Below are 144,179 nucleotides of genomic sequence, written 5' to 3'. Positions count from 1 at the left end.
TCTGAGCCTCAGCTTTTCCACCTACAAACAGGGCAATGGAACATTTATGCCTACGCGGTGCTTACGATGGTTAAGAGATTACATGTATGTGAAGGCAGTTAGGAACCACCAAACACAGCACAAACGTAACCATTGACCATTGTTGTGCTGAGGTAGAAGGATGTACACTTACTGTTCATGGGCTCTACCCATGGTTTTTGGTCCAGGAGACTGCTATGGTCCAAAGGGTTACCAGTAAGCATAATCCAGAAGGTTGTCTTATCCTTCCAACATCATAGTGGTTCTACTTTCTGAACTTCAGCAAAGCCATGAAAAGAGGAAAACAAGACCAGAGGGAAGTGCCTGTGTAGTCAAGGAGATGGAGAAAACACTATCTTAGGAAAGCAGAAAAAAGTAGTTAGAATTAAGGCTAAGAATTGCTCAAGGCCGACAAACCCATGTACGAAATAGACAAAATGAACAGTGAATCTTCCCAGAGATATTTTCCCAGGAGTCTCAGAGCCACACTGCTTGGTACACCTGTCAAAAAGGAGCACCAGTTGCGCTCACAAATGTGTAAGAAAATGTCTAGGCACTTTTAGGAAGAACATACATAATTTGTTCCTAAGACCAACGAGGATGCAAATGTGTAGTCCTATCGGTTTGACATCTAAGAGGATAAATATTTGACATAAAATACTCCTTAGAACCTCTTTTAGGATATAATATACTAAGAGAACCAGGATCTTACATGGTGTGATGAACCCAAGAAATGTTCCAGGATATGGGCTGTTTTAGAAATGTGGGGATTTCTCTAACATAAAGAGAAATCTTTTGGGAATCAATCATCTTATATAGTAAACTCTATAGAGTTATTATCTGAAATTTAGGGAAAATATTGATGCCAAAATCAGCACCACCTCTTAATACCCCCTTGTCTCCTCTTTCTGTCTTACTGCAAGACCCTGCTCTCGCAAATGTGATCTTTTTTCCTTTTCTTTTGGTTCATCTGCAGCATAAAGGATGAGGGGAGGAGGGTTGGAGGGAAGTTTGTTGATCTTCACTTGGACAGAAGCCCAGGAAGTGCTATTGAGACATTTTCTTATGTAGATTACATATTAATTTTTATTAGTAAAATGCCCTGAAAACCATTTGCCAGTAGATACTGGGAAAATTTGAAGTAGGTTCTAATGAGCCATGATACGTCAGAGCTGCAGGTGCAGCACTTGGAGTCCAGTGAGGCGGGATTACCTCCTATGTCCCCTTCTAGCCTTGCTGAAACCTCCTAATCCCAGAGGATATGTCCAGGCTGTTTTTCTCAGGGCAACATACGGCCTAGTACATAGATCTGTTGAAATGTGAACCAAGCAGGGTGTGAGCTCGCTCAAAATATGTTGCTTTCCAGATGTTCTTTGAATCTCTTAAACATTGATTGCCCCCAAAGACCATCCTGAGTTGGTGGATGGCAGCGATTACTCATATTTCTTTTTCATGATCAAGGCAATAATTTTAAAGCCCCATAGTCTTTCTCATGAGCCTATGTCTGGGTCTTGTCTAGGTCATATATTACTTCTCAGTATGAAAATTGCAGTCTCACTGGATTGGGCTGTATAATATCTGCACACTAATGCTGATTTTTTTTTTTTTTTGCTCTTCCCAGGACGGAAAACTTTTCAGAAATCTGAGTGAAGGGTGGGCATTTTATACAGTAACCTTCCGTGACAGAGAGGTCATGGAATGTCTCCTTTCTTTGCAACAGAAATCAGGAAAACAAGGAGAGTTGATGTTACATGTTTCAGGGAAAGTGAAATAATCCAAAAGCAGTGAACTTGACTTTACAAAGGGGAAAAAATAATTTTTAAAACATGCTTGGAACTAATACAATTACTGCATTCTAATATCTCATTCACTTGACAATTAAAAAAGAAATTCAGAGTGTGAGTCACATTCTTTTGTGGGGAGTTTTTTGGGAGGGTGGTTACATTCAACACTTTTTTTGTTTTAGTTTAAGGTGTACAGCACAGCAGATAGACATTTATATAGGATACAAAGTGTTCCCTCCAATAATTCAAGGGGCTAGCTGGCACCATGGATAGTTATTACAGTGCTGCCAACTATATTCCCTATGTTTTACATTACATCGTCATGCCTATTTTGTAACTACCAATTATTACTTTTAATTCCATAACCTTTTTCACCTAGTCCCGCAACCTCTCTCCCCTCTGTCAACCATCAGTCTGTTCTCTTTCTATGAGTCCATTTCTATTTTGTTTGTTCATTTCTTTAGATTCCACATATAAGTGAAATCATATGGTATTTGGCTTTCTCTGTCTGGCTTATTTCACTTAGCTTAATACCCTCTAGGCCCATCTATGCTGTCACAAATAGTAAGGTTTCATTCCTTTTTACGGCCAAGTAATATTCCATTGTATATATGTACTACTACTTTTTTATCCACTGGTCTATTGATGGATACTTTGCTTCCATATCTTGATAATTATAAATAGCACTAAAGTGAATATGGAGTGAATATATATTTTTTAATTAGAGTTTGGGGTTTCTTGGGATATATACCCCGAAGTGGAATTGCTGGGTCATAAGGCAGTTCCATGTTTAATTTTTTGAGGAACTTCCACACTATTTTCCATAGTGGTTACACCAATCTGCATTCCCATCAGCAATGCACCTTTTCTCCACATCCTCACCAGCACTTATTGTTTGTTGATTTGTTAATGATAACTTTTCTGACAGGTGTGAAGTGGTATCTCATTGTGTTTCTGATTTGCATTTCTCTGATGATTAGTGATATTCAGCAACTTTTCATATGTTGATTGGCCATCTATATGGCCTCTTTGGAGAAGTGTCTGTTTGGGTCTCCTGCCCACTTTTTAATTGGTTTGTTTATTTTTCTGGTGTTAAGTTGTCTGAGTTCTTTATAAATTTTGGATATCAACCCCTTATCAGATGTAACATTGGCAAATATCAGAGGTTATTTTGAATCTTTTGAATCTTATATCTGGGTTCAATTAAGGCTTATAGAGACACCTTTATGCAGGGCAGTCTTCAATAGACTCGCAGAGGGGAATTAAATAGCGACCATTAGGAAGGTAGTGCTATGAAAAGAAAAGAAGGCCCACATGTCTTTCTACTTCCACGCTATTCAGAGACAAATCTGTAGCCACCTATCTCACTATCTCATGTGCCTTTGATCTGACATATGTCCTCCCCATTTCTTATGAGAACTAGGACAGAACGCTCCAGTTGCATGGCAGAAAGGAAAAACTCTTTTATCTTAATTCCTATGACCCATACAAAAGGTGACCTGAATGTCTCAGAATCTAAACTTTCTCATTAATAATACATGATGAGGAGAGGTTAAGTATTTTGTCTAAATTCACGCCTGGTTAGAGGCAGAGTGGGTACTTGAACCTGGCTTGGCCAGTAATAAGAATAATGCTTTTAATCCATGATATTAATAGCTGATGAGGCACAAATGGAATAAGATACAGAAACCCTGACAGCTGGGCCCAATGCATAGTGAACCCTCAGAAATATTTGTTCCCATTTTCTTTCCTCTTACTTCCTATGCCAATTGCTATGTCACCTCTCTCTCCTGAAGCACCTGGATTCTATGACCTTCAGTGGTGCACAATAAGTATGGACAAAGGTGACTCAGGCATTTAATGTTTTCTGTGCCAATTTTTGCTACTGTGTCCTTTTAAAGCATTGCAATGGATTTATTTTCATGCTACTATATAGTATTGTAATTGAAGTTCTTCACTAGCAATGATCATTTTTAACCCTTTTCGGTCCAACGTGGAGGCTGACTCGACAGACCAGGTGCTAGGAGCAGGTCCAACGTTGAGGCTGAGGTCGACACCGCAAACCGGTTCAACATTCAATCCCGTCAATTAATTTGGACCAGACTGTTTGAATTCCAAAAAAAAATTGGACCGCAAAGGGTTAAAATATAGGCATCATATTTGGTCAATTCTCACTTTGGGTCAGAGTTTTGGGAGAGAATATCAGTCTGCTCTGGGAAGAATTTCACCTATAGATTACTAAACTGCCCTGGGTGTAGCTGAAACGAGAGAGTTTGGGAGAACCTACACAGGAAACATGAAATGCAAAAGAAGACAGAAGGCCCACTGCCCCCAGGAGCAGAGTTAACCAATGCTGCTTGCTGGCACCATCTTTGCTGAGCATGAACTATTGGCTATTCTGTCTGTCTGCTTCCTTCTACCTCAGGTGATATCTTTGGACCCACACTTCAGACCAGCAGAGAGTTGTTGCATCTACCATGTCAATCCTGTCTTTAGCTACTCTTATGTCTAGGATTTTCTGGCCATCCATGACCCATAACCTCCAGGGTCCCCATAATGACATCATTGAACCCTCTCTGAGACAACAATGTGTTCTGAGGAAGCCGGATGGTGATGGCCAGCCTCTGCTGAGAACTATTATGTGATTGTATTCATTCATTTAATCCATATAACAACTCTAAATTTTACAGATGAGGAAACAGTCACAGAATGGCCAAAAGAAATTTCACAAGTTTTAGAAATCTATGGTAAACCCATGTAAAATGCTTCAAAGAGAGCTGAGCCAGGAATTAATTTCCATATTACAACACTTGAGGTTGATTTAGGGACTGAGTCAGGGCGGGAGAGGGCCAATGTTTTGGAAATGTTTAGCCCTGATATTTAATTGGTTAACCTTCTGTCTTGTCATTTCCCTCAACTTAGAAGGGAGAAAATTCTGCACCAGTTAATTAAATACTGTTACTATGAGCACAGAGTACAAAGGCATATTATTTTAGGAGTTTTCTTTCCTAATCATTTCCTTTCTGACATTTGCTGTCACTCACAAATCCTCACGATGTAACTTATCTCCCTGACTATCCACTACGGGCCTGTGATAGTCAGCCAAGGCTACAACCTCAAGAAATTTACTGCAAAGAGAAAAATAAGTTGAATGTGAACATTTTGTAACTTAAGGTCACTGTTTTATTGGAACCCTAAGAACAGGAATGCATAAAAGGACCTCAAAAGGGTGAGTAATCCTCTTTGTAGGTCAAAGTAGTGAACTACAATTGGGCTGGCATGGAGTGAAATATTAGTGCTTTTGCTTGAAACCTTCTAAGAAGATCTATGGAAATTAGGATCTGCATAATCTCTAAATTTGCAAAGCTGAAGATAGAAATCATGAGAAAATTTTCATTTCTCCTTAAAGTGTGCCAGCCCACTAGCTTAAAGTTATCATAAAGGTAACTGATTAAATAGCAATGGGGAGGGTGGATATGAACAATAATGCAACCTAAAATCCATGGTAACAACAGATTATACAATTTTGAGGAAATTATGTTCATTGTGCAGTATTCACATACATGTTGCTGAAAAATAATAGGAGAATTTTATTATAATTTTATGTATTTTTTCCAAGAAGGAGACTCTTAAAATTAGATTGTATTGCTGCTTTAGTTCAAATTTACTAATGATCCTACAAGATATATAGATCTGTCTTCCTAAATTTAAAGACTCATGAATTCTTTTTATCTCTAGGTAACGATAGCAGCCACATTAATTCCCTGTTTTGGTTTCTTTGTTTTTACAGCCAAATGTGTGTGCCATGATATGGCAAGTTCTTGTAACATGACAAATAACCAGCCTTAGTTTTTACTTATATACCGATTTTCAAATATAATAGAAACATCTTTGCTTGTTGTTTGAGTAGGCAGAGTTTTAAAGTGATATGTCTATGTGGTTAAATCTCCCACAGTGTACCTCTGCTAATTGCTTAAATTCACAATCGTTTGGACTTTATTCTTTAAATAAGGGGACTCACCGAGGATTTTCAGTAAACTCATACTCTAGAAAATTCATCTGGCAGAACCTTGAAAGGGAGAAGGACATGATATGAAAGAGGCTCATTTAAAGATTCTGTTTGTGGCTCAGAGAAGAGACATAGATGGGCTGCTGACACAAGAATCAGGAGGGCAAGGAAGGAGCTGAGCTGGAGAAAGCAAAGAATGAGATGGGAAGTGAGATACAAAAGGAGTCAATGATAAGTGAATTTTGTTCCCAAGAACATCATGGAAACAAGAATAGAAAAAGGAGCAAGCTTGGGATGGAAGTGATAGAGATAACAACTTCATGGAGAAACAAGGACATGGGAAAGTTGAGATGGGCCAGAAAGCATGATGTTCAGGCCAGAGCTCAGTAGAAATGCCTGGGCCAGGTTACAGATGTGTTCTCCAGCCACACTTATATCAGTATGGGAGAGACAGCAGAGGGACAGTGTATTAATGGGAGGTCTAAGTAGTATCAACATTTAGGGCCTGAAGTGAAGGAGAGAGGTCTACAAGGGATAATCAGAAAGAAAGGGGAGGTCCAGAAACATCTGGTGTTAACCTGAAGGAGAAGAGCCTTCTCCAGTGCAGGTTCTTGATTTTCCCACCAAGACAAAAAGAGCATGAGAACTGGGAGGAAGGGCAGTATTTGATGGTTAGGAGAACTCCAGGGACGTCTACCAGCCTCTGGTCTTCTTTCATGGACAAAGCAGTTTCGAAGCAGGATTTCTCCCACTCCTTTAGTGGGCTTAGGGTCTGAATCTAAACCTTAGAATCTCCAAAAGCAAATTGTTCATATGGCATCAGCCTAACATTTAATATATCAACCTAAGTCAGGATTACTAACCACCACCGAGCATGGAGCTTGCTTGTTAGCTGTGCAGCTTGTCTGAACAACATAGCAACCAATTAAGAAAAAATATATCCCCTGTTACCAAAGAATCACAAATTAAAACAAGCACACACACACACAAAAAAAAGGAAAGTCATGGAACTAAGTTGAGATCATTTCACTTGCACAGCTATGTTTCTGTAAATTAAAAATCCAAAAATCCTAGAGTCATCACACAATTGTCTGACCTTTGGGAGTTCCTCTTTCTTTAAAAAGCTATAAAACTACATTCATTCTGAACACTTGCCAAGGCATGTATATACTGTGATGAATACATGTATATACATCACATTAGTGGATAAATATGTAGATCACAATGTATATAGAGCCAAAGAATGGTTCTATGTAAATAGAAGACTTTTTACAGTGCCATTGTACTTAAACTGAACCACTGTATACGATTTTTCTCTTAAGTTTCACTGATAAATATTCACAGTCTAATAAATGGGAGGAAAGAAGGCTCTGGTTTCTTTTGGCTCCTAGTGAAAAGGATTACCAAGTGTGCAAATATTTGCCACATGGGAACATTTAAGACATGTCTATATAAAAGGCTTTAATACACACCCCTTGCTAACATAACTGAATACTATTTAAGGAGATGTCTCCGCCTCATTATTCATAAATATTTGGAAGACAATGGAAAGTGCAACACTGATTTATCTCCTATTGTTATCTCATGCATCCTAGGTAATCATTTGTAAAATATGGGAGGAAATCCTTTCCAGAGGCACAGATTATCATTATTTAATGACAAAATAAAATAATAGCTGATATATATTTAATGTTTACTCTCTCCAGGCCCTTCTGCACTAACAGGTTCTGTAATTAACCCTGCTATGCAGGTGAGAAAGCTCATCAGAACTCTTATTCTCAACTCAGGCTAGCAGTAGTGTCCTTTTGCCTATTAACTTGTTCCTAATGATGCTCTTAATGTTGTGTTAAAGGTTGTTATTGTGCTCAAAGTTTTATCATCAAGATGAACCTTGTTTTCATTGGATTCCGTCTGATATTTTTAAATAAAATGGCAGCAATTTTTTTTAATTCAAATGAGAATGTTGTTTATAATTTGAATAGATTTCAAAGCAATTTTGAAAATGGGTGAGGATTGCAATGATATGATTTCCCTGAGTAAGGTCCCAGTTCATTTAATGAATGTTATGGATAGTGAGTTAGGACTGACCGTGGAAATCATTTTATGCACCACATTATAAAACTGAGACAAAAGTAAATAAAAATTATCTAATGTACAAAATACCTGGGAATTTGTAACAAGACACTGATCATTTTTGGAGTTATAGTGATAACACAAAACAGTGTTTCTCAAGTACACAGATCTGCCTACATCTGAACCACTTGATACTGTTCAAATGCAGATCATGGTCCCATTGCAGACATTCTGAATGGAATATGCCTTTAAAAATGAACATCCCAAGTGCTAATTCTCACTTAAATCTTATAGTCACTGCCCGAAAATATGAGAGCACACTGAGGAATTTGTACTTATTTCATTCCAGTAACTGAATATATACTTGTTAGTTTTTTAATACATATATTGTGGATTGTGGGTTGAATTGTGTCTTCAAAACACATACAGGTGGGGAAAAATAGGTTTATAGTTGTTCATATGAAATATAATACAATAATTAACAAATAATGTTAGAAAAATAAACTCTGTTTCATGTACTTACAACCATAAGCCTACTTTTCCCCCACCCTGTACTTAAGATATGGCTTCAAAAAATATGTTGAAGTCCTCACCCGCACTGCCTTTGAATGAGACCTTAATTGGAAATAAGGTCTTTGCAGATGTAACCAAGTTAAGAGGAGGTCATACTGGAGTAGAGTGAGCCCTAAATCCAGTATGACTGTGGACCTTCTAATCAGAAGGGAATTCGGATAAAGTCACAGGGAAGGAGGAGGCCATTGAAGACAGAGGCAGACATTGGTGTGATGCCACTCCAAACCCAGGGATGCCAAAGATTGCTGGCAACCACTGGAAGCTAGAACAGAGGCATGGAGCCCATTCTCCCTGCCCCTGCCTTGATTTTAGACTCCAGGCCTCCATACTGAGAGGATAACTATCTTTTGTAAGCCACCCAGTTCTGGTACTTTATTACAGCAGCATCGTGAGACGATACAGGCACAAAGCTAAGAACTGGTGGTGAAGGGTTCTTTCTCTGTCGATTGGCTCTCTGTTACCCCTGCCCTCTCTCCATTCTGGGTCCAGAACCTTTATCAGGGGTCTCCTCTGCCGCCTTGGACTTCCTAGTGCTGTTCCCTGGAGCTGCGAGCCTGTGTCTCCAGCCATTGTCACTCCGGACTCTCTCCATGGTCAGCTCCCATTCCCTACCTTGAGGAAAGCTGGCCTTGGTGAGGAGTTGGTTTTGCCTGCCACGCTCCCTGCAGAGATTTGAAGGACTCGTAATTCACTGGACAGCCAATGTCACCCTGAAATATGAAGTTTTTTAAAAATTAAACTTGAAAACATGCTTGAGAAGCCTGTGCCCTGCCAGGACTGATTAAAAGCGGGAGAGGCCGAGAATAAAATAACGCAGAAGTGATCCTTGTCATTTTCCCCAGATTACATTTCCCCCGTGGAGCGAGGGCGCGTCTGTCATTCTGGGGCCATCCACTCAGAGGGCAGGCTGAATGAAGGTCATTGGGGATTTTATTGATTCGATTGGCCCTGGCATTCCCCCTAAGGATTTACGGTATTAACCCACCAGGAGAAGTCGTGAGCCATAAATGGCTTCCCGTTTGGCAGGGGAGCCTGCCATTCTATTAGTGACACCAGCTCACCAGCTATGTGGTGCCCTTCGCAGCTCTAATGAAAGCCTGCGCTTCGGCCTCCGCACAAAGGCGCAGGGCCCGCGCTCCACGGAGCTGATCCCTCTGCTGGCTCCGACTCAGCACAGGGTTACTTAGCTCACTAAGTAGCGTAATCCCGACCCAGGGAGATAGGAACAACCACGTTAGGAGACTCATGCTGTTCATTTGATCTGTCAGCATCCTCCGTGACCAACACTGGGAGTGAGCAAATGAAAGCTGAAGAGCATGAAATAGGGAAAATAGAAAATTAAGACTAGGATTTGATGACTTGTGAAGTGTGCTCACATGTGTGACGAGAAGTCCGGGACACAACAGAGGCACAGGGTACGTGGCTGTGGAAGAGGATGTGAACAATGAACTGGGAGGCTTGCTTTTAAATAAAACATGGCATTGTTGTTTCGATTGAAAATTGTTCCTCCTCGGCATGGACTTGCGGAAGATTTAAATGAGTGGCTAGCGTTTTTTTGATGGTGTTTTCACAATTACATGTGAATGCAGTGCTGAAAAGGTGCCTGAGGCAGAAGAGAAAAAAATCAGCAATATCAATTCTGCCTTCATTGAAAATTTTGATATTTTATTCATTACAGAATTTTTGCATTCATTCTGAATATTTTTAAATATTGCATTAGAATATTATTTGTTTTATGTTTAATATGTTTTTATTGATTTTAAAGAAAAAAGAAGGGAGAGGGAGAGAGAAAGAGAGAGAGAGAGAAGCATTGACTGGTTGCCTCCCGCATGCACCCCAACCGGGCATCAAACAGAAACCTGGGCATATGCCCTGACCGGGAATCAAACCAGCCACCTTTCAGTGCACAGGGCAATGCTCAAACAACTGAGCCACACTGGCCAGAGCTAAAATATTAGTTGTTTTGATTGCTGAGTTTTTGGCTGCTCCCCCCCCCCCCTCTTAAATTCTGCACCCAAAGCATGTATCTCACTTGCCTACCCTAGGCCCAGCTCTCTGTGAACCTTACAGAAATTTAAAAAGTGTTTTGTTAAGAGGAGAATGTGCATGTTCAGGTTTTCATTCACAATGAATTTTGATGTAAAAAATCCCTTCAAGCAGGGGAGCAGTCTCCCATATGGGCCTAACAATCTGCGTGAAGCAGTCTTGGAATCACAAGGGGAATGGTTTTCAATTCAGACTTCCCTGTTCCCAGAATCTTTGAATTTAAACGTTTGCTGCAGTTATTAATGCTGGTTTGCCAGTTGGTGCGCACAAAATCATCCAGAAGCTCCATGGCTTTGATGATTATGCTCTTGGTGACCGCTCATTGCCCTAAAATGAGTCCAGGCCACTTCTGCTAAGCATATCAGAGCATCGAGCTAAATCTCTTCCCAGGAATAGTCTAGTTCCCACTAACACAGAGCATTTTTTTTAATTCAGTCATTTTTTAATTCAATGTCTAGAACTGTTACTTAACTCTTTCTTTGTCTAGTTGTACTGGCTCTAGTATGCAATTGCATCTCCCTAAGGATAGAATTCTGCTTTTGAAAAGCATCCTATGTAACAGAAGCACATGGTACATATTCTATAATTCTGGCTTCATCCATGAGTTAACTGTAAATTCTTTTGCTTTAGTTTTTCTCTTTTGTTTAATTAAATGTGTTCCTATTTTATCCTAAACTCTCAGAACATTCCCAAGAACTTCCTTTTTCAGAAAAATATAGGCTCCTAGCAGTCAAGCAGGGCTGGGATATGAGGTGCAAGTATTCTTAAATTAGTGCTAGTGTTATCTATATAAATATATATAAAAGCCTAAGCGACCATTACCACAGGTCACTATGATGCACACTGACCACCAGGGGGCAGACGCTCAACACAGGAGCTGCCCCCTAGTGGTCAGTGTGCTCCCACAGCCAACCTCCCACAGCTAGCCAACCTCCGGTGGTCCCTCCCCCCAGCCAGCCAGCCCTGATCAGCCCCAATTAGCCCCAATCGGGACTGGGTGAGACAACCCCTATGGGCCCCAATTGCTGACCAGGCTGAGGGACCCCACCTGTGCATGAATTTCATGCACCGGGCCTCTAGTTACATTTATAAAGAAACTGTATTGGGTGAACTATAGTTTTAGAATCTCAAGTAGAATTATTCCAAATCTGTCATCCTTGAGTGACTGAGAAAACACCCTTCAGGTCAGTCTTTTCCACCCTCCTTAGCCTGACACCAAGTAATAAGATTCTTTTTCCTAATAACGTCTACTACAAGGCTGTGCTCCAGAGAGCTGAAATCAAGAAATCTGATTCTGTGGGCGAAAAAGTCATCCTCGCTTTGCAAAAGAATTTAAATAGCAAGCTCTGAGTACTTAAAATAGGATTCAATTTACAGAAACATTATTGGTGCATAGCAGAGAGCATCCCGTTCATCTACTTTTATTGAGGGCTCCTCAGCATCTGCACTTTGAGAGAGCAGGCCCCTTGCAAAGGTACCGTCCTTATCTAGAAGGGATATGGTGCCATCTCTGTGCTTAATGAGAAGCACCCGTGTCTAATTAAGTTGCTGTGTGTTTAGACTGACCCAGCTCTGGAGATCAAGAGGGCCAGTGGAAGAAAGCTATCCAACTGTCTTGAGAACATCAACCTGTCAAAACTGGCTCCCGACTGCATGTGACAGGTGGTTGTTATTATTACTTTGCTGACAGGCACTGTATCAATGTCCTAGGGCTGTCATAACAAACTACCACAAACTGGGTGGTTTAAAACAACAGAAATGTGTTGTTTCACAGTTCTGGAGGCTACAGGTCTGAAACCAAGTTGTTGGCAGAGCCATGCTCTCTGGAGGCTCTGGAGGAGACTGTGCCATGCCTTTCTCTTAGCTTCTAGTATTGCCAGCAAGCCTTGGCACTCCTCGGCCCACAGCGACAGCACATCAGTCTCTCCCTCCACTGTCACATGGCTCTCTCTGCCCTGTGTGTCTCTCTTCTCTTTTTATGAGGACATCAGTCATATTGGAGTCAGAGCCCGCCCTATGCCAGTGGCACCCCATCTCACCTAATTATGTCTGCAAAGGCTCTATTTCCAAGCAAGGCCACAGGCTGCGGTTCCAGGAATTAGGACTCCTACCTAGCTTTTAGAGGAACACAGTTAAACTGTTGGGGACAGGAGGAGTGCTAGGCCTTAATTTCACCACACATTTAGTATTCAGGGTTCGCTGATTTAAAAAATAAAAATAGAACAAAGTAAAACAGCGCCTGGTTTTGTGCTGTCCCAATCCTATGGATGGATGTTCTGAAGTGTCCCTGCTAACAAGAATAATGCAATCGCCCTGGTCTGTGTTGCTAAGTGGTTAGAGCATCTGCCCACGCACCAAAGGGTCTCAGATTTAATTCCTGGTCAAGGGCACATACCTGGGTTGCAGGAACAATCTGGCATGCAGGAGGCAACCAATTGATGTGTCTCTCTACATCACTGTTTCTCTTTCTCTCCCTCCCCACTCCCGTCCACTCTCTAAAAATCAATGGAAAAAATATCCTCAGGTGAGTATTAACAACAACAAAAATAATAATGCAATAAGTCCATCAAGGGTCGATGTGAGAGGTAGGGCATGGGTGGAGAGGAAAGTATGCATTAGAGAGAATGAGGGAGGGAGGTGAAGGCTGAGGATGAAAACACAGATGAAGGTTGCTTAGCTTGCAAGTAGGAAATAGGTTGTATGAACTGTTGGGGAAAGAACTGTAAACTTTGTCTTGCTTCTCCACATCCTGCACTTTCATCCAGTTCATTATTTCTCATATCAACTCCTTTACCCATAGCATAACACTGACAGAGGTGAACAAAAATAAACATAATAAGTATGATTGTCCTTTTCCTCTTGGATACCCAATTTGTTTACATTTCATTTTGCTCTTGTAGGTGAACTCAAAGAACTGAGGGATGATGTGATATTTGAGCATTTCAGATGCACGAGAGAAGAGTCCCAAACACTGCTCTCTGGGCTTTTGTGGGGATCACTCTCTCTTCTTTTCTTCCCAGACACGTAATGGCCTTTCAGGAGTCTGACTGGTTTTTGATTGGGAATAAATTAAGTGATAAAGGCCAAAGCCTTTGAAACTGCATGAAGGAGAGATCAAAATGAAACAACTGTACCGAAAGCTCCGCTAGCTTTCAAATAAAACTTCTCAGTATTATGTGCTTTGATGGAGTATGACATTCTTGACAGAGAGATTTTAGGACAGCATAATTTGCTTTCAGAAGTTATCCAGCTAAACATCATGGCTAATAATTTCATACTAAAACAGGAAGTTAAATTTTCCTTTGAGGTAATAACCAATTCTCTAATATTTTTTTAATTACCTATAGACACAAATTGACTTGACATCATTTAATAAAAATGCAATAGTAATTTAGGAATATGAATGAGGTGGTTGGAAAGTAAGATTATTTCTGCATTGCCATTTTATTTCTCTATGATTTAGTAAGAAGTGATTTTTAAAAAAGCATCTTGTTATCAAACTTAGTATATGAAGATATTTGGATGGGGACCACATACTTAACTAAATGAAATAAGCTAAGTAAACAACTACAGTGAAAAAATATACTCTAGTGTAGCTTTATATTGCAATTTGATCATGCTTCCTACTATAGCAGGCATATTAGGGTTGGTTTGGGGAAGACTTAAAGAGGACTATTAAACAGGTTCAGTTGTTCAGCAAAGAGGGAGGGACCCAGCTTCTGAGAGGTGGGGTTATGAAAAACATGCGACCATCACCCACCTAGGCTATGTGGTTATGTGCAATCATCATCCAATGTCAGCCATTGCCAAGTGATGAAGGGTATCAACAATCATGAACCTCAGCCTAGTGCCAACATTTTTCTAAGTTATATAACTTCCTCTGTGTTACTGGTTGGTTGACAGGTCTCCTTTAGCCTAGTAGTCTCTCAGCACCCCTTACACTTCTACCAAAATGGTCTTCCTAAAGGAGCATGGTATATGCCATTCAGCTGTCCTCATCATCTCCCCCACATGACATACTCCATGACACAAATCCTCCACTACGACTAACATGCTCTAGGCCAGCACTTCTCCAACTTTAAAGTTTTCCCACATCACCTGGAGATCTTGTTGAAGTGCAGGTTCTAGTCCAGGAAGCTAGGGGCCAAGAGTATGCATTTCTGAGAAGCTGCCAGATGAGGTCTATGCTGCTACTTCCATGGAGTACCAAGGATTTAGAAAATGCCCCATGTATCCTATGAACAATAGCTTTGTTCATAATCTTCTTTCAAGCTGGAATATCTTCCCCTTTCTTTATCCCTAGGATCTATATATTCATGTTTAAAAACCCTGCTGTAGTTGCTATTTCTTAAAATAGTGTAGGATAGGACTTAGAAATCACAAAGGCTTCCTCCTCTGAATTCTTATAGCACAGAGTGTCTGGATCAGCCGCCTGGCATTCAGCCTGTGCTAATTTTATCTTTAGCTACTTTTTTATGTACATATCCAGAATTCCCAATAAGATGTCCCTTCTAGGACGATCTCTACATGTCTACTGTTAGTCATTCTCTTATGCCTCAGATCTGAAATTCCAACTTCCCACTGCCTTATTGGAACTCCAAGTTCAACATGGGAAAAACCCTCCCTTCCCCTTCTGAAAACTTGCTTAGCCAACTAGACTTCATTCTCAGATAATTGTATTTATTTATTCAGAAATACTTGGTTATTCAACATATATTTGTGCCTACTATGGGCCAAGCACAAGAAATATGGAGGTGAATGGAGCAGACATGGGTCCTCAGGATGCCCACCTGAAGGGCTGGGGAACCTTGTAGAGCCTCAGCCACCCACAACTTAAAGGATTGCCTTCCTGGAGGCTCAGTCACCCAGGTTATCTTTGATTCTTCCTTCTAACTCACCACCCATATCATCCAACTTACTATAAAGTTCTGTCTGTTCTACCACTGAAAGGCATCTCATACACAATACTCCTCTTCTTCTATTCCTTTCACCACTGCCCTAGAAATGTTCTCATCCCCTCAGCTCTGATAATGGCACATATCTCCCCACCTCTGACTGATCCTTCTGATTTCAGCCTCTTCATCTCCAACTCATCTTCACACGAACCCTGGATTTGTCATTGTCCTGAGACATCCATCTGACCATGGCACTTCCTAACTCACAAAGATCGATGAAGTCACATTGCCAATGAAATGAAACCCCAACTTCACAGCATTGTTTAACACCCCGGTAGTCTACTCTCTACTAACTGTAGCAGCATCCTCTCCCCACACACTGTCCTCTACCTCTACTTGTGCCAGAGCAAATGTGTACTGGTCTCCAAAAGTCCTGGTTCCTTGAAGACTCCTTGTCTTCACTCAGCCTAGAAGGATTTTCACCTCGTTCTCTTATTGTCAAAATATGATGCTATTTCATGGTTTGTTTCAAAGGCAACCTCATCCAAGAAACCTTCCTTGCTCATAAGTAAGCACTTCCATGGGACTTAATTTATACCTGTGTCACACAATATTTGTCACACAGTCTTGGGTGAATATTCCTTGTGCATATGTCTTTCTTTACCTCCACTAGATTTAAAGATTATATTTATCTAGCCTGGCTGGCATGGCTCGTGGTTGAGCTTCAACCTATGACCCAGGAGGTCATGATTCCATTCCAGGTCAGGGCACATGCCCCGGTTGCAGACTCAGTCCCCAGTGGAGGACATGCAGGAGGCAGCCAATCAATGATTCCCTCTCATCATTGATGTTTCTATCTCTCTCTTCCTCTCTGAAATCAATACGAATATGTTTTTAAAAGTATATGTATGTAGCCCACCCTGTGCCTAACAAAATTCCCTGATACCCAAGACAAGAAGTGTCTCAACAATTTGAGTTTGTTGATAAAGTAGTGAAATTGTACTTTTTTTCGTCCTCAGTATCAAACAGCAAGCCCTAAAATTGGAAAATGCACACACACAAAGATTGGTAAACATTTCCTCTTTGGCATCTTTGAAATATGCTATCTTTCCACTCTCCTATGAGCTGATGATTGAGTCTGATCTGTGCACCTGTCAGTCTCCTCCTTCAGAGCCTATTGCTGACACAGGGTTTTTCAACCTTGGCCACATGTTAGAATTACCTGTACAGCTTTGAAAAAATCCCAATATTTAAAATATGTGCCAGGTGGACTAATTTGATCATATCTCTGTGGTTCAGATCCAGGAATCAATATTTTTTAAACTACCCAGATAATTCTGATATACAGTCAAAGGTGAGAACCATTGTACTAGGGGACAGCTCAATTCCAGGCCCAGACTTAGGAATAGATAAAACAGAAGCCACAGCAAATGGGGCAATTTGGGTGGAATTTATCTGACCCCAAACATTGTTATTGTGTTCTCATTCCCTCAGCTCTGATAAGACACGTGTCTCTCCACCACTGAGCCAACAGATATACAGTCAAAGGTGAGAACCACTGTACTTAGGGGACAGCTTCCCACTGTGAGCCAACAGAATTCTCCTTTGAATTATAGATTTATCTCCAGAGGCACTATTAAAATAATTGTGTGAGCACTGGCTGGTATGGCTCAGTCAGTTGGGCATTGTCCCAGGCACAGAAAGCTTGCCAATTGAATTCTCTGTCAGAGCTCATGTCCAGGTTGCTGGCTCCATCCCTAGTAGGGGGTGTGCAGGAGGCAGCCAATCAATGTTTTGCTCTCACATTGGTGTTTCTCTCTCTCTCCCTCTCCATTCCTCTCTCTCTAAAAATCAATTTTTAAAAATCGTTAAAAAACAAATTGTGTGGTATATATATTATTTATATATTACATATATGCTATCTGGAAGGAGAAAACCATTAATCCTCCAGCTATGTACAGAATGAAAAGCAATTCCCTTTTGTGGAAGATAAGAGCCTGGGAAGGAAAGTTGGGGTACACAAGCTGCATTGGGGCATCACTGCAGGCAGCCCAGAGGGCACCATGGAGATATTTGATCTCTCAGTGAGTGGGAAGGAGAGAGAGGCACAGAGAGGGAAGCGGGGAGTGCAAGAAGCCCTCCACCAACAAACATGACCTTCTCAAGTTGGCCAGGGCTGACCCTTCCCTGTGTCTCTGAAATTGGTAGACTCTGATTTTTAAAAATTAATTCCTGCATAGGGGAGAGGAAAACATTTAAATGGGTGGCTAAGCAAATGCCCAGGACCTGGGGGAATTAAGTGTCAGCTCTCCTGTACTTCCTGAACTCAGAAAGCAATACCAAAAGGAATCCTAAATGAAAAGGTTAGCAGCATCCAGTCAAAGCCAAAATAAACTAAGGAGAGGGGATTCCAGTAAAAATTAAAAATCATGGTAAACAGTATATATATGTGTCAACTTTTCCCCAAGCCTAGGAAAAACACCATCTAGGGACAGAGAACCACAGTGATGTCTCTAAATGCTCCTCTGGCCTAATGTGAATTCCTGGAGGTGAACTACGGCTGGAGTGAGTCCCTGTGAAGTGAGCATTTATGAAGCCGCCCCTACTCCATTCTGATACTGAAATAGACTGGTTTCCTGGTGCACCAGAGCCTTTTGTGGAAAACTAAGCTATAGGGAAGCACGTAAATAATGGAAGGCTCCAGAGAGATAAGACGACACATCTGGGTCTCTGATTGCACTTCAGATTCACTCAACCACATCTTTCCCTGAAAAACCTACTTCTTTTTCCTCATAAACTAAGTGAAATTCTAATCATCCTCTGCCTTGAGTGGGACTATCTGCCTAATGACCAAGGGCTCTGAAGGAATGCAAATCCTAGGCGATGTCATGGGTCAGGTGTCCCTTCTGTGACCCTAGCCCACCACCCTCACTCCCTCTGTCTTGCGTTCACACAAATTAACTAGACATGAAACAGAAAGAGGCTATTACTTGAGGGAATCAAATCCTGTAGAACGTCCTCATGAATTTCCCTCATGGATTTGAGTCAGCATGGGTTTGATGTCTCAGGAACAGTCCAGATGATATCAAGGAGGCAAGGGCAGACTGGTGATTACACCACGTGAATCGGGAAGGCTTGGAAATAGAGAACACAGGGCAAGGAAAGGAGAGGGAAGAAAACAAAACAATGAGGCAGGAAACCAGGGTCTCACTTTAGCAGTTTGGGGCTCTGGAAATCTTTTCGAGAGGCTTATCCACCCCTCTGGCTGCATTACAGGAGCTCCTGGAGCGAGGCATGTCTTTGCCTCATGCATAAAGCAGCGAGGCACAGAGAAAAATGATGTGAGCTGAGATCAGCCAGGTCCCAGGATGCTTGAACTTGGCTGAGCTGGATTTGAATAGCTGAGGAGGATGGCACCCTGAGTATGGAGCTAGCAAAAATGGGATCCAGCTTTCCTCAGGTTCCCTGGATCACCCTCCTCCACCTCATTGCTGGATGTCTCCTCTGTGCCCCTACAGATCCCTCTCCCCTCTTCTCAGCCTGCTCTGGCTCAGGAAGGCTGATGATAGGGACTTGCTCCGTTGGCTCCCTTGTCTCCAGGCTCCAGTTAGGTTTGGCCAACAAGAGGCAGGAGCTCTGCGAGGAAAGTGAGACTGATATTCATTCCCTGTGGGGTTGCTGGGGCTTCTTCCTTGTGGAGCTGCTGCAGAATGGCTGAACGCCTCAACTAAAGGTCCCAATCCCCCTCAGCTGGCCTTTCCCACTGCTCTCTCTCACGCCCATACTTCAGTCCTTTAGACCTGAGGGTGGTAACTTTGCCCCACACTTACTTACCTTGGATTCTGCACTATTTCTTACCATTGGCCGACACTCTGCTCTCACCTTTATATCCAGTCCCTTTTGAAGCATCCTCCAATTACCCAGTTCAGTTGTGCCGTCTGCTTCCTTCCAAGACCCAGCTGAGAGAGGCCTCAAGCCCAGGTTAGGCCAGTTATGAACTGAATCTTTATTGTCCTGTGGTGGAGCAGTCCTCAAGTGGCTAAGCTACTGAGGCATCAACCTGAACTTAGAAATGTCTAGAAATACCAGAGGTGCCAAAAGTGGCTACCAGAGAGTGTCAGGCACTGTATCTGTAAGATGGTATGACCCCTAGTGGAAGGAAATGGAAGTTCTTTTCTCTAGCTCTAACACCAGTCTCCAGCTCAGGAGGAGGAGCAGTCTCTGCAACATGCTGTCAGAGAGAATTTCACAGCTTGTGGGTCAGGGACAGATCCCCTTCCTTCCTCAGTGAGAAGGAGAGAAAAGAAGTAGCTACAAGTTACCAGGAGAGAAGAGGAGGTGGACACAGATTTGTCTCTGAGTCCCCTTTGATCACAAAGCTGAACCACCAGCAATGGGAATGTACTGTGCCGCTGATAAGCCAAAATGGGTTTGCATTCGTTTCCTGAAAACGCTTTTCATCATTTCATCCAAAACCTATTTTTTGGAGGAGGGGGAGGGGGGGTGGTAATTGAATGATTAACAAATCATGACTGTTTGATGTAATGTGAGATTGCTTCAGCCTCCCTCATCCCTAGATCCTCATGAAAATGAGATGCTGCGCCTCACTTGAGGATTTGGGAGAGAAAATAAAACAATCTAGATCTAGGTCAGCAGAAAGACTGTTTGTTCAGTGTAAGTAGGCCTCTCCGCTAATTAACACTTTCCTTAAAGGAGGGGGAGGCAGGGTGTGTGAGGAACACGTATATCTGCTTTCAATGGCACCGTTTCAGATTCAGTAAACTAGCACTTACTCCTTCGAATTGGAATAGTCGTCACACGTCCTGAAAATTACAATTCTGGGAAGCTTCAACGGCTGAAAATTCAGCCAGTCACCTGACAGAGCTAATTAAATTTACTGGACTGTTAATGAATGTTTACTAAATTATGGAACTAAAGCTTTAGCTCTGCAATTTTTGCTTCAAGAATTAAAATATTGTGGAAAGAAAGAGGTAACCAATATGTCCGCTTGGTTGCCCTTCCAGAAAGTGGGATTCAGACCTTTCTGTAGCGCCTGTAATTGATCCAGTGATCCAAATAACATGAAGTAGACTTTCTTTTTTTCTAATTGCCCCAACACTGTGGGCATATAATCATGTGCATGAAGAGCAACTGAATTTTCACCCATGGCAATATGTGCTTTCTAAGGGCAGTATAATGGTTTTCTGCAACATCATGATGACGACAATTTTCTCTCCCATATTCTTGGCTTATGAGGCATCTTGTACAGAAAAATGTATTCAAAAGCCCCCTTTTCCCCCACATAATCATCTATTCAGATTTTTGCCCTCCAGGGAATGAGAAGCTTGATGGACTTTACATCAGGCTTTATGTAAGACTTTTTTTTAATTGTAAGGCTCCCTCACAATAAAAGAAAAAAATGAACACTCAACTGGGCGGGCGGGGGGGGGGGGGGAGCTATTTATTGAGCATCTACCATGTGTTGAAAACTTAGCTAACTAAGTTTTGAACACATGGTACAAAAATATGCAAGATATTGTTTTTACCAGGAGCATAATAATGTTTTATAGAAGCAACACATCTCCAAGTGAAACACTAAAAAAACCCAAATGAATGAGATACTAATAAAGTACTCATTTGTGTGATAAGATGATCAGAATAAATTTGACTCTAGTGTCTTTTAGTTCCAAGACTTTCGTATTCTATGTGTAGTACAAATAACAGCAAAAGAATTTAATTGAAGATTCTGGAAGGTGTGTTTTAATCAGGAGCATGTCTATGTCTGCAGCACCTGGTAGTCAATAAGTGCTGGCTGAATGATGAATGAATAAATAAGTAAATGAGCACAAAATGTAAAGAAAGTGGAATGAATTGGCATTTTCCAGGAAGGGCAGACTGCTCTCTTGAACATGGTGGTAAAACAGAGGTTGTAAGCAGTCGTCCTTCAAGGTAAATCCAGCTACAAATGTGTTCCATTCAGCCTACATCATGATGATGATGATGGTGATGGTGATGTTGATGTGATGGAGATTATGATGGTGATGAAAAGAAAGGAGGTGTAGAGAGAATTTAAAAATCAAGAGATTCTACAGTCAAATCCATATATTTCTCTCTGGGCCCTCCGTCCATGTGGCATGATGCCTGTGGCTCCTTACTTTCTTGGGGTTTGTCTCCACAATTTGTCCCATGTTTCATCCTATATCAACTGTCTCCCTAATTAAGGTCATGTATCAATCACCTTTTATTTCCATGCCTTGTTCTATTGCTTTGTTATGCTAGATAAATAGTGGGCCATACACATACAATATACAAAGTGGAAAAGTGAAAGATAGTTGAAGAAAGATTTATATTTTAAGTTAAACTTGAGAGAATATATTGTGAAAATGAAATTTCTATGCCATTAATATTCATCTAAATGTGTCTATCAAAAGAACATTACCTGTAATAAATTACCCCCTTATGTTATCAACTGCCTCTTTCTCAACAAGACCTTCCATGAGCATTCTATCTGAAACCACAACTAATCACCTCACCCACCTCCATGCAGACTTCCAATCCCCTTCTCCACTCTATTTTTCTCCTTAGCACTTACCTCTTTCTAATATATTGTATGTTATTGGTTTAACTGTTTATTGGTAGAGCCCTCTAGTGAAAATGTATGGTCCATGAAGGAAGGGATTTGGCCCTTTTTTTCTCATAACTTTATCCCTTGTACCTAAGACAGAACCAGGAACATAGTAGATGTTTGATCAATGGAAGAATAAGTGAATGAATGAATGATCGAATGAATGAACAGCTTCAGCCTGCTTCTCTGATTTACTCTATCTGCATGATCTCTGCCTTAAATGATGAAGAAGCTGCGGATAGTCAGAGAGGAAGAGATGCCTCTCCCAGTGGGGGAGGTCCTTTCTGTAGGTAGCATGGCTGGATGCTTGAGCTGGTAGGGAGCAAATGGAGGAAGGAAGGGGGCTCTGTAAGAAGGAGAGTCTAATAGCTGAAAAATGTGTCATGGAGTCGTCAGTTAAGAATCATGATAGGTGTGAACAAATAAGGTACAGGCCATCTGCCCCTTGTCATCAGTCCCAACCGTTGTCCACTCCAGCCAGGCTTTCCAGGTGCCATATCTTCTGGGCTCTCCACCTAGGCTGTTCTACTGCCCTTCATGTAATCCTCAAGAATGAAGGCTAAGCTGCTCAAGGTAGACTCTAAAACCCTGTAAGATCTGCTGCTATCTGCCCACTTACCTGGCCTCAAATCCTGCCTTTCCAACATATGCACTTTATCTTCCAAAGTTACACCAAACTACTTTCCAGAATGTGAGTCAGCTTGATCCACATGAACCTTTGAACATGGGATTGTTCCATCTGATTGGGAGGCCTGGCCTGCCTCATTCTACCAACACACGCCAGCTCATTCTTCAAGATCCAGCTCCGTAGGAACCCTCACTATACCCCATGTTCCTGACAGACCCAAGACCTTCCCTCTGTACCTCTCTGCCATATGATACTTCTCTAGCAATGCTCACCATCAGAATCAGCGTGCATCACCTTTAAGACATAGTGTGAACACACATGTGACTAGCCCTGTAGTTATAGGCACCTGCAGCACTCTCAGTCAACTGTATATACCCAGACAATTGCATATTCGGGACCCTCTCACTTCTTGGACCCGCCATAGAATTCATTGGTTTTCTGGTTAAGTGCTCATGCCCTTGGGTTGGTCCTGATTTAATCCCCCTTCTGTTGTGTTTTACATGCTCTTACCTTTTTCCCTTTGCTCTCAGTTTAATCAAGTTTGAGTCACTGGTTTCTCCTCTTGGAATACCCACAGTGAGGCCCTCAACACTCAAGCTTCTATCACTCTCCACCCAATTCTTGTCAATGCTAACATCCAGTCGGTGCTGATATCACATGGTCTTATTGTTTGTTTTGATGTCTAGACCACCCCAGAAGGAAAAGCTCCTTGAAGGGAGGGACAATGTCCTTTTTGTCATTGTAGCCCAGTACCTAATGAAGCACCTTACACAGAGAAAGTCCTTAATACATGTTTGCTGACTGAACGCATAGACAGTGCAGCAAGACAGCCCTGCCCTAGCCCTTCAAGAGACAGGACCATGAACTGAGTTATGGCAGTAGTACTACATATACAAAAACCAGATAAACTGATTTTTTAAGAAAGGTAAATACATATATTTTCATTACTGCAATAAGATTCATTGGACCTTGACTTACAGTCGTAGAAGAAGTGAAAGAGTAGAAATAAAAATCCAGCTTAAATTAAAAGATCTTTCAGAGAAAGAAAACACAGTTAAAGTCATGGGGCTCAATGTGCCCTGAAGATATCACATGGATACTCCACTAAGTTTTGAGCTGTGGGTCTCAATTTTCTGGTTTCCTCCAGATAAGAATGAGCTGCTTGGCTCTAAGGATTGAGTTTGTACTCACAGCACTTTGAGTAAGCGCTTGAGTAGAGGTGACCCCAGAACCACATACATCCTCACCATTTTTTAAGTATATTTTTATTTATTTCAGAGAGGAAGGGAGAGGGAGAGAGAGAGAGAAATATCAATGATGAGAGAGAATCATTGAATAGCTGCCTCCTGCACACCCCCTACTGGGGATCAAGCCACAATCTGAGCATGTGCCCTGACAGGGAATCGACCATGACCTCCTAGTTCATAGGTTGACACAACCACTGAACCACACCGGCCCGGCAATTTTTGATCAGGTAAAAGCCCTCTTCCTTTCAATGACCATGGAGTTGCCATAAATTCCTAAAGTATTCATTATATTTTTCTAAACTTCTCTCTTAAGTTTTAGGTGAGCCTTTTTCTTATGACTCTGTCTTCAGAAAGGGTTGTTTAAAAAAGGGAAGAAAGAAAGGACTACCAAGCAAAAGTGAGCAGGCCCCTCAGCTTCTTCTTAAAGGGTCCTCTCTTCAGACCAATAGACGTAAAATCAAGTTCTGTGCATAAGTCCTCACCCCTTTGAAGTTTGAACTTCCCTTTCAACCATGAAAATAATGGAAAAGGGGAACGTGGTGACACACCTCATTCAGGCGCTGACATAACACCCCAATTTCAATTGTCACTGGGGAAACCCTTGAAAACCCCACCCACTCAAAAAGGAAAAAGAAATAAAAATGGCCTGAGCCTTTTAAAAATTTGTGTAAAAGTTACATTAAAATTGTCTGTAAGACACTCAATTTGGCTTGAGAAAGAAACTTGGTTTTCTACATAGAAAATAATTTGAGGAAGTAAGGAAGTGAAAACTATTTTTAAAAGGCTATTTAACTTTCTCTTTATTGTAGTAAAAAGAAGAGAATAAAGCATGTCAGAATTTGTAATTTCTGGATTGCTGTGGCATATCATAAACATTCAGAAATAGCTTCTAGTGAGAAAAATGCAAAAATTAAATCGGTGACTTACACTTATTAATTCAGGTAAGAAACTTGTGTGGTGAGGTGTAATCTCTGTTAGCAAAGACTCACACTGCTCGCTCACTCTCAGAAACCTCAGTGATAGTGGTTTGTGTGTGACACCACCCCCTCCCCTCCACACACACACATACATGCGCACAGAAATAAAACAGATCTCTTCAGAGAAGAAACAGAAAGCAACCTGAGGCTAATGATAATCACCAGCATAATTATTTACCTTCAGAGCTCCTTTGGCTAAGGTCTATTTTTGAAGAGATGAAGGTTATTCTCTAAGTACCACTGCTTAGCGACAAATCTATTAACAGACGGCCCCTGGCGTTTTATCTTTAAGATTCTAGTGCGCTTCTAGTTCTGTTTTTATACTCATCTGCAATAAAAAGACGATTTCTCTGAGCACTTGGATTTGGTGGAATCAGATTTACCGCCTGGCTTCTCAACCTTATTCCCGAGTACAGTGTAATAGAAAAAGGCAAAACTCTCTCAAGTCCCCATGGGTTCCTGTGGCAGGGCGGTGAAAATTTTGTTTTCTTTTCTACTTTCCATTTCATAAGAGAAATTGTCTCGAGGAGAGGATTTCTAATGCACTTGTGTTAGATGCAGACCATTCAATATGTAGGGCTGGATTTCCCACCTGTGTGTGGAGCCCTATAGGGAAATTCTCCCTTTGTCACAGAAACCCAGGGGATGAATAAAAACTTCAGAGCAGGTACACTTTTCCCATTTTAAACCCAGAAAAAGTTTTGGGGGCTTTATTTTCCCCCCAACACTTGCATGTTGTAGAAATGGCCTAGATTTTATGGTGCATCTAGGACGTTGTTAGCACCACATGAAAGTTATTATTTCTGCTGATAGTTAAGATGTGTAGATGGCTTGATGGATAGATAGATAGATAGATAGATAGATAGATAGATAGATAGATAGATAGATTTATAGATAGATAGATAGATAGATAGATAGATAGATAGATAGATAATAGATAGAAGATAGATGATAGATAGATAGATAGATAGATAGATAGATAGATAGATAGATAGATAGATAGATAGATTTGAGAACAATATAACCTACTGTGCTGTGCATTACGAAGACTAATCAGGCAAAATTTGGCTCTTCTTCTGTCTTTAGACCTTCTAGGGGAATCTAAAGCGTTACACTTCACAATCTGTAGCTTTGTATTTGTTTGGAGGGCTGCTCTATCATGGTGGTGTTAGAAAAAAATTGGTAATTAGGGAATTGTTTCATGGGCTGCAAGAATCATGATGGTGTTGGAGAAGATCTAGCATAATTTTGGAGGGCAATAAAGTTTTCCAGAGCACTGTGGCCTTTCCCCCAATATGCTTTCCATCCTTTTGGATACGAATGAGACCTACCAATAGGCCTCACTGCTTTTAGAATGCACTGAAACGTTCCAGCTCGCCGGCTCTGCTGTGATGGTAAATTTGGAACTGCAGGGTCCAGATCCAACCGTCCAGGTTTAAAACCAAGGCCTCACGGCTTGTACTCCGTGATTAACCCCTCACGGCCTCAGTGTCCTCACTGCTCAAGTGGGGTTGTGAGGATTAAACAAGGAGTGATGGGTTCAAAATGTTGTGTCTGCCACACAGTGAGCACTTCATGGCATCTCCCTAAAGGGAAGGTCACACTGGAGCTGCTGTTCTCGGTCATCTTGTCCATAAAGTGAAGGCACCATAAACTACTTTTCAATATTCCTATGCAAATCGGAAGCAATATAGATATTACTGCTGAGTGTCTAATACGTATGGCAGCCACCACTGTTGGATTACTGTCAGTGTCTGTCTCATCTCCTGGTTGCATATGTCAGTAAAACCCAACTAGATTGTAGCTTTGTAAGGACCAACAAGGCCAGCTTCGTGGATGTACCACCTGTGCAGTTGCACGGGGCTCAAGTTTTGATGAGCCCATTAGATTTAATGCCTTGTTGTGGCTGTGTTGGAATTCTTAACAGTCTTTTAACAGGGAGACTCAGGCTTAGATTTTGTGCTTTTCCACAAATTATATAGCTCATCCTGAGGCCACAGAATGTGTTCTTATTGGGTGTTGTGTGCCTTATCTACAATGTGCAGTCCTTTAAACATAGTAGGCTTGCGTTAAATGATTGTGAGTTGAATTGCTGTTGCTACCCATGAATAATAACTGACATAAATTCATTTATTTGAGGCGCATTTTTAGAAATCAAGACTCTTCCTTAGTTTAAGTCTTTTGTAGACAGGCCTTTGGCCAATCACAAGGGTCATTGATGATAATATTCATCTAATCTCAACTCTGTATTTGGGGGAATCTATGTTCATAACTTCAGACAGGAAGATTTGTCACATGTAAAAATTATTTTGGCCTGAGCGGCATGGCTCAGTGGTTGAGCGTCGACCTACGAACCAGGAGGTCAGGGTTTGATTCCTGATCAGGGCACATGCCCAGGTTGTGGGCCCGATCCCAGTGTGGGGGGTGCAGGAGGCAGCCAATCAATTATATTCTCTCATCATTGATATTTCTATCCCTCTTTCCCTCTGCCTTCCTCTCTGAAATCAATAAAAATATATTTAAACATATATATTTTTTTGTAGAGCAGGTAAAAAGGTGTAAAAATGTTAGCAAAGTCACTTGAGGAAGGTGGTTGCTGTTTTTAATATTTGCACAGCTAGACTGACTTTAAATACTTTCTTGATCAACATAAAAAAGCATTTCAATGGAAAGGAAATAAATTATAATGCCATTAACCATCACACATTGTAGAAGTACCTATTATATAAAAGAAAAATCCTTTCGAAGTAAATGTTACTGTTCTGGATCTAAGCTTTTTTTTCACAGGAAGAATCAATCAAATACTACTATACTTGATTTCACTTTTGAATATTAATGGGATCATAATAGTTTTAAACTTTCCTTTGACTCATTAAGCCAGAAAGTCAAAGTGCTGCAAATACTTACTTTTGCTTCAAAATAGGCAGAAATGGATAACTGTGGGAAAAGATTTTATTTTTTCAGAAAATAATAGAGCTAAAGGACTTATTGGGAAAATTTTCAACCAATTTTAATGCAGAATTTGGTTGTATTTATTTAAAAAGTCTATATTTTCCATGTAGCTTTACTTGTCAAAAATATCTTAAAACTTATACAGTCAGAGAAAGCATCAATAACATAAAAATTTCACAGCCCCTTTTAGAACTATGGCCTTAACGTTTTGTAGGGAAATAAAGCTTTGGTTAACCTTGGCTCTGGAAGACCTCATTAAAATAACAGCCTGTCAGTTTCAAGTTTAAAATAACAGGGTTGTCAGTTTTATATGCAAGGGAACAATCTACAATTTTATTTTCTGGGAAAGACTGTAGGGTGGAAAAGAGTGAAAAATTGGACAACACTGCCATCTGGTGGTCTTGGTGAAAGGCGATATCTAGCCACCTGCAGGTGAGGCTGACCTTAACATAAAAAGGTAGACCAATGTTGAGCTGCCTTGAGCTTAATTTCTTTTGTATAAACTTTTTGACAGTGTTTCCATTTAAAATCCATTCTAATTTCCAGAGACAATATGCAATTTATAATCTCAAAATTACAATAAGCCAATAAGAGACTCTACTCTTTGGTACCCTGTAATCCCTATATAGCAAAGGTGTGGTATAATTAATTTTCAAGAGAGTGAGTCTTGTGAAAAGAATTGGATCTAAAACAACATTGTAAGATGATTTTCTTTTTAAAAAATGTCTGGTGGCTTGTTACATAAGTATCTTGACAGAAAATCATCAAACTGTTTGTATATGATTTGAATACCTTTCTGGATAATCGTTATACTTCAGTAAAATAAATAAATGTAACCTAAAAAAAAATCTCCCATGTAGACAAAATATCAGCAGATTTTACAAAACTGAATGCCACATGTACCCATTTATATATATGGAGCAATTCTAGAGATAGGCTGGATCCCAACCAGACTTCAAATGTAACCCAATTTCAATTCCGTTCTTTCTTGGGGCACTTCATGCAATTAGTGAGAGGCAGTTGAGGGCAGGAGAATAGCATTAAAGAAAAAGGATGAAAATGAGTGCTGTTGAAGTACAATCTACCCAAAGAATTATGAAGGATATGCTGGATGCTCTGATGATAAGCCAATAGTCTGCCTTCAACTCATGCAAACAGCTCAGCCCCTCACACCACTGGCCCTCACTCCTGAGGAGCGCAGGAAGGACCTCAGACCTGTGTACCCAACCAGGTAACCACAAGTCAGGCAAGGCTATTGAACATTTGAGATGCACTGTAAGTGTAACACCCAGATTTTGAGAACTGTCATCCAATATGGCAGCCACAGTCACATGTGACGAAGCAGCCCCTGAGGCAGCTGCTGAGCACTTGGAGATGTCTATAGACTGAATGGAGAGATGCTGCAAGTGCAAAATACATGCTAGATTTTGAAGGCTTGGTCCAAAAATAAGTACAAAATATCTCATTCTGGTTTTTTTTTCATATTCATTATATGTTGAAACAACATTTTGGACAGGTTGGGTGAAACAGAATATATCATTAAAATGTACTTCATCTTTCTTTTAATGTCCTTACTACAAGATTTAAAATTACGTATGTAACTTGCACTTGTGGATCACTTAATATTTCTTTTGGATACTGCTGCTTTGGAATCTCATTGCTTCCTTGCCCAGAATGGCCATCCTGCCATTTCACAAGTTTTTTCCTCTCCCATCTAAAAAGAGGGACCGCCCTGGCCAGTTTGGCACAGTGGATGGAGCGTCGGCCTGCGAACTAAGGGGTCCCAGGTTCGATTCCAGTTAAGGGCACATGCCTGGGTTGTGGGCTCGATCCCTAGTGGGGGACTTGCAGGAGGCAGCCAATCCATGATTCTCTCTCATCATGTATGTTTCTATCTCTCTCTCCCTCTTCCTTCCTCTCTGAAATCAATAAAAATATTTTTTAAAATTCTTTAAAAAAATAAAATAAAAAGAGGGACTACTGACATCTTTGCTGCTTGCAGGAGACAAGGAGAAGCCATTGAGGCTTAAAATGAAAAGGTGAAAGTCAAGTACTATTATGTCCCTGGAGTCTAATCATAAGAGGAGTAAATGGCACCCCTCATTGGTGCCCCATGGGGTAAATTGGATCTTTAAGGTAACCAGATGGCTCCCAAGAAAGGTAATTTACCTCACAGGGGTAAGAACTTGATTTCCAAAAAAAGTGCACTTTAGACACCCTATGATGCCATCTGTTCCCATGGTGATATTCCTACTCATTAAGAACTTCCAACTCCAAGTGCCCTAGCAATATATTAACTTACTAAGCTTTATTAAATCTTCTAAAAGATCATGGGGGGTAGCAGTATTTTCCTAATTTGAGATCAATTTGTAGGGAAATTATGTGACTTTACCAAAGTCACAGTTGAAGCAAACACACTTCCATGTACTGGGAACATCTGCTTCTCTTCCCTGTTGAAGAGGCTTCACATCTCTGAGCTTCTGCCACTCGGGGTCCCTCTGCTGAGAAGGACTCTTCCACTCTTCTCCCTGCAGAATGGTGTTCATTCTTTAAGGCCCAGTTCAACACCACCTCTTCGCTGGAGCCTCCCTGAATCCTGCCTCCTCCTAAATAATAAAACTTGATTATACTTCTCATGCCCTACAGCCCTTAAGTAGATAAGCTATTTATTATGCTTATTAAGGTGTAAGCCTCTTTCCCCCACCAGATAGTAAGTTCCTTAAAGGCAGGACCATCTCATGTATATAAATCATTGTGTGCCAAGTACATTGTAGACACTAAACAGGTGTGTGTGTGTGTGTGTGTGTGTGTGTGTGTGTGTGTGTGTGTGGTTAATTGAACTAACTACCCGTAAGTAGATTCTAAGCAAGCATTTCTTCATAAAATAAGGAACTTTACAGAAAGATGCCCCACACTATGGCAGTAATTTTATTTTGCAAGTAAGGGTATCTAGAATTTAAATTTTATTTACAATTTCATTTGGAGACCCAGAGTATCCTTTGCCCACTCTATTTTTGGGAGTCATTCATTCATTTGCTGTTCATTGAGTATCTCTACAAACTAGGTGTTGAGTTGATGGGATACGCATCTCCTAGGATATGGTGAACACAAAGGATAGAGGCTCTGCCTCTATGTCACCTGAGGTCTGGGAGTGAAGACCCACAACCACAAGAAATAGGGAAATCTTTACGACAGGAAAAGCCAGAGGGATGTCTGTGAGCACATACCGGGGAGGTCCTCAGTGACTCTGGGTGTCAAGGGAGGAGCCCTAGAAGAGGGACATAGAAGCTGAGACCCACAGAAGGAATTAGCCACTAAATCATGCTCTTCTCTTCCCAGTGTGTGGACTACATGTGTACGTTGGAGCTCAGACACATCCTTTGGGTCCTGTGATTTACATTCTGGGATAAATTTATTAGTCTCTCATTCTGTGGTTTCTCATTCTTCCTTAAGCCAAAATCACTGGCAATTAAAGCAATTCCCACTTATACTCACAAAGAAAAAGGCAGAATATTGTGCTATGTCATAAGTAGAACACAGTAGATACAAAAAATAGCATTTATTATGCACTACACGGTACAGGTCTACCTAGTTAAGTATAAATCAAATCACACATGCCCAAAAGAGATTTATTTATATGCTTTTTGTTGCCTTTTCCAAAAGAGATTTAGGGCAACCCATCTCTACCCTAAATGGCTTAAGAATTTAGATAAATCTGATTTTCACCAATCACTTACAGAATATTTTTCTGTGCTGCATCTAAATTATTTTTCCAATACATATATGTCTTTGTGGTTACTCTTGCTGTAGGATGAAATCATTTTTGCAATATCTTACTTAAGAAGGCCCTGCTCAATTACACCAATCTCGGGTAATTGCCATTCCCCAGTAAGTCCAAATATCTGTAGCTGCTTCAGAGAAAGAGATCAGAATACACATCTATTTCTAGCTTTGGTTGGAAAGAATGCAGCCCTAAACATTTGGAATTAAATGATGAATCCTAAAATACTCAAGAATGCCTAAACTGGAAATGTAAAGCTTTGCTATGCCTCCTCCCCCTTTTTTTAATTAGCAGACATATTTGTAATGTCCTAGATTTCATTCCCTGAAGATAAAATTTCAATATTTTAAGAGTAACTTCAGGTGGTGATGAACTTCACAGAATCATGCACCATGTCAATCACAAGCAAAAGTAGAGACTTTGTATGGATTTTCTGAGTATTGTCTAAGACCCAAGGAAGGGGTTACACATTTGAAGGAAAAGTTGGCAAAGAATTAGAATTTTTTTCAGCAAGACTGGATGTTCAGAACGTCAAAATTTTTCACATTGGCAAAATTGGGCTATTAAATATATAAGTTTTTTCTGGACGTTTCCTGAATTAGTGCTAATTTCCAGGGTGGTCTTATACAAAGAAATTAGTCCATGCCAATGCTGTGGTCTTCTTGGCAATATCAAGAAATTAAGAAAAAGTGGGGGAAATCTACTTTTCAAGCCACAAAGAACTTCTAAAAGTTTTCATTCCATAGTGACAGAATAGATGATGATGGGAGCACAGGTCAGTTTTTAAATATCCAAACTGCTTCAATGTGCCTTATGTAACTGCTAGAAATACTGAATTCATTCTCCTCCTTTGAAAATGCACCCGAGACCTTCCTATCTGGTATTATGAAGATTACATATCTAATAAGCTGATTTAGAACCAGTACTCGTTCATGCTCTATACCAGGGAGAGCTCCATGGGGATGTCTGCACATATACAGCCAACATACTGCCTGAGAAATGATAGAGGCCAAAGTTAGGAACCGAGGAAGACAGAGCTGGTCTCAAAAGCCAAGAGTAGAGAGTGAGAGAGCAGAGACTGGATATACGCAAGGTCAGAAACCGGAAGAGACTTTACCATGTGATGGGCAGAGCAAACAGAGACGCAATTGGCAACTGAAACTAGCTATAGATTTCAAAGGAACAAAGCAAGGTTGGGGGCTCAGTCTTACTGCCAGTTGAGGAGGAGGAACAAGAATATATTTATGTTGTGTGGTCAAGCCTTGTCCATGCAGACCCCTCCCAAAACTGCTCAGAGAGGGAAGTGATCTGCTATAGGTCAGGCAGCAATTCACAAGTCCTCTCTGTGTTAGATATCAATGTCTGACATTGGAAATGTTTACATGGAGTCTAGGTCAGTATCTGTCAAGAAATCTCTAGAAGATCTGGACCATGGGAGCTCTGCTGAGCCTCCAAACTCAATGAGTCAGTGATAAAACCACTTCTTAAAATTATTCATATTATCAGTGTTGAGAAGCAAATAGTGCCATAATTTAGGTACCCACTGTGCAAAATAATACTTTGATTTCACATGCATTCCCATAGACCAAATGTCTTCCTGACTTTTTTCTTCCTCTATTGAATTCAATGATAGTTTGATGCGAGGCTGTGTCATCTCTCAAGTATGTGTAGAATGCTCACTCCTCACGCTTGCCTAAAGTGTAATACCATAGGGAATGAGACACTATCAGAACATTAGCTATAAATATGATTTTGAAAATTTGTGGTTGTTTTCTTAAAAATCTGCTGCAAAAAATCTGACCTGAACAGCATAGGAAAATATTTCTGATGTTTCCCATACTTATTCCACTTTAAGAAGCAGGGTTTTGCCAGAAAAGACCTCATCTGTCTTTTCATGTCTGTACTCCTAATGCAGTGTCATCACATAACCAAGAAACCCCAAATGTGAAGTCTGAGGGGAGGATGCAAACTCCATTTTTCATCCAGTTCCCAATCCCCTGGGAAACTGAACAAAACTAAGCATTGTCTTTTTGAACCTTCAAAGATTCTTTCATTTCTACCAGTCATTTCATCCTTCTCAGTTTTTTCTATAAAACCAATGTGTGTTTATGTCCTTGGAGAGTAATGTGAAAAGTATCAAACCACAGGAGGGAAAATGTGTCACATGGTAACAGAATAGCACTTGTTATTGAATTCCCTGGGAACATCTGCAAAAGCCCAGAATGTGAGATGGGTTTTAGGCTGGGTAGTGACTCAAGCACTTAGATGAATGCTGGGTGTGTTGTATGACCAAAATCCACCTTGGATTCACTGACAACCTGTGTGCAACAGGACCCTGCTGTCATCCCCAAGACTTATTTAGAAAGTTCCTGAAAGAAAACATGCTATAAGTGATTTATCCAAGCATTGCAGATCCCACCAAAACATTACGCTGTAGGCAGGGACCATCTGAGACATGAAAAATAACACCAAAGTTTTCACAGACTCAAAGTAAATAGAAAACATGTTTAAGTGGATAGGATGCTCAGTGCTGTCCGGGCTTCAGCATAAATCAAGCAGACAGAGTAAGCAGGTCGTGTGTCTTCAGCTTCCTTGTTGAGTTAACTGCTACTAGTAACCCCTACATCCTCAAGAATGTTAGGAACACGTTATTTACAGAAAAAGCAGTATTCTCTTGGAGTCTTTGGAACCAGAAATCCTCCAGATGGTCTGTCTGTCTTCTCACTGAGCGGGTGAGAGTTGTGCACAGGTACCTCCACAGACCTGTTTGGTCACTGAGGAGTAGATATGACTTGAATTCTAATGCAGGGACACACCTTGAATTGAATGACTTGGGCTTCTCTAGAGTAAAGTCGGATGAAGTCACTGCCTTTGGAACTGGATTATTAAACTCTCAGGTTGCAAAAGAGGTAATGTGAATGTGAACGTGTACTTCCCTTCACTTGACCAAGTAAAGTGGCCTTGTCCATGAGGTACAAGGGGAGGCTGCCTTTGCTTCTTTCTTTAAACAGATTGTTTTCCAAAGCTAACAAATGGCCTTCAGCCTATTAAATATTCACATTGGTGGTTTTTTCCCCCATTCAATATGTATTATTTAGTGTATGGCCCTTTAATTATTAATCATGTTTTTCTAAAGATACGGTATATATTATTTACATCCGGTTACATTATGTTTTCATACAGATGAAATAGGCACATTGGAATCTTGCTAAGTCATAAGCAAATAGGGCATTTGGCCCAGTGCACACAACTGGTCTCCAGGGAAGTGAGTTCTGGTCTGTGCATGACTGAGGTAGGATAGCAGGTAGCCTTCTCAGAGCTCACTGCTCACACTTCAAGGGGACTAGCTGAGGAAATTAAAGGTCCAGGATAGACAGACTTTGGGCCTCAGGTGGGCAGATAGCCACGGGCAAGGTCTCTTGGAGGAGACCAAATATGCTCCATCAAAGGACCCATAAAGGAGACAAAGGTAATAACAGTTCAAAGACACCCCAAATCAGATTTGAACAGGTCATGTGATGAAAAACTAAAGGGAAGGTACTAGAAACTGTATGTCTTCATGAGGATTGTAAAGACTGTTTAGGATGGGATTCATTCCATTTTTAGTTCAATTCTTCTGGTTTTTCTCTAAGCCAAGATTACCTTTGCGAGCCTCAAGGCTCTTCCATCACACCACTGTAAATTACACCTGGAATGACATTGGAGATGACAATAGACTAGAATCCTAATCAGATGATTGGAGGCGACCATCTGAGATTCCCCCTCACTCCAGGGATAATCAGGTCATGGGGAAGTACTTTTGTTGGAAAGCCTGCAGAATTTGCCCAGGTCTTCCTAACTCTCCAAAGGAAAGGCCAGAAGACAGTAGCTGGCAGATAATCAATCATTTATGAAATCTTACTTCCCTTAGCAGATAATCAGCAATGCTGTTCAAGTATTTATTCATTCAACAAATATTTCCTAAGCACCTGGGACATGCACAGTGCTGTTTACCAAGTCTCCGCTGTGGAGTAGATACTCCCCAGGAGTCAGGAAGGGGAGAAGCTGAAGACCAGAGCAGTGGCTAAAAGATGAAGTCATCCCACTGCTAGAGGAGGCCCTGATGCATTTTTTGTCTTTAATCCCTCTGGATAGAAATTACTAATTATCCCGCTTCTTAATTGTCCTCATGGCAGAGTTCAGAGACCATCCAAGAGTGAATATCAGCAAAGCCTTATTTGCTGGGGAGGGAATATGGTTTTCCTCAGAAAGGAAATTTCCTGACAAATTAATATTAGCGCTCCCCTCGTCCTTTGCTTACCTATGACTATCATATTTGCTCCCTGTCTGTTTAACCACTCTAGACAGGGAAGTGAGGAACACTTCAAGGGCAGCGACTGTGTCCTGGCCATATTTGTTTCCCCAGAGTGTAGCAAAAACCTGAATTATTAGAAGGCAAGTAAGACATGTTTAGCGATGAACATGAGCAGCAAAAACCTTTTTTTAATTTAACTGTTGTATTGGAATTTTTTTTAAATCACAATGCACTTCCCTGTCTCCTTAAGTGAATTTCATGGAAAGTTTTGCTTGCTAAGTACTGACCCAAAATATATTGTATCAGGGCCTGCGCTATAGACTAGTGAGCTTCAAAATGTTTTCATCTTGTATCTCTAACAGCAAAATATCAGAATCACAGACACCCAGTGTATTTATAACTATTTATGCATAAAGTATATATAAGCACTACTGGTGTTACATTCTCTACCTTGCGAAAGTTATGCAAAATTAGTAATTTTTGAAGAATGAGATAAAGCAAAGAATCTTCATTATTTTTACTCTGTGGTGTCACAGGTATACTGAGAGTAAGCGAACTATCTTGCCTGTCTTTGTATTGTTCATTTGAGCTTGCACTGTCCAAAATGAAAGAAATCGAAACTTTCTTTGCCAAAGTCTATTTAAGTTTCATTCATTTAATTACTTATTTAATACTACATAATCTAATCCATAAATTAATTCCAGCATATATGAACTGTGATAGATTTCAGTGCTCCAGGAGCAAGCTAATGAGGGATGAGGCAGGTGCCACTGAGAGCCCCTTTCCACTCTGCAAGTCTTAGTCTTTCCTCAAGATAAGAGAGAAATAGCCATCACCATATGGACTGATTAAGAGGCATATAAATCTGTAGATAGATTAAATATTAGGAAACCTTCATTCCTTTTATATTTTTATATTTAACCACCATATCTCCATAAGTGGGGTGGAGAGTCAGCTAAGAGAGATGGGAGGATCATATTTTTTTTCTTATGATTTTCAAACTAATGAGGTATTTACAATGACTGGGTCATGCTTACCTCTCTATTTGGGAGCCTGCTTACACCCTTGTCCTTGAGGAACAAAAAGGAGCCCTCAAATGAATAAGAGGGAAAAGGTTGGGGGGCCTGGGTGGATAGCAGTTCTTTTACCTTTTATTTGTTAACTTAGATTAAACTGAGCTGTGCTTTTCTATCTGAGAGAGGTTGTAGGAAATCTGGTCCCACAGCCCACTCACCCTCTCTTCTCGACAAGACACTGTTCAAAGGCACATGTCCTGTGAACAGTTGTTAATGGAAACTGTCTCCTGGCAACTTGCTTTGGTAGCAGCTCAAGAAGCTTGAAGTTCAACTTGTTTCACGATATTAATAAACACAAGGCTAAGAGCTGGCAGTCAAATTCTTGGGAGCAGAACCATGGACGAACAAAGGGCATCTGGATTTAGGTTCACTTTTTTCATATCAGAACTCTCTAGTCTGATGAGAAAATTTCTTCTAGTCAATGGCTGAGGTTGCAAGTGACAAGGCTTGGGGTCTGTGCCCTGCTGCTGTGGGCTTCTCTCTGCCTACCAGTAAGAACTGCAGATGCCCAGTAACCAGCAAAAACAGGGCCCTTTGGGGGCAAAGTAATTTTTTCTAATGCGCTGTTGCTTGGGAGGCCCAGGTGTTAAGATTAGCTTCTTCACTGTAGCTTTTGGCAAGAGTTTACTCAGACCTCCCTCGAATGAGACCCTCTCAGTCTAAGTTTAAGGGGAAATCGAACAGAACCTTCATTTGAGGGAACTGAAGGGAGTGTGTCCATCTCACCGGTGGTAGCAGGAAAATGATTTCCTTGTATTCCAATAAGATGACTTTCCAGAAAGTGAAATTAGTTATGTTCTGGCTTTTCAATGGCGAAATATAAATAAATTTCATAATTTAGCCAAAAAATGGTAAATAAAAATAGAAGTTCTGATGTTTTCATACTGAATCACATTGAATCATCTTGCATACCTCCAGGAATATACACACACCTCCAACACCAACCCAACACACATGCTTTGGAGACCATGCTATAGGCAATGTCCCTATTAAGCCTAGTGGTTAAGAGTAACGGTTCTGAAATCTATGTTTGAATTTGAATCTCATCTACATCATTTACTAGGTGCATGGCAAGTTTTTTCACTTCTCTAAGCTCCTAATTTCCCAGTTGCAAAGACAGTATAATGTACTACATCAGTACACAAAGTTTTGAAGATTGAATATGAGTGCTTTACAATAGACATATGAAAAGATGCTGAATATCACTAATCATCAGAGAAATACAAATTAAAACCACAATGAGATATCACCTCACACCTGTCAGAATGGGTATCGTCAATAAATCAAACTTGGCCAGTGTGCTCAGATATTGAACATTGCCCGTGAACCAGGAGGTCACAGTTTGATTCATGGTCAGGGCACATGCCCTGGTTGTGGGCTCGATCCCCAGTAGTGGGTGTGCAGGAGGCAACTGATTGATATTTCTCTTCCATCGATGTTCCTATCTATCCCTCTCCCTTCCTTTCTCTAAAATAATAAAAATATATTTTAAAATAAATAAACAAACAAATAAATACATACCAAGTGTTGGCAAGGATGTGGGGGAAAAGGGGCACCATCCTGCACTGTTGGTGGAAATGCAGACTGGAACTACCTTATGACTCATCAATTCCACTTCTGAGTATTTATTCTAAGAAATCCAAAACACTAATTCAGAAAGACATATGCACCCCTATGTTCATTGCAGCAGTATTTACAATAGCCAAGATATGGAAGCAACCCAAGTGTCCATCAAAAGACAAAGGGATAAAGATGTGGTACATTTATAAAAAGGAATATTACTCAACCATAAAAAAGAATGAAATCTTACCATCGCAATGGCATGGATGAACTTAGTGGGTATTATACTAAGTGATGTAGGTCAGGCAGAGAAAGATAAATATCCTATGATTTCACTTATATGTGGGATCTAAAAAATAAAATAAACAAAACAGAAATAAACTTATAGATACAGAGAACTGATGGTCGCCAGATGGCAGGGGGCTCAGGAGGATGGTAAAAGGGATTAAGAAGGACAAATTGCCAGTTATAAAGTAGTCACAGGGATGTAAAGTACAGCATAGGGAATAGAGTCAATAATATTGCAATAACCATGGATGGTGTCAGATAGGTACTAGACTTATCAGGGTAATTCCCTCATAAGGTATGTAAATGTCTAATCACTGTTGTACACCTGAAACTAATATAATACTTTAGTTTTTATACTATGTCAACTGTAATTGATAAATTAAATTTTAAGAAATGAATGTGAGTGCCGTAGCTCAATGAAAACTCACAATTAACCCCAACTATTTTGAGTCAATTACTGACCTGGGCTGAACACAGCAAAGCTCTTAAGACACTATGTGCCCTGACAACAGGCTCCTTTCCCCTCAAGTGTTCATTATTTTTAACTTTTTAAAAAAATACTAAAATGGTTGGAAAAATACTAAAATGAACATTCATATACCTACGGTGTAGACTCAGTAATGGTTGACTTTTCTGCTATTTTCAAGTAAGTAAAAAACAAAGCACTTTACCTCTCAATATCTCAGCATGAATTTCCTAAAAGCGATGACACTGTCTCTTATGCAACCACAACACCATGATTACACATAAGAATATTAACAGTAATTCAATAATATCATCTACTGTCTATTTATATTCAAAATTTCCCAGTTACCTCAAAACTCTGTGTTACAGCTGGATACCCATCTCCAAATCCCAGATTCAGTTAATTAGCATTTGTTTGCTAAGCTTTTAGAGTCTCTTTTCATTTACAACAGTCTTTGTTCCTTTTTTTCTTTTTTCTTTTTTTGAAGAGAGGAGGCCAGTCGTCTTACATAATACACGTATCTCACACAGTAGGTGTGTTTCATCACTTATTTATGGTGTTCATTTGTGCCTCTTTCCCCAGTATTTCTTATAAACTGGAAGTTGTTAAGTCGGTAGCTTGATGAGATTCAGGTTAAATATTTGAGACAAGATTACTTTTTAAATTAAGTTGTCAGACAACAATATTTGGACAGTTCTTTCTGCTTTTTGTTCTTGCTAATCCCTTTGTTTTTAGCAATCACTCCCCCCTGTCAGTATCCTGCCTCTTTTGTCTAATTTTACAATTCTATAAGAGTGGGGATGAAGATGGTACCACTGTCTGCCTAGAGTCAAGTACTCAGGACCCTCTAACAGACCTTAACTAAAAATATATGTCTCTACTGAAACTGTCAATTAGAATCGACTCCAGATAAATTCTAAAAGTAGGCTCATGTTTTCCCTTTGGAGCCCAACAGTATTTTGGGGGATCAGAGTCCGAAGGCATAACAAGTTGTTTAACTTTCAGGATCTTGCAATAGCATAAATGAAAAATATTTAAGACTCGGGTGTCACTAATATTACAGTGTGTAGTAATAGAGTATAAAATACTGGAAAACAGTAAATATAATTTGCAAGTATTGGAGAAAATTAATTTGTCCTTGAATGGCTTATTTGGGAAACAAGAAAAAAGATGTTGTAAATCTCATATTTGATTTTAAATCTCATATTTAATGCAAACCTTTGTTCCCATCAGGTTTGCATTATTAATGAATTGGGACTTGCCGTTATTGTCAATAAGACATTTGTACTAAGGGTGCTTGTTAACATAAAGCTTAGCTCACTGTTGTGTGCACATAGTTTCCAGCAAATAAACAAAAACCAACTCAGATCTGAAGCTACAGCAAAGTAGTCCCACATATTGTTCAGAAATAAAAGCAATAGAAAGTATTTCTAAACAGTGTGAGACTTGAAAAAACTTTCTTGAAACCGAAAAGGAAACTGCAGTCATTCAGATGTTCTGTAGAATCAAAGGCATGTTCCTCTCCAGGGGCGAACAGTGTCCGTTTTTCCCAGGTGTCTGCACCACCATTCCAGTCGGAAAGAATTGGCTGATGTTTCTGTGCAGAATGTGAAAACAGCATTTGCATTTCTCTCTGCTCCTTTGCTGTTATCCCCTTCACTTGCACAATGAACGTGCCGGGGTGCACACAGCCACTCATAACCTGTGCTGTGGGGACTCATCAGAGAGGATCCACATCCTCACCTAGCTGCACGGCTCCTCTCAGCCCCTTGGAGACAAGAGCGCACATTGTGTGACCCCAACCATGCTGTAACCTGGTAATAGAGTGAGACAATTAAATCCATTTTCTCAATTGACATTTATTAAGCACCTACTGTGTGCAGAAACTTGTGTGACCAACTTGCCCTGGTTTGCCCAGGGCTTTCTAATTTTAGCACTGAAAATTCAGAGTCCTACAATCCCCTATGTCCAGAGCAAACTGAGGTGATTGGTCGCCTGACCCATCCTCAGCACTGAAACAAATTAGAACCTTGTCTTTGCATCAAGAAGCATGTGATCGAAGAGCAAATAAGAAAAATTAGACAGTTATTATAGTTATGCCCAGATTTCAAGATTCCCAAGAGCCCACCGGTGAGTCAGCTAGTCCGATGCAAAAGCAAAGAGTCCTTTATTTCAAGCTAGCTCGAGCTCCCCATCCACCACACTCACCGACACAACGGCAAGCCAAGTGGCCGAGAGAGCAAAGCCTGATGGGACCAGGAGTTTTATAGGGGGGTGGAGTAAGGGCGGGAGAGGGGACTGTGGGCCCCGCCAATTGGCCAGGCGCGAGTCAGTGTCTCATTACACAGGATGTGGTCATAGTGATGGCGTGTACTTCCCTTGATTATCATTGGTTAGTCTAGAGAAATCCTGGGTGTGGCTAGCAGAGGCTTCTTCCGGGAAGAAGCCTTTGCCGAGCACATGGCCCTGCCCAAAAATGGAGGACCCAGGGTAAGATGGAGGGCGCAGTCCCTGCCCCTTCACTGAGAATGCAGGGAAGGGCGGGGGCCGCGTGTCCACAGGTTTGAGATCTCACCCTGTCAATTATAAGTGTGGGGTGATCAGTACTTGGAATTGTGAACAGGGCACTGGGGAACACACTGTTGAATCTGAATCTAACTTGGGGACAGAGCACACCTTGAAAGAAACAATGCTGAAGTTTAGTTAAAGAATGAGCAGCATAACACACACCGTTAAATTTTGAAAATATTAAAGGAGGAGATACCTGTGGAACATAATGCAATTATATTCTTTCTCTGTGCCAAAAAATACATATATGGTTCAGATTCTCACAGCATAAAGGTGGTAACTTCATTATAAAATAATAAGAAAAGGAATGCTTATTCCTGCTATCCTTTTTTTTTAATTATTGTCTAAAGTTTTACATATGTCTCCTTTTCCCCCAATTGTCCCCCCACCCTCATCCATTCCCACCCCGGGGAAGCTCCCACCACCCCAGTGTCTGTGTCCATTGGTTATGCTAATATGCATGCATACAAGTCCTTTGGTTGCTCTCTAACTCCTGCTATCCTTTATAATGAAACAGAACAAGCCTTACATATTTCAGTCATGAGGCTGGGGATACTTTGCTGAATGAGTTATGAACAGACAAATCCTGACTCTTCCTCTGGGGTTTGTGTTTGGGAACACTGAGAATGAGTGGCCTGGAGCGGGGAGCCCAGACTGGAGGTAAAAGACACCAAAGCTGAACAGATCAACTCTGAGAGATGTTATTTCTGAAATACTTAATTTTTAAAAAATTCAAACTTACTAAAAAATGCATTTCAAAAAATTATATAGCTCCATTTAAGTTCACTAGTCATTTAAAATTTGTCACATTTGCTTTCTCTCTTTCTCCATGCATCTATGTATTAATTATTAGATGATCATTACCATTATTATTATTATTATTATTATTAAGGCATTCTAGAGTAAGTTGTGGAAATGATAATTCTTTCATTCTAAATACTTTAGCATGTATCTCCTATGAAGACGATACTCTTCTATATCACCATAGTACAATTTCATATTCAGGAAATTTAACACTAATACAATATTCCATTGATATGGAGCTATTATTCAAATTTTGCAAACTATTCAATAATGCCCTTTATGGATATTATTTTCTAATTTAGCACCCAACCCAGAGCCAGGTACTATACTTAGGCGCCATATCTATTATTCTTCTTAATCTGGAAAAACCTCTCAGCCTTTCTTTGTCTTTTATGACTGGCGTTTTGAGGAGTATAGGCCAGTTGTTTTGCAAAAAGTCCCTAGCTTTGTGTCTGTCTCATGTGTCCTCCTAATTGGATTCAGGTTATGAATTTTGGCTGCAGAAATGATGTGCCCTTCTTGTCACATCGCATCAGGAGGTGCACGACATCAATTTGTCCTGATACTTTGATCACTTGGGGACCTGCCAATTTCTTGCCCTGTAAATTGGCCAGTTTTCCCTCTGTAATAATACATAATCTGGGGGGGGGGGGGGTGCTTTGCGATTGTGTAAATATCCTGCTCTCCATCAGACTTTTTACTCAACATTTTTCGTATTTGTCCTAGTTTGCTAGGGCTCCTGCAGCAAAGTATCACCAATTGAGTGGCTTATGACAACAGAAATTGAATGTCTCAGTCTGGCGGCTGGAGGTCTGGGAGCCCAGTGTCAGCAGGGCTGGTTTCCTCTGAGGCTGGGAGGGGGAGTCTGCCCCAGGCCTCTCCCCAGCGTCTGGTGCTTTGCTGGAAATCCTCTGAGTTCCTTAACTCGTAGATGCATCACCCCAGCTCTGCCTTCATCTTTATATGGTCTTCTCCTGTGCGTCTCAGTCTTTGTATCCAAATTTTCCCTTTTACAAGGACAAGTTCATATTGGGTTAGGGTCCACCCTCAAGACCCCCTTTTACCACATCATCTCTGACAACCTTATTTCATAATAAGGTCACAGTCACAGGTACTTGTGGTTTCGACTCCAGCACCTTTTGCAGGGGACACAATTCATTGATGATATTTGCTGAGATCAGGTATTACTATGGTGGGTGCGGAATGGTGATTTTTCTAACTAGCTTCCTTTCAACATTTATCAGTTGGTATTTGGGGGGTTGGATTTTTTTGTAATTGAGAAACAGAATGTACATCCATCTATGTGCCATCTATCCAGGAATGACACTTACCTTTAAAACAAAAAGAAATAAAAATGAATAACAACATACACACACATCTGTGCCTGGAGAGGTGAGCAGAAAAGGACAGGCTCTTATTGCAAACTTTCTCACCCAGTCAGACCGCCTGGAAGGCAAGCCAGGGATAGTCTGTGGGCCAAGGTCACAGGAACAGAAGGGGGGAGGGAGGGAAGACTCGGAGTGCAGGTTTCAGGACCTCCTAAACACTTCTTAGCGTAAGTTACTTCTTGGAATGTCATTACTCAGGGATTGTTCTTCACACTGTAAAGCAGAAGGAGCATCACACTATTCCAGTGGTTCTCAACCTCCCTGATGCCGCGACCCTTTAGTACAGTTCCTCATGTGGTGGTGACCCCCAACCATAAAATTATTTTCGTTGCTGCTTCATAACTGTAATTTTGCTACTGTTATGAATCGTAATGTAAATATCTGATATGCAGGATGTATTTTCAGGGGTCGCGACCCACAGGTTGAGAACCGCTGCAGAGGTACCATTTCTCTGATTCAGCGTTCCCGTCATCTTTAGCACTTCATGGGTGAGCAGATGCGTCCCAGGACTGAAGCCCCTGTCGTCATCAGAGCCACAGTTAAGCAGGGGCCAAGGACTACCATTCTAGAACTACTAAGAAACATGACAGGAGCCAGAATCAATTGCCAGAGTCTTTGATGTCTTTGTGTTCACCCTTAAACCTGACAAAAGATCTTTGGAAATTTTTTTTCTCAAGTCTATACTCCATCCACAGTAAACACAGAATACTTTGTGTCCAAAGACTATTGATCTCAAATGTACAACAACACCATTAAGTCTCAGTGGTTCTCCCTTCTGAGGTCATATACAGATTTGCTAGGAATGTCATAACAAAGTACCACAGACTGGATGGCTTAAACCCACAGAGAGTTTTTGTCTCACAGTTCTGGAAGTTGGAAGTTCAAAATCAAGGTGTCGGTGGGATTGGTTTCTTCTGAGGAAGGGGTCTTTCCCAGGCCTTTCCCTTGCCTTGTAGATGGAGGCCTTCTTCCTATGCCCCCTCACATTGTCTTCCCTTTGTGCATATCTGTGTCCAGATTTGCCCTTTTTGTAAGAACCCCAGTCCCATTGGATTGGAGTACCCAAATGACCTCATTTTAAACTTCTTTGCCTCTATAAAGACCGTCTCTCCAAATAAGATCACATTCGGAGGAACTGGGGGTTGGGACTTTAGCATATGAACTTGGGGGACATAATTCAACCTATAGCAGATGCATTTCAAATGTTTAAACACTTTCCCAATGTTCATGTAAGTAGAGCAGGAAATCAAGGTTGTGTCTGCATGATCCTAGATGTTAATTATGGAACTGAAATGGGACTGAACTTCTCTCCTACCCTTTCCCCAGGAGCACAGTCAGTGTGGGGCCTGACAACACTAAACATGGTGTGACTAAGCTTCTCCGGGCCACCCATCCACAGGGCTGTGGATGGTACACTTGCCTGTGTTTGGAACGACTTTTTTCTCTTTGGCAATAGAGATTTTTAAATGGGTTTGGGTTGCTGCTCGCCAAGTGTGTGCTATACGGGCCTGTCAATTAGTCAGGAGCAGAGGTTTCCAGCAGTTAAATTAGTGACAATATGTATTTCTTGCAGAAACAAGTAGACCATTGGGAAAGATGTTTTACCTCTTGGTGCATTTATGTGACATCCAGGCAAATGAATTCTGAAGAATGTCTTTGGGGTGTTTGCAGTGAGGCACACCTACTTCTCCCATTTGGACAGGGACCCAGAGCCGGTTGAGATGCTTCATAAGTTCTTAACTCAGAGGATAGGGGGAACAGAAAAGATGGAAAACAAAAAGCGGACTTCCTGAGAGCTCTCTGCCAGAAGCTGGAGAAAGATTGAGGGAGGAGGGAGGAAGGCTTTCCTGGACAACAAATCCTGTCTCCCTCTTAAAACCAAGTGTTTGTACTGGTTCTAGCACACATCCTCACCCCCCTGTGTGGTGTCCTTGTGTAGAGATGGACAGCACCTGGGGAGAATGGTCACTGTCTTCCCTTGCTTTCTTGATCAGGTCACAGACATAAAAGAGAAACTGAAGCTCTCTAAAAAGGTCTGGTCGGCATTGCCCTACACCATCTGCAAGGATGAGAGCGTGACAGCGGGCACGTCCAACGAAGAGGAATGCTGGAACGGGCACAGCAAAGCCAGGTGAGGGGCGACTCGCTGTTCTTGCAGACGGGACTCTGCGCATCCAGCTCCGGAAGGCACTCCTGGCACAGCTCCGCAGACCTGTTTATGCAGAAAGCAATGGAGGGTGGAGGGGACAAGTCGTCACTTAGCGACAGCTGTTTAGAGTGACAGGTTTGATAGGCACCTGGAAACACTTACTCTCAAGGTGCCATTAAGCATGGAATCCTTGTTCTGAACGCCTTGCCTCTGGATGAGGATGGAGGCATGGTGACAGATGCCAGGTTACGGATATCCTGAGATCACAAAGAGCCTTTTATGTTACTTAATGACTTTAAGACAGCGGAGCTATTTTTATCCGTAGTTAAATTTGCACGGCTTGCTGTGTTTTTCCATCACAAGTTAAACAGGAAGTGAAAATTCAACTGTAATTTTTTTCACCCTTGAAGACAAAAACTGTTTTGAAGTGCTCATTGAAAGGGGAAGGGGGAAAACAAAATGATGGAGGGACAACAAGGAGGGCACTCTCATAGGTCCCCTGCCAGGAAAGTCCCAGTGGTGCCTCCTGATGAGAGATGGCTCTGTTGTCACCCTGCTGCTCTGCTACCCAGTGCTATCGCCACTTGATATGAAATCTCTCAATTTCTTGGTTCAGCCCAGGAATGGGTTTGGCCCGAGTCATCACTGGGTGGAGAAGTTGGACGGAGGAACTGGCTGGCTGGGAGTTGGCAAGCAGGGCAAGACACCAAGAGAGGGGTCTGCCCGAACCCTCCCCAGTGGGGATGCAGGTGGGTAGAACAGCTGGTACATTGGCCTCCAGGAATCTTTGGGGATTGACCAGCAGGTGGAGAAGCTAAGAGGGGTGTCTGTTCTGGAGCCTTATTGGGCAGTTTGGGGCATATGAAGCAGCTGTGATCAAAAGGCAGCAAGAAGATATATGGATATTAACTTCAGGAGAAACTGCAGAAGGTAAGCAGGCATTCAGTGAGATGCTCATTAGGTGTTTTGCTTACACTGTGGAGTTGTGGTTTTTAGCATCTATTGGCAGTCATATTATTAGCTTGCTGGGGAAAGCTTCACAAAGAGAGGACTATACAGCTATGGGAAAAGCTATATTTCAAGTAGCTCCAAAATATCAATGTGCAAATCTTAGATCATGAGGTACAGGAAGATATTCATGATATCAACAACATGCTCTTCAAAAATGCCTTGTGATTTACCAGTGTCTGGCCTTTTAGGACAGAAACCATTGGCTAGCAGATGCAGCTGTGAGCTACCAGCCTCTAAGGTTCTTTCCTGGTAACTGAACAGAAAGACACTGTGAAGGATGACCAGATGGCCTAATGGATAAAGTGGCTGATTTTCTGAGCTGCTGTTTCCCATCTGTGTTTACCTTTCAGTCTTGGCTAAAATGAAGGCTGTGTTTTGAACCACATTCCCATGAATGGTTACACAGGTTGCTGGATTTTGGTGCATATACAACTTTGAAAATACCAAATAAAAAGTGGCTGCAGGTGTGGACTGGGGAGGGGACTACACGCCATCAAGAAAATGAATGGGGAAGGTAAAGATCATTGAAGTTAGAGCTAGAGGTGACTGGGATGGTTCAGCCAAGTTCCTCATTATGTACATCAGGAGCACAGACAGGGTAAATGATTAGTCCAAGGTTACCCAACAAACAAGGATGACAGCTGAAATCTCCCAAATCCTAGCCCAGTATTCTTTTCACCTTTATATCCTGCCTCTAAAACACAGCCCTCCCCAGGTTAGGAGAACAAATGAAACAGATCCTTAGCTCTGAAAAAGATTTAGTGACTCTGCCCTGGCCAGCATGGCTCAGTTGGTTGAGCATCATCCCATGCACCAGGAGGTTGCAAGTTTGATTCCCAGTCAGGGCAAATGTCTGAGTTGTGAGCTAAATCCCATGGGGGGTGGTGCAAGAGATAGCCGATGTCATCGATGTTTCTGTCTATCCCTCTCATTTCCCCTCTCTCTCTCAAAAATCAATAAAAACATTTTTTTAAAAAATTTAGTGAATCTACATTGATTCATTAAGTTAATCATTCAATCAGCAATATCTTTAAGCACTCCCTCTGTCCAGCTATCATGCACAACTCTGTGGATTAAATACTATAACGTGGCAATGTTGTCTGTCAACATATGAAAAGGCACAGTGGATTTTGGAATTTCAAGTACCATACTGTGGGACTGTAAGTTTAGGAAAGGACCACATAGGTGGTACTGGAACAGCACCTGGAACAGTACTCAGGGACCAGATTTTAATTTTATCCTGAGGACCATGGGAAGCCATTGAAGGACTTTATGCAGGTGAGGGAACTCGTCAAACTTAATGCAATAAGTTTGCAAGAATATGCAAGAATAGCCGAAACCGGTTTGGCTCAGTGGATAGAGCGTCAGCTTGCGGACTGAAAGGTCCCAGGTTTGATTCCGGTCAAGGGCATGTACCTGGGTTGCGGGCACATCCCCAGTAGGAGATGTGCAGGAGGCAGCTAATCAATGTTTCTCTCTCATCGATGTTTCTAACTCTCTATCTCTCTCCCTTCCTCTCTGTAAAAAAACAATAAAATATATTAAAAAAAAAAATATGCAAGAATATGCCAGAATGTAACCCAGTATATTATTAAAAAGATGAGGCTGTCAAATATTTGTGACTCGAGTTATATTCCCATTGAAATATTATAATTTCATTGTTTCTTTTAGTTCCTTTTTGAAAAATTCTTCTACTGGAATATTATAGCTTTATACTTAATAGCATAATAAGTAGATAACCAATAAAGACTTGTTAAATTAAATTTAATTGAAGGTTTTTCTTATTCAAATATTAATTGATCTTGAGACTTTTTCATTTAAAGAAATTTAACTGAAATTTTATAAGTTGAAAAATCTATTTTTAAAGCAGATAATGACCTTTTTTACCTACCTTTGAAGTATAGATTTTCAAATGACAGACATTTAAGAATGCTTGTTTAAAAAAGAAGAAAGAAAGGTTATTCTTATCATCCATCTGAAATAAAATAACCAGAACTTTTTTTAAAAAATCCATTGACAGGTGTTAATGGAAATGGAACAGCAATGCTTATTAGCATTAATAGAGATTGTCACAGTCTGGAGTTGCTACACTTGAGCCTATAGGAAGAGACCACTGATAACCCAGACATATTCCATCTCTTTATGTTTTATTGACTCCTTCAGCCACATTCGTCAGTCATATCCACTCCTGCAGCCCTTTTATCGATCTAGGTATTTGGTCAGGCCTGTCTTCCATCACCTATATTTCTCCTGATTACTAGTATTTTCTGAATGCTATTCCATAGCTCTTAACCATGCTTCCCTGATTCAGAAACATACCTATTTCACATTTGACATTTCTGAAATCAAAATTACTCCTTTGGTGGATATGTCCATTTACCTCAGCGATTATTTTATTTTTCCAAATAGCTATTATTAAATGAATGGCATCTGTTGAAATTAACGACTTGAAATAGGGAGAACAGGAGACACATACATTTGGCTGCTATGGCAGCCACAGGGTGAAACCTGCTGTGTGGAGATAATGGTCAAGGGTGTGTGAGCACTGGCTCCCCTAGTATATGAACCCACCTTTGTACCCTGCCCCCACCTTCACCCATCCCTGGGAGATCTCACTCTGCTTTAATAGCTAAACTAGTCTGGAAACAGGAGGTAGAGCACAAGGAGGAGACTGTGCCCTTTGATGGGAGGAAATTGGCAGGTGGCCATGACCCTGTCAACATTTAAATCTCTATTCTGACAAGAGCAGGTCATAAAGAGGACCCTGTCCCTGCTTCCCCTTTCCTTTCCAGCCTCTTGGGACAATATAAAAACCAATGCAGTCATGTCCATAAAAATAGGTTGTCAACTTTAAAACAATGCTTCTCAAACATTGATATGCAGGCTAAATTTGGGGCATCTTGTTAAAAATGAAGATTCTGATTCAAGAAGTCTGGGTGGGGCCTGAGATTCTGCATTTCCGACAAGCTTCCAGAGTGTGCAGTTGTTCGTGGCCTCGGGACTGCAATTTGAGTAGCAAGGCCCTGAGGCCAAGTGTGCTAGATTTAGCTCATAACAACACCAGGCACCAAATGGAACACACGTATACTACAAAACAGATTCATGGTTTACCTGAAAAATTCAGACTTAACTGGTAGACCTGTATTTTATCTGGCAGTTGCCCTTTAAGCTTCTGTTAACATGTAAGAAATTCCCTTTTTATTCCTCAGACGGCATATTGCAGCGTGTTGTTTTCTCTTTGTCTTCATGGAAACCCTTGATGTTCTCTTTAATGGGATGCCCTTGTGGGCCACAATGGGCACTTTGAATCCCTGCTAGAACTTGACTCAATTAGTGGCTTAGCCAGCTCAAGCCACAGTAACAAAAATACTATAGACTGCATGGTTGAAACAAATTGAGTTCTCATAGGCTAGAAGTCCAAGATCAAGGTGCCACAGGATTGGGTTCTGGGGTTAGGTCTCTTCTTAGCCTGTGCCCTAACATGACAGAGAGAGAGAGGGACTCTGATCTCTTCTTTTTCTAAGAGCACTGATTGCATCATGGGGGCTCTACCCTCACAACCTTGTCTAAACCTAAGCCTCCCAAAGGCCCCACCTCCAAATACCAGCACACTGGGGACTGAGGCTCCAGCATATGGTTCTGGGAGAGGGGAGGGGAAAAAAAATGTAGTCCACAGTACTTAGTACAAGAATTATATCCTACTTTATCAGAATAGCTATGAAAGGATTTTCCTTAGAATTCATGGTAAAAGCTATCACCCAAGCAAGGCAGCCTGGGATGCATGTGCAGGGGCCAGCAAGAAGGTAGCCTAGGGTGCAACTTTTTAGGATGAAACAGGAGAAGCCACGGCAGCACTCTGACTCAACTCAGACAAATAGGAATTGAAAGGAAGCTAGTAAGTAAGGGAAGAAAATCGATAATAATCTAGAAGGCCAAAGGGAAAAAAATTAAAGAGTCGTGGTGCAGGTTACAAATCTAGGCTTCCTATGGTTCCCAGGGTAAACCTGGAGACCCGGGGAGGCTGCTTGCCGTCATCCGTCATCCCTGGGAAGGGTGTTCCGGGCAGCCGGGTGGCCAGAAGGAGCCATCTGTACCAAAGCTAGAGAAGAATGATTAGATGGGAGGCAAGAAAGCACAGCTCAGAAGGAAATAAACCTTTTATATGGTTAGCACACATGGCTCAGAACTTTCTCAGGCATCAGAAGGAAAAATAAAGCCCTTGTGTTCATATAATCTCTTCCTTTTTTCTCCTATAGAGGCAGATTCTTGCGTTTTGAGGCTACAACCATGTCAAATTACATCGTCTGCATCTTTCTTGAGGATTGTTTTCCTTTCAGGGAATTATCTTTCTGTCTTCTCATGGGAGTTAAAAAGGAAAGGGGTACGAGAGAGGGTGGGATGAGGCAGGGAGAACGCTAAAGGAAGCCAGTCCGACAGGCAAGTCCCAATAGCATGTGGATCTCATGATGGAACATACTTATTACAGAGTCTTCAGGTGTCTCGAGTCAGTTATTTTCAGACTCCTCTCTCTCCCCATGAAGTTGGCAAAACAACTTTCCACCTTTGCTCCCTGTAAGCCAGTGCTTAAGCTGCCACTGTGTCCTACCTTTAAAATGCCTCTGGGAGCAGTGGATCGAGGTGCTGGATGAGGGGCGAGGATTAATGGGACCCTTTGGAAACAGAGCTTTTGCAAGGAGCCTCTGCTGTCTTTTAAGACACATGAGAAATAAGTGCCATCCCAAGGAAATCCTACCCGCGGCCAGGAAGTGAATACATTAAATTATAAGAAATAAGAAAAAAATTTTAAAATCTAGAAAATAGATCAGTCACTGTCACAAGCCACTGAGTGGATTGACTACGCAAAGAAAATAGCAAGTCATAACTGGGTAAGTTTGAGCAGATGGAAGAGGGACGAAATGATGCATGGGCATGAGAAATCTGTCGGAGGCAGTGACTTGGCAGATCTGGCAGGACAATGTTATCTTAGTCCGATTGCAATATATGTCCCAGAGCACTCTTGCTACATGTGAAAGATGGTAAAACATCCCCCGCATACCCAGCCGGAAACACCTCAGGACGCTGGAAATCAGTCTGCACAGAGAACCGGCAAGGGGAGCCCCCAGGAAGGCTGACCATCCAGGAAGGTGGGCAGACACCTTGTGTGCACCTCCTGCAAGTGGTGAGAAATGGCTACAAATAGGAGGAAAGAAGCATGCTGCTGTCGACAGCTCGCAGCCCGGAAACCTGGCTCGTGGTCTTCTTTCCTATCTGCACTATAGTTTGCTGACTCCAGCTCTACCAAGAAAGGATGGGTTTGGGGAGCTCCTGCCAATGAGTTAAGAGCCCAAGTCAAAGAATTTAGCTTCTGCCCCCTGCTGCAGCCAATGAGTTGTGTGTCCTCCAGGAATTCCCAGACCATGTCCTGCCACACATTCTCCAGCTGGAGGGAAGCCACGGGCATTGGGCCTCTGCATGAATTTATGCTTTCAAACTCCAAAGTCTGCTGCTGTCAGCCAGTGCTAAGAAACACGCTTGGCATTTCAGGGACCTGTGTTAACAACTTAGTTGTCATAAGAATGCCTTAGAATTGCATTCAATCATTTTCATATACATTCACTCAAAATGGCAGCTTATGACACAAATAAGGTGTTATAGACATAGGAACAAATGAAATATTGTAAAAAAGTAGCTAAGTGACTTGCCCATGATTATGCTGCTGGGTCTCAGAGACACCTCAGGTGTCCGGGGCCGGTCTCTGGGCCCCTGACCACCCCTCAGGGCCACATCTCTCTGAAGCACCTAATGCCACAGACAGCCTTCACTGAACAGTCTTCAAGAATTTATAAATCCACTTAAAGCATAAAATTCTAGCATGCTTTGAGCGACTCCACTTCCAAGTCAGGAAAACTGGAAAGGGAAAGAAGTAATCTACAGCAAGAACTTTAGAAGGTTATACTGAAGACAGTTTTTAAAATTGTGGTAAAATATACATAACTTAAAATTTACCATTTGGGAGGAGCCAAGATGGCGGCGTAGGTAAACACCGGAGACCGCTGCCGCAAACAACCATTTCAAAAATACAACTAAAAGACTGAACGGACATCACCCAGAACCACAGGAAGGCTGGCTGAAGAGAGACTCTACAACTAGAAGGAAAGAGAACAGCAAATCGAGGCTCAGAGGCGGCGCAGTGTGGAAAATACAAAGGTACCGAGGTGCGCGCGCAAAGCGGGCTGGTGGCTGAGGGCGCGGTTGTCGTTTTCGGTCGGGAGTGAGTCTCAGACTCTGGGCTCCAGATCCGGGCGAGTCTCTAGGGACCCAGACTCAAACGGGAGAATCGGGATTATCCGGCATCAGTTGGAACCTGAGGGCAGCTTTCTCTCCGAAGTTTGCAGCGGCTGCCGGGGTTCTGAGAAGCAGAGCCTCTGGGAACGGGACTGAGCGTGGCCATAACTGCTCCCTCCGCCCGCCCTGTTGATCCCGCCCCGCCCAAACTCTGCGCACAGCCATTTGCCGATCGCCTCAGGCAAAGGCTGGATTAGCGCCTCCCCAGAAGGCAGACGTTTTCCTTACAGCTGATTCCTATAGCCAGTCGGCCTGGGGGTCAAATCCCTCTAGTGTTAACTACAACAATTAAGGCTTGGCTAGAACAAGACTGCGCACAGAGACCACAAGGGGGTGCACCAAGAAAGCATAAAAGATGCGGAGACAAAAAAACATGACAGAAATGGAGGATATGGAGCTAAGAATCGCAATTTTGAGGGCTTGCCATAAATTTGTGCAGAGCCTCACGAAAACTAATGAGACCCTCGATGCTACGATAAAGAAATTAGAAAGTAAGCATACACGGACTGAAATAAAGAATATTATACCCAATAGCAGACCAGAGGAGTACAATAATCAAACCAAAGATTCGACAAAAAACACCCAATTGGAAAAGCAAAATGAAAAAAGAATCCGAAAGTGTGAAGATAGTGTAAGGAGCCTCTGGGACAGCTTTAAGCGGTCTAATATCAGAGTCATTGGAGTGCCAGAAGATGAGAGACAGCAAGATATTGAAAACCTATTTCAAGAAATAATGGCAGAAAACTTCCCCCACCTGGAGAAAGAAATGGACTTACAGGTCCAAGAAGTGCAGAGAACCCCAAACAAAAGGAATCCAAAGAGGACCACACCAAGACACATCATCATTAAAATGCCAAGAGCAAAAGACAAAGAGAAAATCTTAAAAGCAGCAAGAGAAAGAGGCTCAATTACCTACAAGGGAATACCCATACGACTGTCAGCTGATTTCTCAACAGAAACTTTGCAGGCCAGAAGGGAATGGCAAGAAATATTCAAAGTGCTGAATACCAAGAACCTACAACCAAGATTACTTTATCCAGCAAAGCTATCATTCAGAATTGAAGGTCAGATAAAGAGCTTCACAGATAAGGAAAAGCTAAAGGAGTTCATCACCGCCAAACCAGTATTATATGAAATGCTGAAAGGTATCCTTTAAGAAGAGGAAGAAGAAGAAAAAGGTAAAGATACAAACTATGAACAACAAACATGCATCTATCAACAAATGAATCTAAGAATCAAGTGAATAAATAACCTGATGTACAGAATGAACTGGTGATTATAATAGAATCAGGGACATAGAAAGGGAATAGACTGACTATTCTTGGGGGAAAAAGGGGTGTGGGAGATGTGGGAAGTGACTGGACAAAAATCATGCACCTATGGATGAACACAGTGGGTGGGGAGTGAGGGTGGAGGGTGGGGTGGGAGCTGGAAGGAGGGGAGTTATGGGGGGAAAAAAGAGGAACAAATGTAATAATCTGAACAATAAAGATTTAATTTAACAAAAAAAAAAATTAAAAAAAAAAATTTACCATTTGAAAAAAATTTTTTATCACACTGCACCCTAATCCCATTAGTGCTCGCACCCACATACACGCAGGCCCCCACGCAGATCCAAAGCAGGAGTCAGAATATCTTTGCGTTTTCTACCAGCTCCCCATTTTCATACAGAGGAGGAAGAAGCGGACACCTCCAAGGTGCTGAGGGCTCTCCAGAGGGTCCTTTCATGGCTTCTGCTCTTGCTGCTGACGCTGCTGGAGCTGAGGCTGGTGCAGCCCTCCTATGGACAGAACATGTACCAACGATTCCTGGGCCAACATGTGGGCCCTACAGTGACAGGGGCAACAACTTGTACTGCAACAACACGATGAAAACCCGGGGAATGGCTCAGTTTAGTTGCAAGTGATTCAACACTTTCATCCATGAAAACATCCGGACCATTAATAGCATCTGCAGCACCACCAATATCCAGTGCAAGAATGGCAAGATGAGCTGCCTGCGAGTGTAGCAAAAGTCACAGACTGCAACTCTTAAACCCGCTGAAGGTGAAGGAGTATGTAGCTTAGAATTAGAACTTACTATAGAGACATGTATTGAACAGAGCTCATTGTGGCAATAAACAGAACTGAAACTGCTTTTGCCATCCGAAAGTGTGATCGAGGCCGGGGCAGCCAGAGGAAGTGTTAGGCACCCAAAATCAAACCCAGGCCAGCACCTTGGGACCCCATTTCTCCCCATTCCTGACCCAGCTTCCACCTGGACTCTTGCCCACTCCACAAAGCTAACATTCCTTACAAGTGCCCACTTCTCAGACTTGACTGACTTTCAAATCCCATTAGATCTTGAGAGTTGTGTATCCCGTTCCCTCCCTAGGCAACTCCTTTCATCAGAACAACTACCAGCATTAATGTGGTGATGAGAAACACTGAATATTGATTAGTGAATGTGTTCTACCTCCCAGCAAGCAGGTTCAGATATCAACAGGGTCTTTCTGGCAGTAGCAACTGAAAGGAATGACTTTGAATGTTGCCAATGACAGGCACCGTGGCTGGCCTGTGGGACACTTCTGTGAGCACATGTCTTTATCTCTCAGGTGTATTGTCTCTCAGGTGACAGAGGCTGTCAGTTCTGTCAGGCAGGGCCTCAGCACAGAGCCTGCAGCCACCCACAAGGTTACTGCATCATCCCCCTTCCCTTCCCTTGAGGCTCTTCCACCCTAATCAGCTATAGTGTTTGAATGTGATCTAGGAAGCCTGCATCACAATATGAAATGAGGTGTCTTAGTGACTAAGACAAGCTGTGGTCGGCAAACTGCGGCTCACAAGCCACATGTGGCTTTTTGGCCCCTTGAGTGTGGCTCTTCCACAAAATACCACGTGCGGGTGCAATTGAAACTACGAGGCCCATGTCAGAAGTCGGTTTTGAAGAAGTACTGTTGCTATTTGACTTTGTTGACTAATGAGTTTGCAGACCACTGTCTTAGTCTGTTTTGGCTGCCACAGCAAAACAAATGGAGTATCTTACAAACAACAGAAACTTATTTGTTGCCGTTCTGGAGGCTGGAAGTCCAAGGTCAGCATGGCTGGGTGAGGACCCTCTTCTGGGCAGACTTACTGTGTCCTCAGGTGTCGGAAGGGGCAAGGCTAGCTTTCTAGACACTGTTTAATGAGGGCACTAATCCCAGTCCTGTGAGCCCTGCCTACTTGCTCCCCAAAGGCCTCGCCCATAATAGCATCACCTTGAGCATTAGGTTTTCAACATATGAATTGGAGGGATGCATATACATTCAGGTAAGAGCAGATGTGAAAAACAATAATTCTGCAAAACTGCCAAAGATTTAGTCTCTATACATGGAACCAGGATGAGAAAACTATGCTTGACTGTACCACCCTCTTGCCACCCCACAAAATGAAACATTGAAAAACGATGACAACCCTAGTTGTCCTTCTTTCTGGATTCTCTCTGCCCCGGGTAAATGTGCATCCAGCCTCAGAACCTGAGCTACCAGTAGCAAGAGTCTCCTTCCTTTCCATGTCTCCCAGAACTGTGAGGGTGCAAAAATAGAACGTTGTCATGCCAAAGGGCTGGAGCAAAACCTAATAAGGGGAAGAATAGTATGAGCTCAAAGATATACATCCATTCTTGCAGTATCTGATCATTTTAAAAAGAGATCAACCCAAGAGGCAACAAATAAATGGGCTCATGAGTCCTGGTGCTGACCTGGGCTCCCATAGACCCTTCAGGCTGCACCCCGGCCATCCACAGATTTGTCCTCAGGATGTACTGTGGAGTGACAAAATGGCTATTTTCCTGTTCAACAGTGTTTTTCAGTTTAAGTTCCCACATTGTCTCTAGAGTTGCCCTTTGAATACATAGAAAGGAGAAAAGGTTCCTGAGGACACGGGAGCATTGTTCCTTGTTTTTATTGTAAGTGGCTGAGCATCAGTAGGCACAGTTAGAGGCTGGGTGTATTTGGCAGTCTCTCATTGTTCCTGTAGGCTCAGACTCCCAGGGGTACCATTCCCAATGTCAGCTAGAGCAGTCAGCGTCTGATGAATGAGTCTCGGCCAGCCATGCAGCGCGCACAGCATCTGAAAGAAACAAAGTTCCCCCTGACTCAGCACAGGTCCAGCTGCAAGAATCATTGTCCTAAATGTCGAGGGGCAACACCGACGGTCACCTTTCAGCCCCTCTCCGCTCCCGTACCAGCAAAGGCTAGCCCGGACTGGCTACTGTCTATTCCAATGGGCTTTAGTAATTAGGTGGAGATCACAGGCGTGGCACATATAATCGAATGTCAGATGTAGTCAATCCAGTGTCCCATTTTAGAAGTTAGATCCGGAAAACAAGCTCAGAATCCCGTAAGAATGTATTGGCCTATCAGCTATATCAAAAGGCAGCACCGAAGTTCTTTACTGCAAAAACGGAGAGATGTAGAGTTCCATGACTTTTTAAAAATTTCAATTAGAACTTTTTAAGGCAGTAAATATTGTGAAGCCTTTTGGAAAAGAATTTTTGATGCACTTTGTGTGCTGTGTTATTCATTATGTAGTGAACATTGGGAAATCGATTTTGTTCAAGATATGGATAAAGACACGGAGCTTCTGCGGGGACCTTTGACTTAAAATGAGTAAACCAATGCATACACAAACCCATCACGTGTAAGATTTCAATCGCTGGACAAATGGCTTAAATGTATGTTTCTCTGTGCGTTTCTATTTCTTTTTCTGGAGACTGATGGATAGAGCCTTTTGTTTCTGGAACTTGGAATGTTACCAGTAGGAAAGGAAAGAATTTTAAGTGTATTGTACAAGAATATGCAAACAGGAAGCACACACACACAAAAAAGGGAAAGGGAGTGTTTTTCAGCTTTCAGGCAGCAGTAGTAGAGGCAGTAAAAGAATGATAATAATAGCAGTTAGTCCCCAGCCTACCAGATGTCTGTGCCTGGCGTCCTGATTCCCCTGAGAACCACTCTTCAGCCCTCCACCTTGAGCTCTGTCCAGAGGGAGAACCTCTATCAAGTGAATTACCTGGGCCCCCTTGCATGCTGGCTTCCACTTGGTTTCAGCCAGTAGGAGACAGCATCCAGAGGTCAGGAGGCACTACAGAGGTCAGGGAATCATAACCTAATGATGGTTCTTGTCATGTCATTTGGCCCCTGTCTGTGATTTCAGTTTTTGTGCAGTTGATTCCCAGGGTTCTCCAATACCCTGTGCTGGTTTCCTTCAACCCTGTCTACACCTTTAGAAATAGTCTCTTCTTTAAACTCTCTTTCTTACCCCTTTGAGGGTAGCCCTGTTTCATACCAGGGCACACACAAATATAGAGCCTTTGCAGGAATTAGAGAAAAGCACCCAGGTCGGTACATGGGGATCGTTATCCTCTTGTCTCCACTTTGTTTTTTGTTTTTTGTTTTTTAATTAAATCTTTATTGTTCAGATTATTACATTAGTTACTCTTTTTTCCCACCATAACTCCCCTCCACCCAGTTCCCACCCCACCCTCCGCCCTCACTCCCCACCCACTGTCCTCATCCATAGGTGCACGATTATTGTCTAATCTCTTCACTCACCCCCACACCCTTTTCCCCTGCCCCAAGAATAGTCAGTCCATTCCCATTCTATGTCCCTGATTCTATTGCAATCACCAGTTCATACTGTTCATCAGATTATTTATTCACTTGATTTTTAGATTCACTTGTTGATAGATGTGTATTTGTTGTTCATAATTTGTATCTTTACCTTTTTCTTCTTCTTCCTCTTCTTAAAGGATACCTTTCAGCATTTCATATAATACTGGTTTGGTGGTGATGAACTCTTTTAGCTTTTTCTTATCTGTGAAGCTCTTTATCTGGCCTTCACTTCTGAATGATAGCTTTGCTGGATAAAGTAGTCTTGGTTGTAGGTTCTTGGTATTCATCACTTTGAATATTTCTTGCCACTCCCTTCTGGCCTGCAAAGTTTCTGTTGAGAAATCAGCTGACAGTCGTATGGGTACTCCCTTGTAGGTAACTGATTTTCTTTCTCTTGCTGCTTTTAGGATTCTCTCTTTGTCTTTTGCTCTTGGCATTTTAATTATGATGTGTCTTGGTGTGGTCCTCTTTGGATTCCTTTTGTTTGGGGTTCTCTGCGCTTCCTGGACTTGGAAGTCTATTCCTTTCACCAGGTAGGAGAAGTTTTCTGTCATTATTTCTTCAAATAGGTTTTCAATATCTTGCTCTCTCTCATCTTCTGGCACCCCTATAATTTGGATGTTGGTACGCTTGAAGCTGTCCCAGAGGCTCCTTACACTATCTTCGTATTTTTGGATTCTTTTTTCATTTTGCTTTTCCAGTTGGGTGTTTTTTTGCTTCTTCGTATTTCAAATCTTTGACTTGATTCTTGCGATCCTCTGGTCTGCTGTTGGGAGTCTGTATAATGTTCTTTATTTCAGTCTGTGTATGCTTAATTTCTAGTTGGTCCTTTATCACAACTTCGAGGGTCTCATTAGATTTCTTGAGGATCTCACTACATTTATCGGCGGTCTCACCAGTCTTCTTGAAGATCTCACTACATTTATCGGCAGTCTCACCAGTCTTTTCCAGGGCCTTATTAAATTTATCGGCGGCTTCTAGACAGTTCTTTAAAGACCTTAAAATTGTGATTTTGAACTCTATATCCAACAGTTTGCTTTCCTCCAATTCTGTTGTTTGTGTCCTGTTTCTTTGTCTCAGCATTTTTTTATGCTTCTCTGTGTCGATAGAGTGCCTTTCTGTACTAAGTGTCCCAATTACCTGAGGTAGACACTCTTGGTGCACCCTCTTGTGGGCTTTGTGCACAGTCTTGTTGTAGTTAAGCCTTGATTGTTGTAGTTATCACTGTGAGGAATTGACCTCCAGGCCAATTGGCTGTGAGAATCAGCTGTGTCTGAGGTGGGAGAACTTCTGTGCTGGAGACACCCCTCTGGGGCTAGACTTGCTTCGATGGGGCTTTGGTGCTCACTGAGTCTGCTCCCTGAGTGTGTCTTTTATGGTTCCACGGAGCTGCAAACTGGATGGTCCCACTCTGACTTCTGGGCTTCCTGGCTCCTGGATCTCTAGGGAGGTGCTAATCTAGCCTTTGCCTGAGGCTATCCAGCAAAAGTCTCCCTGCAGGGCTTGGGCAGGGCAGGTCCCACAGGATCAACAGGGCGGGGTTAGCAATTATGGCTGCTCTCAGTCTTGCCCTCAGAGGCTCTGCTTCTCAGTGCCCCAGTAATCGCTGCAAGCCCCACGGAGAGAAAGCTGCCCTAGGGTTCTGAGCAATGCCAGACAGTCCCGCTTCTCCCGTATGAGTCTGGGCCCCTAGAGACTCACCCGGAACTGGAGCTCAGAGCCTGAGACTCCCTCCCGATTGAAAACGACAACCGTGCCCTCAGCAGCCAGCCCGCTCCGCATGCACTCTGAACCTTAGTATTTTACTTCAGCACTGCGCCTCCTCTGAGCCTCAGTATGCTTTTCTCTTTCCTCCTAGTTGTAGAACTTCCACTCAGCCAGCCTTCCTGTGGTTCTGGATGATGTCCGTTCCATCTTTTAGTTGTATTTTTGAAGTGGTTGTTCGAGGCAGCAAACTCCGGTGTTTACCTATGCCGCCATCTTGGATTCTCCTTGTCTCCACTTTGATATATATTGAAATTTTCTAAAATAAAAGGATTCCAACAAAAGCAAAATAAAAGGTACCCATTTCGCTGACTAGTGCCCTGCAGATGCATAGCTTTATGAGCATAGAACTCGGGCTGGTTTCAGCCTCACCTTACTCCCTCAGCAGGTGGCTTGATGCTGTGCACAAAATGTCAGCTGAGCCTGGCGGCCCTACAGAGGAATGGGAAGATCCCTAAAAGCTGGAAATATCTTAAGGAGAGAGTAAAGACTGACCTGGGTCTTCAGGATATTTGGGATCTAAGTGGGAAAGGGACTGTAGGCAAAGATAAGGTATACGGCAGAGACAGGCATGCATCAGATGTATGCAGGGAGTAGATTCTGTAAGGCAAGGAAGGTCCTTTACAGCAAGTACTGCAGCATAAGAACGGGGAGATGGGATGGAAATGGGCTTTGATTGCTGTGGATCGGAGCTTAGGATTGACAGGCAGTACGGTGCCAGGTTGGGACACCGCCCAGGCGTTAGTCATCATTTTGCCAACTATTAGCTCTGTGACTTTACCCGGTTATGTTTTCCTCTTTATACCTCAGTTTTCTACTTTACAAAATGGGGATAAAATAGTACCTACAATGGCTGGGAGACTGGATTTTAAAATGCATGTCCAAGTGCTTGGCACAGCGCCTGGCTTCCATAAGCTCTCAGTGGACATTAGGTACTATCATCAAAAATTTTAAAACAGAAGAACGACAAGATGAAAGCTGTATTTCATGAAGATTAATCAGACAGCATGTGCAGACTGCACTAAAAAGGGAAGACAGAACAGGGAAGTCGGTGTGAGGCTGCTCTAGCTGTCTGCACTCCAGAGGGACATGGGAAATGAGAGAAGAAGCGGTGGAAGAAGAGTAGGAGGAAGGAAAGCTGACAGATCATGAGAGTACAGAGTCAGAGAGGGCTCCAAGCACTTTTCTCAGATCTTTGGTCTCCCCCGGTATAAATACACCTGGGCAGAGTAGGCAGTTGACTTTGAAGAACAGACAATTTTGACATTTTAGTACAAGTAAAAGAAACATTAATATAAATTTGCCATTTTGGTACAAGTAAGAAAATTAAAGAACCATTTGATTTACCCTCTATTTTACTGAATATTAAATTAGACCCAAGATTCTATTGTAAAATAAAAACCCCAATGGACACCTGAAGTATTCCAGCAAGCCCTGGTGACTCCTCAAACTTACCAAAGATGGTTATTTTTATCTGAAGATTCTTCTGATTAAAATCTTAGGTCAGGGCCTCCTCAGTTGAGAAAGAACATCCTCATATAAGAGAGCTCTGTAAGATCATAAATAATTTGCAAGTTTAGTTCTTACTAACAAAATCAACAGGATTGTTAAGCAAGCTATCAAGTTCCTGACTTAAGTATCTAACATTGGGATGGAGAGAGAAAGAGTAGTTAATTTAAAGTAATAATTTCTGTAAGTTCCCAATTGTGCATTCATCTGTGGGTAAGCCTACCTAAGAATTCAGTGCCATTTTAAAAAACTACTGTGAAGCCATTTTAGCCAATCTTCATCTGAGAACATTTATTTCAAGGTTTTACTTCGGCCTTTTTTCCAGGAACTGGGCCCTGATTCTACCAAGGTTTTGGCTCACTGTTGGAAACAGCATGGCAGAATCCAGTTTCCAAGTTCCTCCTGCCTCATCCTGATCTGTTCTCTCCCTCTGTGCCCTGCAGATACTTGCCTGAGATCATGAATGATGGGCTGACCAACCAGATCAACAATCCTGAGGTGGACGTGGACATCACCCGGCCCGACACTTTCATCAGGCAGCAAATCATGGCTCTCCGCGTGATGACCAACAAACTAAAGAATGCATACAATGGCAATGATGTCAACTTCCAGGACACAAGTAAGAAAGTCCTTACCAGTAACCTCCAGAGTGAACAATGGTCACTGAAAATTATACCAGCATTTCTCTTAAGAGCAATATGCATCTTTCATCTTGTGCTATTCTTGCCCAATCTACAAAACCGTTTATAGTCCTTTAGACAGAAAGGTCTGATTCACAAAACTTAGGATATTACTAAAATCATAGCTGGTCTTAAGGATGCAACCCACTAAATTTTAATGGATTGAATTCAGCTGTACCAAAGCTAAAATAGAGTTTCATCTGACAGTTGATCCATTCCTCTACTATTCAATGGGAAGCACCTGCCTAAGAGGTTGTTAGGAAGTTCATTGAGGTCATATTTTTTTATTGATTTTAGAGAGAAAGGGAGAAAGAGTTAGAAACATCAATGATGAGAGAGAATCATTGATTGGCTGCCTCCTGCACACCTCACACTAGGGATCAAGCCCAAAACCCAGGCATCTGCCCTGACTGAGAATTGTACTATGACTCCTGGTTCATAGGTTGATGCTCAACCACTGAGCCATGCCAGCCACACAGAGGCCATTTTTAAAGGAGCTAAGATAATATCTCATGTGCCATGAATTCAACTGTATTAATGTTCTCTCTATTCAGTCATACACACACAAGAACCATTGACATTTATATCTGAAATATTTAGAGAAATAGTAAAATATAGATGCAATATCACACTTAACTATTTTATTAAATATCATAAAAGCATCAGAAGTGACTTGAAAGGCTACTAAGTGAACATTGACATGAAACTATATTTGGGTTTTGCCTAAATGGTTTCCAGATGCATAACTATTAAGCCACTTTTTTGTTAGTTTTGGGGTTTTTTTAAGTAAGCACCCTTACAGAGAGAGTTCTCAGGAAAATATTTCTTGAACATGAGATGTGGAGTTGCCAGTGATTCTGTAATGTGGTCTCTGATGCCAAAGATGATGCTTGTGTGCTTGAATTAATGAGATAGAAAGAGGTTTCATCTAAGTCTTAGCCATCATCCTACTGAGTTGTCCCCTGCAGAAATATTTTAGTGCTTTATTATATTTTAAATAACAAAAATTAATTTTCTGAATGCAGGGTAATTGCCCACCAGATAGACTTCATTGCTATAGAATTTCTCAGACTCACCACATTATTGATCTTCCTCTTTACTACGCCTCTCCTTTCCTCTTTAGAAGAGAACACAAGGTTTTAGCCTTTTCTGCTTCTCCCTTGCTCATTACTTAGCCTCACTCGTCTCAATTTATCTGTTCTGTCTTCTCTAGCTAACAAAATGGTTTATTATCTGGATAATGACTATTAGAATAAATTATTCAAGATGCGTAAGGATTAGTTGATGTTGGTCTTGTTTCTCTCTCCTCTTACCTGAAGCGGTTAGATACATGTCAGTCTGCAATGCTTATGGAAAATTCTTGAGGAGAGATTTTGCTCCATTTCCCCTTAAGAAGCAAACAAACAAAAATCCATAGTAGCTAAGAGAGTCACTTAACTCCAAACCAAGTACCAAATTTGACCCTTTATGTTATGATAATGTCTGTCAGACAAATCATTATTACATCTTCTAGCCATAATCACCTTTATTGCTTTTGACATTTTTAAAAATCACCCGTGCATTTGTGATTCCTCTCAGAAAGAGATGGGGCCATTACTTTTCTCATCTGGAATCCCCTGTCATTATTTGCCTACCACATTTTTAATATTCTAAATAGCTTTAATAATATTTTTATAATGGTTAAATTACTTCTTGTTCGTGATACTAGTGTTTAGAACAACCCCCTTAGCAACTCTGTTTTCTCTGAATTTAATTAATGGGCATTTTCCCCCTTGTAAAGGCCACTAAAGATAAATCAGAGAAAATGTTAAGAACCTGGTAGATTGTATTCAAGTGATCTTACCTGGTATTTAGATGTCCCTTTTTAAAACAAAACAAATTGTGATGAGTTGTGCCTGTCTCCGCCAGGATACATTAGAGAAGCCCCTGTATCACCTTAGCTTTTATTTAAGTAGCATCAAGCAGCCAAGATGGCATCAGTCTTTCAGGAGCAGCGTAGCAAGCTCGTCATCACTGAAAGCCAGCAGGGAGGAGTTAGGGCTATTGCATGGAATCATTGAGCAAGTGGAGAAAACAGCAAATGTCATTACCAGGTTTACAGTTTCCTGAGTCCGCCCAGGAACATCATCTCACTTACACAACATAACAATTCTGTGAAATAAATTGGATTATTCTCATTTTTATAGGATAAGAAGAAACAGAGCCTCAACAAGGCTAACTGATTTGTCCTAGTTCACTTAAATTAAATAAAGCAAGTTAAAATCCAGGTCGCCTTTGCTACGGGAACCATGTGTTTTTCATCAGGCATCATTGTGAGCACTGGGTTTGGTGTCCTCACACATTTCATGAGGGTGTCTGTCTTCACACAGACTCTGCAAGTTAATCCTATTGTCCATATTTCCTGAGATGAGGAAAATGACAGAACCTGAGTAAACTGCCCAAGGCACATTTATTTACTCCACAAGCTATTTATTGAGCACCTGCTGTATGCCAGGGACCATTAAAGGCATGGGGATCAGAAGTGCACAGCGACACAAAGTCTCTGCCCCCAGCAAGTTTACATTCTTGTGGAGGGGACTAATCGATATATATGAGCCCAGCGACCAGAACGGTAGAACGACCAGAATGACCAAGACGACCAGTGACTATTACACACACTGTGGCTGCCAACCAGCCTGATCCGGGCCCTGATCTCCCTGCCCCCTTGCCGGCCCGCCCCCTATCAGCCCCCAACACCCCAATTGGGGGCGGAGCCGGCCGGCCAACCACCTGTGGCCCCTCCCCCTCCCTGGCCCGGCCTGATGGGCCCGCATCGAGGCGGGCAGGCCAGACCCCACCCATGCACAAATTCATGCACTGGGCCTCTAGTAAGAAAGAAGAAAACAAGTAAACAACACAATTGCACCAGCTAGTAACTGATGGAGCCTGATCTGGGACCCAGGTCTGACACACAGGATTTATGAAACAGGAAAGAACAAAGCGGTAAGAATTGGGAATAGAACAGGCCCAGAGGCATGCTGAGCAAGCAAGATGCTGCACTAAGACCACATACTGTATGGGCACCTGGGCATTGGTTTCAAGCAAGAAATGGCAAACTTTTTTTGTAAAGGACCAGATATTAAACATGTTCAGCTTTGAGGGCCATGTGCGAACAGAGAATTACACCATGTATAAGTGAATGACTGTGGCTACATTCCATTATAACTTTCTCTGTGGACACTGAAGTTTAAATTTCACATACACATTTTTTACAGGTCACAAAATATTATTTTTCATTTGATTTTTTTTCCAAACACTTGAAAACATAAAAATCTTTCTTGGGTTGTGGGCCATACAAAACCAAGCAGCAGGCCAGATCAGCCTGCAAGCCATCGTTAATCAACACCTGGTTTAAAGGGAGAGGCTGGTTGAGACAAGGTCTATCCTTGTTCTTAGGGGAACAGAGGTCAAAAAAAGTAGTCAAGCCCAGCTGGTGTTGCTCAGTGGTTGAGCATTGACCTATCAGCCAAGAGGTCACCAGTTAGATTCCCAGTCAGGGCACACACCCGGTTGTGGGCTTGATCCCCAGCAGGGGGCATTCAGGAGGCAGCCTTTAGATGTTGATGTTTCTCTCTTCCTTCCTCTCTCTCTCAAAAAAAAAAAAAAACCTATTGAGATGGGGTGGGGACCATTGGGTGGGGGGATGTCCCCTCCCACTACCATGCCCAATTCTGTTACATGCCTCCAGTCTTTCCAGGTTGTGGTCTAACTTTCTTTGTCAATCTGTCCACACCAGGTGATGAATCCAGTGGCTCGGGGAGTGGCAGTGGGTGCATGGATGACGTGTGTCCCACAGAGTTTGAGTTTGTCACCACGGAGGCCCCTGCCGTAGATCCCGACCGGAGAGAAGTAGACTCTTCTGCAGCCCAGTTCGGCCACTCCCTGCTCTCAGCGTCTCTCGTCTGCATTGTCCTGGCACTGCAGAGACTGTGCAGATAATCCTGGGTTTTTGGTCAGATGAAACTGCATTTTAGCTATTTGAACAGCCAACTCACTTCTTTTCTTACACTCTTGGACAATGGACCATGCCACAAAAACTTACCGTTTTCTATGAGAAGAGCAGTACTGCACTCTGCCTCCCTTTTTGTTTTCCCAAAGAGTAACGAGTGCCAGGCTGGACTGCTTCCTCTTTCCTTTGCTATCTGTGGGAACCTTGTCTATTCTAGAGAATTCTTACTCAAATCTTTCTACCAGGAGATTTTCTTACCTTCATTTGCTTTTATGCTGCAGAAGTAAAGGAATCTCACGTTGTGAGTCATCCTCGCCCCCTCCCCTTTATAACTTGAAAAAAAAAAGTAGGAATAATATTCTTCATAAAATCAGGCCAAACCCCAAGACAACTGCATTTTCAACAAAGAAGCAAACAAGAGAGAAATATAAAAGAGCTATTCAGTATTACCAGGCAACTCTCAGTGTAAGCTTTTCTGTGACTCGTGTTTTTTAAAAAATGCTATGGGGAGAAAGTTTGAAAATGTTTTTAGTGACGTGAAAATACACTGCTGTCTTGGAGGTATCGTCTTGTACTCTAACCATACAGCACCAAACTGATTTAGAGGTACTGGTACTAAATTTGAATTCTATCTTTAAAATGACACAAAATATTACTACAACTCAGCACCTCCCTCACCCTGACCAATTTCAATTGCAGTAATGGTGCCATTCTCCTCAATTCTCTTAATGTCTTTGTCCACTGGATCCAATTGGCACAGATTTCCCCTTCATCTTCAGTTACTAGTGGACGTCCCCATCAATTAATCCTCCTCAAGGATCTGAATGGAAAATAATCATCAACAAATGCAATCGCTTTGCTTTAGCCATAGGTTAGACATTAATTTGGTTTCTGCCCCTGTGCTCATTACCTCCCAAATGAAGATTCCTTTTAGTGAACTGATAAGCAGTTAGACCCATCAGTGAGTTTTCATTTTTAGCCATTTGCTTTGTGTCAATTGGTTTCTGCATCACAAGGGCATTCTCTTACAAAATAACTCACAACAAAAAAAGTCAAGACAAAAAAATATATATATATAGTATTGACATGGAGATTTCTTTCACTTTTTTAGTCTTAGTATGATCATCTATTTTTATATCTATATATATATAAATCACAGATTTTAACTTCTTAATTCCAAGCTCAGGGTTGACACACCTTTGTAACAAAAATGTTTTGTCAACCAGCTCTTCTTGTTTTGTGCTGCTCAGAGAAGGGATTCTTCAATGATCTGTGAGCACCAAGAATCAAGAAAGAGACCTTTTTACGTATCTAACTGTCCATTTAATAAAAGTTTGCCAGGGCACACCCTTTTTGCATGAGCGTGCTTTGTCCTGGATGCTCCAGACTGTATCGAGCTCATGGAGAGAGCCATGGGTATGTAGGACATTACTGGTGATGGAAGCTGTATGGGTAAAGAATGTGTTATTCACGCAAAACCATTGTTTTCACGTACAATGCCTTCAGCCTAGGATTCCTACCTGGCACTTGAGAAAATGTCCTAACACAAGAGGCCAATTTAGAGCCACAGCCTAACTGGTCCACCCAAGTGTGCCAAAGCTAGGCCCTGTGCTCCCCTGACAGAGAGAAGCAAAATAAACCAAAATGGGGCTTTATGAATACATTGACTATCCATATGTTTCTTGGTTTTTATGATGCATCTGGGGTTGGGAAAAGTAATGTTTTAAGACACCATAGTACACCAGTCACTCACTGTTAATTAACCCATTGGCAGTAATGACATGTAAATGGTATTTTTCAATCCCCTTCCTCATCAAAATTATAATTAGTTATTGATTTAGTCATTGCGTTTAAGTAGAGCATATGCGCACAATAGTATTAAGTATAATTGAGCACTTTTGCAAAACTGAAAGTATTTAGAAGCATCTATTGCTATAGTATGCCTAATGAAATAGGAAACGTAGAATTCTGAGAGACTTTGTGGCATTTTTTCATTAAAATTTTTATGAACTTAACATTTAGCCTAATTCAGCATTACATACTTCTAGAAAAACACTTCACTGCCAAACTTTGGCTTTCGGTCACCAATTCCACATAAAATATCTCAATGAAGGACCAATTTATGTTGTTCATGTCATTGTATGTTCAGAAATCAGTATTGTCTTTCTCCGAATAATTAAGGTGCAATACAAATTAAATCAACCTTGGTTTGACAGAATTTTGAGTAATAATTTGTTTTTATGGCTTTAAACTTCAAGTCTTCCCTTTTTTAAATGTGTCTGCATTGTCTTCTATGAAATAGATCAGAATGCCTTGTTTTCCCTGTGTTTTCACCCAAAATGGTTTTGTGCATGTGTATGAGTACACATTATATTAATGAATTTGAACCCATGTTCTGTACACACTAAACACACAGATAACATATAAACACCTGCTTCATTTGTTTCAACACCTTCACTATTAATAGTATTCATAATGGTTAGATGTAGTGATCCATCTGAGCCAGGCAGAGAGCTGAAATGACTATCAGTTAATGATGCCACAATATTAGTCACCTGCATGAATGTGGTCAAAATTATTCAAATTGTACTTTCTGGTTTTTATCATCATTCTAATATTTCATATGATTTCAGACTAATTTAACATGAGACTTAATCTAGTTACTCCATTTCAGAAGAACTTTGGAACCTCATCTCACCCCACCCCACCTCTGGCCAAATTAATTTCTCTCATTTTAGCATTGTGATAGGGGAAGCAATGATGCTGCATTATTTTTCATGACCTGACTTCTTGGCTTTGATGTCTCCTAAGTTCTGTAATGACATCATAACCTCTGTTACAAGTAGAGAGGGATGGGCTCACTGAAGTCGGAACTAGAATTTGTTGGGTGATGCTCATAACTGCAAACACTTAGCTTATTGAAGTGCCTCTATTTACATGTTTAGTTATAATATGTATTTTTCTAACAGAAATACACGTCTGTAACTGGTGTATATTATACTTTGTATATGTTACAACAAAAGCTAAACAGAGGCTAAAGTCTTTAGCAGAGAAGAATGAATTACAAATTCATGTATTAGAGCTCTGCTATGGTTCTGTACTGAAGGACAGCCATGACAACCTTCTGTCATCTTAATGAAGGTCAAGTTGGCACTTTGATTATAGCCTTCCTCAAACAACCTTAGCAATAGCAATCTGACTCCCTTACAGTGACTTACCCAGATAAGTATCTTGTATGACCTGTTTTAATTGTAAGGGATAGAAAATACTACTTGTCTACACTGAGAAACACTATTATTCATTGACAAGCCGTATTAAGTATAAAAGTAACATTCTATAACTCAAACTGAAAATATTATTGGTCACAGAACCCTGATATTTAATTTATATTCCCTGCTGCAGACATTAGCCTACTTTAATACTTTAGCCATTACATACATGTTTTGGCTACACACTGAACACCAACTAAAGTCCCCAAGGAGGAATAAAACCTTAGCAAATTCCTGAGTTGTGATTCTTTTGTTACTTCTATTTGCAAGACTAATTGTCAAGTGGTTTGATTAAAGGTGGAAGTGTTAGAAATGCAAGTTTTGACTTATCTACAACTTGCAGAAATTCAAACTCATTTCCATTTACTTACAGTCACTAACAGACCTGACTTTTAACAAGACAAACAAATGGTAGTTTAGCTTTGCCAGCAGAAGAGTAAAGGAGACCATAACTTATAAATTTGCAATGTGTTCCTCCTCGGTGGAGACATTAGCCAGTGTTTAGTTTTAGGCCAAATTATACAAATAGAGTATTGATTTGTATGCATTCTGGAGCCTTGCTATATCATGATTTGCTACAACATGAGAACTCAGCCTAGCATGGGGCCATGTGAATCTCACTCACAGTTGAATAGTTCCTGGAATCTTTGACCTTGCCTTGCAAGGTGGTATGTCCATGAAAAGAAACCTAACAATGGCCTAATAGTGAGGTCTCTGCGTGCATATGCGTAATATATATGCAGGATAAATGTGTGCACCAATCAAACCTAAAATTTTATGTGACTGTCAAATGAATATTATTTGGGTTAAGATTTTTCATTTCTGATTTGGATAGAAAATTGCTATTAATCTTGTATTAAAATAGTTTTTAAAAATCTACCAGTGCCCTTTCTGCATTTTCTTAATTATTGTCATAGTCTAAATTTCGTAGCTTTTGAATTTTTTGTTTGTTTGAGACCTTTCTAGAAGCTGTAATATTACAAAAGAAAAGAAGAGAAAAAGAACAAAGATTAAATCAGCACTGCTCACCTAAGTATACTTGGCATGTAAAATCATGAACTTTTAAAACTTTAGAATATTTACGGTTTGACAAACATGTGGAAGATACTATATCTGTCTTCTTTTCTATTGATTTCTTCTCTAAGATAAAATTTAGTGGCTTGAGAACTGATGTAAATACTTTATGAGGTCAGAAAAATTAGATAATATTGAAAGAACTAACAGTAACATGTTAAAGATTGCTTTAACAAGTATTTATTAAACTCCTACTCTGCACTAAACCTGCTCCAGGTGCTGATCCCTGATTACCAAAACCACCAGTTGGAATTTATTCATTTTTACTACAGTTAACCATAATTATTATAGATACATCACTCATTTCAAGATGGTCTTTTTTTTTTTAAATATATTTTATTGATTTTTTTACAGAGAGGAAGGGAGAGGGATAGAGAGTTAGAAACATCGATGAGAGAGAAACATCGACCAGCTGCCTCCTGCACACTCCCTACTGGGGATGTGCCCGCAACCAAGGTACATGCCCTTGACTGGAATCGAACCTGGGACCCTTCAGTCCACAGGCTGACGCTCTATCCACTGAGCCAAACCAATTAGGGCAGTTTGTAGCTCAAGATGGTCTTTTAAATAAAGAAAGCCATATAAATAAAGTTATCAAGAATACAATGTTTAACTGTAAGCAATATTGTAATTTATTCACATTATGACTATGTTGGTCTTTATTGAGAAAAGTGATGTCTACAAAATAATTAAGGAATTTTAGGATAATTTCATCCATAAAAGAAGAATATACCTTATTCCATTTGGAAATAAACTAAAAGCAATTTCATAGAAAGGAGAACCATCCAAATGGGTCTTGGAAAAAAAATAATAAAACCACAGACATTTTTATCATGTAACAACAATATTATTTTAATTTGCTCTTTGGATGAGTGGGCTGAGATATAGTCAAAACATTTACACAATTAAGAAAATGAACAGTACGGGAAGTGCTAGCCATAGCAATTAGACAAGAAGAAGAAATAAAAGGTATCCAAATTGGAAAAGAAGTAAAACTGTCATTATTTGCAGATGACATGATATTGTACATAGAAAATCCTAAAGACTCCATCAAAAAATTATCAGGTTTAATAAAGGAATTGGCAATGTAGCAGGACACAAAATTAACGCCAAGAAATCTATGGCATTTTTATACACCAATAGTGAACTTACAGAAAGAGAGATTTAAAAAAACAATCCCATTTACCATCACACCAAAAAAAAGTAAGATACCTAGGAATAAACTTAACTAAGGAGGTAAAAGACCTGTACTCGGAAAACTACAGGACACTGAAAAAAGAGATAGAGGAAGACATAAACAGATGGAAGAACACACTATGTTCATGGAATGGTAGAATCAACATCATTAAAATGTCCATAATACCTAAAGCAATCTACAGATTCAATGCACTTCCCATTAAAAAACGAATGGCATATTTCACAGACCTAGAACAAACTCTCCAAAAATTCATCTGGAATAAAAAAAAGACCCCAAATAGCTGCAGCAATCCTGGGAAAGAAGAACAATGTAGGAGGGATCTCAATACCAGATATCAAGCTGTGTTACAAAGCCACTGTTCTCAAAACTGCCTGGTACTGGCACAAGAATAGACACATAGTAGACCAATGGAATAGACTAGAGAACCCAGAAATTGACCCAAACCACTATACTCAATTAATATTTGACAAAGGAGGCAAGAACATACAATGGAGTCAAGACAGTCTCTTCAATAAATGGTGTTGGGAAAATTGGACAGATACATGCAAAAAAAATGAAACTAGACCACCAACTTACACCATACACAAAAATAAACTCAAAATGGATAAAGAACTTAAACATAAGACAGAAAACCATAAAAATATTAGAGGAATCCACAGGCAGAAAAATCTCAGACATATGCTGAAACAATATCTTCACCAATACAGCTCCTAGGGCAATGGAAACTAAAGAGAAAATAAACAAGTGGGACTACATCAAAATAAAAAGCTTCTGCACATCAACAAAACAACAAGAAAGCCCACTGCATGGGAGAACATATTTGCCAATGTTATCACCAATAAGGGTTTGATCTCCAACATTTACAGGGAACTCATACAACTTAACAAAAGGAAGATAAACAACCCAATCAAAAAATGGGCAATGGACCTAAATAGATACTTTTCGAAGGAGGACATAAAGAAGGCCAAGAGACATGTGAAAACATGCTCAAAGTCACTAATCATCTGAGAGATGCAAATCAAAATGACAATGTGGCACCATCTCACACCTGTCAGAATGACTATCATCAACAAATCAACAAATGACAAGTGCTGGTGAGGATGCAGAGAAAAAGGAACCCTCCTGCACTGCTGGTAGGAATGCAGACTGGTGCACCAACTGTGGAGAACAGTATGGAGTTTCCTCAAAAAACTAAAAGTGGAACTCCCATTTGACCCAGTGATCCCACTTCTAGGAATATATCCCAAGAAACTAGAAACACCAATCAGAAAGGATATATGCACCCTTATGTTCATAGCAGCACAATTTACCATAGCTAAGATTTGGAAACAGCCTAAGTGCCCATCAGCAGATGAGTGGATTAAAAAACTGTGGTACATCTACACAATGGAATACTATGCTGCAGTAAAAAAGAAGGAATTCTTACCATTTGCAACAGCATGAATGAAACTGGAGAGCATTATACTAAGCGAAATAAGCCAGTCAGAGAAAGATAAATATCACATGATCTCACTCATTTATGGAATGTAATGAACAACATAAACTGATGAACAGAACCAGATCCAGAGACAGAGAAGCATCGATCAGACCGTCAAACCTCAGAGGGAAGGTAGGGGAGGGTGGGGGTAAGGGGGAGAGATCAACCAAAGGACTTACATGCATGCATAAAGCCTAGCCAATGGACGCAGATGCCAGGGGGGGTGAGGGCATGAGTTGGAGGGGTAGGGAGGGGGGCAATGGGGAGATAAGGACACATATGCAATACCTTAATTGATAAAGAGAGAAAAAAAATTTTTTTAAATGAAGATGACCTTATGGTTCCATTCCTGCTCAGGGCACATACCCAGGTTGCAAGCTCAATCCCCAGTGTGGGACTTGCAGGAGGCAGCCAATCAATGATTCTCTCTCATCATTAATGTTTCTCTCTCTCTTCCTCTCCCCACCTCTCTGAAATCAATAAAAAAAATATATTTAAAAAAGATGACCTTGATTTTTTAAATACCAAATTGTCAAACAGTGGCGATTAGACAGAAAGTGTTGTTTCACTCCCTGAGAGCTAAAAAGGTGTAGCCACAAGTTTGTCTGTTTTAATCGGCACTCACAATTCACTTAGTGCAGATACATTTCCATTCCACAGACACATTTGCTAAGATAAACATGTGGCCAAACATATCTTGTTGGCTCATAAATGGGGTGTATAACAAAGCTAGGAGGAATTAAATGCCTGCCTTTGTAGCTCGCTTAAGGAGCTCATACTCTTGCTCCCCTTAAACCATAAAGAAGAGCAAGAAGATGGGCATTTTATCTTGTGAGAGCTCAAGTTTGGAGAGGAACTGAAGGAAGACTAACAAACAGTATTCAGGGCAAACAGAAGAACATTTACCTTGCATAAAGCTGTCTGCTCTTCAATAAAGACAAATGTCTGTGGGTTTTTAAATAAAAGAAAAGATTGACCTAGAACAGTGATGGCGAACCTTTTGAGCTCGGCGTGTCAGCATTTTGAAAAACCCTAACTTAACTCTGGTGCTGTGTCACATATAGAAATTTTTTGATATTTGCAACCAGAGTAAAACAAAGACTTATATTTTTGATATTTATTTTATATATTTAAATGCCATTTAACAAAGAAAAATCAACCAAAAAAATGAGTTCATAGTGTCATAGGCTCGCCATCGCTGACTAGGCAATAATAGTCACATAGTCTTTCAAAAGATATATAATGAGCAATTAATCATGTCCAAACAGTCTGGGCAGCAGAGCAAGACACTAAGATTCCTATTCTCAGACAACTTCCATCCTAATAGGGGAGAGACAGACAACAGCAAGTCAGTAATAAACAAATTGATTTTGTTAGAAGTTAAGTATCATATGATTTCACTCATATGTGGGATATAAAACTGAGAGCAACAAATGAACAAACAAAAAACAAGAACTCATAGACACAGACAACAGTATGTCATCACCAGAAGGAAGAGTGGAGGAGGGTCAGGGGAGTAGTGAAGAGTAGAGGAGGTTCAGTGTATGGTGACAGAAGGAGATTTGACTTTGGGTGGTGGACACATAATGCAATATACATCAGAGAATTGTATACTTGAAACCTATATAATTATGTTGATTAATGTCAACCCAATAAATTTAATAAAAGTAAAACAAGCTGTCCAGCCCGTGTGGCCCAGTGTTTGAATGCCAACCCATCAACCTGGAGGTCATGATTCGATTCCCTGTCAGGGCTCGATCCCCTGTAGGGACATGCAGGTGGCAGTTGACCAATGATTCTCTCTGTCCCTCTCCCTTTTTCTCTGAAGTCAATAAAAAAATACAATAAAAATAATAAACATTAAAAATTACACAAGCTGATTTCAAAAAATAAGAGGTGCCATGAGGGAACTGAAAGAGGAAATGGGCTAAAGACAAAGGAGACTCTTGTTTTGTTTTCAATTCACTCATTTATGTCGTTGTTCATGTATACAATAACTATTCTGAGAGCCAGTTTTAGAAGGGCTTGTTTTAGAAGACCCTGGAGATTCATAAGAGAACAAGACATGGAGTATCCCTGCTGCTGCTAGACTTACATTCGAACGGTAGAGACAGAAAAAAAAAAAAAAAAGTACATTGATACATCAGATCAGATATTCATTGATTGTGGTAAGTGCTGTGAGGAAAATTCTCAGGGAGATGTCACAGGGGATATTGGGCAGGGACCCCTTCTGAAAAAGGCCACAGTTGATCCACGTGGATGATTTGAGATTTTATTTATTTTATTTTTTTAAAAATTTTCAATTTATGAGAGAGAGAGAGAGAGAGATTGAGTTGTTGTTCCACTTATTTATTCATTAATTGGTTGTTTCTTGTATGTGCCCTGACCAGGGATCGAACCCAGAACCTTGGTCTATCGGGAGGATGCTCTAACAAACTGAGCTTCCTTGCCAGGGCCTGAAAATGTAGTTTAAAGTGAAGCTAGCCAGATTAATGATGGACTGAATGTGAGGTTAAGGAGAAAAAGAGGACTCTATCACACTCCTAGATTAAGTGACTCATCAGAAGTTATGTGGCTAGTGTGGGTGAGCCAGGACTTAAATCCATATGTAAATGCTCCAAAAGATTAGTAATCCAGGACAGTCTCCCCAGGGATAACCCAGCTGCGTTCTAGTGTCGGGAGGGAGACAGCCCTGTGCAGACCTGGAAATGGAGATTTTCAGACAGAGAAAAATCCAATGCAAAGTCTCAGCTCAGGAGTGACCTTCGTGTACTGCAGGGTGGCTGGAGCCCAGTAAGTCAGTTGTGGGGCGTGGGAGATGGTGGAGGAGCTAAACCGGGGCACCCACCTTAAGTTCAATGGCCAACGCCATGGTCTTTTCCACCTAGTGAAGCCAAAACCCTGAAAGAACCATCCCTATGAGCATCCCTGCTGGTCACATTTACTAGCATTTGAAACCACATTTTAGCAAGGAATTATGCTAATATCTTTACGAACTTCATCTTTATAGGATCTCTGTGGTGTAGGAATTATCATGCCCTTTTTATGCTGAATGAAATGAAGCACAGTGAGATTAATTAACTTGCCCAGTCACACAGGCGAGGCTGTGATATGAACTAAGATCTGTAACAACTAAGCAGAAGAGTGGCAGTAGATAAAGATAACTTTTGTCTTTCATTACAAATGCAATTGAATTATCCAAGGGTGTTCTGAGAATTGGCGCAAGTACATGAACAGGAATTCATAGGTGTTTACTTGCACACGGGGATATGTATTAAAATTTCATGCCAAGCCGGAGTGCCATTTAGCTGCTTTCTGTTTTAATATTTTGTTTTCAAAATTAAAATCCTAAGTAAATGAACTACCGATTCTGGGTTCTTGCATAGTTTTGAACTTAAAACCTCTGTTAACCAAAATTTGATGTCTAGAACAAGAACATGTGTAGCAAATCTGTTTTCCCCTTGTTTGCATATCTGGCTTAAACATCATATTCACAGAAAGCAAATTACCCACAGTGCTTAGCCTAATTCTCCGTGGCTCTTCCCATACATTAGCCTTATCTATACTTTACCCATTCAAGTGGTCAATCTGACCCAAAATACAAATACAAACAATACAACAATTATTCAATTCAACCAACCAGTTTGGCTGCTTGTTAACTAAATTGACTGCTACAGCATCTTGCAAAGTCTATGACCTTGAAGACCACCCAAAGCAAAGCCTTGGAGGTGGTTTTTTCAGTTAAATATAAGACCAGAAGTGAGATACCCTTGTGTCTTTCTTCATGTTGTATTCTACCTTATATATGCCTGATTAAAAGGCATGGGCCATTGCCCTCCTTGCCTGAGCGAATCCAGGTTATTGATCACAGGTTTTATCTCTCACAAAAAGGTCCTCTTTAGACACTTCAAAAAGGTAGGTGAATAGCAAGTTAGGGAAAGGTTTGTCTACAGAACTCTATTTCTCTTTCTTGATATAAAATGCCTTATATGTACATAAAGCATTTCACCCTAAAAGTAGCTTTCATATTAATTTTCTTTCATAATCTTCACCCCATTTCCATGAAGTAGACAGGAATTATGTAGTTCACAGAAGCTACCTAGTGAAGCCAAGGTCTCTCACTATGTTAATTCTCTCCCTTTCTCCTTCTCTTTCTCTCCCATCAGCTCACCCAAATCTTAAGGACTTCAATGTAAGTCTTTCTGGTTCCTATAAACCCCTCACTAATTTATAGAACCAGCCCAATAGCTGGGCCACAGGAACTCAGTAATAATTTTTTTCCAAGCCAAGTACAGTAGAATGATACCCCAATAATCTTCTGATTTATTTCTGGCCCTGAATCATATACTGTAAATTAGCATATACTGAGTTCCTGCATGTGGAAAATTATATTAAGCCAAAGTAGTTTCACCCAACTATTTTATTCAAAGCTTGTTAGTGACACAGTAATGATTTTATTGGTTTTTATTTGTTTAAACTATTGCATATGAATTAGCATATTAATGTTATTTTTATATAGCCAAAGATGAGTCCAAGTTCAGTACATGTATTTCTTTTTAAATTTGAGGGAGTTTTCTTTTTAATGGAAAAGGGGAAACTTTACATTGAGTAGTATGTTATTAGACAGAGAGAATGAGCTATGAGAAATGTGTAACTAAATAGATTTCTCTGGGAAAAAATAAAAAAGAGTTCTCCCCACATACAAAAACCTTTCTTTCTCTGGAGCAATCCTATGATCTTTGCCCACCTTGTGTCTCATGAGCAAGGAGGGTGACATAGGATGGCTTGGAGGAGGCAAAATGAAGAAAGACTAGAAATCCAGTGCCATTGGAAACACATGATGTTTCCTACACTTATTTGATCATTTCTGAACCTTCACTGTGAAAATATCCTCTCAAAGGAAAGACTCCCTGCACACAACCTATACTAATAAAAGAGAAAGATGCAAATGGACCGTACCTCCATGATACCCACAAGCCACGCCCACCAGCCAATCAGGAGTGACCAAGATGGTGGGTTAATTTGCATGTGCAGGTGCCCAGCTGCCTAGGTCCCGGGAACATCCTAGGGACCCAGGCAGCTCAGAGCCTGCAGGCCTCAGTGTAGGCCCTGAGCAGCCTCGGTCCCAGAACACCCCTATCCACTCCTGGCCTACGAGCCTTGGTGCCATGGGGGTGGGGCATCAGAGGCTTGAGCAGGGCTAGAGAGGAGCAGGGGGCCCTGCCCAAGCCCCAGAAGAGGCTTGATCTGAGCAGGGAGTGTGTGGGGGGGCCCTGCCCAAGCCAGGGCAGATGCTTCATCAGAACTGGGGGGGCCCTGCCCAAGCCCCAGCAGAGGCTTGATCTGAGCAGGGAGTGGTGGGGGGGCCCTGCCCAAGCCGGGGCAGATGCTTCATCGGAGCCAGGGGGCCCTGCCCAAGCCACGGCAGAGGCTTGAGCAGGGCCTGAGCGGAGGGGAGCGGGGTGACCTTGCCCAAGCCTCAGGCAGAGGCTTGAGCAGAGCTGGGGGGCCCTGCCCAAGCCACATTGGAGACTTGAGCAGGCCCGGAGACAGGGGTGTGCCAGCCTGGGCTTGCCAGCAGTACTGCCTCTGCAGGTGAGCTGCAGAGGAAACACCTTTTCTGACAGCTCATTGGCTAATCTCCCTGTACACCACTGGTAATGTTCTTGGTAACTTGGGTAATAAGTGTCCAAAAAGGTGATCTAGGGTTTTTCCACCTCACTCTTGAAGGAAAAAACGAAGGTCCGCTGCTGGAGGACTAAGAAATATCATATCCTGCCCTAGCTGGTTTGGCTCAGTGGATAATGCCTCGGCCTGCTGACCGCAGAGTCTGGGTTCAATTCTGACCAAGGGCATGTACCTAGGCTGCAGGCTCCTCCCTGGCCGGGGCCCAGGTCAGGGCTCATGCAGGAGGCAACCAATAGAAGTGTCCCTCTCACATTGATGCTTCTCTCTGTCTTTTTCTCTCTCTTCCACATTCTCTAAAAATCAATGGAAACATATCCTCAGGTGAGGGGAAAAAAAAGAAAGAAATGTCATATCCTATGAAAGACACATCTTGAAAATGCCTAAAGAAAGTTGTCATTTTTTCATGGTGAAGGGACTGGAGTCTGTGTTGATGAAAACACCTTGGTGGCTGCAGTGGCCGGCAAAGGCTGCAGCAGCGGGGTGATGGGGCTGGCGCCTTCCCCTGATCACCCTGATCAGAGGGAGGCCAGACTGTAGGACATCCCCTGAGGGCTCCCAGTCTATGAGAGGGGGCAGACTGGGCTGAGGGACACCCCCCCGCCAGTGCACAAATTTTGTGCAACGGGCCCCTAGTATAAAATAATGGCACTTAATGGAAAACTTAAGAAGAAATCACAAAGAAAAGAATGCCAACAGCATATGAAAAAATGCCCAACATCAGTAATCATCAGGAAAATGCAAAGCAAAGTCATAATGAGATATTACCTAACACCCAGTAAGATGGTCACTATCAAAATAATAATAATATTAATTATAATAATAATAGTAATAAAGTGTTAGTAAGGATGCAGAGAAATTGGAACCTTTGTGCACTGTGGATGAGAATGTAAAATGTTATAACCACTCTGGAAAATAATATGGAGGTTCCTCAAAATCCTACACATAGAATCACCATATGATCCAGCAATCCCACACTTCCAGCTATATATCCAAAAGAATTGAAAACAAAATATTGAACAGATATTAGCACTTCTATGTTCATTGCAGCATTATTCACAATAGTCAAGAGGTAAGAATTATTAAAAAAAAAATAGTCAAGAGGTAGATGCAACCTAAATGTCCATCAATAGATTAATGGATTAAGAAAATATGGTATATACACAAAATGGAAAATTATTCAGCCTTTAAAGAGAAGGAAATTCTAATACCTGCTACAACATGGATAAACCTTGAGGATATACTGCTAAGTGAAGTAAGCAAGTCACAAAAAGACCACAGTAGAAAGGAAGAAAGGAAGGGAGGGGGGAAAGGAAGAAAGGAGGAAGGGAGGGAGGGAGGGAGGGAGGGAGGGAGGAAGGGAGGGAGGAAGGAAGGAAGGAAGGAAAGAAGGAAGGAAGGAAGGAAGGAAGGAAGGAAGGAAGGAAGGAAGGAAGGAAGGAAATAAGTAAAAATAAGTAAAGGAAATGGGCCCTGTTCTCAAGAAGTCTAGATTCTAGTGTAATTGTGGGATATAGCATGAATTCAAAAACAGTTGACTGCATCATTGCTGTGATAAGGGTTGTGATAAAGGCTTCTACCCAGCATCATAGGAATAAAGAAAGAGGCAAAAAAGTGCTGTGGAAATAAAACTGGTTTAAAAAAATAGAGTAAGTGATACACTGAATGAAAAAAATACTCTTCTTCACACACAAGGTATAAATAAGACAGAATCTGTGTGTCCCAGCTTGTCCTACAGTCCCCCTTATGCCTGTTGTCCCAGCATAGTTACTAATAGCACCACTTCCACTCTCTACGTTGTCCCTGCTTTGAAAGATAAATTATATGGTCACAATAGCTATGAATAATGGCTATTCACATGATCAATTTACACTCAAATGTATGTGACACCTTACAATTTTTCAAAATTCCCACCCAGGTAAAGAAATACTGGGTCATGTTATTTATCACAAAACTACCTATTTAAATCCACCCTGCCTACTTGTTGTATTGAAAATCAGCTGGAATCAGAATCAATAATCAAAAAACAACTTGAATATTGTCAAGAACGCTATGCAATCCCAACTCACAAATACCCATCTCTAAACACTAGCCTGCTTTCATCTCAAAATGAACCACATTTGGAACTCGATCCCAGGTGAGTGACCCCTCCGGCTTTTCAGCAATTTTGGTTGGATATGTTAGTGAACAAAACCACTGACAATTGATACTGCCCCAGAAGTTGTATTTTGATTGCATTTGCTGCTGCTGGAAAGATGTGACTTGAGGCATGCTTTCTTCATTTGCCAATCTTAGCAGTCTAATAACAACTATAATCATTTCCGTTTGTTTTCTGAGTCACATGTAGGACCAATTTCTTGACTACTATGGATAAATTGCCCATCTATATCAGAGTTCTCAACTATTCTCCTGCCCTAACATGAAGGATATATAATGTTCCCATCAAGTAATATCTCTAGTTCCTTATGCATTAAATGTAACCCCATACAGTGGGTATAAAATTATCAGAGAGCTAAGGATGAATTCACTCTAAGTTATAGTCATTCACAAATTTTACTCATTCAATTGCATTTTCTAACAAACTAATTTCAACACTTTCTAATCAATTCCTACAATGGATTTATAAAACTGTGTGCTGTTCCACTTAACATCTGGGAGAATGTGTTCCAAAGAGAACAAAGTGTGTTATAAAAGTGCCACCTGCTGATACTGTAGGGGAGGAAAAAGTTTTCTCTACTCTTCTAGGTTCCTCTGGTTGGTCTAATAATTAAATTGACATAAGGCAGATTAACAGGAGAAAAACAAATTTAATTATGTATGTACAGGAGCCCCACAAAGACAATGAGATTCCAGGATAAGTTGGACAAATGAGGCTTGTATGCCATCTTGAGCTAAAGAATGGGATAGGGGCCTGGAGCCTCAAAGGGGAGGAGGGTAATTCTCAGCACATAGGAAGAGCAGATGCTTGACAATTAGATGTTGCCCTGTCATACAGACAGGTCATTCAGATAACATGTTGTCTCTGGTAATAGCTCTCTTTCTGGACTGGGCTCCCTGTCTAAATTATTTTAGGTAGTTAAGGGAGAGCTAAAAGCTTTTCTTGAGTCTGCTGGGTCTTGATTGTCTTTAGTTCAAAATAGTCCACATGCCAAAGTGGCACATTTTGGGAAGGCTCATTCTGAATCCCTTCAATGCCCAACATATAATAAGATGCTTCTTAGATTGAAGGCTTCAGGCTCCCTTTTGGAGGAGCACCTATTACAAATGATATTCTTTAAGGATGTTGAGTGAATGTGTAGATTTGCATTGTCTGCAGAATAGAAGTTTCTACTAGAATAAAAATATTATACAAAACTTGCAAAATCTAGCCAATGATCTAAATTTGACTCATGTATTTATACTATGGTATATGTTTAGGAAGATAGATAATTGATTAAGACATGCTCCCTCTCCTCAAAGAGAATATAATAACACATACTAAAAAATAATAACAAAAGCAACACCAATAATAACAATGCCTACAAACCTTTTCCACATGTTAATTCATATTCTAAAACTAAAATATCCTTAAAATTAATAAGTACTATTATTGTTATTGTGAATAGACAGATGAGGAAACTGAGGCACAGGTAAGTTAACTCACCCAAGTCCCAAATAGCTAGAAATCAGCAGATATAGAAAAATGCTGAAATCACTATTCATAATAGCCAAGATATAGAAACAATCTAAGTTTCCATTAACAGATAAATAAATAAAGAAGATATATTATTCAGCCACGAGAAAGAAAGAAAGAAACTTGTCATTTGTGACAACATGGATGGACACTGAGGGCATTATGCTAAGTGAAATAGTAGGATAGAGAAAGACAAAGAATATATAATATGACATGTGGAATCTAAAAAAAAGGTTTAATTTATAAAATCAGACTAAAATGATGGTTACTTGAGGCTGGGGGTGTGGAGAAAACTGGGGAGATATTGGTCAAAGGGTACAAACTTCAAGTTATAAGGTGAATAAATTCTGGTAATATAATGTACATAATGATTATCGTTAATAATACTGTATTATATACTTGAATGTTGCTAAGAGAGTAGATCTTAATACATGCACATGTTCTCACCACAAAAATAGAAATGGTAGTTATGTGACCTGAAAGAGGTGTTAGCTAAGGCTTTGGTGGTAATAATCATTTTGCAATATGTAAGTGTATTGAATCAATACATCATATACCTTAAATTTACACAGTGTTATATGTCAATCAAATACAATAAAGCTGGCAGGAAAAAGAAAAGAAAATTGTTGAAATTACCAGAGCTGGAAACAGCATGGTACGTGAAGAGGTACACAGCTCTGAATGAATGAAGGCAAAGTTCTCCTTGCTATGCAGCAGCATAAAGGAAAGAGAGAGGCTACCTTTTGGAAATAATGAACTAGTGTAGGCTCCACTGTAGGCGAAACACATGAAAAATAGTCAATGATCACCTCATTTCCATACATGCTTTCACTCTGCCAAGATTTTTAAAATTGTGTTTCCTGTACATACCCTGGGGTATGGGGAGAATGCATAGCTCTGGGAGGATATACATAAAGTCATATGTATATGCACATAAATATACATGGGTTAGAATAATTGATCAAATGGAGACCTAAAGGTCCTCCCACAACTCCCTATACACCAGAGAAACAAACAAGGCAGAATATTGAGTAGCAGAGTTCTGGCTCAGTCTTCAGGTCTTGATGACATCAAGACAAACCACAGTGGCTTGTGCTGTTTATGAGCTCATCTAACCTCTTGGCTGAATTACAGCTTTATAAGCATACCCTCCTATTTATTACCCTGCACTCAGCACTCCATTATCTAGAGTGCTGTCAGAAAATACCTTCCCAGCTGCTGAATCTCCCTAATCACAATTCTTCTCTAACCCAGCCCTGCTCTGGGCTGCGGGGATGGGGGAAGGAGCAGAGGGGAGAGGAGAGTTTTCCGTGACAACTAGAAGGGGGTGCTTGACATTTCCTCCATGCTCTCAGTCAGTGCGACACTCCACACTTTGCCCCAAGCCTTTAGTAGCCCAGTGTGAAACATGGCAATTTCCTAAGCCATGGTCATTAAAGTAAATACCATTTCTCCCCATAAGGCTCTTTTAGCCGCTGTGTTCCTCGTGCTTGTTTTAGCTCATGATATATCATGCCAAGTATTTCAGAGACAGTGTTCAGAAATCGCCCAGCAGCTGGACTGGGAAGTGCAGTGCTCCCATCCATCAGGGGAAGGAGTGGGCTGCAGGGAGGTTGTGTTTTGTATTTGCTTTACATTCATTATGTGTTTCTTGCTGAGCCGGCCTTTTCCACAAACAGTGAAGACTGAGCTGACTAATGACTCCCTATTAACACCAACTCAGGTTGGTAATTATGCATCTTCGGAAAGTACTTAATAAATACTATTAAAAGATTTGGCTTTACAGCGATGGCAATCAGGCCAGATGTGATATTGTGTTATTAGACAAAGGCAATCTTGAAAAGGTTTCAAGGTAACATTTAAAAAGCAATCCTATGTTAGATTGCCTAGCAAGATGCCCCATAAGTGCTTAAAACACATCAGAGGTTTAACTTCACATAAAGAATGTGTCACCAGATGGCGACAGTAATTACCCTGTCCCCAAACCCAAATTGTATTTACCCTGCCTTTTGCCTACAGTTTCCAATACAATAGCCAGCTTTTCTGCTGGAGCGCACACTTCCTGTTTCCTGCTGTACACACCCATTCATGAATGCGTGCTTTTATTAACTGTGTAAGACAAGAATATTTCAGTCATATTATTACACCCACTGCCTCATATAGATCATAACGGACAAGGATAAAATTTAATTTGCGATAACTCTTTGGAGCCAGAGTGATAGTTGCCCAGGAGTTCTTTGTCAGAGCATCTCGCTTTTCATCAAGTACTCAGCCACGAAATTCTTTTCGACTCTGGCAGAAGCAGCGGGAAGATGCTGGGAGCTCTATAAAAGGCATTCTCCTAATCTTCAAACCATTGGAAGGACTCTTTAGCATCTGTTAAAATAGTTTTTCCTTCTAACCTGCCTGAAACTAATAGAGAGAAAATTCTGAGATGTTTCTTAATTAAGCAATAAGAAATGGTGAGGGTGGTCTGTGCTGAGGTCATCACAATTGCAAAGCATGAAAAAAAGCAAAAAGTACCCTCAATCCTTAGGCATCTAATTTCCCTCTGAATGTGCCTTATTGCTATTATTAAGAAGACTTCTTATATCAAAAAGGAAGATCCAAATGTAGACAAGTCCAAAAGCAAGGGAGGGTCAGGGCTGTGAATGATGCAGATAAAAACACTGATGCAAAAAAAAACCCCAAAACAAACAAACAAACAAACAAAAAAAACAGAAAATGCTGACCTTTGGCCTGGAGACGGGAGAAAGGAGAGGGAATGCAGGGGATGGAGGGGTCCCTTGCTTTGGCCTCTTTATCACTTAGCCCCGTGGCTGCTGGGAGTGGCTTGCAGAACTGCCTCCTTAACCAAGCAGGAAATACAATTGTAAGAAATTCTAGATGAGATATGACACCTGGATTGGAGGTGGCTACAGCTAAGGAGCCTGAGCAGCTCCCCCTGAAGGAACTCCTGGTGCACTTCCTAGATGTTCATTCAGGACGCAGCCAGGAAGGAAAACAGATCTGAGAGCGCAAATCTCGCTTGCCAAACCCAGTTTGCAAAGCCCTCTTTAAAATCACGGAAAAGGGGAGTGCCTAAACTCTTAAGCCTACTTTCTAGTCACTATTTTCAAACTAGGACGCAGTAGTGTTTGAAAGTCCTCACTAGTGTTAAAAAATGATTAAAGACAATTTAAGTGGTACAAACTTAACAGTTCAGGAAATGGGCAGTATCTGTTAGAGAACTGCAAAATGGGACAAAAAACAGGAAGCTTTTATAGGGTAAAGAAAAAAGAACAAGAAAGAGAAAAATAGAAAATACTTATTGTCTGGAGCCACACAGTCAACCTTGTTTGTAATGAGAAGAACCGGTTGGCTTGGCTTTTGGAGACTGGCTGACTGGACAGCCTGTGTTTCTAGTCAAGCAAAGCCTTTATAGGGACACAAAAGTTTTGCTTTTTATAACTGCATAAAAATTCATTTCTTTAATATGACTGTTCTCCCTTTTGATTCAAACCAGTCTCATCCAGCACCTCATTCATCCACCCCCTGCCCCCTTGCACGTCCACGACCTTAAGAATTGAGCCCTCAGGACAATGAGATTCTGATCAGCATCAAATAATCTTGGGAGCAAAGCCTCTGGTCTGTGACCACAGGGACAAAGTTTTAGTCAAACTAGAGATGGAATCCAGGCCTCAGTTGTGTTTCAGCTCCAGGCCCAGAAAAGTGGAGAAATAAGACAAACTGACTCCATGACTGACAGCAGGACCAGATGCAATGACCAATGACCCCTACCCTAGCGCTGACCAATCAATAGAGACCACAACCCTGACCATGACCCTGACTCCCTTAATCACCATGATTAGTGATTATTCCCCTAGATAACCCATCCCCTGCAAGCCATCAGGGAGCCAGGCCTTTTGAGCATTAGCTCACCTGTGTCTCTGGGCATAGGCCACTTCCTGAAAATAAACCCTCTTTTTTTGCTGCAAACTCTTATTCATGTCTTATTGGGCTGTGATGCACGCAGGCAAACAGACCCTTTTGTCTGATAACATTTTGTTGACATGGTACCTGGGCTCCAGGAGCAGCTCTATCTTAGGCCTAGAAAGTTATTTCAACACCAGCAAATCTGGAGTTTGCCAGAGAAGCAACGCAACTCAAAACTTGCTACCTCTCAGACATATGTAATACTTTTTGTAATACTTTAAGCAATAAAACAATAAAAAACAAAAACTTGCTACCTCTCCATGCCATTGACCCAAGAAGTCTCTCTATTATGGTTATTTAACTCTGAGATCCACAATAGGAATGCACTCAGGAACAAGCTTTGACTCTGTTGTATACCTTTCTCACCTCTGTGAAAAATTTACTCATGCCTTAGTTAACTTAATTTCATGGAATGACTTGTTAAAATAGTTACAATAACAACAAAACCCTTTATCTACTCTGCCATTTTCATTGTGATTTGCATCCTCCTACGCATTTGGATGGAATAAGTGCACCGTGCCACCCACACACTTCATGTTGCTTATCTTTTCACTTTAAATTGACATTTTATGTCACAAAGAGAGCAAAATCTGTTGGTTTGAAACTCTATATTAAATACTAGAATTAAGTACCTAACTGATGTTTTTATACTTTGCCCTCAGTACAGTCAATCCTCATGATTTGAGTGTTTGCCAATGTGCCTACTAGTTTAAAATCATTTGTAACCCTGAATCAATACTCAGGCACTTCCACCGCCATTCAGACATGCATACGCACAGAGTGATAAAAAATGAGTCACATGATACACATATTCCAGCTGAGGTCGAACAAGGCGATGATTTGCTTTCTCATTTCAACCCCCCTACTGTAAACTTGTATCTGTTTTGCAATCTATTTGAGCTTTTGGGGTGGTGATTTCACTTTTTAAAATGGCCCCCTAGCTTAGTGCTGAAGCACTGTGTAGCATTCCAAAACTCAAGGTGCCTTACAGGGAAAACAAATGCATTAGGTAAGCTTTGTTCAGGCATGTCGTAGTGTTCTTGGCTGTGACTTTAATGTTAATGAATCAACAATATACGTATATTAAATAAGATGCCTTTAAACAGAAACACACATAAAACAAAGTTATGCATTGATTGGTTGATGAAAATGTTGAGGCTTGCAGGAACCTAACCCTGTATTTCCCCCCGGGGGAATGATTTAGTATTTGCTAATTCACTGCTGTGACTTTATAGAATGTAACTACCGTGACTAATAAGAATCAACTGTGTCATCAAAATTGCTGACTTCACGTTCTCTACTCAGCTGGCTCTAACCAAAACTGATAACATTTGTGATGGTTTGGTTGTGAAATTAAATCATGTCCTTTTTTTTTTCTTTTTCTTTTTTAATCCTCACCTGAGGATATTTAAGGAGAGAGGTAAGGACAGAGAGAAACATCGATTGGTTGCCTCCTGCACGAGCCTTGACCAGAGCCTGGACTGGCACTCTATCTAATGAGTAAAACCGGCCAGGGCAAATCATGTCCATTTTAAACAAAGTGTTTTTTATAGTCTCCTCTTTAGAATCTTATATTATAGATTTTTTAAGTCTTTTAATTTCAGCCACAACTGGACCTCTCTCTAAGATCATGTTTCCCAACCTTCCTCTCCATTTGTAAGGTTCTGATGTCAATAGATGGGCTATGTGAGCCCAGAAGAGTCCTAACTTGTGGTTTTGACCAGCATTGGCCCTGTCCACAGCTCTGAGGGCTGAGAAAATCAATATCTTGGCTATAAATTGGCTGTGATATCTCTCCTATAACTCTGCTCTAAGGCATGAGACATTAAAAGGAGCTATCACACCCTAGCAGGTTTGGCTCAGTGGATAAAGTGTCAGCCTGCGGACTGAAGGATCCCAAGTTCCATTTTGCTCAAGAGCACATGCCCAGGTTGTGGGCTCTATCCCCAGTAGAGGGCGTACAGGAGGCAGCCAATCAATGATTCTCATCATTGATGTTTCTCTCTCTCTCCCTCTCCCTTCCTCTCTGAATCAATAAAAATATAAAATAAATGTTTTAAAAATGAGCTATCACAAGGAATATTTGGAAGCCTTCTAGATTTTGCTGGTCTGCTAACTCCACTGAGGCCCTACATGCCTTTGTAGAACAGAGTGAATTGCTCTCCTACCTCAGTCAGTACCCCCAGCAGGCACAGCTACATAAATTACCAGGCCCACAGCCAAATGAAAATGTGGGTACAGCTTTATGGGTGTATGACCTATATACTTGCACAGGTCCGGTGATCAGAAAGGCCATGTGCTTGCTTTAATGCACTATTGAGGTCTCCACAATTGAGTGTGTATGTTTTCTTGGAGGCTCTACTGCTAATTATAAAAACCAATGTATTCCTAGGTTTCAATTAACTAAGAAACTCAGAGCTAGATTCGGTGTCCCATTCTGTAATTTAATTATGCTAGGAACAAGACATTATCAATTTCTCTGCTCCTTTTGCTTCATTTTTATCCTTTTGATATTTTAAATTATCCCCTGCTTTATATTTTATTTACTTTTGTCAGCCAAAGTTTCTGAAGATAAGCAAAGCAAAAATCCCATGGAAATGAAATGGCCCTCTAGTCCTTTTTATAATCACAAAACATAAACTTCAGATTCATTAGCTGAGATTCAATGAATGATTACTGAACACTTGAGTGTCAGAGTCATTTTTGGTGTCTTCATATGTGTTACCTAACTGACTCCTTGCAACCCACCTGTAGTGAAAGAGGTACTGACACCACGTTACAAAAGAAACTTAAGGTTCAGAGAACATATATAATTTATCCAAGTCTAGAACTAGCAAATATTAAAAAAGGAACTTAGACCCAGCTTTCTGCTTCTTAGTTTAGTGTTCTTTCTGTTATAATATGCAGCTTCTCCTCTTTACCTTGGTAGAGTTTTGATGATCATTTAATCCTAAACTCTTCAATTTTACAGATGGGCAAAATGGAGCTAGTAGAGGCCAGGTTAGTTACCCAAGACCATTCTGCCAGCAAATGGAAGATTTGGGATAAGGCGCCCCATCTCCCGTCTCTGGGCCCACAATCATGGCTCTCCCCAGGCTTTTTTTCTTTAATTCTTCCCACCTTCCTTACCTTTAGGGTCATGTTGTGGATCTCATCATCTTCAATGCTTTGATGATCACTTCCTGCAAATGAGTTCCCAAGCCAGTAACTCCAACTTTGGAACTTCCTCCAGAATGTAGCTTGCATCTTTAATTTTCTACAGATTGCTAATTCAAAGAGTCAAAACTATTATTTATTCATTCAATTATTTAACCAATATTTACTAAGTGGATTTTATGTGTCAGTAGGGGAAATGTAGTTCATTTTGATTAGGTTTAACCGTTTAAATACATTATGTTTTATGGCCCAATGAAAAAGAATATTTGAGACTGGGGCTGCAGACTAAAATTAGTCTTGGCCAAATACCATTTACCTGACAGCAGCCAATTCTAATTCTAATGCTAGTTAGTAAACATCCAAAGACCTAGGCATCGAAGTTGGAAGCCCGACAACAAGCATGTATTTCTAGAAAGTAAAATAATATTCTAAAAATTTTAATTATGCCTCCCCATTTTCACAAAATCTCTGATATTTTTTTCAGGATTTTGATTATCCTATTCTTGTCCTTTGCTATTAAAACCACAGTTAACCAGTTTACATTCCACTGAGGTTAAAGCTACCCACACTTGATTTCCACCTCTGTCCCAAGAATATACAATTTTGTGAAACTTATCACTCGTATTAATCTTTCCCTGTTTGCCCCATTTTCCAGTCACTTTTCTAAAACATTAAGGAGTAAGGAGAAAATTAAATACCCCAATAAGTACACAAATACTAGGGAGGGAAAAAACCCTAACAGCTCTGTTGACACTGAGCAGTCACCTGGCAGGTGGCACCCTATGCAGCAGAGCTCACAATGCTTATTGCTTTGACAATACATGCAAATCCAATGTGCAATCTGCAAGGCAACCTAAGGGTATCGATGCATAATTTTCAGAAGAATATGTTCTATCACAGTCACATATGTGAAAAACAACAGGTATAATAAGCAAAGTCAAAAAATAAAAATAAAAAAGACCTCGGAGAGGTTACAATTCTATATTGAAGACCTGAAGTACCTAGGCATGCCTTAAGTAGGGGAACACGCGCTGAGCAGGGGAGAATCTCTTCACTCCTCTTGCTTGTTCTGTGAGGCAATAAATACCTCCAGTTCCAGACTGAGAGCGGTGGAAAGTTAGTCAACCCTTTCCCTCCCAATTGTTCAAACCCCTTCTGTTTCTCTCTCAGAACCAAACTAAGCAGAGAGCAGGATCCAAGGTAAGTCTGCGGTAAATCGAGCCTGAGCCCGCCATTGAAGTTCTTAATCTCTTAGAAAGAACTGGAAATTGGGAACATTTTCTCCGGCTTCACTAGCACAGAAAAATACGAAATTGGTAATGAAGCAGAAGCACTGTGTCAATTGCTTCAAGTTCGCTCACATTTAACATTTCACACCCCATTTACACTTCCGTTCTCTCTCCACCAAATGAGAAAGGCACTGGTGCCCTTTGGGGCGGAACAGGATGGCTGGCTCCCTGGAAGGGCCTCTCCCTGTCATTCCCTCTCTTCCCTTTACCTCACTCTGTGATGAGATGTCTTCATGCCAACTGAAGCCGTCAGTGTCTCAGTGACACTCCGTCCCACCTGAGCATCAAGAAATCGCACCGGTTCTCCCGTTGTGAATAAAAGAGCATCGATCCCACAGCAGGGCCCTGCCTAGTTTTTCAGATATCCATGCACACTCTATAGAGCCTGGTTTTCAGTTTTTGAGCTACAATTGCTTGTCTTAATCAATAGGATTTAATCTGAAGCATTGGTTTCACACACCAAGCATTCTAAAGAGATTTGACAGATAATGTTAACCCTTATTGAGCATCTTGTCTGTTCCAGGCTGTTATAGGCTGAATTATGTCCCCCCAATCTGAATTTGGTTGTCCTCTCAAAATTCATATGTTGAAATCCCAATCCCCAGTACCTCAGAATGTAGCAATATTTACAGGTAGGACCTTTAAGTGGAGGTGATTGAGTTAAAATGAGGCTGTTTGTGTGGACCCTAATTCAATCTTCCCTTGGAAGAGGGAATTCAGACACATAGGAAGACATATATTATATGTAATATAATTCAATTAATTCTTACAACAACCTGTGTGTATATGGAGCAGGAAGAACATTCTTAATATGTTTTTTGCAGACAAGGAAACTAAAGTCCAGAGCAGTTAAAAAAAAAATGTAGGTGACAAGTGATTGAATTAGAATTTAAATACTGGCGCTCTGCATCCACAAGCCATGGACTGAACCACTACACCCTACTGTCCTTCTACACCCAGAGGAGCCCTTACTTACGCACTGGTGCTTCTCTTGCAATCTTTAAGGAACAAAGAAAATTTTCTTTTGACTCAATTGAAGGCAAGGATTGTGGTGTCTGAAAATTAATAAATAAATCAGCTCCTCTGCTTCCTTACCTTATTTTTAAATTCCCTGAAGAGAAGTTTATCAGTTAGGATTCTTTATATTATAAGACTAGAGGCCCGGTGCATGAAATTCACGCACTTTGGGCGGGGGGGGGGGGGGGGGGGGGTCCCTCAGCCCAGCCTGCACCCTCTCCAATCTGGGACCCTTGGGCCTAAACCGGCAGTCAGACATCCCTCTCACAATCTGGGACTGCTGGCTCCCAACCGCTCGCCTGCCTGCCTGCCTGATTGCCCCTAACCACTTCTGCCTGCCAGCCTGATTGACACCTAACTGCTCCCCTGACGGCCCGATTGCCCATAACTGCCCTCCCCTGCCGGCCTGGTCGCCCCCAACTGCCCTTGCCTGCCAGCCCGGTCACCCCCAACTGCCCTCCCCTGCTGGCCTGATCGCCCACAACTGCCCTCCCCTGCCGGCCATCTTGTGGCTGTGGGCACCGCCATCTTTGAGACCATGGCAGTCAATTAGCATATTCCCTCCTTATTGGCTGTGGGTGCCACCATCTTTGAGGATGGGGTAGTCAATTAGCACATTCCCTCCTTATTGGCTGTGGGCGCTGCCATCTTTGTGATGGCATGAGGGTCAATTAGCATATTCCATCATTATTAGATAGGATAAACCCCAACCCAAACTGACCTAAATTTTTTTAAAAGGTAGGGTATCCCAGTTGTTCCAAACTTTTCCTCATGGAGGCAAAATGGCTGCCATGATTCCAGACCTCATGTCTTTACACCATACCCCTCAGGGGTAAGAACATGTTTTTTGGCTTTATTTCCTAAATCCTCAGTAAACATCCCTTTCCAATGTTTTAGCCTTCAGTTTTACATTGGACCCATGGGTATGAAATCGAGTAATTGCTTTAAGACAATTAGGTCCCCACCCCTATCACAGAGCTAAGGGTCTCGGGATGGAAATGAAGACTTCCCCAAGCCTTACTGGAGATTGTCAGGGGCTGGGAGGAGGGGTAGATAGGGAATTACGATTTAATGAGTATAGAGTTACTATTTGGAAAAAGTTCTGGAAATAGCTGGTGGTGATGGTGTACAATATTGTGAATGTAATTAATGCCACTGAATTGTATACTTAAAATGACAAATTTTGCCCTGACTGGGTGGATCAGTTAGTTGGTGCTTCATCCTGTACACCAAAGGTTACAGGTTTGATCCCATCAGGGGAGGCAACTGAAATCTCTCTCTCTATCTATCTATCTATCTATCTTTCTCTCTCAAAATCAATTTTTAAAAATATCCTCAGGTAAGGATATCTTTTAAAAAAACAAATTTTATGTTATATACCTTGCCACACAAAAAAAAATTACAGTAATTTAAAAAGTAAAAATTTTCAAAAATGTATGAACACATTTCACTTCTATGCCAGCTGAGGCCAGTATTTTATCCCCAAAATGCCCCTATGCCATTGAAAATAACCCTTGGGAGCCCTCCCTAATACCTGAACCAGTGCCAGGACCAATGGACATGGAAAGAAACCTGCCAATGTCAAGAGAGATCATACTGGACACTGACTTGTGGCCGGGCTCAGGAAAGATGGCGATATTCTTCATTATTAATGGGAGCCCAGCACTCTTATCTTACACTGGCAGAGCATTCACATAGGGAGATTATTAAGGTCAAATCCCTTACTGGTTTGAATGGAGGATTTGTAATGAATATTTTCTAGTGGCATTTACAGAAAGGAGGTTCTAGCAGGGGAAAGTTAAACCTGGGAACTGAGCTGTGGCACCCTTGTTCTCTCCTGTGACTATGTACAGTCCGTGCATAGGGAGAAATCCCAGCAAAGTCTCCCACGGATACCGCGTTCTTCCCTCCCACAGCTGCAACAAAGGGAAGCAGATTGCTCTGTGGTAAATGCCACTCAGTTGCGTGGTCCGCCCAGCAAGCGAAACCAGGTCCGAGGCAGCCATCTAGCTGTAAGGTGAGTTCAATCTGACTTCATGTCAGATTGAGTCCCTTGTTTAAAAACAACACATTTGCATCCATGACGTCCAGCAGTCAGCTTCAGAATGATCTTATCAAGGGTGCTTTTGTGCAGCCAAGCTGGAAAATGTGGACTGTGACAGACTGCAGCAAAAAAGGGACACATTTGCATGTTACTGGGTTGGAAGAGCCCTTTGATTGTCGGAGAGGCCGGGTGCTGCTGTCAAGCCCTGGCAGGCAGCGCACCTGAGACGCGCTCCCCGCGGCTGACAGCTCACGGCTGAGAGTCAGCGCCGGATCAAAGAGTGGGGACTATCTCGAGTAAATGCGTTAAAAACACAAAGAAGCCTGCATCTTGATAAGAGGACAGGCTGTGGAGAGAAAGGAACAGAACGAACATGACCTTGAGTCTGTAAAATGTTACAAGCCTCAGAACTGTAAAATGCCTGAAATGAAAAGAAAACGTGCTGCTCAAGTAAGTGTCTCGGAGCTGGAAAGGTCGGGAGTTGTGCGCTTGCCACATGGAAGCAGAGAAAGAGGCTCATAGATAACTGCTGCGGATTCTTACTTAGGTTACATTGCCGTTCAAGGCCCACCATGTGCTTGCATACAGAGGTCTGAGACTTAAGGCACCAACCCGCGTGCATTGTAGCTGAGCATGCCTCATTGGCGTGAAATGCAAGGCTTTGACATACAAATATCCTATCCAATAAAAGACAAAAAGGGTAATTGACCATACCTTCGCTATGCTTCCCATTGGCTAATCAGGGTGATATGCAAATTAACTGCCAACCAAGATGGCGGCCGGCAGCCATGCAGCTGAAGCGAACAGGAGGCTTGCTTGCTCCAGTGATGGAGGAAGCCAAGGTTCCCCACCTGCCGCGGCCCGACTCTGAGCTCCGAAAGCATCAGTTTCAATTATAGAAGCTAAACAAACCCCAGATACCTGCTTTCAGCAGGCCGTGGCCTCAGAGCTGGAGCCGGCTCTCAGCTCCAGTAACGGCAACAAAGTTTCAATTATAGAAGGTAAATAAATCCCAGAATTAAAAAAAAAAGAAAAAAAGGAGAGGCTGGGAGCTTCAGTCACTGGCCAGCCTGAAAACGGCCCTCAGCCCCTCACCCAGACTGGCCAGGCACCCCAGTGGGGACCCCCACCCTAAAGGGGGTGTGGCCAGCCTGAAAACAGCCATCAGTCCCTCACCCAGGCTGGCCAGGCACCCAAGTGGGACCCCCACCCTGATCCGGGACACCCTTCAGGGCAAACCAGCCGGCCCCCACCCATGCATCAGGCCTCTATCCTATATAGTAAAAGGGTAATATACAAACTGACCCTAACAGCAGAAAGACTGGGAATGACTGGTCACTATGACACACACTGACCACCAGGGGGCAGACGCTCAATGCAGGAGCTGCCCCCTCGTGGTCAGTGCGCTCCCACAGGGGGAGCTCTGCTCAGCCATAAGCCAGGCTGATGGCTGCCAGCACAGCAGTGATGGCGGGAACCTCTCCCGCCTCCTCAGCAGCGCTAAGGATGTCCGACTGCAGCTTAGGTCTGCTCCCCACTGGCAAGTGGACATCCCCCAAGGGCTACCGGGCTGCCAGAGGGATGTCTGATTGCCAGCTTAGGCCCAATCTCTCCGGGAGCAGGCCTAAGCCAGCAGGTGGTCATCCCCCGAGGGGTCCCAGACTGCGAGAGGGCACAGGCCGGGCTGAGGGACCACCCCCCCCCATTGCACAAATTTTTGTGCACCAGGCCTCTAGTTTTTCATAAGAGAAAACACTGGTTAGTGTCAATAGTCAAGACACAACTTGCTTTTTAAAGGAGCAAATAAAAATATTGAAGATGAGACATTACGTAGAAACAAATAATAGACGTGCTGCTTTGGAAATTAAGTTTTCAGCGAGGCATTCCGTATGGTGACATATTTGTCCATAGGAGGATTTGTCCTCCTCTAGGGGTGCTGGCTCTTTCCAGCAGCATGCTGTTTCCCATCTGACTCCCCAGTTTCAGTTCTTGGTTTTGGGGTGTTTTTTCCCTTTTTTCTCCTCTCCATAGGAACAGCTACTGTCCCCATGTCTAAAATCCCCACTAAGAGAGAAAAGAATAATAGACAGAGCCAGCTGGAAAATTTGAGCCCCAATTTTTTCACATAAGCAAAACTTCTCAGAATAAGCAAATACATAGGCTACTTCCGTTTTGCCCCTTTAACCTTTACCTGGTATACGTACTAGAATAAGCATGTTACACTTGCGGCCCATGGGCCACATGTGGCCCACAAGGAATATTTTTGTGGCCCAGCCAATGTAATGGTATGTAAGAAACGTTTTAATAAAAATTTTGTAACTTAACATGTTAAGCACCATGTCAGTCACTGGTGACTGACACTATACTTTCTGTCCAGACCAGTCAGTCACTGGTGACGCCAGCATATTGGTGAAATTGGATATTGAGGGCTAAACGGAAAAGAAGACAAAACAGGCTTGGTGCTTACCGTGTTAAGTTTTACAATATCCTGTTATACATAATCCTATATAATAAAAGGCTAATATGCAAATTGGCAGAACAACTGGTCGCTATGATGCGCATTGACCACCAGGGGGCAGACGTTCAACGCAGGAGCTCAATGCAGGCTGGGCTCACGGCTGGCAAGCTCAGTGGCGGTGGCAGGAGCCTCTCCAGCCTCCACTGGTAAGGATGTCCCCAAGGACTCCCAGACTGTGAGAGGGCACAGGCCGGGCTGAGGGACCCCCCCCCTCCCGAGTGCACGATTTTCATGCACCGAGCCTCTAGTTATTAATAATGAACTACAACATTTGCTAATGACTGATTACTATATCATGATGCATTCATTTCCCTTACTTGCCTTATGTGTAGGCGCACCATTTCTCTCCACTAATACTAGCAGCAAATATTTTAGCAGCCAATTACCACATCACTAATCTTGTACTAACTTGTTTAGTGTGTGCAACAGGAAATATTTTTCTTTTGGAGAACAAGAAAAATAGGTTTATTTGCATTACGCTTTTTAATCTGTGCAGTTATTCAGTATCTGGTAAGTTAATGTTCAAGAAAAAATATTAATTTTTATTAAAATGTTCTACTATTTTATGTTAATGATTACTCATTTATTTCAGCCCTTTGTATTCAGCATGTCTCTATTGAAATAAACCTACGTTTCTATGAAAATTGAAGCTTTGGGGGTTTTTTTTTGCAGTCCACATAAACTTAAACCTTGTTTATTTGGCCCCTGTTAGCCTTTGAGTTTGACATACTTGTACTAGAAGGAAAAGCTTTACAAACACATTAAAAATGATATTTTCTTTATTACTTGAGTCCCTTTTTCATTCACCGTATATCAACCACTCTAGGCACCCAAATAAATATTTGCTCTTGGCACCATCAGGCCAAAAGCCCAGTTGTGAAAAGTGAATTTCCCACTGTGAAGGATGTTACCTGACACTGAGCTAACCCACACCCATATTCAGGTATTCATATCTGGTTTCTATTCACTGATCCAGTATTTTTTCTAACGTTGTTTTCAAAATTTACCAGCTTCTCAATAACAGTTTTTAATTGAAAAAAAAAAACTAACAAAAAACATCTCTCCAATCTCCAGCTGCGGTATGATCATATAAATAATTTTAGCTAAATTATACCCTATGTGTATTTGACAAGCATAGAAGAGTTTTGCCCAGTGGGCTGAAATGCTCCCCCAAATTTTGATGGCTTGCTGTGAACATTTAATACTTTAAACTATATTAAAAACAAATCCTGAGAGCTTTAATTATATAGTGACTTTGCCTACGCAGGAAATCATTTCCTTCTAAGTACTATGCTTATCTGTTCTGATTTCTGAATTCGTGGGAAATCTTCCAGCCTTTGGTTTTTTCTGACCCAGGCAATTAACCACAGTGGAGAAAAGTAACCCTAAGAACTTTACCAGATTGTGCAATGTTCTAATAAAACACAAGAGGGCAGGTTTTGCTTTATTGTAAACCCAATTCAGCTATGCTGTGAATCAGGAAGGTCACTGTGCTAATTACACATTCAGAAATGCTCAGTAACAGTGAATGAGTAATCAGAATGTGTATGCTGGCAGAAAATCTGTGGTATTTTAATAAAGAGGAACAAGTTTAAGCCTTTCTATGAGGTGTTATTTACAACACAGAGCACAATTATATGTGGGAGGCACTGTGATGGTTTTAGCTTTTGTTTATAAACTTCCAAAGGAGCAGAGGATGGCCAGAAGAAGAAAGGACCAAATCCAGTCATATTACATCCAAGAAGTCTGACTTGTATCAAGGTGGCAAATAACACAAGTGGGTTAATGATTTCTGCCAAATAGATATAGTCTTGGTGAAAATATATAGAACAAACAGGCCTTGAGTAGTTGTGCTTCTGTTAGCTTTGTTTACTTTTAGAAAACTTTGTTATGCTCACAATTTTCTTATGTGTTGTTTTCAAGATTTCACAAGTGTATTTTCAGCTTGAACTGTCATTATAGCTAAAGTCAAAATATCATATAATCTTTAGAGGATTTCTAAAGAAACTCTTGAGCCCATGAGAATAAGAAAAGCACTTGTTTGCCTGGCTAGATAATTTTCCCACTTACTTCTTCCACTGGAACAAGGCTGTTAATATATCATGTAGTGGAGGGCCCTAAAATGGCACTGGGAGGACCCAACTTTCTATCTTTGACCCTAGAAATGGTAGAATTAAGGCCTGCTATCGGTGGGGAGAAGATATACCCAAAAAGAAAATATAGCTGAAAAGTGTACCTTTGTATTAGGTTGTTTGAAGTAAAATTTTGCCTTCCTTATGCCCTATTCAGAATCTAAGATATAGTTTATTTCATGGCTCAGGTTCACTTTGAGATTAATTTATTCATTCAAAAATATTAATAGAGCATTCAGGATGAGCAAGGCACTGTAGAAATGAGAAAAGTTCAACCTTGGGTTTTGTAATTGCATTGAGGAGAGTAATTATCTCCCAGTTCGGAATGAATTGGCTCTTTTATGTGTCTGTGTCAATTAACTGCCAACATTTTCTGATTACTTGAAGTGCTCTGATACAGCGACACTGGAGCCATACGGAAAGGTGTGCCACCTGTCCTCTGGAAGCTTCAAGTCTAGATGTAGAAGTAAACAGGACATGACCATTACCTCGCTGCTTCTAACTTCCTTCTTCTGGGACCTCCAACAAGTTGATTGATGGAGAAGGCTTTCCAGGAGGATCAGTGAGTTAGCTGCTGCAGACCCCTCCTTCCTGGTCAGTGACTGGAAGTGGCCACTCTACCACACCCCCCAGACTCCCACCCCCACCCCCAGGATCAGTCTTTAGACCATGGGGACATCAATCATAACTCTTCACCTGGGAAAAGGGTGGTGCCTCATTTCTCTTACCTATGTAACAGACAGCCAGCAAGTCTCAATTGCTTAGAAACTCCAAAGTAGAAACATCAGTTTAAGAATTTGTTTCCCAAAATGGAGTAACTATTATGTATTTTATATTTCTTTTTAAAAAGTGAAGTAGTTTTTATGTATTATATAGACTCATCTACACTAATAAAAGACAAAGATGCAAATTGGCCTTACCTTCGCTACGCCTTAAGCCATGCCCACCAGCCAATCAGAGCGACTGTATGCAAATTAACCCAACCAAGATGGCGGCCGGCAGCCACAGAGCTGGAGCGGCTGCTGCCTCCTCTCAAGGCAACAAAGTTTCAATTATAGAAGGTAAATAAACCCCAGATACCTGCTTCCAGCCGCCATGGCCACAGAGCTGGAGCAAATAAAACAAAAAACAAAAAAAAGAAAGGCTGGGAGCTTCGTTCACCAGGGGGCTTGGTCAGTCAGAAAACAGCCATCAGCCCCTCACCCAGGCTGGCCAGGCACCCCAGTAGGGACCCCCACCCTGATGGGGGTGTGGGCAGCCTGAAAACAGCCAACAGCCCCTCACCGAGGCTGGCCAGGCACCCCAGTGGGGACCCGCACCCTGAAGAGGGTTTGGGCAGCCTGAAAACAGCCATCAGCCCCTCACCCAGGCTGGCCAGGGACCCCAGTGGGGACCCCCACCGTGAAGGGAGTGTGGGCAGCCTGAAAATGGCCCTCAGCCCCTCAACCAGGCTTGCCAAACCCCCATGGTGTGAGGATTGCCACTGGGGGGCTTGACCAGCCTGCAAACACCCATCAGCCCCTCACCCAGGCTGGCCAGGCACCCCAGCGGGACCCCCACCCTGATCCAGGACACCCTTCAAGGCAAACCAGTCAGCCCCCACCCATGCACCAGGCCTCTATTCTATATAATAAAAGGGTAATATGCAAATTGACCCTAACAGCAGAAAGACTGGGAATGACTGGTCACTATGACACATACTGACCACCAGGGGGCAGATGCTCAATGCAGGAGCTGCCCCCTGGTGGTCAGTGCGCTCCCATGGTGGGGAGCTCTGCTCAGCCACAAGCCGGGCTAATGGCTGCCAGCACAGTGGTGGTGGTGGGAGCCTCTCCTGCCTCCTCAGCAGCACTAAGGATGTCCAACTGCAGCTTAGGTCTGCTTCCTGCTGGCAAGTGGATATCCCCCGACGGCTGCCGGGCTGCCAGAGGGATGTCTGACTGCCAGCTTGGGCCTGATCCCCCAGGGAGCGGGCCTAAGCCAGCAGATGGACATCCTCTGAGGAGTCCCAGACTGCAAGAGGGCATAGGCCAGGCTGAGGGACCACCCCCACCCCCCGAGTGCACAAATTTTTGTGCACCGGGCCTCTAGTGTGTGTGTGTGTGTGTGTGTGTGTGTGTGTGTGTGTATATATATAGGAATTGATACTCACAAATTATTATTGTTAAAAGACAATAGCCCCATCAGATGACAATAATCTGCAAAACAACATTTATTTTTATTTTCTTCTTTAATAAGTTTTTTACTTCTTGTTAATGTGAGATTAAAATTATTCATTAGGATTATTATAATTAACAATGTTAAATCCTAAGCAAGACACAAATTAATGTCAAAGAATTTTAGAATTAGAAGAGAATTTCATTCACAAAGGAAAGATGTCAGTGAATTTCATTTCACTTCTGTATATTAGATTTATAAAAACATTTCCTTTGAAATCATAATTCTTATACATATAATTTTTCTCATACTGAGGATATAGCATATAAAGTTATCTATTCATTTTCTTCAAGGTTGAATTTTCCTCCTATCATTGAGAAGTATAACCCTACAATGCTCATTGATATTTTCTGAGTTTATTTGCATAACATTCAATGTATGTAAATACCAACTCTTTTTATCCTACAGGTTTGTTCTACCTTTAAATTTTTTAAAAGACATTCATTATTGATTTATTGTTATATTAGAAACTGTTAGAAAATGTTATTCCTCTTAAAAGAACTATAAAATCAGGAAATTATTTCTTTCAGGAAGACATTATAAAATGTAATATTTATAAGTTTCAGCACTACAGATAAAGTAGCTAAGTATAAATGACTATCCTTTACTTCTACCACAAATAGATCTTGCTTTAAACAAATCTTATGAGAATACGATGTATGAAAATTCTAATATACCTAAAAGAGAAGCTAGAGGTGGTTATTTGCTTTATAGAATTATTCATAATAGTTCATCTATAAAAACTAATTCCCCTGGTGCTTTTAATGTAGAAATGATTTATGCACAACTTTTCTGGAACAACCTATCATGTACAGCTATATCTTCATTTTAATATATATCTCCTTTGGTATAAAAATGGATGCAAAAATGTGTTCAACCCTGAGTCAGGAGCATAAACTTTTCAAAGTGGAGAGCGTCAATGAAACAGTGTTAAATTTTCCATATGCTGTTAAAGGCAGGAATTCTGATGCAGTTGTGGCTAAAAAATCTCAGCAGTCCTTCAACCCATGAAGGACTCTGGGCTACCTTGGTTCTTATTTGCTGAGCCTACTCTTAAATATACCTGTGGCTTTATGAGGCTCAAATTCAGTTCAGATTGAGCTTTGTCCATTTCTCTGGCTTTCCCAATTTTATTCCAGTGGACAACACTGGGTGTTGGTGAACCTTGTACCCTCTAGGCCCCCATCTGTAGAAGGCAGCTCTCTAGGATCCTCTTAGCACCCATTCTTGACACACATCAATTCCAGAGAGAGGTGCTGAAATGAGCAGACAGACGGGCTACCTTCTAGAACTTTGGCCTCACCCCTGATGCATAAGTACCAGATATGAGCAGGTGAAATTTGTCTTGAACTCTCAATAGCTATTAGCTTCTTGGAAGTGAAGATCATATTGCTAAATTTAAACATCTTAGTGAAAAAAAAAAAAGCCTCATTCTTATTTCTCATGATCTGATGCTTACTAAATGGAACATAACCATTTAATTCTGAGTTGTTCTATTTTGTATACATGGTTTGCTTTTAAATGATGAGACTTAATTGATTAATATTCATAAGTAATGTCAGTATAGTACAGAATTAATTAGTACAAAGTCAACTCTTAAAAATAAGCCAAATGCATTTTAGGTTAGTAATTTTTCATCTGAGGCTACCTAGTAAAGAAATTGGTTCAGGATCAGTCAAATGAGACTGAGAGCAATGGAACTCTGATATTCGGAATCCTCACCAGCCTTCTCCAGTCAGCCTTTCCTGGAAAGAGGAATTCTATTTTTGGTAATGGGTTTGAAATTGTATGTTAGTTAACTGGAAAGCTCTATAATTTAATCCTTCATTTACTTATTTATCACTGTATGATTCATATTTATCCAGCTATTGAATCTTGTGATATGTCTACTGTTAAGAACTTCAGGCTTTTGACAAATTCTGAAAAGTCTGATATATAAAAGAACCGAATCATTCATTCATTTATTTATTCTCTACCTTACTTGGAAAATAAGGCCTATTTTCATCCTCTCAGCCATTTTAAAGGCTAAAGAGGAAAAGAAGAAAAATAAGCCTCAAGAAGACACTCAGAAAGGCACCTAAAAGCATAGATATTTGTAGTTCAAAGGGAGCTTAGAGACCATTGTGGCACCTGCCACTCCCTACCCCACCCTATTACAAATGGTGACACTTGGGCTGAGAAAGATTGAGCCATAATCTTGTCCAAATCACAAATTTCACTAACCATAATATTACAGTAAATCTACACTACCAACTTTTTTTTTATGTTCTCAAAACACTGAGGAGGCTAAATCAATATGAAGAACTATTATGAGATAGCACACATCTTCAGCTCTACCTTTGTTTGATGGTAGAGATAGTCTCAAGCACTTCAGCTTCAGTCTGTTACACAGAAAAGCAAACCACAGCTAAGCATCATCTGTGTTTGGGGTCATCATCACAACAGAATGAGCTGTGCCAAAGATCTTTAGCTAAAGGAAGAACCGTGAGGATTAGCTTGTTGTCAGGGTCTCAGCAACAAGGTCTTTTTGGCTGGCCTCTTCTCTAGGGTAAGGCATGAGCATCCTAGGCTTCTTCTGTGTATCTCTTGTTCAAATGTGTCTCCATTAAGGGTGCATATCCTTTGCGAAGTCTTCTGTACTGAAGGAAAGCCAGCAAGACAAAAAGACCAACCAAAGCCACCAGCATTCCCATAACCACCGGGAGAGTCACAGACCAACTTGGAGTTTCTTCAACTGAAATTAAAACAGAAGAAAAAAAGTCTGTGGTTGGGATTTTCATCAGCTGAACACTCTTCACAAAGGAAAAAGTAGACCAATTTGCCTTTTACATGCATTTTTTGTTGATAAAGCAAAACAACACTGGCTAGAATAAAATTTATCTTCTCCTTCCTCACCAACTATTTATCACAGCCACAATTGTTTTCTTTCTTAAGGAAGTGGGAAATGTCATTCCATTATTTAAATACAGTTTATTGCATCTTTAAAATTTTCTTACAATAAATATTTATATAGAATAAACCCTCCAAGGAAGTATATATAACTACTTTTGTAAGTTAGAAACTCATTTGTAAACGTGCATGCTAAAATGGTATCTGGTGAACTGCAAAATATGCAACCCTCAGGTGGAGAATTTCTGCCATTGTCTCTACCTGCTTTATGGGATGATAAATGATCAAGACAGATCAGATGGGTTATTACAACAGGAGACATTCAATAGCAGGAACAGTTAAAATTGGTACCTATTTAGATAGTTGTGAATAAAATCTGAATCTTCTACATGAGAAATCCAATCCTCTACTCAAATGTATTTTATAATCGCTCTTCCACCAAATTAATGAATATTATTTCTAGTATATGTATACCTACTTGTCATTTTTTTAGAAAGTATCTTAGCCTGGACAGCTGTTCTTAAATTCAGTTTCTCTACACTAGGTTCTTGTTCTATATCCTACACTTATCTTAATGTAGATTCTCCTTCTCGTTCTTTTTTTTCAATCCCACAGAGGGCTCTGACCCATCCTGATGGGATTCCCCCAAAAGGATTTTAATTTGTCTCCTTTTGCTCTAATTGAGCAGCATCTTTTGCCAATCTAAGCTTCTTAAAACACAGATTTCAAGTCTGCATTTCTTTGTTCAGGAACCAAAAATGATTGTCTTTTGTTATTGTCCAAACTGCCCTGCCTGGCTTTTTTTTTTAATTAATATTATTTTTTAATTGTGGTAAAATACACATAACATCTATTTTACCCTCCTAACCATGTTTATGTATATAGTTCTGTGACATTAAGTACATTCACACTGTTGTGCAATTATCACCACCATCCATCCGCAGAACTTTTTTCATCTTATAGAACAGAAATGGTAACCCACCCATCTCCCACCACCTAGCCCAGATCCTGGTGACTATCATTCTACTTTCTATCTCTATAAATTTAACTACTCTTGATACCTCAAAGAAGTGGAATCATACAGTTTTGGACCTTTTGTGACTGCTTTATTTAACTTGGCATACTGTCTTCAAGATTCATTCTTGTTGTACCACATGACAGGATTTTTTAATGAATATTATTCATGAATGAATTATTAATGAATAATACTCCATTGTATGCATATATCACCTCTATTTATCCATTCATCCATCAGTGAATACTTGGGTTGCCTCCACCTTACATCTACTGTGAATAAAGTTGCTATGAACAGAGTTGTACAAATATCTGTTTGATTACTTGCTTTCAATTCATTGGGATATATATCCAGAAGCTGATTTGCTAGCTCATGTTGTAATTCTATGTCTAATATTTTTTAGGAACTTCCATATTGTTTTTCCACAGAGGCTATGCCATTTTACATTTTGACCATCAGTGCACAAGGCTTCCAATTTCTCCATATCTTCATCAACACTTGTTATTTTCTGCTTTTTTTGTTAGTAGCCATCCTAATGGGTAGAAAATGGTACCTAATTGTGATTTTTGTCTAGTTTTTAAAGTCCTACATAATTAGGCCCTTCTCACAGATCCAACTTTGCTTTATTTTTTTAACTATTCAATGCCCATTTTTTCTTTTTTAAATTGAATTTATTGGGGTAGCATTGGTTAATAAAATGACATAGGTTTCAGGTGTACATCACATATCCAACTTGAATTCACAATAATCTTCTACCCAAGCCTTATATTACAACCAGGATTTCTTCGCACAGTCCTCTATGTAGACTATCTGTGCCTTTCACAGTCCTATGCCCTGCCCTCCTTCAATCTAAAATGTTGCTACTTTCCTCCTCAGCTACCTAAGATCTATCATCTCTTCGAATCTAGCTCAAGACCTACCCCCTTTCCCAAATCCCTCACTCCCTTCTCTGACTTCTGGTTATAGTTCTGCTACCTCAGATGCAGCTGTAAACTTATTTGTCAGACCAGTAAATGAGTATGAGTTTGTGTCTTCTAGTGAGTCAATGCTTTCAGGACATATTTAGACTCTCAGTCTATACCTCTTAATTGGCTGATTTCAGAGCAGGAAACATGGTCAAAATGCACATTGCAAACTTTTTGGTTATTTTATGTCCCAGAGAAAAGGAAAAGAAGTTTCAAAGAGATACCCTCAGTTGCCCACAGAAATTAAATTTCAAATCAGGAAGGAGAAGGAGCAGCAGTAGATGCAAATTAGAAGGAAAAGCAGGGGACAGATTCTGGGCCCTGAAAGACTGCAGTCAAAGAGACAAATGTGAGCTCAAAAATGGTCCTAATTACTGTGTAGGTGGAGACTTAGTGAAGATGAAATAGACACGAATGAGAAAAGCTACTGGCAGAGGGGATGTGTGTTTTTTGACTTCTTGACAAATTAAGATATTTGCTATTATTTTAGCTTTCTTTCTCAACCTGTTCTAAGATTTTTTAATGAGGTATAATTGATATACCGCACATTATTAGTTTTAGGTGTACAACATAATGACTCAATATTTGTATATATTGCAAACTAAGAGTCTTTAAATGGCACACAGAGCTATATTGGGGCCTAGGTAAAAAAAAAAAAAAAAAAAAAAAAAAAAGAAAAAAAAAAAGTGCCCCTATATGAACTTGTCAAAATATCCTTCTATATTTTGAATCAAGTAAGAAAAGCAAATAAAAAAATCAACAATCTAAAAACATGTCTTAAAAAAGCATTAATTTATAAAATATACACATGAAGTCCCATGTAGCCCAATCTGTTAGCAGACAATGGTCAGCTTCACAAACCCCACCTAGCAGGGGTGGTATGGGATAATTGGAAAAAATGGTCCAGTTACAAAATGTTGCAAGAATATAAAAAAAACAACAGCCTGTCTTTATTTAAAATTTTGATAGTGAACTCATCAAAACATTTTTGCATTTATTGTTTTAAAATATTGCATGATATTATTACATATCTAGATTACTAACATATTTGGCCTCCCCTGAAACTTTGTGGTCCAAACAAGTGCTGCTCTTGCCTCACTCTAAACCCAGCCTTGCCTTCCAGTAATGATCTCCTGAGAGTCCCTCTCCACATGAGGCTAGTGAATTTTGACTTTACTGACTAGACTGTTCAAACCATGGCCAGCTTTCAATTAACTCAGACAAAACTGTCAAATCAAGTGTAGGAGTAGATACTTCCTCTGTGGAATAAGGTTTGTTCACAACTTTCAGTTTTCTAAAACAACAGTCATCCAACCAGTCCCTTTTCTGATGTTTAATTAGTAGTTCAAAGGCTAATTTTACTAAATATATGTATCCTAGAAAATTGCCAATAAAGTTAATGAGACCTGAATGCTTCAATTTAAGGTCTTGGTTTACATTTTTTTTAAAAAGAAAGAAAGCTCCTTTAAAAGATGAATCACCCATTTAGAAGTTGAATTAGTTACCTGGAAGATCAATGGCATAGCTGTAGCCAAGTTGGTCTGCGGTTAAAAATAATTCCTGATTAGTCACCGAAGGGAAGAAAGGAACCATGTTGTACATCCGATTGTGACCAATGGGTGCCAGCTCCTGAGGCCAAGCATCTGCGGAAGGATTGAATCTTCTCATCCACTCATCAAAAATGGCATCAGTAAAGGCATGGAGGACCTGCAAGACATTGAACATGACCTTTAACGTTTATCAGACTATTTCAGTTAGATTAACCTGGCTGGAGCTTTCTCTACAATGGAACGTAGGTGTTCTTGACATGAGCAACTCCGTATACCCAATCTAATATCAGTGACATGCCTACTGACATTTTCAGTTAAGTTTTCAAGAATGTATGACATATCGCTCCAAACAGGATTACAAACCCCTTTGTCGAGTGAACAAATGAAGGTTCTGTTGCAGATTGAACACTGGTTTGGGAACATTTGAGGTCTTCAACAAGTGTAGGTTAATGATTAAGTTCAAAAAAAGGGCGAGGATGATGAGATACATAGCCTAGTCAAATTTCAGGTGCTTTTGCTTTAACAGGAGAGATAGAAGAGGTTGCATTTCCCAGTATTATAATACAAATGGACAGTTAAAAATATATCTGAAATGGGTTTTCAAATTTTTCTCACCACGAGTACCCTTCTGTGTACTCACTTGATAACCCTCTTATTGGAATTTTGAGTATTATGCCAGCAAAAGTAAGTCTAAAAATGTTGTAATGTGCATAGTGCTTATTTTAATTTCCTCAAGGAAGCTGTTAAAGTTCTTAAATACAGAAATTATTACATGTTTTAAAATATTCACAGCAAAATTTCCACATGTATAGCCCTGATTTCACAACAGAATATAAATGTGAGTTCAGCTTAAGCTTTATGCCTGGTCATTAGAGTTCCTCTTTCATTTCTAGACTGTAAGTTCAAGGAGCTCAGAGACACTGTCTGCTTTTCTTTCCATTGTGTCCCCAGTGCCTGTCACCCCAGTGCCTGTCACATGAGAGAGGAAGGTACTTATTTCAATAAATACTTAATAATAAATTTATTCATCCATTCACCATTGTTACTTCTACCCCAAATATAGCACTGCTCAAATTATACTATAACTAGAGGCCCGATGCACAAAATCGTGCATGGGTGGAGTCTGTCAGCTTGGCCGGCGATCAAGGCCATCTTGCCACCACCCACCCTGGTTCCCCATTCACCATTTGGTGACGGGATCCTGACAGCCGGGGGAGGCACCAAGAGATCAGCCATTGCTGCCCACTCACCAGCCCCAACCCCACTGCAGGTCGCCCTCTGTGTGTGGGGCGACCGGCAGGGTGGGGGCCTTGGCCTGGCACCACCCGCATCTCCCACCACCCACCCCAGTTCCTGTTTGCCATTGGCAATCGGAGCCTGCCAGCCGGGGAAAGGGACCAAGAGGTGGTCAGTGCACCTCATAGTGTCTGGTCGAGTGGTCATTCTGATCGTTCTGCCATTATGGTCACTGGGTTTTTATTATATAGGATGTTATCTATTTACCTATTTCCCCTAACAAGACCCCTTACTCCTAAATGTCAGAGATAAGATCTCTTTGCCTTTGAAGCCTCAAGCTTAGTATGCAACCAGGACAAAGTTGATGCTGAGTACGTATTTGTTGGCTGATGACAGTGTCATGCAAAGTACTTATATTTTCTGTACAATTGACCTACACAGGCACCTTTCTAGCTGGTCTGCAAAGTCATTCCTTCTGTTTTCTGGCAACAGAGTCTTTCAGGGACGAAGGAACTCAGTGATCCCTGTCCAGGCACATCTTCCCTGCTTGCCCACAGTCAGAATTCTTTGCTCTTTGCACTTCTTAAACTGCTTTAAATGCATTGCCCTTCTGGCTTGTATCACTATTGTTTATTCAGTAGATAACATTTTCATATCTTACCCAAGGTTCCTTGAAGTTTAGTTGCCCCGTTCAGGTAACAATGGGGGCTTTCTACATTGTCTCAAGTGGCTGCATTCCGAACAGTAACAGAAATCAAGTTATTTACTGAAGGGAATTTGTTGTCATGAGTAGATTTTTAAAGTTTATGGCAGAGACAATCATCTTAGAAACCAAAATATCAAATTATAAGGCCTAGGATTTTAGAGAGATAAAAGATTTTTTAATTCTAAAGTCTTGGCTTTGAGTAACAAAATTTTAACTCCAAAAGAATAAAGCCATCCCTAGCTGGTTTGGCTCAGTGGATAAAGCGTCAGCCTGCGGACTGAAGGGCCCCAGGTTCAAGTCCAGTCAAGGGCACATGCCTCAGTTTCGAGCTCTATTCCTGGGGGGGGGGGGGGGGGGAGAGGGGGCGTGCAGGAGGCAGCCAATCAACGAGTCTCTCTCATCATTTATATTTCTATCTCTCTCTCCCTCTCCCTTCCTTTCTGAAGTCAATTTAAAAAAAGAATAAAGGCATAGTTTATTGCAAAAAGCAACAACTTTGGAAGAATACTCCATAATGCAAGTGATCAATGTTTCTCATAAGTAGCGTTCAAAAAGAGTCATCTTTGAGAAGGGTCATCATCCCTGGGAAAGGAGTTAAGCATTTGTCATTGGTGCATGTCCCTGAAAAAGGTACCACATGCCCTATGTCCTGGGAAGTCCAGAGAAGGTTAGGCATTTCCCAGAGAGGGAAGGTGTGGCCTGGGGAGCCTGGCAGCCTCAAACGGAAGTTTTGCCTCAAGTATGGAGCCCACACACTACAGCGGGACTGTCTAAAGGTGGCAAGTACTGTGGTTGCTTACTCAAGAGGTCCATTCCCCTCTTTCTCCTTAGTTCACTTTCTTTGCATTTTGAGTGAAGGCATATGCCAAACTATCCATGAGATTTACCTAGAAGTCGTTGGATGGGACTTCTAGGGAAGCTCTTTAAAGGTGATTGTTTCACCCTAAAAGTGTCCTTTCTCTCTTTCTGTTTCTTCTTGCTGCCTCTTGGAATGTGGATGCGGCTGCAGCAGCCTTCAAGCAAAGAAGAGCCAACAAGCAAAGTTAAAAAGCCACTCACCAAGGACCAAAAAGACAGAAAGCGTCTGTGATGGTGTAAAATCCGGGGTGCAAGCCGCTGTCACAAAGAACCAAGAGACGCTTTCTATGCAAACGCAAGGGGTTTATTTAGCTTCCAACATATGTCGGGGCCCACAACTTACTCTGAACGCGGCAGAGCAGTGGCCGTGAGCCCCGACTAAGGGTTCAGGCATAGGTTATATACTTTTTCTAGCTAACGGGGGGAGCAAACGGGGGAAGCAAAGGGGTCACTCTTCTGGGAATCTTGGCGCCGTTGTGAATTAATGCCTGTCCACCTTCTTATCAGGTTGCTTGCTTTTCAGTTTACTCCCGGGCTGCAGCCATCTCCGTAACCTCCCTGGCTGCAGCTGTGTCCCATAAAAGTTAATTGTTCCATCTCCCCCTCCTAACCTTCCTGATTGCCCTGGTGCTTGTTAAATGTAACACTCTGGTAACGCTTTGATGCCGTTTGTTCCTTGACCTTTCTGACCTGATTACACTGACGCCCTCTCAATGGCTGGACTGCCTGCCCCTGGAACTCTTCCACATAAAGAAAAAAATAAACTTCTTTTTGGTTTAGGTTTCTGTAATTTGGGTTTCCTGTTCTAAGCAGCTGAGAGAAATCCTAAGTGATACATGGACAAAGTATCTAGGGCTATATCAGAATGTATTTTCCAAAGAAGTCCACACAATATTTCTTGAACTGTTAGACACTGTCTGAATTGAAGTCAGAAATCAAATTGTGATTAGAAAAAAAGACAAGAGACTCTCGGGACATAGAAAGCTCCAGATTTAGTGCTGCAAGAGGCAAATAACTTCTGGAAAGCACCAGAATTCACCGAGTGCAAAGTGTAAATAACAAAGGAGGGGACAAGACTCTTAAAGCAATTCACAATGTGAAGAGATAAAAGAACAGGAAAAAGTAATAGAAAGAGATTATAGGTCTCAGAGGGACTATAAAACATTATACAATAAATGCTCTGGTAGGAACTCTATACAGAGTATCCAATTTATGTAGTTAAAAAGGGTAGTGTGTGCCAAGAAAATGCAAAGAATGCAATAAACAAAATTCTGGAAGCAATAACATATCCACAGGCTAGAAAGAGAAGTAATGCAACCTGTAGAATACATACAGGAAGGGGAAAAAACACACCAAATTTTAACTTGGAGGCACTATTGAAGAAAATGTGATTGCATGGGCTTTTAAGGTAAAACATTTTTTAATGTGACCCTTGCAGAAGAAAGCAATGAATCAACAAATGTTGTACTGACAGGCATAAAGAAACTTAACAAATTACAGGGGGAAAAAACATGCATATCTTCAAGATCAGTGGGGGATGAAATTACTATTAAACTTAACCTTAACTAAGATGGTTGCAAGTTCAAAACCTTGCCACACTGGTGGCATGACAAGAGTATTTGCATCTGGAGGAACAGTACCATAAGAACCGGGGGCTGGCTGCAAAGACATCTGTGCATTACCGAAGACCAGCATACGATGTTCAGCATTTGGATTCACGTGTGCTATCCAGAGACGTCATTCGATTCAGAGTGGCTTTTACTGTAGTAACATGCTAATGCTCTGGCCCTCTGAGAATTTATGTGTGAGTGCTTGAGTCCCAAGAGAGACCACAGTCCCATATGGGAAATTCCAATTTAGAACTTAACGTAGATGACATAATAAAAACATTGGGTCCGAATTTCTACATATATAGTAGGTCCTCAAAAATGTTGTTTTATTCGTCATTTTGTTATAACATTGATAAAACGAAGAAAGAAAGAAAAAACGATTCCTAGCCAGGGCCACTGTTTGTGTGCAGTTTGCACGTTCTCCCCATGTCTGCATGGGTTTTTTGGGGGGGAACTTCAGTTTCCTCCCACATCCCAAAAATGTGCCTGGTAGGGGAAGTGGGTCGTCTACCTTGTGCCCAGCTGAGAGAGTGTGGGTCTGTGCGTGAGTGTGCCCTATGATGGAAGGGCGTCCTGTCCAGGGTGGGTGCTTGCCCTGTGCCCTGAGCTGCTGGGATAGGCCCCACCCATCTGAGACCCTGAACTGGAACAAGCAAGTTGGAGAATAATTATCTTATCTTCGTTTTACTCATCTTTCTTAAATGTATGAATAGCTCACATTTATTTCGATATTTAATGTTAGGAGTGTTGGGGGTCTTTATTTAGAAATTTGGTGATGTTTTTGTGACCAGAAATATGCCACAGGAACTTAACTCTTGTTTCTATCCCTTAGCCTACATTAAAATTGGTTTTGTTACAACATCATTTCACTGTCACACTTTCTAAGAACTCATTGATGACATTAAGTGAGGACGTACTGTAATTTTCTTTCTATCCTTCCCTATGCACCCTTTCAGACAGAGCATCCTGAGCAGACAAAATAAGAGGTGTTTTTCAGGCATTTGGAGGAGTTGTATAGTTATGGAAAGCACACTTTCTGTATAGATTTGTTTAATAACATTGCATTCAAAATATACATACGTATATATAAAATATATACAAGATATAATAGCTTGCATACTAAAAGAAATGTCAACAGCATTAAAATTCAGTTGCTAAATCCTGCAGGAAGGAAGCTTGTAGTTTAAGGGTTCAACTTTAAACAGGTGTAAACAGGACTACAAGAAGGTTCTGCTATTAGTATGTCAGCTTTAAAAGCAGTGACCAGCACAGCTGGTATGGCTCAGTGGTTGAGCATCAACCTACAAACCAGGAGGTCACAGTTCAATTCCCAGTCAGGGGCATGCAGGAGGCAGCTAATCAATGATTCTCTCTCATTATTGATGGCTCTATCTCTCTCTTCCTCTCCCTTACTCTCTGAAATCAATAAAAATATATATTTTAATAAGTGACCAGGTTAGCATTCCTCATAACTAGACAATACAGGTTGAAGAAAGAGCCAGGGTGATGTTAGAAGAGATTCTAGATAACTGAGACACTTCCAGGCCATTCATGGCTAAGGAACCACCAAAGTTCTAGGAAAGAGGAACTCAAAAATCAACGCTAGACCATCTTATATTTGTATATAAATTATTGTTTGCCATTATACTACTTAATTTCAACAATAATGTAGTGTATATAGTTCATCTCTTTGTACAGGTTTAGTTTTTCTCAATAGAGCATGGGTTTGTCCTTATAAAGTCTAGATTTGAAGAGGAACCCTTCGACTCCATCTAGCCATATAGCACCTGCCAAGTTAAAAAAAAAAAAAAGTATTCCCCAAACTGAGCCTATAGAAATCCTGCCACCCTGGGAAGCCTGCCCAAGCAGGCGGCCAGCCACCCTCTCTGGCACCTCAGCTCTTGAAAAACTCACTAAGATGTTATACTACTTATGAATTTATGTGTAACATACATATATTAAATAAGCAAATGTGGCATTTTTAAAATGTGAATGCCTATTCATCATAAAACCAATGCCCTGTCAAGCAAAATTGTTCAAACCTGTCCTTTACCAATTAGTGTTAATTCCTATTAACATGATCTAACAAGACTACATTTCCTCAGCTATAATGAAAGCAATTATGAAGGGATCAAATTTAGAATTGTCTAAAATGATAAAAGGGAAAATTGTAGCTAGAAACATGACATGGGGAAAGGTTCAAGTACGAAACTTTTCTTTTGTTCTCTGCATGGTCACTTACTGGTTCATATGACCTTACACTCAAATCTTGGCCCCTCTGAACTCTCTTTTCCCCACATGTAAAATAAAGAGAGTAGTTTATCATACACATTTTTGTGAAGTTAAAAGATTATGTTTGCATAACATCTTGTATAGAGACACATTAATAGATACTCAATAGCATAACATTGTCCTAACAAAAATTTATTGAGCATCTTACTAAGTGCCAGGCACTGTTCTGGAGGTTAGCTATGGTGTCAGTGATCACATTAGCTCCTCATAAGCTAATGAAAGCTACAAAACACATTTATATGAACAGTGTTAGGTTTTCATGAAAAGTAAGATATCAAAAGCACATGTTGTATTTTGTTACTAACTTACATAGAGATCTCTTTTACTAATTCTCTTATGAAACTAGTTTTTTTCTCTTCCCAGAAGTCATTACCCTAACAAACAGACAGCTCACGGAAATGCAAATGGTTCTTTAAATATATTCTAAAAGGTGCTGATCGTCATTTATAAGAAGAGAAAGAAAAAGTAAACTTACTAAAGTACCATTTTTACCTATCAGATTGGCAAAGATTACAAAGTGTAATAACACACTGTACTAATGAGAGAGAGCAGAAAATTTGTCACTCTGCTGCATAGCTGGTAGGAGGAAAAATCAGTTAACCTTCTAAAAAGCAATTTGGCAGTATCCATAAAAATTTAAATTTTATTTAATCTTTGACCCAGCAATGCTAGTCTCTCAACTTACCCTACATATTCACTCATTGCAGCATTATTTGTAAATCAAAAGATTATACTAGTAAATCACCCAAATGCCCATCAATAGGAGACTGATTAAAAATTGTAAGGTAAATCCATTCTATAGACTACCATACATCCCTAAAAAAATGAAAAGGAATAAGAAAGCCTGATATGGAGTAAAAAAAACTGGTAGGGAGTGATTTAGAATAGGAAAATATAAATGAAGTCACAGAAGTGTCTATGGTATGCTACCATATAAGTAAAAAAGTAGGAAGAAATCTATAAACATATGTGTTCATATTAATAAAACAATAAATCAAATCAGGGAGATCAGAGGAAATGATCTTGGATAGCTGGGAGACACTTGTGGATAGTTTCTTCAAATTGTGCCTTTACATTGCAACCACTTCCATGCATTATCTATTTTAAAATTAAATGTTACTCAAAGAACTAGTTTAATTATGACTTTTTAAAGAAAGATAAATGAAATAGATCTGTTTTTATAAGTGCTTCACTCTTGGGGAGAGAAAAACATTGTCCTATGTACTCCTTTTTTAAAATTGCAACTGAAATCATATTGACTCTGAGATATTATATACTTGTTATTTTTACTAATTATTAATATTACTAATTTTACTGCAGCCTAGAATAGTACAGTCAGATGGGATCTTACAGGATTAACCTAGTGTAATCCATCAGATCTTTTGTGGGAAACTGATATAGGGTTAAGCCTCGGACTGGCCTGCTGGCAAAGTCACAAACAAGTCCTAGCTTAAAGGGCACAGTCCTCTTAGCATAATTAGGCTTGACCTTATAACACTCCCTAGATCTTATCTGGGAAAGCTAATGGGATGAGGAAGTGCAGGAAGTGTAACCATGGTCAAAACAAGTGAAACTCACAAGAACTGTGTAACTATGGTAATCACTACCTTGTTTACCTCTCACTATAAAAGCTTGGTGAGGCCTGAGCACAGTGGAAGTCCTTCTCCCAGAGTTGGACTTGCTCGCCTGGTTCCCCATATTCCCAAATTATCTTGTGTCTTTTCTATTTCATTTGTGTGCGGCTCCACTTCCAGACCCGAACCCTGAACCACGCAGGACGTGGAGGGAAACACTTACGACAATCTTTGTTTTCAGAAACTCGTTTTCTCTTTTCTTGCTTTAGATTCTTAAATTCCTACCTTATTCAATTGACTGTCAATGTTAGGAAATGCCAGTGTTAGGAAATTAAGGCTATTTGTACGTCTTATTACCTTTAAAATTTCAGTGTAAAAGGTAGAGAACAAATACAAGCTGTTCAGTGGGTATTAACCATGCAACCTGCTCATCCCCCAGCCACTGAGGAATAGAAAGAATTAGAATTTGCCAGTGTACTTTCTAAAAGGATAATAGCCCTAGCCGGTTTGGCTCAGTGGATAGAGCTTTGGCCTGCAGACTGAAGGGTCCCAGGTTCGATTCTGGCCAAAGGCACATGCCTGGGTTCAGGCTCGATCCCCAGTCGGGGGCGTGCAGGAGGCAGCCAATCAATGATTCACTCTCTCATCACTGATGTTTCTATCTATCTCCCCCGTCCCTTCCTCTCTGAAATCAATAAAAATCTATTTTTAAAATAAATAAATAAATAAATAAATAAAAGGATAACACATGTACACTCTAAGAACAGTATCCTTAGAAATTGGGTAGAGAATTACCAGTCTCTAACAGCTAATTTCGTGGCAGCTGACTCAACTATTTAACTCTACAGTCTATTAAGTTTCCTCCTTTTCTTTCCCTAGGTTATATCTATATTTAATAGAAGACAGCACCACTTAGCCGTGACCTAATCTTATTTTCCATGATAAATATGTGCATTTCCTTCAATTATTTTAGAAATTATTAGAATTTTAGACATTAGTTCAGAGATTTTTTTCTGACTTTATCATTATACCTTTTTTTACTCATTACTGTGATTACATATAACTTTATACCTCTCTTGCTTGAAGAGATTTCACACAAAATAATTTTAATAAATGCATTCAGTATATTTGCATGAATTGCCTCATGAATTTGAAATTCCAGAAGCTATAACTCTGTTCACTTAAATGCTTTAACCTGGCTCTCAATATGTGAAGACTCATTTAAGGCCAAATTGGTTTTAAAATGAAACTCTTTGTAAATAGACTACACTATTTGTGAGTTCTGGAACTACCGCTAAAACATTATTCCTTCAGTGCCTTTAAAGAAAGGCTGGGGCTTTTTGTTTATTTATATGCACATAACATATCCCAAAGAAAATCAAAATTTAAATATTAAAGGCATTAAAAGTAATGAAGACAAGGATGATTAAACATCTAGTATCTTTGAACTACATGTACATCATGGAATTCCTCATCCATAAAGTCATAAGGTGGGCTTCCAACCAGAACAGGGAGAGAAATCTGACTAAAGAGATATCCCTATTGTAGAGGAGGGACATTGATCCTTAGAGCAGGGGTTAGCAAACTAAAGCCTGTTGCCAAATAGGGCTTAGCACCCATTTTTATAAATAAAGCTTTATTAGAACACTACCCTCACTTGTTCATACATTGTCTATGGCTGCTTTCATGCTACAATGGCAGAGCTGAGTAGCTGCAACAGAGATTGTCCAGCCTGCAAAGTCTAAAATACTTGTTACCTGGCCACTCGGAGAAAAATGTTGCCAAGCTGTGTATACTTACTGGGCTTTCTCAAAAGGAGGAAATAAGACACAGCAGTCCTTGAGACTTAGGATGCTTAAAATCAAATTGCTAGGATCATCATTATTCCCTTTAGTAGGAGAGAAAGATTTGGGGCATAATTCTCTATTTGTCAGAGGATTCTGCTTTTCTACTCATCATATTTTGGAGTACTGGATAAGGAGTAGTGTGCCTTTTTTTTTCTTATGAATATAAATGGTGTGTACAAATGATACACAATTGAAAGTGTGAAAGTGCATGTTTTAGTTCATAAAAAAAAGAACGAAATATTACCATTGCAACAGCAGGGATGGACTTAGTGGGTAATGTGCTAAGTGAAATAAGTCAGGCAGAGAAAGACAAATACCATATGATTTCACTTATATGAACAAAATACATAAACAAACAAAACAGAAACAGACTCATAGATAAAGAATACAAACTGATGGCTGCCAGAGGGGAAGGGAGTGGAGGGCTGGGTGAAAAAGGTGAAGGGATTAAGAAGTACAAATTGGTAATTACAGAATAATCATGGGGATGTAAGGTACAGCATAGAAAATATAGTCAATAATATTGTGATAACTATGCATGGTGCCAGGCAGGTGAGTACTTGAAATATCAGGGGTGCATCACTTTGTGAAATATATGACTGTCTACCTACTATGCTGTACGGCTAAAACTAATATAAAATAATATTGAATGTCAGCTGCAGTTGAAGAATAAAATTAAAAGAAAGAATATGTATGTTTTAATAAAAACTTATTTAGAGATATATAGTATAGATAAATAGAAGTATAGCTACATAGCAGAGAAGGTAAGCACCCAAAATGCATAGGTATAAGCTGATGGCTGAGGTGATAGCCAAAATAATGGAGTGAAATACCAAGTTAGAACAAGGCAGACATCTTCCAGAAGAGCAAAGATGGCTGAGGAGACCTAACAGGTAAGCTTTCCCTCACCCCTTCTTATTAGTGGTTGGGACCAATAGTCCACATTTGTGACAACCCTGTTATGCCCAGATTTCAGGATCCCCAAGAAACCACACCAGGGAGCCAGCCGTGTCCGATGCAAAAGCATAAGAGTCTTTATTCAAGCCCAGGCTTGGCTCCCCTACCCTCCTTACTGACGCAGCAGCAAGTGGCAGAGAGAGAGCTAGCCCTGTGGGAAGAGGGGTTTTATAGGGGGTTGGAGTAAGGGGAGGAGAAAGGACTGTGGGCCCTGCCGATTGGCCAGGCGCAAGTCGGTGTCTTGTTACACAGGATGTGGTCATATCTATGGTGCGCACTTCCCTTGATTGTCATTGGTTAGTTTAAAGAAGTCCTGGGTGTGGCTAGTAGAGGCTTGGGCTTCCAGGAAGAAGCCTTGCCGAGCACATGGCTGCCCAAAAATGGAGGATCCAGGGTAAGATGGAGGGCGTAGCCCTTACCCTGGGGCAAGATGGAGGGCGTAGTCCTCACCCTTTCAAACCCCTTCATTTATTGCTACCACACAGATGGGAGAAACATTTTTTAGAAAGAAGGAACAGCTCCAGCAATTGCTCCCGTCTCGGGATTTCTTACGGCTCTCTCTTACCAAGCTTTTATCTATCTCGGAGTCCAGAACACTCCCTCAGCCTTCACACCACCAGGCAAGCTGAGAGTCATGGCAGCTATACCTTTACCCTCCCTCTTCAAATCTCCTCTTTTTTTTGTACTCTGGATGGAGTAAAAATAATAATCATCTTTGAAATACCTCTGACTTTGTCTTGTCAGTAAATCACCTTAAGGCACAACTGTCTCCTAAAGAGGACAAGATGAATCTTAATTAAGGTTTGGAAATTCAAATGCAATACACAGTTTTCTAATTCTTTCCCACCAACTACTATAAAACACATTGATATTTTTGAGATATTCATGTTGCACTTGACAGTTTCTATACTGCCTTCATAATACCCTAATTTATTATGAGTTGCTTTAAGGAACACAACACTTTTACCCAACACCAGACAGAGGCTCTACATAGTTCAGTGAGGCCCCCACACTGCCCAAGGCAGGACTGAGTGAAACTGATTTGATTTGTAATCCTGTGCGCTTTTGATTTAGTCATGTGGCCTCCCAGGAGTTCAGAAAAATAAACTGCTATACACTGATGGTTTCAGGATGCACTTTGCTATGGACTGAATTGTGACCCCATCCTCCCCCAAATCCATATGTTGAAGCCTTAATCTCCAATGTGACTATATTTGGATATGGGGCCCATAGGGTGGTAATTAAGGTTAAATGAGATCATAAAGATGAGACCTTTAGATGATACGATTAGTGTTCTTCTGAGGACACACCAGGAGTCCACTCCTTCTCTCTGAATAATAATATTAACTCAAAATATTGGCAAAATAAAAAAGGACCAGGAGGGAAATTTCTTCTTTAATTGCTCTGAAACCATCTATCCAAGATAGGTGAGTAAGCCAGGGCAAGTGGAACAGGGAAAGGGAGACAGACAGTTAAAAGGCCAAGCAGTTTACAGCTATCTAGTAAATCACAAAACCCTCTCTTCTGTTACCAAGGACACTTAAGAGTAAATGGTTTACACTTTTCCTCCCCAACCAGAGGGCAAATAGCTTAAATCAACCTACTCAGAAAGATAGATAACAGAAATCCGATTAATGCCATTTGTTCCAACACAACCAATGATGGATCAGGTTAAGGGAATAAATCTCCTTTTGGTGCATCAGCATAAAGCTGATGAATATTCTGCTGAGATCCTCCCCTAAGACCTTCCTTAAACTCCCTTTAAAGCCCTCAAGGCAAAGGACCCAGGGCACATTCTCACTCCCAGGAACACACCCACACCTTTCTTGCCCCTCGGGTATTCATCTCCTAAACTCTAAGGCTCCCCATGAGACTTGCAACCAGGAGAGCAATAGGCAGTGGCAGCTCGTCCCAGGCTGACCCCCTGAACCTATCCCCAAGGCCCATTTTTCTCTGACTTTGTAGTGAGTCAAAGCAGCCCACCTCACCTCACCTCTTTCTCATAAAATTTCTAGGGAGCCAAAGCAGCCCTGCCTACCTTTCCTGTTGCTTCTTCTATTGTAAGCTCTTGTTTTATTTTCCCCGGCTTTAATTAACGTATTCTCAAAATCACCTGGACTCGTGTTATAAAATCTTTCCTAAACTAAATCAAGAACCCACAAGCTACAGGCCAGCCAGAGGCAGACCTGATGCAGACCCAATTTCTATCTAGTAACAAAAGGACCAAAAAATACACCTTCAGGTTTGCAACCGACCCAGCTCGGTTTGTCATTTCAGCTCTAACAGGTTCTTTTATACTATATCAGAAGCTCCTGAACTGGGGGGGTAGGGGGGTGTGTAGTGGCCATATGTCCCCCATCTCAAGTTGATTTGCTACTAGGTGGTGTGTAACAATGAAAGCAAGTATAAGACCAAATTCTAGTAAACCTACAAACACTTATTAGCAAGTAGACACAGAAATAAATGAAAGAACATGTTCTTGTACACCATCTCCAAAGCACAAGTTTCTGATAAGGGGACTTCAAATGCTCTCTAACCACACCAATGGTGCAGATTAAAATTAATTTACATAGGCATACATCCCATTGTTTACACAGAGAATAAAACACATACCAAACTTCAATCTTATTGAAAAGCAAATAAATTCAACATATTATGTAGAAAATCTTAAATCTATGCTGAGGCTTTGAACTTACCACAAATATGGGATCATTGGCTGCAGAATGTGGCAAAGCATTTGTCCCGTTCAGGAAGGAATGAACCAAATTGTGAAGGCTCATCACTTGGGAGTCCAGGGTTCCATCTGCTTTATCAAACCCCTCCAGGGCATTCCTGAGAGGAATTGGTATGTCAGCAACAACAGTGACAAATTGATAAAGGCTTTTCATTTGCTCCAGCCTACTGAATCATCTTCTAATTTGAGATTGGGTAGGGAAATGGGGAGCTCTGCCATGGCTCATTAACTAAGAAGTAGCCCAAACCGTTAATGATGATCTCCTCTAAGGGGAGGGAACTCTTATTCAGCTCTGGTTCTGCATCTGCTCAGTTGGGTTATATCTCTTTAGTGTCTATGACAATTTTTCACCTTCACATCTGTCTCCTAGGCCAGGCAATGAACTCCTAGAGAGCAGTTTTCTTCTGAGTTATATTAACAGGACTCAGTACCATACCCAGCACATGGTCTGTGATCAGTAAACGTTTTTAAATCAACATATACTCTTATATTCCTATTTCTCAACTAAATAGACCTGCAGCCTGACTGTAATATATATATTCAGTGTTCTAAACATATCCCCAAATTTCCCTTTCTTTTTTTTAACCTTTCCATTTTCAGTGTCCATACCCTAACTCAGTGATCCTCAAATTTAAACATAAAACAGCATCACTGGAGAAAAACACTTATTTCATACCCTACTTCCAGAGTTTCTGATTCAGTAGGTTCAGGCGGGGTCCTACCAATTTATATTTCCAGCCAGTTCCAAGGTGATGCCAATTATGGTTCCCCGGGCACCACACTTTGAGAATCATTCCCTTAAATCTGTGTCAAAGCATCTGTGTCAAAAGCATTTTTATCACAATGGAAAACTAATGCATGTTTCTTTTCAAGATAATCTTAAAAGTTGCCCTTTATGTCACCTTTGACACTACCCTGAGGACTGTGCCAGCCCATCACAGACCCTGAGACCTGTTACACTTAGCACAACCTCTGCATTTAAGTTCAGTCTACCCACACCCTGGCCCCAAATAACCCATCAGTTATATAATTTATACACAGAAAAGAGAGAAAACCAAGTTTGGGGAAAGAATATGAATCTATCCACCATTTCTTTTTGGAGTCTCATTTATCTTTGTTTAAAATATTACTTATATACATACATACATATTTCTCATAATTCTTAAAGTTTATTTAGAGGGAGAGAATTATTAGCTGACCTTTAAATTTCAAGCATAGTAATGTTATTGCTGTGTTATAATTTGAGAAGCCTGTAATTTCCCTCTAAGATATCAGACCTTCATTTTAAGGTCTATGGCAGGCAGATTTTTAAAAAAAGACAGAAAAGTATAAGAGAGATCATGAGAAAAATTATTTTGGCAAATATTTTTAAAATACTATAGTTGATGAGGTTCCCTGGTTCTGAAGACTATACCTATATGTGTACAGAAATTAGAAATATTTTAAAATGGTTCTAAATAGCTAAATTATTAAAACTGCACTATTAATTATAGTGGGTGGATGATGACTTTTCTAACACTAATTCCTGGTTATCCCCTCTTATCAAGCCCCTCCATTACTTAGTTTTGTCTCCTAACACCTGAATTTCCTTTCAATTCATTTCAACCACGAGCATGAAAACCTAAGTGTTGTCAAGTGCCCGTCTTACACAGCTCAGAGCATGTACCTGAAGCTGAAGGTAGAGTTCTGGAAGAAAGGAGGATTGTCAAACTGCTTGAGAGACAGACAATCTTCTATGTCTTTTAAGGATGGCAATTTCTCACCGTTTCTTCCCGCTTGATTTCTTCTCAACAAACCTTCATAGGTTCCATTACACAGAGTGACCCGGCGGTTGTAGTCATCTAAGCTAAGATTTGTACGGGGATTACAAAGAAGATGTCTTAATGTGTCGATAGTATCATAACTTTGGGCCAAGCATACAATACAATGTATTACCGTTACCTTAAAGGGTCAAAGATATGTGGTAAAAGTACTACCTCCAAAAGTAATTATGTATTAAAGACTTTCAAAAACATAGATGCAAAACTATAATATGTGAATAGATATGCATAATCATGATATTTACTATTCCACTGGAGAGACTGTAAGAGGGTTTACAGATAAGATGTTGATTTCTATTATGTGCATTTGAATCTTGAGTGATTGAAGAGAGAAGAGGGTGACAAGTACTATACAAGCTAAGCCAGTTGGGGCAGAAGGGCCTATGTACTAGGAAAGCTAGGAAAGCATTTAGGCAAACGGAAGGCAAATGGAGGTGGTCAGAGTGAAAACAGATAAAACAATACAGAGAGGAGGTATTGGGGCAAGCGCTGTATTAGCAAATGCTCTAGGGCAGTGGGATGGTCATGTCATGAACATGGAGGCTGAGGAAGTTCCATGCCCCCCAAAGATTATATTCCCCAGGCCTTTTCTAGTCTGACATTCCACCATCAGAATGCCATCCCACTGAGAGAAATAATAATTTAGAGCTGTTTCTGAGAGGGTTTTAATGGATGGTACCAGGGATGTGGGAATAGAATCAGCACACAGGAGGATGAGAGCGGCCAGTTCCCTAACAGTAGGCAGGGGGGAATACCAAGCAGGCCTCCAAGGCAGCATTTCCAAGTGTGTTCCAGTGAGGTGGTCTGTGAAATAAGGGTGCCAGGGTCACATAAGTGTAGGCCCCTCTTGAAGAGTAATAATTCACTTATAGAAGAAAAGCCTTGAGACATTCTGAAACTAAACAAAACCTTTTTAGTCAGCATTCCCTAAATTTATAGCAAACTCTGTCACATACCACCTATTAATACCTCAAGGCATTAAAAGAAATGGTGCTTTATGAAATTATGCTAAGTCATGTAAAAAGCACTTGTTAACATCCCCCTGTGGTGTGGAGCACTGTTCATAGGGCTATAGCAAAAGCTTAGGAAAGAGTGATGGGATCCTGCAAGCTAGGCTTCCACCCCTGAAAGTACGCACATGCCCCGGCTCAGGGGTGCTGACATTGAAGCTTTGTGCCCTGGACAGGGGAGCTAGCTCAGTAGGGTTAAAAACAGGATTTTGTAAGAAGCAAATGAATAAAGAAATCCCCTTGGGAAATTTTTTTCTGAGATCTGTGCCAGGAAAGAGAAACAAATTCAAGGACTCACTGAGGACAGACTTCTTCCTGGGCTGCAGGCTGATTACCTTCTTCTGTGTTCTTTAGTACTTACAGCCCGTCCTCCCCCATCCCTCTCAACTCCCAGCACCCTGTGGTCCAGCCACACCACACTGCTTCCAAAGACTTTCTAGCTTCATATATGATATTCCCTCCACCTAGGACACACTTACCACCCTCCTCTACTTGGTTGAGGTCTGTGCCTCCTTAAAGTCTCAGAATAATCATCTCTATCTCTTAGAGTCTTTCCCTTCCCCTCTCCTTGGCTTTGCACATACATCTATTATGATACTTCCCACCTTGTATTGTAATTTATTTACAAGCATTCCACCTTTGTAAATATAAAACAATATTTTTAAAAAGCTATATTTTATTCACTCTTATATCCCCAGCATTATTACAGTGCTTAGAATATGACTGGTGCTAAAATAGTTGACCTCAAAATGATGGCCAAGCACATTCAACTCACAAATGTGACTTTCATAACTTTTTAAAAAAATCCTCATCCAAGAATATGCTTTTTTATTGATTTTAAAGAGGAAGGAATGGAGGGGGTGGAGAGAGGGAGAGATCTACCAGGTATCAAACCCACAACCTGAGTATGTGCCTTTTCAGTGCATGGGACTACACTCCAACCAACTAAGCCTCACCGCCAGGGCCATGCCTCTATTTTTTATGAAAGAGTTTAGAATTTTAAAAAATCCCACCTCCCCCAGGAAAGTCATTTGCAGAAACATGTAAACAAAACCCAACATGCACTAGAGACAGAAATATAAAGTGACTCGCCATCTCGCAGACATAAGAAAACCCAGTGTCAGATGTGATTACCTATCACAGACAATTTCCCAGCTGGAGAATCTTGAGTTCTGACTAATCAGAGTCGGATCATCTTGTCTTGCTGCCCCGAGCAGTTGGTCTGTACACACGTCACACTCATTCCTCCCAGTGGCAAAGTTCCAGTAGGGCAAAGCAAAGGACTCATTGCCAATAAGTCGCTAAAAGCAAAGGACATGCCTAGTCACTTAAGCCAGCCATCAGATAGAACAGGAAAGCATATGATGCAAAGAATGTTATGGGTCTTCACCAAATGTATAACAAAATGTAAGGAACCAAAAGTATGGTTTTCACCAACCTGGAGATCTCTTTCTAGCCACAACAAATGGTACCGATGCCAGGTGACAAAGGCGGGTCCTTGGTGTGAGAAATCAATGGCCTTGTAGGGGCGCCCTGGTCCTAAAACAATTGAGAAACTAATTAGAGACCACAGAACAGAGTTTTTTTTAAAAGTTAAACCTTACCTAGGATGTGTCTGCAAAGCCAATAAATCCATGGTGTTTTAGTCCAAAATAATTGTTTTTGTCATTTATCTTTCTGAAAGCAACAACAAAATCATTTCAGAATCAACTGGCACTTTTAGGGTGAATTCTTCAACTTTCAAAAGTTTGAATGTCAACGGAGACCCAGAGAAATTCAGATCACTTTCAGCTTTAAAAGTCCATGTTATATATTTAATGAAATCAGAGTCTCCAAAGGAATAGATCATTAAGACCTAAATGAAATATATTTTTAAAAGATATTTTCTAACTGATTCTTTACAAATGAATACATTTACAAGAGAAGGATTAATTAAGAATAAAGCATCTTCTAATGCACGCAGTCTAATTCAGCATTTATATAACCAAAAAGAACTTTCACGGATTTTGCCTTAGCCATCAATCAGTTAGAACTACTGGCTGACAAGTGTGGTTGCCGACACTAGAAGAGAGAAAAATACATTCAAACCAACGTGGCTGGCCACTGGAAATGCCAATTTTACTGAAAAGTTGTGGGCCATTTAATGACCTCCCTGCTGCCTGTTCCATCCTTCTTCCCCCTTTCATAACAGCTTTTGATGGTTATGTAGAAACTTTAGCTAACTTTAGTTCTTTTTCAAAGTACCTATAATAACTTCAGAGAGCTGAACAGACATGAATATAAATTTAATTCCTAGATACGACCAGAAACTATAGTTTTTCTTTTACTCTTGAGACACTAGCCTCTCATAAAGCAAAAATTCCTCAGAGTCAGGACAGGAAAGCTATAAAGGTTTATTGCCAGAAGAGCCTCCTTATCTATCGATAGAGAAAGACAGATGCGTACTTGAGAGGCAAGTGTTTTAAAGACACATGGAGAAAAGGACTGCAGTTGCTGCTGTTGGCCGTGCAGCCCTTTTTAAATGTTTTAACCCAGAAAAAGTTTAAAGTTCTCAAAACAGAATGATGAGGGAGAATAATATTGTATGTCAACTATCATGGAAAATTTTGTTTTAATTCAAAAAATTAAAGTTAAAATTTTTTTAAAAAATGCTGAGGAAAAATCAAGTGATGGGGAACCAGTGATAAACATGAGGACAGACAATTCCAATTAAGAAGGGGACTATTCAAAGTGAGCTTCATGTCCTCATGAACCCTCACCCCAGTCAGGGTCTCCCAAAGTGGGAATAATAGCAGGTATAACCAAAGGTTCAGAACTGCACTGAGCAGACCCTGGAATGGACTCAGCCCCTCTGGAACAAACTAGGGTTTATGGCTTTCACCTGAGTCAAAAACGACTGAGGATGGAGCAGAACCTACTAGATCAGTGGTTCTCAACCCTCTGGCCCTTTAAATACAGTTCCTCATGTTGTGACCCAACCATAAAATTATTTTCGTTACTACCTCATAACTGTAATGTTGCTACTGTTATGAATCGTAATGTAAATATCTGATATGCAGGGTGGTCTTAGGCGACCCCTGTGAAAGGGTCGTTCGACCTCCAAAGGGGTCTCGACCGACAGGTTGAGAACCGCTGTACTAGATTAATGAAGTTCCTCCCATTCCAAGTCCTATCCAAGCCCCAATTTTTAGGATCCAGAAGGGCAAGGCACCATTTTCTCAAGCATCAAATATAACTGTAGTCCAATAACTGAGCCAGAAGGAACACTACATTGTTGTGGCTGTGCTTTTTCTTGACAATACAACTCCAGAAAAACCTTGGGGATCCCAGCAGGGCATGGGCACCGTAGATGATGACCTGGGAGTCTAAAGACTAATACGTGTGAGTTTACTGGTAATGACACGCTTCCAACACACACTCTAATTCTGCCCAGAGACGTGTCATGTGGTTTAGCATGTGTTTAGTTCATTCCTCTAATTTGAAGAAAAGGTCAGAGAGGGCTCCCATAGCCAGATTTAAAAAATGTTTGCTGCTGGAATCAAAAGAAATTTGCCTTGCCCTGGCTGGTGTGGCTTAATTGGCACTGACAGGTGTCCAGTTCAAGTCCTGGTCAGGGCACATACCCTGGTTTTGGGCTCTATCCCCAGTAGGGGGCGTGCAGGAGGCTGCTGGTCAATGTTTCATATCGATGTTTCTCTCTCACTCTCTCTCTAAATTCAATAAAACTATTTTTTAAAGGAATTTGCCTTCAATTCACTATCTCTTGCCTTTGAGAATTAATAGCTTTGTAGACAAGATTGGACTTCAAACTCAAAACACAAACTACAGGAGAGAACGTTTTCAAATGTCCGCAGCTGATGTGCAGGAAGAAACTGCTCCAGCCTAACTTTAGGCAGCATTTGACAGTTCTCTGACTTTTTCACACACCTACCCCTTCCTTCCGGTTGTGCTCTTATTAATTAACTTGTCTGAAATTACTTTCCATCCAACTACCCCACCCCCAAACACAAACCGATGATAATATACGTTAATCTAAGGGGAAAACCCACCTAATAATGTATCTCTAACAGAATAATAATGAAGCCACACAAAGAAATCATAAATGCTGCAGTTGGCGATCTGTGGCTGGGTCCCGTTGGGCCCAAGCAGGCCCAGCCAGTGTTGCGTGGTGATCACATAGTCAGGGTGTGTGGTGTTCTTCGCTAGGTCTAAGGCACCCAAGAACTGCTCCCTCTCCTGAGGGGTCAAAAAATGAATGTTCTTTCGAATAACTGGTGGTTTCTTCTGATCGCAGTTGGGGCCAGTCCAGCCAAACTTGCAGTCTCCACAGTTAAAGCCAGCAAAGTTTCCTAGAGTATTGAGGATGGGGACGGGGAGAGAGAGAGATGGAAGAAGTAAGTTTATGTCCTTTGGAATAAATTTCTGAAGTTGAACTTTGGGATAGAATGGATGAGAAGATGACGGTGCTTGCAAGGGGGAAAAGAAAGCTAATTTCCTTCCCTTACTCTCTTGAAATGTTTGTATCTCAAAGTGAACTGGACACTAGAGTGTTCCCTAGAAATTTTTCTGCAAAGAAACAGGATATCAAGTGTATTACATGCTGTTATGGACTCAACTGTGTCTCCCCCGCAAACTAATATGTTGAAGTCCTAACCCCTAGGACCTCACGATATGACTGTATTTGCAGACAGGGTCTTTAAAGAGATAATTAAGTTAAAAGGAGGTCATTTGGGTGGCCCCCTAATCTGCTATGACTGGTGTCCTTATAAGAAGAGGAAAGTTAAACACAGATAGTTGCACAGATAGTGATGACACAGGTAGAAGACAGCCAAACCTGCCAACATCTTGATCTTGGACGTTAGGCCTCCAAAACTGTGAGAAAAATGAATTTCTGTCAGCTAGTCTGTGGTGCTTTATGATAGCACTAGCAATCTAAGTGCATGTTGTCATCTATACTCTCCTTCCTCTCATGGTTCATTCAGGGTGTCCCTTCCTAATTCTCTCAATCTCCCTACCTGAGACTGAGCGGTAGCCTCAATGTCCACCTGCTGAGCCCCGCTATCCTGTGGCATACACTAAAAGGCTGACACAAGACAGTTCATTGGTTTAGAGGAGAGAATATACACTAAGCTAAAGGCGAAACCAACATATATAAGCTCATTTCCAAGAATTCAGGTGAAATCTAACATTAAGAAAGTTGGTTCATTTCACAAAGGAGACAGAGTTAATGCAAAATCAATGAAGACTGGCAGGTCATAGAGGTGAATTATCTGCCATGGTGTCAGGAAGTGCAAATCACTGTGGGTTCCCTGTGTTTGCACAGACATCTCTGCTCTTTCAACCCAGAGAATGAGAACTAGGCAACCAGTCGATGTGTCTCTCTCACATCAATGTTTCTCTCTGTCTCTTACCCTCCCTTCCACTCTCTCTAAAAATCAATGGAAAAATATCCTCAGGTGAGGATGAACAAAAAAAAATTGTACATCAACTATTATTGAAAAATAAAAAATTAAAAATTCATGTTATACCATGTCTCAGAGAAAATATTCCAAAGCTCTGCAGATCCTTTTCATTTTTTAGCTTCTAAACCTGATCTCAAAAATCTGTTAAAATGCTGATGACAACTGCAAAGTGCAACAATTTAAAACCCTAGCGCCCAAATATTTATTTCTTTAATTTAGACTTCCTAGTAGTTCCTTACATCAATTTAACATGTTATTTTTTCCCCTTGATCCACCATAGCAACAGCAAAAAAAACAGAGGGCCCTTTTAGAAATGAAGAGAAAGAAAAAATAAAGAATCTCTAGATACCAATCTATCTAGCACTGAGTATGTCCTTGAGCAAGAAATAAAATTAAAAAGACAAAGTCCAATACCTACTTAGGACTGGGATAGAAATGGAAAGAGACTAAGGGCAACCGAACAATGCACGTTCCTACACGAACTACATCAGCTCCACCTCAGAAAGCTATTAGACTAAATAAGCTTAAAGACCACCGATTAGTGGATTTATAAGGAGCTCTAAATAGCTATTCCTTTTAATTAGAGATTCTATTATTTTAATAACAATACTTTATACTCACATAGGGCCTTTCATCTACAGAGCTCAAAAGGATTTTACAGGTGTGGTTTCATCATTATCCCCATTCCAGAGATTGGAAAATGGAGGCACTTAGTCACTTGTACAAACAAGAAGTTCTCAGACAACTATTCAAAAACTATTTGGTGTGCATGTTTTTCAAAAGTCTAAAGACACAGCTGCAACTGGTTAGTCTCGGAAAAGCCATGTGGCAGGTAGGACTTATAAAGTGAATGGCTAAGTCTCCTGAAAGTCAGCTCTTCCTGACAATTACGTTCAATAACTTTTGTTTTCAATTTATCCCCACAGAGAATAGAGAAATGAGAAATTCTCTCTAGAGAATTTGAGCCCATAATTTAGAGTCCCCCCCACCTCAGAGTTTGCATTTATTTTAACTAAATAGGCGAAAATATTTTACCAACTTCAAGATCATAGAAACTATGGTGTGTTTATTTTTATTTTTGTTTTTTGTGTGGTAAGAACACTTACATTTCCAAGTGTTTAATACATTATTGTAGGTACAAAACTATAGAACTGTCAAAGTTATTTTGCTCAATCTGATTAATTTAGATAACTCATATAAGTGGAATCATGCAGTTTTTGTCTTTCTGTGACTGATTTATTTCTTTAGCAAAATATCCTCCAAGTTCATCCATGTGTTACATATTACAGAATTTTCTTCCTTTTTTGGCTGAATAGTATTCAATTGCACATATATACTGTTTGGCTAGGATGTGGAGAAATTGGAAACCTTGTGCACTATTGGTGGGAATGCAAAATGGGGCAACTGCTTATGGATAACAGTATGAAAGTTCTTCAAAACTTAAAGATAGAACTATTATATGATCCAGCAATCCCACTTTGGGGTATTTATCCAAAGGAATTGAAATTGAGGTCTCGAAGAGATATTAGTATCCCCACGTTCATTGCAGCACCATTCCCAATAGCTAAGATGTGGAAACAACCTAAGTGTCCAGCAATAGATGAATGGTGTGCTTATTTTTCCACTGATTTAACAAAGTTCAAGGTCATCAGTAGCCTATTTGCCAGAAGCTAATCTATACTTCTTTTTTTTTTTAATCCTCACCTGAGATTTTTCCATTGATTTTTAGAGAGAGTGGAAGAGAAAGGGAAAGAGAAATATCGATGTGAGAGAAACACATCAATTGGTTGCCTCCTGCACGCACCCCAACCAGGGCCCCAAATGGACACCCAGGGTACGTGCCCTTAACTGGAATTGAACCTGGGATCCTTCAGTCCACAGGCCAATGCTCTATCCACTGAGCCAAACTGGCTAAGGCTATACTTCTTCTTTAAATTTTGGGTGACCCCAGTGAATCCCAGAGGTCCTATTTGCAAAGTAATTATGAGGCTACCAGAGAAGAGGACTTTGGAGCACTCAAGATTAGTTTTAAATTGTGAAGACTGGTGCTTAAACCATGAAAAAGCTACCCTAGGAAGGCAAGCAACTCACTCTTTAGGGAGAATACACGGAAAGACATGTGTCTTGCTTTGGGACATATGCCATCACAGTGATTACTGTGCCTACTAAATAACTTTCCAGCTCAGTCATTAAGGATTTAGTCCGGTGCCCTGAGTCCCAAAGAAAAAAACCATCTCCCCAATGTAAGTGGAGCCAACCAAAGTGGGGATGGAAAGAACTATGGTCCTGTATGAGTCTGGATAAATCAACTCATGGAAGAGGGGGGTAAGCCATAATCTGATAGTGGATCTCAGAAGCAGTCATGGCCATGACAATGGCTGGAGTTGGAGACCATACACCATACACCTTGAGGATGCCCTGCTTCCTTTGACTGGCTTATGGACGTGAGAGGTCCTTACAGTCTGGACTTACAGGACAGGCCCTGTTTCTGGCCCTATGCCTCGTAGGTATGTTTATCCTCCTCAGAGCAAGAGATCCCTTTTATGTTTTGAATGTAGGCCACTGTGACCCCAAGTTTCTGTCACTTCTAGAGAAATATTTATAAGCATTTCCTCAGGAAAGAGAAATTACAATTATCCCTTCTATTCTGCCACTCTCTGTTCTTCCCATTCCCATCTTCTTTTTTTTTTTTTTTTTAAATATATTTTATTGATTTTTTACAGAGAGGAAGGGAGAGAGATAGATAGTTAGAAACATCGATGGGAGAGAAACATCGACCAGCTGCCTCCTGCACATCTCCCACGGGGGATGTGCCCGCAACCCAGGTACATGCCCTTGACCGGAATCGAACCCGGGACCTTTCAGTCCACAGGCCGACGCTCTATCCACTGAGCCAAACCGGTTTTGGCCCATTCCCATCTTTTAAAAAAAACAAAACTTGTAACACAGGTCAAAAAGATAAAGTAGATGGTGATAAGAAGAATGGACATTTATATCTGATTTCTTAATACCTTCTGTCTCAGAGATTTCCAACCTGTGTACTTGCGGTACTCTAACATTGATTGATCTGGAAATAAGTGTTCTGGAAGAAATTTTGATTCAGTCCATACAAAGAAATTACTGTGCGGTGTGGTTTCCAATCACCCAAGTAATATGAAACCTGCTGTTTCTCATTAGACTGCAAAGCCATGAGAATCTACAAGATAATGTCTATAGAAGCAAATGCTCAATTGGTTTAGAAAAATGGACAGTAATATTCAATATGCTATTAAAAACTCCTGGTCACAATTAATACTCAAGGCAAAATGAGTAATTTCTTTGAGTCACAGAATTAACAATATGACTACAAAATGATTATAAAGCCAGAATTATTTTTAAAGTTTAAAAATACCGACATCACTCCTACTTTAATATCACATTCTTTTGTACATACTCTTGGTTCACTTTTTACAACCTTACATAGTTCAATTATCTGTATTTTCCAGGGTTTTGGTATCATATAAAAATATAATACAACATAATTTTAAAAAGAAAACCTCTTATGCAGCTGGACACTGCAGGACAGTGTCAAAGGGTTTTGCTAAAGTTACCGCTTATGTTTTCTGTGTTTCACATGCCCTGCCCGCCTTTGAGAGTTTGTCATGGCTGTCACAGCTGCTGAGCATGGAGGGAGCCCAGTGAAGAGGATCTGAGAAGGCTCAGAAGAGCCAGAGGCATAAGAAGTGCGCAGGGATTTCAAAGAAACGGATCATAAGAGAGACCAAGGCCGAAAAGAGGGACACTGCACAACTGTGAAATGCCCACATCGAACCCAGAAAAGAGAGAGAAAAGCCATTGCTCTCTGATAACAACCCTTCCTCCCCAGATCACAGAGACAGCTTGGCCCCGCCACTTCTCTCCAGCTTTGGCAAAGTTACGACCCACCCAGGCATAACGTCCCCCTGCGTGAGACCTGTCGAAATCATTCAAAACTCGGACACTCAGACGACAGAACACCTGCCTTCCAAGCCCGTCTTCCAGATGCCAACCTCACCCGCCCCTCTCTTCAACAAGCGCAAACCCATTTCGGGAGAGGGCATTGACTCCATCGTGAAAGGACTTGCTCTGGCTTTCAAGGCTGACTCCTGAGCCCTGTAGCTTCCAACAGACAAGCCAATGGTATGTTGGCATGAGTTCAGATAGCCGGGCTTGGCTCATGTCATATTTACTTAGATTCCATAACTACATGTACTAGAAGGCGTGAAGACTATAAGCAAGACATTAGCCTTCCTCAATTTGCTCCCTACGAGAAACAAACTTGATTGCCTTGCAGAGCCTGGCCTAGCCGTCTCTTCGCTGGGGCTCCTTTCCCAACTGGGCCCTCCCCACTCAGTTAGGGGCAGGCCAGGTCTCCCCCCGGGGGTCTGCCTCACCTGTGCAGTTGCAGGTCCGGTTGAAGAACTTCCGTGGCCACCGTTCTCGGTCATCCTGGTTTCTCAGGACATAAGGACCACTCCAGGGCCTGGTGTCGGCTTGCGCCTCCGTGCACTGGCCCCGGCCCTCTTGAGAGCCACAGATGTTAGCCGGCTCCACACCCAGCGGTGGGCAGCACTCCTTGGCCACCAGGCTGGCCACCGTCATGCAGACCCGGGGGAACTGGGCCCGGGCTCCGGGCAGCATTCCACAGCCCAGCCAACTGAGCAGAAGCCCCCACCAAAGAGAGCGCATGGCTTTACAATCGGGGAACTTTCTCTCTCCTCCTATACTGCTTTCTTCTTGTCTTCCACTCGAGCTCTTGAACACTCGCTCCGTTTTTTATTTTTGTTTGTTTTTGTTGTTTTGTTTTGTTGTTGTATATTTTTGTTTTGCGGTCTGTTCCTCTCCTCTTTAAAAAATACCCGCAAAATCACAGAACCCACGCATGTGCACGTGTGTACATGCACACGCACAGACTATTTTATGTGATCCAAACAACTCAAACAAATTTAATTTTATAGAAGCGCCTCTAACAGCCAGATTTAATGAGGGTAGCGCTTCTCACCATCTTCCCCGTTAAATCAGGCTTTGTCTAATTGAGTTAATTTGCAGAGCACTCCAGTCATACTACTTATTATGCTGGTATTTTTAACCCCCCTCCTTTACTCCTTAGCCCATGACTTTAATTGCCTTGAACTCAGTTCAAAAGCCAAACACCGGGCTGCCTTTATTCCGTCTGGATTGCCAGCCACCGGGCCTCGTGGGGTTTGTGTAAGGGCTGGGAGAAGCCATCATTAGGGGGATTAGTGTTAGAGAAAGCCTCATGGTTAGCACATGACCCAAAGTGCACAATGAAGTAGATAAAGTTTCTGGCTCTGTTTCAAGAGGGTAAAACCATCTTCATTATCTGGGCTCATGTGCTCCAGCCAAGCTTGTGACCTCAGACTTCCCAGGGAGTCAATAGATGCAGTGAGCTCGTTGTCAAAGGCCCTTTACAGACAAGCGTGCGTTGCTAACTACAATCACTCCTGACTGCTCCCTGACGTGCTAGGAAGACCGCTACAGGAGGTCACACAGCTTCAGAAATAAAGAAACATTTATTTAGGGATGGCGTACAATGAATTGCTTCGTTCCACAATTAGGGACCCTCTTCCTTCCAAATAATAAGGTACTATTCTCCTATTCTGCACATCCAGCCTGCAGATTTTTTCTTAATTACATGAAGTACCAGCCACAAGAAATTCAAAATTGTCATTATCTAATTGTAAGGAAGGGTTTGCCAGTGACATCTTTGATTTATGCTAAGTTAAGCATTGTCGATCTAGAAGGCAATGCCTCCCCTAGTGCTTCTGGGGCATCAGGGGGAGGGAGTTTGTCCAGATTCGTCAGAGCATCCATTCACTTCTTCACGGTGGAAACAGGGCTGTCTGAGTTCCAAAAGGGTCCATACAGACTGCTGACAGTCCAAACAGTTCCTAAGAATACTTTATATTATGGCATAAAGATACAGAATGTTATTTCCAGAGCGATTTCCTAAGGTTAAAAAAAAATTTCTATAGCTGTTCCCATCCCATGTACTTCTATGTCACCCCATGATATTAAGTTGTTGTCTCTAATTAAATGACAGTTTTCAACCCTGACTATCCACCAAAGCCAGCCTGTACCCCAAGCCCAATGAAACAGAATCTCTGAGAGTGTGACCCAGACTTCAGTCTTTTCCATAAGTTCTCTAGGCCATTCCAATGTGCACTCGTTGAGAATCACTGGGTCAGAATAAGACACAGCTCCAGTGGAAATGTGGAAATAGAGTCAGCTAAAAGATTCCTGTATGTTAGTTTCCTAAGGCTGTCCTAACAAGCTACCACAGTCTGGGTGGCTTAAAGTAACTGAAATGTATTCTCTCACAGTTCTGAGGACCAGAAATTCAAAACCAATGTGTCTGTGGGACTGCGCTCTTCTCTGAAGCTCTGGAGGGGCATCCTTCTTGCCTAACGTAGCTTCTGTGGGCTGCCACCATCCCTCGGCATCACTCCAGTCTCTACCAGGGTCACATGGCCTCCTCTCTTCTGTCTGTGTCTCTCCTCTCAGTGTCTCTTATAAAAATACTTGTCAGTGGCAGTAGGAACCAGCTGGATCATCCAGGATGACCCCATCTTGAGATCTTACATCCACAAAGACCCTTTATCATTTAAGTTCCCATTCACAGCTTCTGAAGCATGTAATGGCTTCTTGAAGGCCCTATTCAACACACTATGTCATGAAGATGAAGCTTGAACAGTACTTGAATTTCAGTATCTCAGATTTGGAAGGGTATTTTGGAGCTCATTCATCCTATGTGTATTTATCAACCCTCTTTATGCCAACCTTGTCCCACTTCGGGATTTAACTTAGGTTTTGTGATGCCCTGGTTCCATAAATATTAGATTCGAAGTTTGTGAATACTAACATTGATGGAGTCAATGAGTCTTATGTCAGAATGCCCCCAGATCTAGGTCATGGGATCTCATTTCTTTCATAACAGCACTTGCTAAATAACTCCTCTGGTCTGTGGCTTTAAATGCAAGCTATCATGACTCCCCATATTATATCTCTGGCCCTGATCTCAGCTGTGAGCTCCAGATTCATATACCTAACTTACTCCTTAACCTCTCACTTGGAGATCTAGACACTCCTCACTTAACATGTTCAAAGCAGAACTTTTGCTTTCTCTTCCGATTTGTTTCTCGTAAGTCTTCTCCACCTTGGTAAAGAATGTCCCCACAGTCCTGTAATTGGTCCTTGATTTTTCGCTTTTTCACCTCGCCTATGTGTGCTTCCCCTTGCACTTGGAGTAAAACCTAAGGTCCTTTCCATGCATTACTCAAAGTGTGGTTTACAGATCCACAGACATGTGTTCGTGGTCTGCATCAAGGTATCTTATATAATAAAAGCCTAACATGCTAAGTGTCTGGTCATCCAGTTGGCTCTTCAACCAATCAAAGCATAATATGCTAATGATATGCTAAGGCCGCTCAACTGCTCACTATGACATGCACTGACAACTGCTCACTATGACATGCACTGACCACCAGGGTGCAAACGCTCCAACCAGTAGGTTAGCTTGCTGCTGGGTTCCAGCCTGTCAGGACTGAGTGAGATGGGCCAGACATGCCCTAGAGCTCTCCTACGGTCCCTCCCTAGCTGGACAACCTCCCACATCCCTCCCCAGCCCCAATCATGCACTGGTAGGGTCCCTCGGCCTGGCCTGTACCTTCTTGCAATCTGGGACCCTCGGGGGATGTCAGAGGGCTGGTTTCAGCCTGACAGCAGAACAACCAGTCACTATGACACACACTGACTACCAGGGGGCAGACGCTCAATGCAGGAACTGCCCCTGGTGGTCAATGCACTCCCACAGGGGGAGCACCACTCAGCCAGAAGCTGGGCTCACGGCTGGTGAATGCAGCAGCATTGGCGGGAGCCTCTCCGCAGCAGCACTAAAGATGTCTGACTGATGGGCCTAAGCCATCAGTCGGACATCCCCCAAGGGCTCCTGGACTGCGAGAGGGCACAGGCCAGGATGAGGGACACCCTTCCCCCCTTCCGCGAGTGCATGAATTTTGTGCACTGGGCCTCTAGTATACAATAAGGAGAGAAATTAAAAGTCAGCATTTAGAAACTGTCATAGCAATTTGACATTGCCACAATGTCAAGCACATGGTCTGTGAACTCATCTCATTGAAGACAGGGTACAGTTAGCATTAGGGGGTGTCAAACTTGTATGGTGTTGATCTTATAGCACATGCTGCAAACTAACCATGTTGGATCACATGTTGGTCTGTGGCTGATTTTTTTTTTTTAATTTGTAAAGCTCTTTACCATAGGTAGTTTGATAACTGGTGTGTAAGATCCTCCACGATCTGTCCCTCACCCACCTTGCTCTCCCTCTTATTCTGCAGTAGCAGAACACAGTAACCACTCTGTTACTCAAACATGTGTTCATTTCTTTTTTTTTAATTGATTTCAGAGAGAAGGGAAAGGGAGAAATAGAAACATCAATGATGAGTGAGAATAATTGATCAGCTGCCTCCTGCATGCCCCACACTGGGGATTGAGCCTGAAACCAGGTCATGTGCCCTTGACTGGAATCAAACCCAGGACCCTTCAGTCTGCAGGGTAACACTCTATTCACTGAGCCAAACCAGCTAGGGCAAACATGTGTTCATTTCTACTCTGGCCTTTGTACTGCCTTTCCCTCTGCCTGGAACATTCATGCTCAGAATCCTCCTTGTCACTCAGATTTCAGTGACATATATTAGCTCCTAAGAGGTCATCCCAGACCACTCACTTTACTGTGTCTACACAGTAACCTACTCTCTACCATATTTCATTATTTGTTCTTCAGAGCACTTACTACTATTTAAAATTATCTTATTTATTGGTTTGGTTGTTGATTGTGTCCTCTCCTCTCCTCAAGTTCTTCCAGGAGATCAGGAAACTTAACCATGTCCCATTTCCAATGTCAAGAACAGTACTGGCAAAGAGTGTCTACTTGATAACAATTGATGAGTAAATATTCCCAATTCTCAGTTTTTAATTTCATCAGCAAAGCCTCACCATTATAGAAATTGGTTTTATACAAATTAAATGTTATTAATTTTACTATGTAAAATAAGTGTAGACTAATAAACACATGTTGGTCTGTGTTGAGGGTTCCTTTTAAGATTTTGTTACACTACTAAAAGTGTTTAAAAACCACTGGCTCCACATCACCAATAACAGCAAATTTTCTCCTCACTGTTTCTGACAAGATATCACCAGTGTCTGGTTAAATACCTCTGATATTGTTTATCTTGTGGCAAAGAAAGCAATAATGGGAAATTGCCTAATGCTCACTTCTACTCTCATTTCATTGGCAAAAGCAAGTCTCATGGTCAAGACTATTGTTCTCAAAGACAGGGGCTCTGTAAGGAGGACCCCTGTAGGGAGGGTCAGCAAATATTTCATTTTCACTGCATTTAAAATTAACTTAAATGTCTCATAGAGCTTTGACACTGCTGCTCTACAGTCAAATGTCTCTCCTATCTCCATTCCCTGTGCTTTTCTTTCTTTTTTTTTTTTTTAAATATATTTTATTGATTTTTCACAGAGAGGAAGGGAGAGGGATAGAGAGTTAGAAACATCGATGGGAGAGAAACATCAATCAGCTGCCTCCTGCACACCCCCCACTGGGGATGTGCCCGCAAGCCAGGTACATGCCCTTGACCAGAATCGAACCTGGGACCCTTCAGTCCGCAGGCCGATGCTCCATCCACTGAGCCAAACCGGCTTCGGCTCCCTGTGCTTTTCTTATGGAATTTTCTTGTGTTTGTTCCAGTTACAACAATAAACAGAAATAGATCATATTTTTTCCATGTATAAGACACTATTTTTTTTCTAAAATTGTTAGACTGAAAATCGAGGGGCATTTTATACATGGAAGTCAGCTGAGGAGGGAGTCATGAGGGTGTGCAGCTGTCAATACCTTGTCAAACAGGCTTCCTCCAATCACAAGCCTTATTGTTACTGACATTAGCTGATGCTATCATTGGAGGTGGAGGAGGAGAGTGCGCAGATGAAACAGGGATGGGAGCATTCTGAGCCCATAAAAATATCAAAAGATAAATACCGGTGAGCGATTGTCTTACTGTGCAAAATTCAAACTGAATGTAATCAGCTATGCAAATAATATGGAAATAGAGCTGCAGAGAGACAATTTGGGCCTCCTCTCACTGAGTGTATGATCAGACAGTGGAGAAAACAGGAAGAACAACTCCTTAAGATGCCAAAAAGGAAGAAAGCCTTTAGAGGAAAACTAGCAAAATGGGTAAACTTGGAGCAGAGGCTTAAGACTTGGATTATGGAGCAGCACCAGAGTGGTTTATGTGTGTCAACCAAGCTTATCCAATGTCAGGCAAGAATGTCTGCAAGAGAAATGAACATTGTTGATTTTACAGGAAAAGAAAAATGGTGCTTCAGTTTCATGAGGAGAGAAGGGTTGGCCATGAGAACACAAACAAAGTTAGCTCAGAAAATGCCACCAGTTTATGAGGATGGTCTCACATATATATATACAGTGACTCAGAAGACAGCACTGATACAATAGAAGTTGAAGAAATTGATATGTCTGGAACTAATAGTGATGAAGAGGAGAGCAGTGATGCAACAGAGGCTGAATAAAGTGATATGCTGCATAATATCATAGTACTGGTATGTAAACATTACCTGCGGTAATTACTAAATACAAATGTATTCTATTTTATGATTAAAATATTGATTTCTTAATTTTGGGTTAGAAAAGTGGGGGGCATCTTATACATGGGGGCATCTTATACATGGAAAAATATGCTATTTTCTCAGTTCTGGAGGCTAAAAGTCCAAGATCAAGGTGCCAGCAGGGTTAGTTTCTACTGAGGCCTCTCTCCTTGGTTTATAGACTAATGGATACCACTATTATGTTGGCTGTCCTCTTGCTCTCTCTTCACATGTTTTCCCTCTGTGTCCCCTTGTGTGTCCAAATTTTCTCTTCTTATAAGGACATCAGACATATTGGATTAAGCTCACCCTAACAGCCTCATGTTAACTTAATTACCGCTTTAAAGTCCTATCTCCACATAACGTCACATTTTGGAGGTTAAAGTTTTAATATATGAATTTTGGGAGAACACAGTTCAACCCATAACCGGGTCTAAATGCATGAGTTCACTGTCACTTCTATTTAATGTTGTCATATTAAATTGGTGTGCCAAACAATGTGATTTCTCTCTTTCTGGCCATAGTCTTAACCACACATTTGGTTGGTATGTCATCATTGTCTTCAGAACCCAACTCATTGATGGAAATGATCATGAGAATGTAAAGTTTTTTTAGCAGGATCCTGGGACATGCCACTCAGAGTCTCCTAACTCTGGAGAGTTACAGGATAGACTGAGGGGGTCCTTGAACATCATGAAATTGTATGGAGAATTTGGCGTGGGTCTTTTTCCATGAAGAAAATTCGTAGATTTGTTTAGCTTTTCAAATGGATCTATGACCCAGACCTTGAGAATTCAGCACAAGCAAAACCTTAGAGTTCCCTAAGAAAAAACTTAGAGAGATACTTTGGGCACCATTGGTGCTTCCAAAGGTTGCCACAGCCATTAACCACCAGTCTGCCTCTCCACAATGGTCATGGTCATTTCATTACACTGCATTGCCAAACTTACCAGGAAAGTGCTTCATGCCTAGGGACCCATGGAAACTCACATTTCTTTATATCCTACTCTATGCCAGGTTCTGTTCTAGGCTTGCTTTCCTTACCTGTGTTACCCCCATCTAAATTGCAATGAACAGCTACTTGTGATAAAATACTTCTAATTTAAATGAATTGTTTTAATCTTCCTACCCTAGATAGAAGCCCTAAGCAGGACAGAATCAAATTAAGAAATCCTCATCCTGCCCTAGCTGGTTTGGCTCAGTGGATAGAGTGTTGGCCTGCAAACAGAAGAGTCCTGGGTTCGATTCCAGTCAAGGGCACATGCCTGGGTTCAGGCTCGATCCCCAGTAGGGGGTGTGCAGGAGGCAGCCAATCAATGATTTTCTCTCATCATTGATGTTTCTACTAGTATCTCTCCCTCTCCCTTCTCTCTGAAATCAATAAAAAAAGAAAAGAAAAGAAAGAAATCCTCATCCTGATAGGGAAACTGGCTGAAGCTGAGAATGTCTGCTTCCTCCCAGCCTTGCATTAACTGAATTACCTTTTGATATCTGCCATCCTCCTACATTAAGGCACATTACGGGAAAACGTCATGTGAAACTTCTAAGGCATTTTTATGTCATCTAATATACTTCACAGTGTTACTTTTATGAGCATCCTGGGGAGAGATTTCTCTCAGGGCTCAATACCCGGAAAAGCTGTGCTTCCTCATAGCTGTTAGACCCTGTGACTCTTAGAATAATGTTTCTTTCTTTGCCTTTGCCAGTTATGAAGCTTAGAGCCTAATTTGCAGCCCTCGTGTCATGCAACTGATTCACACAAGATTTAGTTTGATATTTTCTTTCCCTTATGTTCCTGGATTCTGAGATTCCGATTTTATCCCTTTGCAAATGTATTTATCCAGCCTATCTCAAATTTCTTAAGAAAGGAGACAGGGAGATATATACATTCATATATATTTCTGTGTCAGTCCAAATGTAATAAACACACACCCAAGTTCTTGTTTGTAAGAAAGCTAGGACTTAGAGAAGAATTCAAGATGAATTTCTGTGAAATTGGTGTAAATCTGAGATCAAAAGGCATAAACCAATTTCTCAGATCATGAGCATGGCTGTAATTAAATATTGCTTTCTTTCTTTTTTTCTTTCTTTTTTTTTTCAGAAGGAAAAGTCTTTGCTATAAACTATAACGAAATCTAGGAGGAGATATTTCATGGGTGTTTTGAGACCATTTGTTGCCAATGGCAGTTATAAAACCAAGGAGTATTCTAAGGAATGTTCTGAGACCCAGTCAAGAGAGGCAGCTGAGCATCATAAAACTAAATAAATAATCTGAGTGTAGAAAAGTGCTTGATTAGAAAGCAATTCATTTTACCTTCTTCTTTTACAGTCGAGGCAAGCATCTCAATGAAAGAGATGCTCTGCAAACTTATTTTGCATTTCAGCATCTTGCATGCAAGAAGGACCTGATGCATGTTCATGGGAGTGAACTGAATTACATACTTTAGAGAATTGTGAGTGAATGATGCAGGGTGTGTCTGCAGAACTTGCAGACAGGATGCCAGTTTGTGCTTTTCCTACATTCAAAGGAAGACTCAATGCCTGGTAAGCAACCAAATGGGGTGTTAAATGTTTCAGAGCTCCCCTAGCTGGTTTGACTCAGTGGATAAAGCGTAGGCCTGCGAACTGAAGGGTCCCAGGTTCCATTCTGGTCAAGGGCATATGCCTGGGTTACGGGCTCATTCCCAGTAGGGGGCACGTAGGACACAGCCGATCAATGACTCTGTCATCATTGATGTTTCTATCTCTCTCTCCCTTTCCCTTCCTCTCTGAAATAAATTAAAAAATATTTATAAATAAATAAATAAATGTTTCAGAGCTGTCGCTAAGATTAATTGGAAAAATCACCTGTATCTTTCTTCTGCTTGTGAGCGAGTTGCCTGCTCTTTTCTCCAGGCCTCTGAATGTGAAAATCCTCCCGTTTTTAGTCCCTGCTGGACTCCTCTGGCTGATGCTTTTTGATCTATTCTCTGCTGCCACATCATGGGGAAAAGAGATTATATTTTTTTCCTGTGTCCAAATTGTTTCCTAAATGCTGGGCATCTGTACTGATAAGGGTTTTGCTTTCTA

The 144,179-nt window shown here is 41.1% G+C and overlaps 2 protein-coding genes across 4 annotated transcripts in view; one reads left to right on the top strand and one right to left on the bottom strand.

Annotated features, from left to right (window-relative positions):
• Nucleotides 1–69,351, top strand: part of GPC6 (glypican 6) — a 1,116,910-nt gene extending 1,047,559 nt beyond the window's left edge. For both annotated transcript variants that reach the window (XM_070408823.1, XM_070408822.1), the window contains 3 exons: nucleotides 46,047–46,183; nucleotides 62,909–63,084; nucleotides 66,921–69,351. In XM_070408823.1, coding sequence (XP_070264924.1) covers nucleotides 46,047–46,183; nucleotides 62,909–63,084; nucleotides 66,921–67,123 — 516 coding nt within the window. In that variant the 3' untranslated portion in view covers nucleotides 67,124–69,351. The remainder of the gene's footprint in view (nucleotides 1–46,046; nucleotides 46,184–62,908; nucleotides 63,085–66,920) is intronic.
• Nucleotides 69,352–102,460: 33,109 nt separating this feature from the next.
• On the bottom strand, nucleotides 102,461–135,416 carry DCT (dopachrome tautomerase). 2 transcript variants are annotated; one of them, XM_070407436.1, is made up of 8 exons: nucleotides 134,795–135,416; nucleotides 128,970–129,269; nucleotides 126,359–126,459; nucleotides 126,055–126,221; nucleotides 123,757–123,936; nucleotides 122,053–122,188; nucleotides 108,232–108,433; nucleotides 102,461–104,618 (listed from the first exon to the last, which is right to left on the bottom strand). In XM_070407436.1, the coding sequence occupies exons 1-8, from the start codon at nucleotides 135,087–135,089 to the stop codon at nucleotides 104,422–104,424; spliced, it is 1,578 nt and encodes a 525-aa protein (XP_070263537.1). In that variant the 5' UTR covers nucleotides 135,090–135,416; the 3' UTR covers nucleotides 102,461–104,421. The 2 variants fall into 2 exon arrangements, with proteins under 2 accessions (XP_070263537.1, XP_070263538.1); XM_070407437.1 differs by having other exon boundaries at nucleotides 102,461–104,591.
• Between the last annotated feature and the right edge of the window lie 8,763 nt (nucleotides 135,417–144,179).

Source organism: Myotis yumanensis, unplaced genomic scaffold (assembly GCF_028538775.1).
Source record: "Myotis yumanensis isolate MYYU_CA2020_CCGP unplaced genomic scaffold, mMyoYum1.0.hap1 SCAF_3, whole genome shotgun sequence".
NCBI lineage: Eukaryota > Metazoa > Chordata > Mammalia > Chiroptera > Vespertilionidae > Myotis > Myotis yumanensis.
The sequence above is the reverse complement of the archived record's forward strand: the minus strand, read 5'-3'. Positions and strand labels throughout refer to the sequence as shown.

What these genes read in the sequence shown, in the direction of transcription:
- DCT (XM_070407436.1), bottom strand. Translation starts at nt 135,089, where the DNA reads ATGCGCTCTCTTTGGTGGGGGCTTCTGCTCAGTTGGCTGGGCTGTGGA. An exon ending in TGTTAGAGATACATTATTAG is followed by an intron (nt 126,460 to 128,969) that starts GTGGGTTTTCCC and finishes CAATTGTTTTAG; the next exon opens with GACCAGGGCGCCCCTACAAG. An exon ending in CTATGCCATTGATCTTCCAG is followed by an intron (nt 104,619 to 108,231) that starts GTAACTAATTCA and finishes TCCCAACCACAG; the next exon opens with ACTTTTTTTCTTCTGTTTTA.